The 135,136-nt window shown below is 44.8% G+C and overlaps 1 protein-coding gene across 1 annotated transcript; it reads right to left on the bottom strand.

Moving 5' to 3' along the window:
* Positions 1-49,591: 49,591 nt before the first annotated feature.
* Positions 49,592-124,566, bottom strand: MEI4 (meiotic double-stranded break formation protein 4). The gene is made up of 4 exons (XM_038761302.1): positions 124,327-124,566; positions 111,724-112,277; positions 90,941-91,072; positions 49,592-50,950 (listed from the first exon to the last, which is right to left on the bottom strand). Exons 1-4 carry the CDS (start codon positions 124,559-124,561, stop codon positions 50,681-50,683), a joined length of 1,191 nt encoding a protein of 396 aa, XP_038617230.1. The 5' UTR covers positions 124,562-124,566; the 3' UTR covers positions 49,592-50,680.
* Between the last annotated feature and the right edge of the window lie 10,570 nt (positions 124,567-135,136).

Below are 135,136 nucleotides of genomic sequence, written 5' to 3'. Positions count from 1 at the left end.
GAACCCAGGACCTCTGACTCCCAAACCCATGCTCTTTCCACTAAACCTGCTACATGGGACTCACAGTCTAATTAGGAGGGAGAACAGGTATTACATTCCTATTTGACAGATAATGAAACTGAGGCCCAGAGAAATGACTTGCTCGAAATCACACTGCAGCAAGTGACAGAGCTGGTAGTAATAATGATGATAATAATAATGGTATGTCTAAAGCACTTCCTATGTTCCAGGCACTGTACTAAGTGCTTGGGTGGATATAAGCAAAGTGGGTATAACACAGTTCCTGTCCCACATGGGGCTCGCAGTCTCAATCCCCATTTTACAGATGAGGTAACTGAGGCACAGAGAAATGAAGTGACTTGACCAAAGTCACATAGCAGACAAGTGGCAGAGCCAGGATTAGAACCTATGCCCTTCTGACTCCCATGAGGCCATGCTGCTTCTCTTTATTACGGATTTATATACGTATTTCAGTTCTACTAATCCACTGAAAATGCCCAGAAATGTTGATAATCACAGTCAAAATGTCTGTTTCTCTCAAAACCCATATATATTTTAGCGTCTGGTTCCCCTGCGAGATTATAAGGTCCTAAGGGCAGAGAACATATCTGTTAACTCTGTTGTTCTCTTCCAAGAACTTGATATGACTCCGAATAGAGTAAGCACTGAAGAAATACTGTTAATTGATGGACTAACTATAATATTGTTTCTAAATACTTAGTGCCCTCTCAGAGTCACAGCTGGAGAGTTTCCAGTACTCAACCAGTTTTGACTACAGGATGGAGAGTCAGTGGATAGCAAGTGGAAGGCAATCTACTAAGAGTCAAAACTCACCTGTGCTGGGCAGCAGCAGCATGGGAGAGAATAAACGGCAGAGACTCGAGTTTACTGCGCAGAAGGAGGCAACGGTAAACCACCTCTGTATTTTTACCAAGAAAACTCTATAGATCCACTACTAGAACGACTGCAGATGGAGGTGGGGTTTCGGGAGAGATGTGTCCAGGACATCAGTATGGGTCGGAGACGACTCGACAGCATAAGACAACAACAAAAGACTCAGTGGATTTTTTTCCTGAATCCTTGAGTTAATTTCTATCACTTAATAAGAAGCACCCAACTTAAATAAACTAGATTATATCATAGACACTGACTCTCACCCAGACTCACATACAAACGCGCTCAGATGCCACTCATTGCTAGCTCCATTCATTCATTCATTCGATCGTATTTATTGAGCGCTTACTGTGTGCAGAGCACTGCACACCCACGCTCACTCAGCCTTAATAGTAATAATAATAATGGCATTTATTAAGCACTTTCTATGTGCAAAGCACTGTTCTAAGCGCTTGGGAGGTTACAAGGTGATCAGGTTGTCCCACGGGGGGCTCACAGTCTTAATCCCCATTTTACAGATGAGGGAACTGAGGCACAGAGAAGTTAAATGATTTGCCCAAGGTCACACAGCTGACAAGCGGCGGAGCCAGGATTAGAACCCATGACCTCTGACTCCAAAGCCCGGGCTCTTTCCACTGAGCCACGCTGCTTCTCTACCATCCCCTCCCACGCAGACTAAATTAAGCATTGGTGGTAATTGAGGTTCTGAGCTTACCCTGTCATCATCGATGGTATTTACTGAGCACTGAGAAACCATACGCAGAATGCTGTACTAAGTGCTTGGTTGAGCATGCTACAACAGAATTAGTTAGCACATTTCCTGTTCAGAGTGAGCTTCCAGACTCGAAAAACAATTAATAATTGTGGTATTTGTTAAGTGCTTACTTTGTTCCAGTCACCGCGCTAAGCGCTGTGGGGGGGACACAAGCAAATTGAGTTGGACACAGTCCCTGTCCCGTGTGGGGCTCACAGTCTCAATCCCCATACTACAAGAGGTAACTGAGGCACAGAGAAGTGAAGCGACTTGCCCAAGGTCACACAGCAGGCAAGCGGTGGAGTCGGGATCAGAACTCATGACCTTCTGTCTCCCAGGACCCAGGCTCTATACACTACACCATGTCACGTCTCTAAGCAACCTACCGTCTAAAGGGAATCACTGTCCAATCCATTCCCCATCAGCAATGGATTTAAACACAACAATTCCATTTCATTTATCCTACATAGGTGTACAAAAAAGGACCAGGGAACTGGAATTGGAGTAAACTTCCTCTCCTCCAAGAGACTCTTCCAAATGAGACAAGGTGACTGTTTTGAAGCCGATGATAAGGAGTTTCTGTTTGATGAGTTGGGGTGGATGGGCGGCCACTGGAGGTTCTTGAAGTGTGGGGAAACATGGACTGGACAACTGTTGGATGATTATTTAGAAAAATGATCCAAGCGGCTGAATGAAGTAAGGACTGGAGTGTGGAGAGATTGGAGGCAGGGAGGTCAATGAAGGGGCCGATGAGTACTCAAGGAAGGATCAGTGTAGTAGCAGTTTGTATGGATAGGATAGATAGAATATGAAGATTTCTTCAAAAAAACCTAAGCTTTTCCTACATGGATTCTGCTCTGCTTTGATGTCTTAACTAAGAATAATAATAATAAACTAATAATTATGGTACTTAACAAACACTGTTCTAAGCACTGGGATAGATACAAGTTAATCGAGTTGGACACAGTTCGTATCCCATATCTCACAAGAAGAAGCGTGGCTCAGTGGAAAGAGCCTGGGCTTGGGAGTCAGAGGTCATGGGTTCGAATCCCATCCCTGCCACATGTCTGCTGTGTGACCTTGGGCAAATCATTTAACTTCTCTGAGCCTCAGTTACCTCATCTGTAAAATGGGGATTAAGATTGTGAGCCCCACATGGGACAACCTGATCACTTTGTATCCCCCTCAGCGCTTACAACAGTGCTTTGCACATAGTAAGCGCTTAACAAATGCCATTATATTATTATTATTATTATTATTGTATGGGGCTCGCATTTTTAATCACCATTTTACAGATGAGGGAACTGACGCCCAGAGAAGGAAGTGACTTGCCTAAGATCACACAGCAGACATGTGGCAGACCCAGGATCAGAACCCAAGTCCTTTTGATTCCCAGGCCAGTGCTCTAATCCACTTAAAGCCACAGTGCTTCTCTCAGCTGCAGGCAGACACCCATTTTACCACTATCCACTCCCGGCAAAAGACACCATGTCTTCCATTTCCCTTGGATGTCTAGAAAGGACAGGCCTAACAACTTCAGCACGCTTGCTTGCACCGGAATCAAAACTACGGGGATTTTTCTTCAATTCCCAATCAATTTCCTTCCTGCTGAATTGGTCACTTTCAGTTAAGGAAATATTCGTTTTTTATTTCACTCCAAGATTCATTTTTTTTTAAACATGCATCTCTGCTGAATTGCAGCGGCCACCTGTGCGCTCAAATACAAATGACCCCAAGGCTCCCTGGGCATTAAGCGGCATCTTGTTGGAACTCAAACGTACTTTAGCGTGGCTGTGGGACCTGCCTCTTAAACTCAATCATCCCATCCTCCTGCCCAGAATGCCTGATAAATCAAAGCCAAACACTCAGGCCTCTGGGCAGGTGAATTGGTTCGGCACAAATCAATACTAACTTGTCCATCTCTCAGATCGAAAGCAAGTCTCATTTTGAAGTGTGGAGAGATTTCGGTCCAAGCTGTTTTCATTTTACAACAGATCTGTCCCTCGTGGAGAAAGATCACAAGCTCGCTTCCAACGCTGCCACGGCTTCTCACCTCCATCCCTCGAGACACCGCTTACCTGGTGTGGGATGACCAGGATTTCTCCTCTCCAAAGAGCTCGTTGGCTGCAGGGCTGCTTTTGAAAATTTCATCCTTTTTTTTAAAAAGGTATTTAAGTGCTTACTATGTGCAAGACACTGAACAAAGTACTGGAGTAGATACAAGCTAATCAAGTCGGATACAGTCCATGGCCCACACGGGGCTCACAGTCTTAATCCCCATTTTACTGATGAGGTAAGAGGCACAGAGAAGGTAAGGGACTTGCCCAAATTAACACAGCCAAGAAGTGGTGGATTTGGGATTAGAATCCAGGTCCCAGGCCCATTCTCTTTCCGCTAGGCCATGCTGCTTCTCTTGTACGGTACAGTGCTCAAGCGCTTAGTACAGTGCTCGGCTCACAGGAGGTGCTCACTAAATACCACCGATTGATTCTTTTGTTCTTCAGTTTCAGTGGTGATTCCCTGTGTGAAGATTGGGTGATAATGATAATTGTAACACTGACTATGTGCTGAGCACTGGGGTAGATACAAGATAACCGACTCAGTTAAAGTGGTCCGACATGAGGCTCACAGGTCCTGAGAGTTAAAGAGACTTGTCCAAGGTCTCACAGTGGGCCAGTGGGACTGTTGGGTCTTGAACCCAGGTTTCCTGATTCCCAGGAAACCTGTCTATCAACTCTGTTTTATCGCAGTCTCCCAAGGGCTTAGTACAGTGCTCTGCACATAGTAAGTGCTCCATACATAGAATTGATTATGTACATATCTGTAATTTATTTATTTATATTAATGCCTGAATTCCCCCTCTAGACTGTAAGCTCCTTGTGGGCAGGGAACCTATCTGTTAATTCTGTTGGATTGTACTCTCCCAGCATTTAATACAGTGCTCTGCACATAGTAAATGCTCAATAAATACAACTGATTGATTATGTGCATATCTGTAATTTATTTATTCATATTAATATCTGTCTCCCCCTCTAAACTGTAAACTCGTTGGGGGCAGGGATCATGTCTACCACCTCTGTTGTACTCTTCTCTCCCAAGCGCTTAGTACAGGGCTGTGCACAAAGTAAGCACTCAATAAGTACACTTGATTGATTGATTGATTAATAATGATTGTGCTATTTGGGAAGCTTTTCCTGCCTTCCCCAAATTTTCAGTTTAGACCCTGTAAATAATAATACTAATAATAATGATGAGTGATATTTGTTAAGCGCTATGTGCCAAGCACTGGGGTAGATACAAGGTTAATAGGTTGGACACAGTTGGACACCTTGTTAACTTCGAGGCCTCACAGTCTAGAAGGGGGAGACAGACAACAAAGCAAAACAAGTAGACAGGTGTCAATACTGTCAGAATAAATAGAATAATAACTATAAACACATCATTAATAAAATAGAGTAGTAAATATGTACAAATAAAATAGAGTAATAAGTACGTACAAATATATACAAGTGTTGTGGTGAGGGGAAAGGTAGGGCAGTCCCTGTCCCGCATGAGACTTGTCTAATCCTACCGGCTGGTTGTGGGCAGGGAATGTGTCTGTTTATTGTTATATTGTACTCTCCCAAGTGCTTAGCACAGTGCTCCGCACATGGTAAGTGCTCAATAAGTACGATGGAATGAATAAATTCCTATCTCCCCCGAGAGGCCTCCCGTAACTAAGCCCTAATTTCCCCTACTGCCTCTCCCTTCTGTATCACCTATGCACTTAATAATAATAATAATAATGATGGCATTTGTTAAGCGCTTCCTATGTGCCAAGCACTGTTCTAAGCGCTGGAGGGGATACAAGGTGATCAGGTTGTTCCATGGGGAGCTCACAGTCTTAATCCCCATTTTACAGGTGAGGGAACTGAGGCTCAGAGAAGTTAAGTGACTTGCCCAAGGTCACACAGCAGACATGTGGCGGAGCCGGGATTGGAACCCATGACTTCTGACTCCCAAGCCCGGGCTCTTTCCACCGAGCCACGCTGCTTCTCTGCTTCACTTGGTTCTGTCCCCTTTAAGCACTTGATTTTCACCCCACCTCAGCCCTACAATACTTACGTACCTAGTTGTAATTTATTTTAACATCTGCCTGTCTCCTGCTCTAGACCAAAAGCTCCTTGCTTGCAGGGAACATGTCTACCAACTCACCGCAGAGCTTAACCCAGTGCTCTGCACACAGTAGGGCTCGGTAAATACCATTGATTAAACAATTGATTTCTAGCTCTCTCAGGGACTTTCGTTTGGAGCTGATCATAGGAGATATTGAGGTATCATAGACTGGAGCATTTATATGGATTTTCTTTTTATTTTGACTCAGAATGTGGATCCTCAGGGCAGACGGTGGGTTGTATTTTTTATTTATTTTACTTCAGCAGCTTTAATGACCCTTCTTTGAATGCACACCTGAAACGCAATCATCCTCACAACTGTTCCATGAAGAAGCAATACCTTTATGGCAGAACCTCGAGACCCAAGTTATTTACAGCCCCGGGCCACAGAACAATCTTTAAAAGTGTACTATTAGATTATAGCTATACGTGTTGTAGGTTTCCTCCCTTTGGCTCTGGAGGGTTTGGGACAGGCCACCCTCTACTAGTGATCCAATAATAATAACAACTGTGGTATTTGTTAAGTGACTACCTATATGCGAGGCACTGTAATAAGCTCTGGGGTGTATACAAGAAAATTGGGTTGGACACAGTCTCCGTACCACATGGGGCTAAGTCTTAATCTAACAGAGTAGACCAAAGCCGTCATTCACCAAATCCTGTCGACTCATCTCTCTAATTCAATCATCAGTAATATTTATTGAGGGCTCACTGTGTACACAGCACTGTACTAAGCTCTTGGGAGAGTACAATATAACAGAGTTGGTAGAAACGTTCCCTGTCCACAATAAGCTTACAGTCAGGAGGGAGAGACAGACATTAATATAAATAAATTATGGATATGGACATAAGTGCTGTAGGGCTGAGGGTGAGGTGAAGAAAAGGAGAAAATCCATTTGCATAGGCTACAGAGTAGGGAGTGGGAGAAGAGGCAATTAGGGTTCAGGCAGGGAAGGCCTCTTGGAGGAGATGTGCCTTCGATAAGGCTCTAAAGGTAGGGAGAGTGGGCATCTGTTGGATAGGAAGAGGTAGGACATTCCACGCCAGAGGCAGGATGGGGGTGAGGGGTCGGCGGTGAGATATGTGAGATGGTGGCACATTGAGAAGATTGGTATTAGAGGAGCAAAGAGTGTAGGTCAGATTGTATTATGAGGGCAGTGAGGTAAGATAGGAGGGGCCAATGTGATTGAGTGCTTTAAAACTGATGGTAAGGATTAATCAAATAAATGACAAATAGTCGTTGTGTGCGGAGCACTGTTCTAAGTGCTTGGGAGAGTACAGTGCAGCAGAGTGGGTAGACACGGTCCCTGTCCACCGTGAACTTAGGTAATTGATTGTCCAGGGCAGAGTCAAGGACTGCGTCCATTTAGAAATATTAAGAGGCAAAGACACTTGAGCACCAGACAGAAGTGTGGATGGACACACACACACACACACACACACACACACACACACACACACACATATGTATATATATATATATATATCCCAAGGAGAATTCTTGTTTGTCACAGAGACATGCTTTGTTGTCCACAAAACTCTGCTCGGGGTACTTCCAGCATCTACTGGGATTTGGGCTGGCAAAATTTTCTTTATCGTCATTATCATTGGTATTTATTGAGCCCTTACTTTGTGCAGATCACTGTACTAAGTCCTTGGGAGAGTACAGTCCAACAGAGTTGGTACCTTGTTCTACGTCATCAAACGCCCTCTCATTTGCCACCTCCTCTGGTTGGCTCTAGGGGACCGTGTTGCTATTATTATTATTATCCAGGGACTAAGACTGAGTTCAGTTGATATGAATTGGACAGATCAATCTCATCCTCTAGGCTGTAAACTCACTGTAGGCAGGGAAGTGTCTGCCAACACTGCTATATTGTACTCTCCTAAGCACTTAGTACAGTGCTCTGCACAAAATAAGCACTCAACAGATGCCGCAGATTGATTTGATAAGTTAAGACTCCATTGAAATCAGGACAGGTTCCAATTCTACATTTCCCATTCTTCATCTTTCTGTTCCCCGACATTGTTTGATGGTGAAAAGGAAAGAGGGGAGGTGAAGTCTCTTGCTTATCAGCGTTCTCTGTTGCCTAGTTGTAATAGTAGCTTTGGCACAGCCAGGCAAGCGAGGCCAAGGGGAACAGAAAGTAATTAATCACTTGGTTCCAAACACAGACATGCCTGCTAGTACAATCAGAAGACAAGCCAGGAATCCACAAGATGGTAGGGACAGAACAGCAAAGAGGAGTTTTTGCAAACCTTCAAAATACTTGGACTAGAGAAGCACCGTGGCTTGGTGGAAAGAGCTCACGCCTGGGAGTCAGAGGAATTTCAATCCTCCGCCACTTGTCTGCTGTGTGACCTTGCACAAATCACTTAACTTTTCTGGGCCTCAGTTATCTCATCTGTAAAGTGGAGATCAATCAATCTCTCGTATTTATTGAGTGCTTACTAAGTGCAGAACACTGTACTAAATGACTGGGAGAATACAATATAAGAGTTTTGGCTCTTTCCCTGCTCACCATGAGCTTACAATCTGGATTAGACATTAATCTAAATAAATAAACTATGGATATGCACATAAGTGCTGTGGAGCTGTGGGAGGGGTGAATAAAGGATGCAAATCAAAGTGTAAAGGGTACGTAGAAGGGAGTGAGAAGAGGAAATGAAGGTTTCGCTGGGGAAGGCCTCTTGGAGGAGATGTGTGTTTCATACGGCTTTGAAGGTGGGGAGAGTGATCATCAATTGGATATGAAGAGGGAGGGTGATCCAGGCCGGAGGCATGGACGTGGGCGAGAGTTCGGCGACGGGATAGACGAGGACGAGGTACAGTGAGTAGGTTATAGGAGTGAAATATGTAGGCTGGGTAGAAGTAGGAGAGTGCTCTCCTCTCTCAGTAGGAGAGTAGTGAGGTGAAGTAAGAGCGGGCAAGGCAATTGAGTGTTTTAAAGCTGATGCTAAGGAGTTTCTTTATGTTGCGGAAGTGGATGGGCAACCACTGGAGGTTCTTGAGGAGTGGGGAAACATGGACTGAACGTTTTAGTAGAAAAATGAGCCGGGCAGCAGAGCGAAGTATGGACTGAAATGGGGAGAGACAGGGGGCAGGGAGATCAGCAATAATCAAGGTGGGATAAGATAAGTGCTTGGATTAATGTGGTAGCAATCTGATGGAGAGGAGAGGGCAGATTTTAGCCATGTGGTGCAAGTTGGACTGACAGGATTTGGTGACGGATTGAATATGTGGATTGAGTGAGAGAGAGGAGTTGAGGATAATGCCGAGGTTTATGGGCTTGTGAGGCAGGGAGGTTGGTTGTGCTGAAGTGATATTTTTTCATCTTTGTGATGTCACCTTCTGGGCTTTCAAGGTCACAAGCTTGACCTCTGCAAGCTGGCTATTGGTCAGCCCTGGGTCACCTCTGAGCCTCTGTCTCCTGACAATCAATCACCTAGATCCTCAGGGTGAATTTTTTTCTGCCAGGGAAGTAAGAGCCAGCTGAGGGCTAGTGACATTCCACTATGGAAATGCATTCAGTTAGGTCAGTCTAACAATTGTCAAAGAAAATTTGGCTGGAAGGGATAATGTCTACTAGCTCTTCTGCACTCTCTCAAGTGCCCAAGACACTGCTCTGCATCAAAGAGACTGTCAGCTCCTCGAGGACAGGGATTATGTCTATCAACTCTACTGTATTCTCCCAAGCGCTCAATATAGAGCTCTGCACACAGTACGCACTCCGGAAATACTATTGACTGATTGATTGATTAAGATTTTCTTGTTCCAGTAGGCATATATGGGGAGACAGGAAAAGAGGGATTAGTCAAGAGTGTTTTACTGAGCACCAAAGAGTTAAGCAGCATGGGGTTGGAACAAAAACAATGTTTTCCCTGATATTGACAGAGATCGGAATTCTCCAAAGAGAGATTTCTTCTTTGCAAAGATTCAGAGATGAGTTTGGGGCTGAGCACTGAATCGAGGATAAAGATAGTGTCTATAAAGAGAGAAGGAGGTGCTTTCGGCTTAGTTCAACCAAAGGCAAAAATTATATACCTTGTGCGGTGAAATGCAAGAGCCTACTTGGAGAATTTTTTTTTTGTAATTTGCTGTTTTATCACATTGTCACTACTGCTGTGAAGACATTGATTTTTTAAAAGCATTTTTATACCCCAGCTGGACCTTTGGAAAGTTTGCTACACTGATTGCGGTGGTATTTTTCAGACAGATCATCTCTCAGGGTAGCAGCGGTTCACCAAAAAACACGGTCCAACTAAAAGGGAACTGAAAATTTCATAAGAAAGTCTAAATCCACATCAGCTGAAAGAGGAAGTCACAGACCCACAAAGCAAGCCAACGTAGCCAAGAGCATTTACAAGGAACGCGCCCCACCTTTGTCCGGGGAATACCCCAAAATATCATACACGGGTCAGGAACGTGTTGGGAGGGTGGGGGTTGGAACCTACTTTCAATTCTGCAGACACCTCAAAACAAGTGCAAAATAATAATATTATCGCCTCACGGTCCCACAGAGAAAATCCTGGCCAAAATCAATTACCCCTGGGCCCAAAGGACTTTTGACCCAGCTCAGATTATATAACATTTGTTTTCCCCTTCTCATCTCCTTATTAAATTCAGTTGGCAGCCTAAGAAATTCTTAAAGAGTGAAATAGTTCCTTCCCTCTAGATTTATAGGTAGGGCTCATTCAGCCTAATTCATCAGAGAGAAAATAGAAAGACAGTTCCCTCATCTTCCAGCTGTCAAATAAGAGTCATTTCTCCTCATTATTTATCCGCTTTTCAATTACATAAAGATCACCATCACATGTGATATATAATAGTCCACTTCACCAATCAAAACCTCCTGGGGTCTCAATAAATATCAGAGTCCAGTCACTATGGCTGGAACAATTTAGTGAACAGACAGAGCTGGGAGCTAACGAAAGGGAGTTGTTTATTTGCAATGTATGGAAAATGTCATCATACTCCATTGTTATCTCCCAGATGTGAACGATAACTTTCAGCTTTGGGCCCCTTAAGAAGAAGCTTTGGACGTTTCACAATCGAAATCGCAAATTCACTTGACATCCCAATTCAGTGTACCTGATCCCAGGATTAAGAGCTCCATTTTACAGGTGGAGGAAGCAGTGTGGCCAAGTGGAAAGAGCAAGGACCTGGGTTCTAATCCCCACTCTGCCAGTTGTCTGCTGTGAGGCCTTGGGCAAGTCACTTAAATTCCCTGGGCCTCAGGGACCGCACCTGTAAAATGGGGACTAAGATTGTGTGCCCATGTGGGACATGGACCATTTCCAACCTGATTAATTTGTAATAATAATAATAATTAGTATTTGTATTTGTTATGCATTTACCATGTGCCAGGCACTGTACTAAGCGCTGGGGTGAATACAAGCAAATTGGGTTGGACACAGTCCCTGGGGATTAAGATTGTGAGCTCCAAATGGGACATGGACTATGTCCATCCTGACTAGCTTGTCTCTACCCCAGTGCTTAGTACAATGCCTGGCACATAGTAAGCACTTAACAAATACCTTAAAAAAAAAGGAGACAGAAGGAGAGAGTTGACAGAGTTGATGGTCTCTGTGGTTTAAGCCCTTCAGAAATCCCACCTCCTCCAGGAGGTCTTCCCTCATTATATTTTATTCTCCTGGAGAATATATATTTTACTCTCATTACGACCTCAGGATTTTTCCATCACCTCTGTATTTACACACTCTCAACTACCTTTACCACTTCTGTACATTTCTACTTGCACATTCTGCTCTTCCAGCATTGACTCTTCTAATCCCAGCTCCGCCACTTACCTGCTGTACGACCTTGCGCAGGTCACTTAACTTCTCTGTTCTCCAGTTTCCTCTTCTGCAGAATGGAGATTCAATACCTGTTCTCCTTCATATTTAGGCTGTCAGCTCCTTGTGGGCAGGGAATGTGTCTATCAATTCTCCCAGGTGCTTAGTACAGTGTTTTTGCACACAGTAAGTGCTCAATAAATACAATTGATTGATTGATCAGTTGTATTAGTGATGAGGTCAAGAGATGGAGTCCGCCTTCGGGATTGTTAGCCATCTTGGGGGCTACAAAAAAAGTAATTGCACAACAGAATGCAAAATTTAATTTCATGAGAGGCTGCCGTATATCAAATACTTATATTTCAGCAAATTTCTGGAAATACAGAAATGATAGGTTTTCAATACATGTGTGTGTTAGAGTACGTGAAGAAGGAGGGAAGGAGGTGAGGAGGTTTCCAACAATTTAGACTCCATTATTCACTACCAAGGGCACAATTTAGTTTTTAAATGAAGCTTCTGTGTTTTGTCTATTTCCCCACCCTTAGTCCGAGAAACCTGCCAAATTCATTTTCATTGAATTTACTCTAACTATAAAACACGAAATGAAATATGCTGCTTGTTATAAAGGAATAATTATTTTAAGTACAGGCTAAATGCATTTTTTTCTCAATCCCCTGACTGGATTTAGTACCTGTCATCCAAGTGAAAGTAACTATATATTATCTGTGGAGATGGATGGAAAAGTATTTTGGGAGGAGGCAGGTCATATATTAAATCAGTCAGATCCAGAGGGATTTGGTACTTTAGAATGAGTGGGGCCCAGGAAATCTGCGGATTAACTGATGCACTCTTCATTTAATCCAAGAAAATCACTGTTGATTATGGCAGAGTCCCAAATTCCACTGAAAAGTTCCATTGTCACTGGCCGGCAGCATACCCAGAAAAGAATTATATGACTATTATTATTATTATTATTACCATTATAAGACTAAGCAGATGCTTTCCATGACATAAACTGGCTTTCACAAAGTCTGGGCCTTTATGACGAATATAATGAAAACCCATGGTGTAGGGTGCGAGCTCTGTATTGTAATTTTTCTCGACGAGCTATTTTGAGAAGGCAATTGGACTTGACATCAGATTCCGCATTACTCAGATTGGGCGAATGACTTTACTGTAAGCTTGTTGTGGGCAGGGAACGTGTCCAACGACTCTGTCGTACTGTACTTTGCCAAGGATTTACTGCAGTGCTCTGCACACAAAAGAAGTGTAGCCAAGAGGAAAGAGCATGGATCTTGGAATCAATTGCCAATTGCTTGTTGTGTGACCTCAGTCAAGTCACTTGACTTCTCTGTGCCTCAGTTTCCTCAACTGTAAAATGGTGATTCAAAACCTATTCTCCCTCCTACTTAGACAGTGAATCCCAGTATTTATCCTATCTTGCCTGGATTACTGCAACCTCCTTGCTGACCTCCCTGCCTCCTGTCTCTCCCCATGCCAGTCCATACTTCACTGTGCTTGAAGAGTGAGGAAGCGTGTAATGAACATTTTTCAACAAAAATGTTCATTACACGCTTCCTCACTCTTCAAGAACCTCCAGTGGTTACCCATCCACCTCTGCCTCAAACAGAAACTCCTTACCATCAGCTTTAAAGCACTCAATCACCTTGCCCCCTCCTACCTCACCTCCCTAATCTTCTAACTATAACCCAGCCTGTACAATTTGCTTCTCTAATGCCAACCTTCTCACTGTACCTCGATCTCGTCTATCTCACTGCCAACTTCTCGCCCACTTCCTGCCTCTGGCCTGTAATGCCCTCCCTCCTCATCTCTGACAGACAATTTCTCCCCCTACCCTTCAAAGCGTTGGGATTGAGTCTAGTTTGGAGGATGGTACATAGCCATGGACTGGATTCTCCCAAATGCTTAATACAGTGCTCTGCATAAAATAAATGCTCAATAAGTACCCCTAATCGATTAGCGGCACCTGCAGTCTTATAATTCTCTAGGCTCACGATGCTCAGCTGCTTGCCTGTGTTTCGGCACAGATTCCAGTATCCCATCTCAGTATCAATGACCCAGTTTCTCAGAAGCCCAGAGGCAGGATGCCTAGATGGCCAGAAATGGGCAGGGCTGCCCAGTCAGTCAGTCAGCCATATTTATCAAGTGCTTACCGTGTGCAGAGCACTGTACTAAGTGCTTCGGAGAGTACGCTAGAGCAGTATAACAGACACACGCCCTGCCCATTGTGCACACTCTGTTATGGGAAGAAGGCCCTTATTGTTTAACATAGGAACATCAGTGAGGAAAGAAGTTTCTGATTGATTAGTGGACAGGGAATGTGTCTACCAACTCTGTTACGTTGGAGTCTCTCAAGCGCTTAGTACAGTGCTCTGCACACAGAAAAGGATCAATAATTATCCCCCACTGATTGACTGATTAATTAATGTCCTACTGGGGAATATGAAAACTGTCTTTAAGAACTTCAATGTCAGTGTGAAAGAGCTGAGGTAAAGCCACAGTTTTGAGCCTCAGTGGGACTCCTTCAAGGGAAGGGGTGAAAATTGAGAGGAAATGTTCTCCTCATAATCTGGACAAGAGTTCCCAGAGGAATTGTTGGTTGGTGCTTCATCCTGCTTAGATTTAAGGTCTATCCCTGCAGTGAGAACAGCTCCCTGATGCTGACAAACGAAAGAGGTGAAGGCCTAGGGGAGTAGAAAGTCATTTCTTGCTGGGATGTAACTATCAGTCAATAAATCAACTAATCAATCAATGGTTTTTACTGAGCACTTTCTATGTGCAGAGCACTGTACTAAGCACTTGGGAGAGTACAGCAGAATCAAGTCACATATCCTGACCATAACGAGCTTAGAGTCTAGAGGGGGACGCAGACATCAATATAAATAAGAAATTTATAATATATAACTTAAAGATCGATACATAAGATCTGTGGGTTTGGGGGTGGGGTGGATATCAAATGTCCAAAGGTCACAGATCTAAAAGCCCGAGAAGAAGCAGCTCCATAAATTGGGATTCGAAGACTAGCAGCCTGCAACGGTTGTGCAGGGGAACTCCATGAGAATCTATCACTTGGAGAGACAGAAATAATTTGACTTCCCCAGCTAATGGAATGCATCATCAGCTTTTCCTGTCTTTCTCGCATCCAAGATTCCTTTCCTAAAGCAAAGGCTGGGGGGAGGTCTTTGCATAATTCAGTAATGAACAGACCAGAAAACTGCCACCCGGCTCGGCTTCATTCCGTCTGAGGAAATCTATCCCGCAAATGTATTAGGAGTTAAACTCATTAATCCTACCAAATTAAGGTTTATGTAGACCTCTAGAAAGAGATGGCCCCTCCTCATCATCTCAACACGAAGCATTATGCGTGTTCCTTCCCTCTCGCAACCGCATGTTGTAGAAAGATAATGCAATAATCTCCCTGGCTTTGTCATTTCCTGCCAATAAACAGTGCAATTCCTTGAAGCGAAATTTGCCGACACCAACCTTCGACATTTACTAATCAATCGCAGTTTCTATTTATTTTTCCGAGTGCTACAAATCAATAGCGTCCATCCATTAAATAACATTTAAAACAGATTCACAAATCCATACAGTTCTTCATAACACACTATATGAAGGGGTGATCAAAATTGTTTTTTTGCCCTATGCAGTGAATGAATAATGTGGAAAAAAGATACATAAATTCATAAAGTTCTTCATAACACACTCTGTGTGGGAGTTAAGAAAACTGGTTTGATGCTATATGCAGTGAAGGAAAAACAACTTAACCTAGCATGTCATTGCTCGAACACCAGTTTGAAGCTGGAAACTTGCATTGGCTCAGAGGGGAAGTAGAACGAGCAGGTAAATAAACCCATTTTTCTTTACATTTTTTGAAATATGTGGAGGGTAAGGATCCACCCTTGCACAATTCTCGGTGGGAACCATTTTTTTCAGTCCTGCTCTGAAAAATAGTAACGGCCAGCGAAGGTTCTACTTCTGGCACATGCCAACATTAGAAATGAAGAAGGTTCAGTTATTCTGAATCCTCAGTTTCCCTGTTGATGGGGGAATCCACCCATAAGCTTAACCTGACGTGTGTGTGTGTGTGTGTGTGTGTGTGTGTGTGTGTGAACCTGTCCTTTATTTTCAAAGACGATACTTCCAAAGGTAAGAGCCTATCCTTGTGTGTGTGTGCACACATGTGAAAACCTGTATTTTGCTTTAAAAGATGATACTTTTTTTTTCCTCCTATGGTATTTGCTACGCACTTACTACACGCCAGGCAATGTACTAAACGCTAGGGTAGGTACAAAGATAATTAGGTTGGGCACAGACGATATCCCACATGGGCTCCATGGGCTTCATCCTCATTTTACAGGTGAGGTAATTGAGGCACAGGGAAGTGAAGCAACTTCCCCAAGGTCACAGAGCAGGCAGGTGGCAGAGCAGGAATTAGAACCCAGGTCCTTCAGACTCCCAGGCTCCTGCTTTAACCACTAGGCTATGCTGCTTCTCTTCCCTTTCCCAGCCTGGGCTGGACATTATCTTCCTCTCTGGAAGTGCTGAGAGAGAGCAAATGAGACTAATGCTCTTTGATTAGAACAGAGCGAATGTAGCCGGAACTTCCTTTTGATCCTCTGCAGATTATAATTTAAAACAAAGTGGGTCATATATTCAGCCTGATAAACAGATGATGACATTCGGTAGCCATTATTAATGGATTTTACTCCACACACTACTGTACTATTAAGGGCACATATTAATTTTCTTACAAAATGATTTTTCTGAAGCGAGGGCTTTGCATCAGATAAAGGATGTATCTGTGAGAGAAGATGGCAAAGGAGGGAGAGATAACCATGCATATCAATTTGGGAATCTTCATATTCCTTCAGCTTTTTGACAAGTGAGAGTGGGATGGATTCTTAGGAATGGGAGACTGTGGCATTATCCCAGAACAACTACCAAATCCAAATGTGTAAACATCCATCTTTTCAGGTCAAACACTCGTGCGAAGTGAATTTCAGACTCTTGGAAAGTCTTCAGGAATTAAATTCATGAGCTGCTTTCTGAAATTTTTTAAAAAATGTCTGGGATTAAGCTTCAAAATGGTTGAAGATGAGAAATTCTAGGTTCATTCATTCATTTGATTGGGTTTATTGAGTGTTTACTGTGAGCAAAGCACTGTACTAAACGTTTTGGAGAGCATACTGTGACAATAAAGGGAAACTTCCCCTGCCCACAGTGATCTTACCATTGGAACCAATCAGATTAAACGATTCACACACATAATCTCTCTCACTCTCTCTCTCTCTGTCTCGTCCAACCCCATAAGTGAATCCGTAATAGCTCCCAACCCAGCAATATGGCTTACTGGACAGAGCACAGGGCTGGGAATCAGAAGGACCTGGGTTCTAATTCCGGCTCCGCCACTTGTCTATAGTATGACCTTGGGCAAGTCACTTCAATTCTCTTGGCCTCAGTTCCCTCAGCTGTAAAATGGGGGTTGAGACTGTGAGCCTCACAAGGGACTGTCCAACTCGATTTGCTTGCATTCATTCATTCAATCGTATTTATTGAGCACTTACTGTGTGCAGGGCACTGTGCTAAGTGCTTGGAAAGTACAATTCGGCCACAAATAGAGACAATCCCTAGCCAACAATGGGCTCCCAGTCTAGAAGAGGGGAGAAAGACAACAAAAGAAAACAGTACCTGGCACATAGTAGGCCCTTAACAAATACCACAATTATTATTTTTATCATTGTTTTGACTATTAAGAGAACAGACACAGCTCCTGCCCTACAGCAGGGCTTACCATCCATCTTATTCCCAATTTGCAGATGAGAAAACTTGAGGCCCCGAATCAGTGACTTGAAGGTCAGGGGTAGAGCTGAGAAATGAGGGCTTGGGGGATGCATTTCGATAAAGTGTCTATTTTTTTCCACTGTGGAGTTTAAGCCACATTCATCTTTCTTAACATTTCCTCCACATGTAACATTTTAAATGCCCATCAAGACAGATGCAATGTTTCCTTCAGAAAAGGTTTCTTGTCCATAATATGCATTTTTCTCAGCTTGTGGAGGTGTTTATGAGAGTATTTTATGCCATTGTGGGGAAATTAAGGTGGAAAAGAAAGCATTTGAGGAAGAAACTGTTGCTTTCATTACAAAAAAATCCATCCCAAATATCCAAGGTGAAGATTGAAAGGTTTGAGCCTTCAATCATTAAAGCAAGATTTCATTACCCTGTGAATGTATTCTCTTTTTAACAAAAACAAAACAGAAAAAAGACCCCAAAAAACCAAACACACAAAAAAATAGGTAGGGCCCCACGGAGCCAAGAATCCGTAGATGGAAATTTTCACTCAGTGTTCTTGTGCTCCTCAGAAGAAAACGGTTATTGTTATTGCTAATCTCCTCAGCATTCTTACTAACAATGAATGAAAGCTGTCCGTCAATCTACTGCCGTGTAATCACAACCCTCTCAAGATGGAGATTGTGACTTCTCTTTCTCATGGGGATTTCACAAATACAATTGTGCTCACTGATTGCTCTGGTAGACAGGTCCTTTCCATGGCGGGAGGGTATTTCTGAGGCTCTTGATACTGCAATTTTCTACTTGTCCTTTCTACGGTTCTGTTAACTCATTATATGAGAATAAACCCTTTAAGAAACAGATATCTACATTGGATAATGATTTCTGAAGAGAATGGAGGGTAAGCAAGGCAGTGGCTTGCGAAATGGAATGTGTCTCTCTAACGATGCAGAGATTCATATATAGCATTAAAGCTTGGACCTAGACTTCTCTCCAATTTAATAAGATGTCAAGAGATCTATTTGATAGCTCTAGGCTAAACACTATTGCGGAGGGTTGGAGCTGAATGATTTCACTAAGAGGAAGGGAAGAGATTCTTAATCGAATGGGCTGTTGTGATGCCCAAGTCACAGAAAGAGTTATCATGCTGTTAAGTTGCGGTAAATTAAGTGTCCCTCCACATCCATGATGGCTGTCATGATTGTACCTGCCCCTCAGACAGAGATGTTCGACAAGAATGGAACAGAAAGGATGGTTGAGAAAAGTAGAAAAATCTTCCACCTCCTTCTGATTGTGAGGAAGCTGTGGGAAGAGAGGGGAGATGAGAGAGGGAAGGAAAGGAGGCAGAGATGGCAAGGACCCCAAATCCTGTGAATTCTGGGGATGTCCTAACTTCCAGTTGCAGAATACTGTGGACCCGAACCACGCCCGGGATCAATTCAATCGATGACATTTATTGAGCACTTACTGAGGGCAGAGTATTGTGCTAAGCGGTTGGGAGAGTACAGTACAACAGAGTCAGTAGGCATGTTCCTGCCCACAACGAGCTTACAGTCTAGAAAATAGACTGAATGTGGCAGTTCAAGAATTCAGAGTGAGCAGAAACAACAGAAAGTAGATTTAGCCAGGACATTTCCAATTCTGGGACAGCTTTATACTTTTCTAAAATTTCCAAGAGCCAGCTATGGAAACTCAGGCCTGATTTTTCTTTTTAATTGTAGTTGTTAAGCACTTAGTATGTGCCAAACATTGTCCTAAGCCCTGGGTAGATACACTTTAATCAGGCCGGACAGTCCCTGTCACACACGGGGCATGCAGCCTAAGTAGGCAGAAGAACAGATGGCGAATCCCCATTTTGCAGTTGAGGAAACTGAGGTCCGGAGAAGTGAAGTGACTTACCCATGGTCACAGAGCAGCTAGGCTTCTGTTTCTCAACCTGCTCCTGGATGCTGAAGACCAGTCACCCCCTTCCGTTCCCTGCGTGGGGGACGAAAGGGAATGACTGTAGGGATGGGGAGTAGGATGGAGCTTTGCGGAAAGAGCCCGGGCTTGGGAGTCAGAGGATGTGGGTTCTAATCCCGGCTCCGCCACTTGTTTATTGCGTGACCTTAGGGAAAGCCACATCGCTTCTCTGGGCCTCAGTGATCTCATCTGTAAAATGTGGATGGAGACTGTGAGCCCAACGTGGGACAACCTGATTACCTTGTATCTACCCCAGGCTTGGAACAGTGCTTGGCATTTAGTAAGCGCTTAACAAATACAATCACCATCATCATCATCATGGAGGGATTCCAGTTGGGGCTTCAAGATGGAGAGGGAGGAAGGGTGTGATTTATCAACATCACTGCATCTCAAAGCTGCACCTTGCCCAGCGTGATGCAGTAAAATCACACATCATGTGACCTATCAAGCCCGTACCCTTGGCGTTATCCTTGACTCCTCTCTCTCATTCAACCCACACACTTCACTCTGTTGCTTGGTTCATTTTTCTACAGAAATGTTCAGTCCACGAAGTACAGTGCTCTGTAAACAGTAAGCGCTCGATAAACACGATTGAATGAATAAAATGGGGATGAAGACTGTGAGCCCCATGTGGGACATGATTAGTTTGTATTGGCCCAAGCACTTAGTATGTTACAGATCCATGAAATTCCGTAATAGATCAAATATCATAAATATAGGTTACATATCATATTTATTATATTACAGAATTCATAATACACTAAGTGCTGGACTATAATATATATGATATGCATTTTAATGAGTACATAACTATAAAGTATAACTGCATCTAAAATCTATAATAATTAATCGAGCAAGCATATACACATTATTGAATATTCTGGCTCCAGGTTTTATAGAAGCAGTGCGTGCCTCTGTGTGGTGTAATTGAGAAAGCCCAGCAGGCAATGCTTTGAGTCTTTCTCTTCAGTTCAATACTTGCCTTCTGCGTATTCTGTCACTTAAATTGATTTCAACAACTGATCAGTGAACGGAATTACATTTCTGCTCATCCTCCAGTGGTAATGGTACTCAGGGAGAGCTCAGTATTTATAGCAGGAAGCCGGAGACAAACGCGGCGATCTGATTTAATTTGCGTGTAAAACCACTCCTGGTGCCCAGACCAAATTGCTGCCTTGTTGTCTGTTCCTCTGCGTTCTCCATGGTGGGGTAGAGGTTTTGATTGATCGTGGAGGTTTGGTTTTGGGTTTTTGTACTTGACAGATCATTAGCAGCAGCAGCATATTTATTCCAGCACTGTACTACTGTCTCGGGGAGATATGGTGAAAGATAAAGGTTCAGTGTGTTAACTACTGAGCACTTCCTCTCTGCAGAGCACTGTACTAAGAGCTTGAGAGCTTACAAAAGAGTTGGTAGACATGACCCCTGCCTTCATGGGGGAAGGCAGGGAAGCAGCATGGCCTAGTGGAAAGACCACGGGCCTGGGAGTCGGAAGGTCATGGGTTCTAATCCCAGCTCCGCCACTTGTCTGCTGCGTGACCTTGGGCAAGTCACTTCACTTCTCCATCCCTCAGTTACCTCATCTGTAAAATAGGGATTAAGACTGTGAGCCCATGTGGGACAACCTGACTAGCTTGTATCTACCACAGTGCTTAGAAAAGTGTTTGGTACATAGCAGGTGCTTAACAAATACCATTATTATTATTATCTGTAAAATAGGGACAAAGACTGTGAGCCCCTTGCAGGAGAGGGACTGTGTCCAACCTGATTAGCTTGTCTTTACCCCAGAGCTTAGCAGAGTTTTGGGTACAAAGTAAGTGCTTAACAAATAACATCAAAAACAGTATAATGCCAAGGTTTTCTATCATTTTCTATCTTTGTACCTATAGGACCCTCACTGGACAGTATCACCACTGAGTCTCCCAATAAAGCTGACATACAAGCCCCATTCCCTCTGCTTGTACTAACTCTGTAATGTAATCCTAAATGTTTACTACAGTGCTCTGCACACGGTAAGTACTCATTAAATACCATTGACATTTAAGGCATAGGGTGGACCAGCATGGGAAGATGAGCATTAGTCATTTTAAAGCACTTCAGGCTACCTTCCAAATTATTATTATTATTATTATGGATTTATAATGACAACTATGGCATTTGTTAAATGCTTACTAGATGCCAAGCACTGTACTAAGCGCTGGGGTAGATACAGGCTAATCAGATTGGACAGGGTCCCTGTCCTGCAAGCGGCTCACAGTCTTGACATTTCTCCTTCCTGAGTAGATGCTTTGGCCCTTAAGGACTGAGTCGTCGAATGTCCGATCTAAAAGAAGGAAAATGTGCCCGAGGTCACATGCTTCCGAGCACTTACTGCACACAGAGCACTCTACTAAGCACTTGAGAGAGTATAACACTCACAGTTGGTAGACACATTCCCTGACCACGAGTTTACCATCTAGAGGGGTAGATACAACATCATCAGATCAAGCAATTTAGTACAGTGCTTTGCAAACAGTCAGCGCTCAATAAATACCTTTGAATTCATTCATTCATTCAATCATATTTATTGAGCGCTTACTGTGTGCACAGCGCTGTACTTAGTGCTTGGGAAGTACAAGTCGGCAACATATAGAGACGGTCCCTACCCGACAACGGGCTCACAGTCTAGAAGGGGGAGACAGAAAACAAAACAAAACAAAACATGTAGACAGGTGTCAAAATCGTCAGAACAAATAGAATTAAAGCTAGATGCACATCATTAACAAAATAAATAGAATAGTAAATATGGATAAGTAAAATAGAGTAATAAATCTGTACAAATATATATATATACAAGTGCTGTGGGGAGGGGAAGGAGGTAGGGCCGGGGGGATGGGGAGGAGGAGAGGAAAAAGGGGGCTCAGTCTGGGAAGGTCTCCTGGAGGAGGAGAGCTCTCAGAAGGGCTTTGAAGGGAGGAAGACAGCTAGCTTGGCGGATGTGTGGACGGAGGGAATGAATGAATGAATGAAGACACAGTCTCTGTCCCACACGAGGCTCCCGAACTAAGTAGGGGGGAGAATTTTATAGATGAAGAAGGCACAGAGAAGTGACTTACCCAAGGTCACACGGCAGGCAACTGGCGGAGCTGGGATTAGAACCCGGGTCTGCGGACTCTGCGCTCCTTCCACAAGGCCATGCTGCGTGGCAGCAATGATTTCTTTTGGAGCCAGGAGGGTCATCTGCGAAACCAGGATAATTATACACCATTATGTTCAACCCCAGGATCGACTTCGGACTCACTTGGGCAAATCACTAATTGGAGTTAATGAGTGAATTGCTGAGTAAGGACGCACACAGGCTTTGATCATAAAATCAATGTGTGCCACTTTATACCCTCTGCAGTATTTTTCTCTCCTTACCTGCTTTCTTATTTAGAAAGTATTAAGAGGTTAATGCACATGAAAGGCAATTAAAATAGAGCCACCATTACACAACTTACGGTATCTTCAATCATTTAAACAACTTTACAGCAAGGTAAGGCCCATACTTTTTACAATGATGAGAAATAGAAAAGCGCCTGGAAGAAATACCTGTAGAGATATAATAATAATGATAATAATAACAATAGTAATCAATCAATATATCTTTTATTTATTGAGTCCTTTCTGCGGGCAGAGAACTGTACTAAGTGCTTGGGAGGGTACAATGTAACAATATAATGGAGTTGGGAGATATATTTCCTGCCCTCAATGAGTTGCAGTCTAGAGCAGGAGTAATATTAATAATAGTAAAAGTAATAACGATAATTGCTAAGTCGTTTAGATAATCAGGTCCCCCGTGGGGTTCACAGTTTAAGTATGAGGGAGAACAAGTATTTAAACCTCTAAGGAATCACCACTAGGTCTTAAGGGAGCTATCATTTCCACCATCCCTAGAAAAAAGGTGAAAGATCAGATTGTGTCAATTAGTGACGGATCTAATTACTTTCCAATGAGTCTACCCCTCTCATTACCAGAGCTTGTGGTGGGCAGGGAATGTGTCTGTTTATTCTTGCACTGTATTCTCCCAAGAGCTTAGTACAACACTCGGCACAAAGTGAGTGCTCAAAAAATGCGATTGAATGAATGAATGAAGGGAGAAGCAGCGTGGTCTAGCAGATAAAGCACAGCGTTTTGACTAAGAAGGACCTGGCTTCTAATGCCAATTCTGCCATTCGTCTGCTGTGTGACCTTGGGCAAGACACTTCACTTCTCTGGGCCTCAGTTACCTCATCTGGAAATTGGGGTTGATGTCAGGCATTCCCCATTCATCCCCCTTTTTTCCTCCTCTGACTCTGTGTTCAGCCACCCTAACCCATCAATGCAGGTAACTGTTTACTTATTCGTTATCGGCTGCTTACATATTCACTGGGGGTAGATTATGCCTGTCTACTCTTGTGCTCTTTAAACTATTGATTTTCATCTGTTGATGTCTGCTTGCTTCCACCTTGGGTTGTAAATTCTTCTAAGGGATGGAGCATACAGTTTGCGTGCTCCGTATGTTTCCCATGTGGCTCATACGGATCTCTGCGAATGGCAGACGCTCAATTTATTCTGCTGATTAGAAATGACAGCTAATAGTCCATTTTTAGGCATGGATCTAACCCGGAGTCCCTTGGATAGGTATTCCCGTCGGCAACTGGCCTTAGGGGGACCTAATGGCAAGTTTTGACCCGCATTTGCTGGCCACCTTGCAGAAAGGGGCAGGTGGCATGGTTTTCGAAGCAGCCTTCGTTCCTACAAAAACTGAGCTCATCAAACCGTTTATAATAATAATGATGGCATTTATTAAGCGCTTACTATGTGCAAAGCACTGTTCTAAGCGCTGGGGAGGTTACCAGGAGATCAGGTTGTCCCATGGGGGGCTCACAGCCTTAATCTCCATTTTACAGATGTGGGAACAGAGGCACAGAGAAGTTAAGTGACTTGCCCAAAGTCACACAGCTGACAAGTGGCAGAGCTGGGATTCGAACCCATGACCCCCGACTCCAAAGCCCGGGCTCTTTCCACTGAGCCACGCTGCTTCGCTGCTTTATCTGTTAATCACTTCTGGCCTGGTGCTCTTTTAACCCCATTCCCAAAGCCGGGCAGTGCTGAATAGAAATCTCCATCTATCTTGTTAGGCTCTGCGCTCTTCCACTGCGCCGGTTTTGGAATGGACTCTATTATTATTATTACTATTATCATTAAAAGCTTATTATGTGCTCAGCACTGTTCTAAGCACTGGGGTAGATACAAGTTAATCAGGCACACAATTTCCATCCTTCTTGGAACTCATTATCTAAGTAGGAGGGAGAACAAGTATGGAATCCGCGTTGTTCAGATGAGGAAAGTGAGGCAATGTAAAGTTAATTGACTTGCCCAAGGTTATGACTGGCAACTAGCAGAGCCAGAATTAGAACCCAGGTCCTCTGACTCTCAGGCCTGGTTTCTTTCCACTAGACCACAGAGCTCCTAATTATAGCCAGCACTAAGAACAGTGCTTGGCACAGAGTAAGCGCTTAACAAATACCATCATTATTACAAGCATTTAGTACAGTGCTCTGCACACAGTAAGCACTCAATAAATACGATTGAATGAATGTATTATAACATTTATTAAATTGTTTCTATGTGCTAAGACCTGAGGTCAATATAAGCTAATCTTATTCAACATCTAGCTTATTCCCACTGGACAGATGTGGAAACTGAGGCCCAGAAACTGAGTCCCAAAGAGGTGAAGTGATTTGCCCAAAGTAACGCAGTAGGCCAGAGGTGAAGTCGGGACTCAAACCCAAATCTCCCAACCTCTGGTTTCACACTCTTTCCATGTGTCCACTTGAAAGCTCAGTTTCACGTTTTATCAATCCCTCACCCTATTAAGTACTTAAAATTGTATTGCTGATGTACTCTTTCCAAGACCTGAAGCTAGTCATGAGCTCGGGTATTTGGGGTTTAGTACAGTGCTCTGCATATAGAAAGCACTCAAAAAATACCATCGATTGATGGACTGATTGGGGATTGATGTTACTCCTGAAACTGAACTCATAGGGCCCTGACACTCTCTTTTTTTAAATTTATTTTTATGGCATTTGTTAAGCATTTACTCTGTGCCATTCACTGTACTAAGTGCTGGGGTGGATCAATCAATCATATTTATTGAGCGCTGTGTGCAGAGCACTGTACTAAGCGCTTGGGAAGTACAAGTTGGCAACATAAAAGCTAATTAGGTTGGATCCAGTCCCTGTTCCACATAGGGCTCAAAGTCTTAATCTCCATTTTACAATGAGGTAACTGAGGCATGGAGAAGTTAAGTGACTTGCCCAAGGTCACACACAGACAACCCAGGCCCATCTGACTTCCAGGCTTGTGCTGCTTCTCAAGGTGGACACAATAATAATAATAATAATGACATTTATTAAGTGCTTACTATGTGCAAAGCACTGGTCTAAGCGCTGGGGAGGTTACAAGGTGATCAGGTTGTCCCACGGAGGGCTCACAGTCTTAATCCCCATTTTACAGATGACATAACTGAGGCACAGAGAAGTTAAGTAACTTGCCCAAAGTCACACAGCTGACAATTGGTGGAGCTGGGATTTTAACCCATGACCTCTGACTCCAAAGCCCGTGCTCTTTCCACTGAGCCATGCTGCTTCATATTTCATTAATTCATTTAATCATATTTATTGAGCACTTACTGAGTGCAGAGCACTGTACTAAGCGCTTGGGAAGTACAAGTTGGCAGCATATAGAGATAGTCCCTACCCAACAATGGGCTCACAGTCTAGAAGGGGGAGACAGATAACAAAACAAAACATGTGGACAGGTGTCAAGTCATCAGAATAAATAAAAATAAAGGTAGATGCACATTATCAACAAAATAAACAGAATAGTAAATATGTACAAGTAAAATAAATAGAGTACTATGTGCAGGGCACTGTACTAAGCACTTGGGAGAGTCCAATATAACAATATCCTTAGGGATGAGGATGTGAGCTGTTGAATCTCCGTCCCAGTGGGTGTCTGAAGGGGGTTCAGCGGAAACACCTCAAATCCACGATGCTTTATTATTTTTCTAGGCCAAGATGAGGGCAAGGTTGTCAACATCAATCCTGACTGAAAGAATAGGCTAAGGTAGTTGCCTTAACAAAACACGAGAAGCAGGGGGCCTAGAGGAAAGAGAAGGGGCTAATCCCACCTCTGCCACTTGTCTGCTCTGTGACCTTGGATGAGTCATTTAACTTCTCTGTGCCTCAGTTCCTTCACCTTCAAAATGGGGATTCAATACTTGTTCTCCCTCCTACTTTGACTGTATTAAACTCCACTCTAGATTACGTCCATTTACTCTATTTTACCCTCCCAGGCTCTGAGAACAGGCCTCTGTCCACAGTAAGAAGCAGCACGGTGAAATGGAAATAGTAGGGGCGTGGGAGGCAGAGGACCTGGGTTCTAATCCCTGCTCCGTTACGTCTGCTGTGTGACCTTGGCCAAGTCACTTAACTTCTCTGTACTTTAGTTACCACATCTGAAAAATGGGGATTAAATCCTCCTCCCTCTGACAGACTGTGAGCCCCATGTTGTAATGATACTAATTATAACTGTGGTACTTGTTAAGCGCTTACTGTGTGCCAAGCACTGTTCTAAGCACCGGGGTAGATACAAGTCCCTGTCCAACATGGGGTCCACAGTCTTAATCCCCATTTTACAGATGTGAAAATTGAGGCTCAGAGAAGTGAAGTGACTTGCTCAAGGTCACAGACCAGACAAGTGGCAGAGGCAGAATTAGAACCCAGGTCCTTCTGACCCCCGGGCCCATGCTCTATCCATTAAGCCATGGACAGGGACTATGTCCAACCTGATTATCTTATATCTACTCCAGCGCTTAGTACAGTGCCTGGCATAAAGTAAATGCTTAACAAATATCATTACAAAATGAAAATTGGAACTCAGTAAGTACTATTAATTGACCGATGGTTTGATTGATTCTATTTCCTAAGCAGGAAATGGTACTTTTCTTTCTGGGAAACGTAGTCAAATTCTTTTATCCTTCCGTCCCTCAGGTTTGGATATCTGAATGGAACATTCCAGCAACTGTAGTGAAGGTTTGAATAACTGCAGAGAAAACAGCACAGGGCAACTCTGGACTCATTATTATTATGCATTATAATAGGAAAATGAATTATCGCTCTTTGCCACGGGAGATGGGCAAGGAATTGGACAAAGAACGGCCAAACGGTTGACCAAATTGTGGTGAAGTACTCTCAGCGTCTTCATGAACTGTTTGGGTTAGTCCAATTTACTAAGCACCTTACAGGGTCCAGCCTTTACAAATCAGCCAAAGATGTGACGGTGATCTTCCATCACTCAGTTCAGAGAAGGAAATCTGAAATAGGGAGTTGAAATCGTTTGTCTTCATTTGAATCCCAGATGCAGTAAAGGAGATAGCGTTTCATCAGCATTAAACAAGTATTTTGTTACATACAGCTTCTTTGTATGCCCAGCTATCCAGCCAACAGATTATATATCAAAATCAGATTTTTTATGAATAGGGTTACTAAATCTCCACGTCTCGTACCTTGAAAATAAATGAGGAAAATGATTCCAGGAGCACCGCTATGAAAGAAAACAATTTGATTCAGTAATTTATTACTTGCTACCTTAAAAGAATTGATTTTCCTGTTATAATATGCTTTCTACAGGGTTTATGCCTTAGTGCATTTTCTTTCTGAGATTAACCAATTGCATTCTCTAGGAGGGATTTAGAGAGGGGTGGGTAAGAGACACAGCCAGGGATCTGTGGTATTGTGCTCTCCCAAGTGCTTAGTACAGTGCTCTGCACCTAGTAAGCGCCCAATAAATACCACTGATTGATTGATCATGGCAATCCTCCTAGTTTTAAAGTGAAAGGTTTGGACCACTAAGGAGTTGGATGAAGGGGGAAAAACCTTGACAGTTTTTCTGTTGTTGTGGGGATTTTTTGCTGTGGTCTTCCTTCTCTCAACCCACCTGCTGGGAGGGGAATAATAATAATAATAATTGTGGTATTTGTTGAATCCCTGTCCCACATGGGGTTCACAGTCTCAATCCCCATTTTACAGATGAACCAACTGAGGCCCAGAGAAGTGAAGTGACTTGCCGAAGGTCACACAGCAGACAAGTGGAGGAGCCGGAATTAGAACCCACATCCTCTTACTCTGACTCCCAAGCCCATGATCTTTCCGGTAAGCCATGCTGCTTCTCAATTAGCCTGCTGTGTGACCTTGGGCAAGTCACTTCACTTCTTTGCACCTCAGTTCCCTCTTCTGTAAAATGGGGATTAAGATTGTGAGCCCCACGTGGGACAACCTGATTACCTTGTCTTTACCCCTGTACTTAGAACAGTGCTTGGCACATAGTAAGCGCTTAACAAATACCATGATATTAGGTAATATTATGCTGTCAGAGCCAGGAATAGAACCCAGATCCTTTTGATTCCCAGGCTCGTGCTCTATCTGCTGCTTCTTTTCAGTGCCTGGTACATAATAAGCGCTTAACAAATTCTCTTAGGAAACAGACACAAAACCCAGCGGTGTCCCACAGATTCCCCCAATAAGGTTAGTCGGTCCTTCCCTGCTCCTCCTCTCTGCAGGTTCCCTTGGGGGCTTCGGCCAGGGAGCCATTGGGGGTCTCTCCCACCCTTCCCTTTCTAAGATAACACACCCTCTGGGGCTAATGGGGTCAGCTCTCCAAACAGAATGATGGGGAAAGCATCCCACTCCCTAGGTATCTCCCAAAACCCTCACTCGTGACACATCCCAAACCTGATTTTCCATCTTTGGGAAGCTTTGCATGTGCCTGGATTCTGGGTGACCTAATAATAGTAATAATAATAATAATAATGATAATAATAGTACTTGTTAAGCACTTATTCTGTGCCATGCGCACTGCTCTGACCACTGGGGTAGATACAAGTTAATCAGGCTGGACACATTCGCTGTTCCACATGGGGCTCACAGTCTTATCCCCAATTTACAGATGAAGTAACTGAGGCCCAGAGATGTGAAACGACTTTCCACGGGTCACACAGCAGACATGGGGTCAAGCCAGGCTTCGAACCTGGGATGAATCCCAGGCCTGTGCTCTAGCCACTTAGCCACACTGCTTCTCTTTCACCTGGTTGAAAGAGTTCTCTGAGGCACCTCTCAGTCCCCTTAACCGCCGAAATGGTTGCCCTCTGAACTCTGTCTTTTTATATTATTTTTGGACTTATATCATTTCGTCTTTTCCACTGCTTTTGTCTCCAAATGCTTCCCCTTCTTCATTGTAGACTGTAAGCCCCCAGAGGGCCAGGGACAATATCCACCTCTTCCCAGCTCAGTCATCCCAGCCTTGCTTAGGCTCAGGCCTTCCTTAGAATGGACGTGAAGGTGACACAGTCTTCCCCTAGCCCACTGTGCTCTTTGAAGTAATAATAATAATAATAATAATAATAATAATAATAACAATTATGGTATTTGTTAAGTGCTTACTGTGTGTGAGGCACTGTACTAAGAACTGGGGTGGATACAAGTAAATAGGGTTGGACACAGTCTCGATCCCCATCTGACTCCCAAGCCCATGCTCTTTCCACTAAGCCATGCTGCTTCTGCTTCTTCAATCCCAAACCCCAAATTGTACCCAAAGGCTATCGCAAGACTCCCTCTAAGCTTTTTGCCAACACCATCTTACTTGACCAAATGAATTTATGGGCATCTGCCAACAATCCTGCACAGCTTGTGAGAAATTGACTCTGCTTATGATGAGTGTGCGAGTTTAACTGAGTCAGTCAATTGTATTCATTGAGCGCTTACTGTGTGGACAGCACTATACTAAGAGCTTGGGAGAGTACAATATAATAACAAACAGAACCATTCCCTGCCAACAATGGGCTTACATGAGCTAGAGGGGGAGAAAGACATTAAGATAAAGAAAATTACCATTATGCCCATAAGTTCTTTGGGGCTAGGAGCGGGGGATGAATAAAGAAGCTAGTTATTCCTGATCAGTCATTCCTGAAACCATCTTGCCTTAGTGAAAATGGGAAACACCTCTGGGTGAAGTCAGTGGGGGAAATCAGTCGCACTGATACAGGAAGAATTTCAAAAATGGCACTTCCAAAGTCCAGACAATTCTGCAAAAATCATAAAGACTTTTTAAACGTCCACATTTTCCGGATTGCACCTCCCAACTCTATTGCATTGTACTTAGTATAGTGTCAATCAGTTAGTCAATCACATTATTTAGCACTTATCATGTGCAGAGCACCACACTAAGCGCTTGGGAGAGTAGAATATGACCATATTACACATTCCCTGCCCACAGCGATCTTACAGTGTAGACGGGGAAATAGAGAGTAATAGAAATAAATTATGGCTATGTACATAAGTGCTGTGGGGCTGTTGGGGGGATGAATAAACGGAGCAAGTCAGGGTGATGCAGAAGGGAGTGGGAGAAGAGGAAAGGAGAGCTTAAAGAAGGTCTCTTGGAGGAGATGTGCCTTCAATAAGGCTTTGTGCACAGTAAGTACTCAAGAAATACCATGGATTGATGAATTCTGGAGCTCTAAATGGGGCAGAGGTAGGGGGCGGGCAGAGATAGGCATCCAGGATTAGGAGAGAGAGAGAGAGAGGGAGAAAAAGGCAGGAAAGGGTACATGAGTCAGAAATCTTACCGTCTAGGGCAATGATTCGGGAACAAAGCCATTGCTTGGAACACATACGTTCAAAATTAGCCTGGCTAGAGGAGACATGGAGATTAAAGGAGAGAAGATGACAAGTAGAAGAACATTCTTGGCAGATTCCAAATTCTGCAGTTTCTAATGAGGATTTACGTCAAACTCATTCAGGTCCAAACAGGTGGACAGACCTTGATCTTTCCAAACCTACAGCCACTGAGAACTAGTCGGCATGGATCATTGAAATACACAAGAAAGTCCGACCTTTCCTGGAGCTTTCCATTTCCATTTGATCCGTTTGATCCCCAAGATGCTAACGAGCGGCAGCAGAGAACCAGCCTGCCTTTCCCTTCTCTCCCACTTCCTGTGGAAATGTTGGGATCTGTGCTGCTCAACAGCCAAGCAAACTAATAATGGAAACCAGGAGGGCAGAGGAAGTGTTTCCTGCCTCTACCTCATTGTCCGGTCCATGCTTCAATCTGCTGCCCAGGTCATTTTTCTAAAGCGCTGTTCTGAATCCATCTCCCCATGCCTCAAAAACCTCCAGTGGAGGCTGATTCCTCTCTGCATCAAGCAGAAACTCCTCACCATTGGCTATAACTCCTAACCATTGGACAGAGCAAGGGCCTGGGACTCAGAAGGTCACGGGTTCTAATCCCGGCTCCGCCACTTGTCCGCTGTGTGACCTGGGGCAAGTCACTTCACTTCTCTGGGCCTCAGTTACCTCACCCATAAAACGGGGATTGAGGCTGTGAGCCCCACATGGGACAGGGATTGTGTCCATCCTGATTTGCTTGTATCCACTCCAGCGCTTAGTACGGTGCCTGGCCCATAGTAAGCATTTAACAAACACTATAATTATTACTATTACTATAAGGTATCCCATCAGCTCTCTCCCCCAATTCTTAGTCTCCTCCCTCTACCATTATAACACTTTGCTCCCCTAAGATTAACCTCCTGTCTGGGTTTCTTTCTCATTTCTCTTGCCAATGACCCCTTGTTTACACCCTCTCTTCTTCCTGGAACTGCCTCCCTCTTCACATCTAACACTGCTCTCTCTCCATCCTCAAAGCTCTACTGAAATCACATCTCCTCTAGGATTGATTGATTGATGGACTGGGTGAAAATCAGCATCTCTCTGTGTGACCCAGTATTCTGATGTTCCACTTTCTCATGCCTCTTAGTCATGTGAACATGTCTGATAATCCTATTGTGTTGCACTCTCACAAGCGCTTAGTACGGTACTCTGCACATCAACCTATCACATTCATATTCAGTTTACATCTTCTGTGACTTGGCTTTAAGCTGGGATGTGGACCCTAACAATCATTTCTAATCTACCTCCCTGATGGCTCCTGAACTTTGTCAGACTCTTCCCGACCGAACTCAACTCTTGAGGTTCAAACTGAAGAATGCCAAACTGGGACACAATTGAGCAGGGTGACTCACAGATTGATTTGGTAGGGAGTTAATTTATTTTTCTTATTAGGGTATCTTTTAAATTTCTTGAATCCCTCATTTAAGATCCTTGGCCAAATAGAAGTAAAATGAGAAAATAATGAAACAAGTTTAAACTATTGGAAGAAAAGTAAAAGATCTCTTGAAGTAGTAGACCAAATAATCCCAGTTACTGTTAACTTCTAAATTACTAATTGATTATTCCAGCCTACAAGCTCACAGTAAAAATGGGGATTAAGACTGTGAGCCCCATGTGGGGCAACCTGATTACCTTGTATCTATCCCCGCTCTCAGTACAGTGCTTGGCACATGGTAAGCGCTTAACAAATATCATAATTATTATAGTGTTCGGCACAGACTATGTGCTTACCATCATTATTATTGAGCTTACAATCCAGAAGGGGAGATAGACACTAAAGTAAATTGCAGATATGTTGGTTGAGTCAGAGCTGAAGGTAACATGTCTGCCACTTTTCCCATCACCACCAAAGTGAATCACTTCATCGATGGCATTTCTAAACACCTACTAGATGCAAAAAACTATTGGTAGCAAAGAACTATTGGTAGAAGCAGGGTAGCCTAGTGGAAAGAGCATGGGCCTGAGAGTTAGGGGACTGCGTTCCAGTCCTGACTTGACCACTTGTCTGCTGTGTGACCATGGGCAAGTCAATTTAACTTCAATCAATCAATCTCCCTCTCTAGACTGTTCTCCTCTACAATGTAAGCTCATTGTGGGGAGGGAATGAGTCTGCTATACTCATCCAAGTGTTTAGTACGGTGCTCTGCACACGCTAAGTGCTCAATAAATATGATTGAATGAATGAATAAATGCAATTAACTGACTCAATCAATGATATTTACTAAGCACTTACTCCGTGCAGAGCATTGTACGAAGTGCTTGGGAGAGTACAACAGAATTAGGGACACATTCCCTGCCCATAACGACCTTACAGTCTAAAAGTAATTCTCTGTGCCTGTTTTTTCACCTGTCATATGGGGAATAAATACCTGTTCTCCCTCCCTCTTAGACTGTGAGCCCTGTATGGAAAGGGACTGTGTCCAATATGCTTCTATTGTATATACCTCACCATTTAGTACAGAATTTGATAGTAAGTGTTAGGCAGATACCAGAACCATTAGTAGCATTATTGCTAGAGTACAACGGAGGAAAAAGGCATAAACCTGCCTTCCATCAAGGAATTTACAATTTAATGGGGGAAAGAGACACAAAAACATTTTCAGACAGGAGGAAAAAGAGAACAGGAAGATGAATAAATGAATCAGTAGAAGAGTATGAAAGTCTATGTGTACATAATTACTACAGATGACTGTGAGCACATATGTGCGGAGGTGCTACTTGGGTTGATATAGTCTGGGAAGAAGAAAATTAATCAGGGAATGCCACCTGGAGGAGGTGGGATTTCAGCCATCTGTCATCTGGTCAATTTGAAAGTAGAAAGGGGTGGTAGTCCTGGGGAAGGGGGAGGAGTGAGTGAATCTCCGGAATTACATTTTAGAGGCAAAGCTGGGCAGGGAGCCGTGTTTTTGTCTAAATATAACGCAGTGGGGAGCAGATTTTTTTTATAGTATTGGCTAAGCTCTTACTACGTGCCTGGCACTGTTCTAAGCACTGGGCTAATCAGGTTGGACACAGTCCCTTGTCCCACCTGGGGCTCACGGTCTTAATCCTCATTTTACCATTGAAGGAACTTAAGCATAGAGACGTGCCCAAGGTCAAACAGCAGATAAGTGGCCGAGCTGGGATTAGAACCCAGGTCCTTCTGATTCCCAGGCCTGGGCCTCTCTCCACTAGGCCATGCTGCTTCACTATTAAGAGGGTTTAGCTTACCTACTGGCAATGTTCCAGAGCCATTCCTGGGATTGGAGGGGGGTGGTCTGTTCAATTTGTTCAGCTCCCCTCAGACAGACTTCTTCAGGCACCGATTCACCAAGGAGAGATTCAGAGGAGCCAGCGGTGATCAAACACCAAACTGGGCCGAGGCCGTGACCCTCCGCTCCAGGAGACGTGTATCTATTTCCACTTTCTAAGCCCATTTCCCTGGACTCAGCCTTTCCTCGAAAGCTGAGAAGGGAAGGAATGAAAAGCAGGAAAACCGATCCCACTGCTTTGGAGAGCAAAAGCATTAAAAGGATCAACGCTAAGGGAATGGAGGTTTTCTTAATTGTTTGGCAGATTGCCGGTGGAATCCTCTGACCGGGGCCCAGAGTTTGGAGCTCAGCTTCCTATCTCATTTTTCTCACCATTGGCCTCTTGCTCATCCCCTCCTGCTTACCTGCAACTCCTTTGCTCTCCATATCCCGCCCACCACAGCTCTCCCCATTGTCAAAGCCCCCTTTTTTTTAAAAAAAAGCCCATCTTCACCAGGAGGCCCTCCCTGATTAACCTCTTTTCGCCTCACTCTATGTTTTTATATCTCACTCTATTGCCACTTCAACAGTCCTGTCACAGGTGGATTTGAGACCTCAACCCCTAAGCATTTAAGAACCCAAATCATTCATTCCACTCCTCTAGCACTACACTACACGTAAGAAATACACATAAGTGTATTTCTTTAAAGTCGGTCCATTCCCCTGTGATTTATTTTAGTGCCCATGACTGGGCCGAAATTTCCTTGACAGCAGGGATCGTGTCTACTAGCCCATCTTACTCTCCCAAGAACTTAGTGCAGTGCTCTGCACAGAGTAAGTGCTCATTATCAACTGAGCAGCGTGGCTCAGTGGAAAGAGCACGGGCTTGGGAGTCAGAGGTCATGGGTTCTAATCCCAGCCCTTCACATGTCTTCTATGTGACCTTCGGCAAGTTACTTAACTTCTCTGTGCCTCATTTACCTCATCTGTAAAATGGGGATTAAGACTGTGAGACCCACGTGGGACAACATGATCACCTTGTATCCCCCAGTGCTTAGAACAGTGATTTACACATAGTAAGAGCTTAACAAATGCCATCATTATTATTATTATTAACCTGTACCCGTGGGTGTTCTCTGGCTGTCAGGGAGAAGCAGCCTGGCTTAGTGGATAAAACACCAGCCTGGGAATCAGGGGCACCAGGGTTCTCATCCTGGCTCTGCCACATGTCTGCTCTGTGACCTTGGGCAAGCCACCTGACTTCTCTGAGCCTCCGTTACTTCATCTGTAGAACAGAGATGAAGACTGCGAGCCCCATCTGGGACAGGGACTGAGTCCGGCCTGATCAGCTTGTCTCTAGCTCAGCGGTCTGTACAGTTTGTAAGCGTTTAACAAATACCATTAAAAAAGAAAAAAAAAAGATAGGACACAATCGACCTACCCAGCACACCAGGAAGAGGTTTTTGATCGTAAACAAATATCAAACCCCCCACCCCCAAAAACAGAAAAAAATCCCAGAATTTCCCCAGTGTTTACCAGAGCTGCCGAACTTGGCCAAGGGTTTCTCATCTCTTTCCCCACCAGTGCCAACACAAAGCACTTCCAGGGGAGAAAGATAAAAGCTCAGAACAAACACACCTGCTGATTGACCCAGGCCATAGGGTCACACATCTGCTGCAGGGAACTTGGGGAGCCCACGATGAGAATCCAAGACCCTCGTGCTTCTTCCAGGGCTCTGAAAAGTGAAAAAGCTCTATCTGCAGTCAATTTCTTTTAATAGGTTCTGATAGACAAAATAGGATTACAGGCTACGGTTTAATCATGCCCCAATTTACCTTCAAACTGCGTGCAATATGTGCAAGCGACTGCTATCTCGCTTTGGGAAGTTATCATTCAGTGCTTTATGCTGCCAGTGCTCATTACGTCTTCAAACAATATCTAAGCAGCTGTGAAGCGGCAGGCAAGCGGTGTCTGACCATTTGCATATTTATAGCCATTTTGCCAGACTCACGGCTGTTTTCATAGGGAGGGTGGAGCATTGATCAGCTGAACCCCTGTTTCACGCACCCGTACACCCCAGCAGGAGGTGGGAGAGGTGTGGAGAAAATCCGGACTTCCACTGGAAACGACCGGAGGGAATGCTTAAATCACTTTGACCCTCTGCCAGAGATGGGAATGACCGTTGGAGATTCATCAGTGACCGGTTGAAATTCACCGACGAGTCATATATTCGATCTGGACTCCGTTTTCTTCTCTCTGAAGGCCGAGCGGTACATTCTGCCACAATGATCATTACCCCTCGGTTCGTAAAGCTTTGTGTGCTCAATATTTGATACCCTTTATTTCCAGATGACAGTGTCTAAACAGCATTGAGTTAGCAGCATCACATCAGTCACATAAAATATTTAATACCATTTCCTAGCTGTTGGGTAGCGTCCTTTGAATCGGAGAGACGGGAATTCATTCTCTATACTTACACAAGTAGATATATTTGCACTGACTTAGGAGGAGTGATTAGATTCAGGACAACTAAAGAAATCGAAACTGAAACTCTCCGAAATAAGTTGACTCTCCGAAGAGCGTCCACGTGCCTAAGTTCTATACCCATCAATCAACAGTATTTTTGAGCGCTTACCATGTGCAGAACACTGCACTAAGTGCTTGGGAAAGTGCAACACAGGTTGGTGGACCTGATTCCCTCCCACAATGAGCTTAGAGTCTAGAGAAAGAGAAGCTTACAGTCTACAGGTACAAGTACAAAACTGAATGGAGAATGAAGAGAGAGAAACAGTCCAAGAGAATCAGTGACTGGCTCGTGAAGAAACTGAGCCAGTTTCTAGGTTTTTTTGTGTCAAAGGGTTAAGATCGAATTTCTGTATTGCGAGGGCTTTATAGGATCTCTTACCGTGTAAGCTTCTTGAGAGCAGAGAGCATATCGACTCACTCGATTGTAATAATAATAATAACTGCGGTATTTGTTAAGCGCTTACTGGGTGTGGGTAGATACAATGCAATCATTCATTCAATCGTATTTATTGAGCGCTTACTGTGTGCAGAGCACTGTACTAAGTGCTTATCGGAGATAGTCCCTGTTCCACGGGGGACTCATAATCTAAATGGGAGGGAAAACACATATTAAATCCCCATTTTACAGATGAGGAAACTGAGGCCCAGAGGAGTAAAGTGACTTGTCCTAGACCCTACAGCAGGCAAGAGGCAGAGCTGGGATTAGAATTTAGGTCTTCTGATTCCCAGGCCTGGGTTCTTTCCACTACACCACATTATTTCTCCCCCAAGCGCTTAGTACAGTGCTTCACTTCTCTGGGCCTGTTTCCTCAGCAGTAAAATGGGGATTCTAAATCTGTTCTCTCTCCTACTTAGACTGCGAGCCCCGTATGGGACAGGAACGGTGTCCAACCTGGTTATCTTGCATTTACCCCAGTTCATAGAACAGTGCTTGACATGAGTCAGCGCTTAACAAATACCATAAATGATGATAATACAGTGTTTTGCACCAAGAAGGTACTCAATAATTGCTACTGATTGATTCAGTGATTGATTGAAGAGATGAGAGGGCTTGAACTCTGCCCCCCACCTTGAAGATGGGGAGAGTGATCATACATACTGACTGACTGATTATGTGCTTGGTTTTTTGTTTAGGCAGGGACGGGAGAGAAAGTCTTTTACCTCCTGGCATGCTTCTCTCAATCTCCCTAAGGGCAGACTGAACCATCTCTGCACCTGGATAGACCCCAGAACAGGGACATTTGACATCTGCCCGAACCCCACAGCACTTAACGTACGTATCTTTAAATGACATATTATAAATTACGTATTCATTCATATCAATGTCTGTTTCCCCCTCTAGACTGTCAGCTCGCTATGGGAAGGGAACGATTCTGCTAATTCTATCCTACTGCCCTCTCCCAAGTGCTTAGTAAGTGCTTCGCACATAGTCAGCGCTCAATAAATACCACTGATCGATCGATCGGGGGACGTGTGGTAAGAATGATGATCCGGATGGTCGAGGCTGTCTACAAAATCCAGAATTTGTATGCTTCTTTGAGAACAGACTGATCCCAGCAGATCTAATTAAACAGCAAACCACTTGCTTATTTATAGGCCTTAGCTATGTCCCTAAAGGCTGCTCTGTTGCTCAGTTTTGCTGCATTTATCCTGACTTCCATAGGTCATCCTGTCCCTCCCAGCTGAACTCATCTCTAACAATACTTCCCTTTTCAGGCGTTTGAGACACAGGACCATTAGCACACTTACAAATTCAGTTAGCATGAGAAGCAGCATGCTGTAGTGGATGGGGCTGGGAGTCTGAAGGTCATGGCTTTTATTCCAGGCTCTGCCATGTATCTGCTGTTTGAACTTGGTTAAGTCACTTCACTTCTCTGCGCCTCGGTTACCTAATCTATAAAATGGGGATGAAGACTGTGAGCCCCATGTGGGACATGGACTGTGTCCGACCTGATTAACTTGTATCTACCCTAGTGTTTAGTATGGTGCCTGGCACACAGTAAGCGCTTAACAAATACCATAAAAAAGCAATATAATAATAATAATAATGGTATTTGTTAAGCGCTTACTATGTGCAAAGCACTGTTCTAAGCACTGGGGAGATACAAGGTGATCAGGTTGTCCCACATGGGGCTCACAGTATTAATCCCCATTTTACAGATGAGGTAACTGAGGCACAGAGAAGTTAAGTGGCTTGCCCAAGGTCACACTCTTTAAAAATATCCTAGAAGGTGGGGCTTTAGGAGGGCTCTGAATGAGATCAATCAACCAATCAAATTGATTGCAATCAATCAATAAGCACTTCTTGTGTGCAGAGCACTTAGGAGAGTACAATATAACAAAGTTGGGAGACATATTGTCCACCCATAAGGAGCTTACAGTCTAGAGAGGATTCCTGTGGTCAGGCAGATTCGTTGATTGATTCATTCATTCAATCGTATTTATTGAATGCTTACTGTGTGCAAAGCGCTGTGCTATGTAGGGAGGGATCCAGGCTAGGGCAGGGACTGGAGACTGTCTGTGTCCCCCTCTAGAATGTGAGCTCACTGTGGGCATGAAATGTGTCTGTTACACTGTTCTATTGTACTCTTCCAAGCACTTAATACAGTGCTCTGCACCTGGTAAGCACTCAATAAATACCATCGACTGACTGAGGCGGTAGAGAGAGAGAAGCAGAGTCATGTCAGCTTGGGTGGAAAAGAGAAAGGGGATTGGCGAAGGGTAGGAGAGCAGATAAGTATGGCAGGGGTAGATGAGCTTGGTAGAGATGGTGAAGAGCTTGTTTCGGAGGCGACTTTAGTCAACTGGCTGTGTTTGGAGTCTCCAAGCTACTGGGGAATGCATCTGTTTACGTCTCTTCCACATGAATAACTCCTCCACAGGTGTGGCTCGCTTCTGTGGAACTGTTTGCTCAGTCTGTGAGGAAGTGCTGGATTGGATCACTAAACAATTACTATTTCATGCCCTGAAGAAAGACCAGTAGGGCTGTTTCAGACAGTAAAGGCCGACTACCAGCTGTATTTCTAGCTGAGGCAAATGGTCCTCTTGGCAATTAGTTTGAATTAGCGATTAAACTCAAACACCTGCCATCCTCTACCTTCCAACTGCAAAACTAAAATGGGCCACGCCATATCGTTGAGATGTGAAATAATGATCTCTGGATGATGGTGGTCGATAACGTCCTTTGACAATGGTCCGTGGCCATTTTTAATTTCACACCTAGAGATCCGCTCAGATGTCTGGCCTTTACTGGCTGGCTGGCATTTCTAATTACAATCTGGAACCATTGCTATAGGTACCTAGGGAGAGAGCGCTTGGTTTATGAGTGGTGGGATCTGGGGAAGAGCTAAGAAAGAAGCTAAGGAGGGGAGATTCAAGTTGTAAACATCATGGATGGAGAGAGGGGGAGGAAAAGGGAGAGATGGAAAGAGACAGAAAGAGGAGGGAGGGAGAATGACAAGGAGAGAGGAACGGGGAGAGAGAGACAAGGCGGGAAGGAAAAGGGGGCGAGGGAAAGAGACAGAAGGAAAGAGGAAGAGGGAGAGGGAGGAAGAGAGAAATAGAGGGAAAGAGGGAGAGCTTCCCGGGTGTGGTTCCTAGGCAAAATTAAAAGCAAGAATAAAAGTTTTAATTTGCTCTCCTCCCACATGGCATGCCAGTTGTGGCAGAATGAATCAGTTAAGATGTCTAATGGTATTTTCTCCTCTAGGTTCTGAAGTATGATTTATTAATATTACTTGTAAATAATAATGGTATTTGTTAAGCGCTTACTATGTGCAAAGCACTGTTCTAAGCACTGGGGGGATACAAGGTGATCAGGTTGTCCCATGTGGGGCTCACACTCTTAAACCCCACTTTACAGATGAGGGAACTGAGGCCCAAAGAAGTGACTTGCCCAAAGTCACACAGCTGACAATTGGCAGAGCTGGAATTTGAACCCATGACCTCTGACTCCAAAGCCCGGGCTCTTTCCACTGAGCCACGCTGCTTCTCTGTATCATCCAGAACCTGGATTTTCCAAGATTTTTGATAAGAAAGATATTCCTTCACAGACTGAAGTAACGAGCTCCGTGAAACTTTGGTCACAACAGCGACAAGAAGCAGGGAAGCAGTGTGGCAAAGCAGGAGGAGTACGGGCCTTGGGAGTCGGAGGACGTGGGTTCTGACGCCACGTGAGTACTAAGAGCTTGGGAGGGTACCGCACAACAATAAACAGATACACCCCCTACCCACAGCGAGCTTACCAGTCTGTGCCCAGAATGTGGAGGCAAAAAGCGACCTGACTTGAACCTGAATTTCCAATTGACTGCCACAAACCTCGAGCTTTTTAAAATGCCTCGGAATCAGGGCTGGTTAGGCATCAAGGTGCGACTGAAAGTCGTCAAGCACTGAGGGCTGAGTCAGTGTGGCTATAATAATTAATAATAATTACGGTATTTGTTAAGTGCTTCCTATGCGCCAGGCACTGTACTAAACACTGGGGCGGATACAAGCAAATCAGGTTGGACACAGCCCCTGTGCCACATTCATTCAATCATATTTATTGAGCACTTACTGTGTGCAGAGCACCGTACTAAGTGCTTGGGAAGTCCAAGGCGGATGGGGCTCGCAGTCCCAATCCTCATTTTACAGATGAGGGAACTGAGGCACAGAGAAGTGAAATGACTTGCCCAAGGTCACACGGCAGACAAATGGCAGAGCAGGGCTAGTGGGAAGAGCATAGGCACCAGGAGACCTGGGTCGGACTTCCAGCTATCCCTAGCCTGCGTTGTAGCACTGGGCAAGTCGCTTCATTTTTCTATGCCTCAGTTTCTTCATCTGTAAAATGGGGATCCAATACCCATTCTCCCTCAAACTGGGAGCCACGTGTGGGACAGGGCTTTGTCTGATCTGATTTTATTGCCCAGCTTGGTACAGTGGCTCGCAGTAAATGCTTGATACCACCATTATTATCATAATTATCATTATTATTAGGAAGCTAGTGAATAGGTAAAGGAGAAGTATCAAATTCGTCCTTGGTGAGCGAAGACAGGCCTGACTGTTCCAATTAGTTTCTCAAGGGTTTCTCGTGACAGAATGCAGATTGGTTTGAACAGATTTCCTGTTCAGTTGATAAGGAGGTTTAGAACTGTGAAATGCAACCTTGTCAATTCCACTCGGGAAATTTCAAATTTGTCCTTAAATGTTTTGAGGCAAATAGCATGGCCCCAGATAGCACCGGTGCAGGGGAAAGACCGGAACGAGAATCCAGAGGACTAGACTCCCATCTGCTCCGTCGGCTACAATTCCAATCTTACCAAGTGTCCTCCTGCAAAGAACCATGACTGCTTCCTTTACATTACTTGTTTGCTGTGTGTCCCTGGGTAGGTCATGTAGCTTCTCTGTGCCTCGGTTTCACCGTCAGTAAAATGGCAATGAAACACCTGATTGTCTTCTCCCTTAGATGGTGAGCTCCATGTGGGGCAGGGATTGTGTTTCATCTGATGGTCTTATATCCCAATCAGTGGGTACTATTTATTAGTGCTTACTGGGTGTGAAAAGCACTGTGCTGAGCACTTCGGCGAGAACAACAGAGTTGCCTACACTAGCCCCACAGCACTTAGATACATATCTGTAATTTTATTTATTTATCTGTATTGATGTCAGGCTCCCCCACTCTAGAATGTAAGCTTGTAGTGGGAGGGGAATGTCACTGTTTATTATTCATCATCATCATCAGTCGTATTTATTGAGTGCTTATTGTGTGCAGAACACTGTACTAAGCGCTTGGGAAGTAAACGTCGGCAATATATAGAGACAGTCCCTACCCAACAGTGGGCTCACCGTCTAAAATGTAGTCACAAGGTTTCTGCTGCATAGGGATGGGGCACGGGCCTGGGAGTCACAAGGTTTGCTGCCATTTGTCTCCTGCATGGGGTTGGGGCACGGGCCTGGTAGTCATCATCATCAATCGTACTTATTGAGCACTTACTGTGTGCAGAGCACTGTACTAAGCGCTTGGGAAGCACACGTTGGTAACATATAGAGACAGTCCCTACCCAACAGTGGGCTCACAGTCTAAAATGTAGTCAAAAGGTTTCTGCTGCATAGGGATGGGGCATGGGCCTGGGAGTCACAAGGTTTGCTGCCATTTGTCTGCTGCATGGGGTTACGGCACGGGCCTGGTAGTCATCATCATCAATCGTATTTATTGAGCACTTACTGTGTGCAGAGCACTGTACTAAGCACTTGGGAAGTAGACGTTGGCAACATATAGACAGTCCCTACCCAACAGTGGGCTCACAGTCTAAAATGTAGTCACAAGGTTTCTGCTGCATAGGGATGGGGCATGGGCCTGGTAGTCACAAGGTTTGCTGCCATTTGTCTGCTGCATGGGGTTACGGAACGGGCCTGGTAGTCATCATCATCAATCGTATTTATTGAGCGCTTACTGTGTGCAGAGCACTGTACTAAGCACTTGGGAAGTACACGTTGGCAACATATAGAGACAGTCCCTACCCAACAGTGGGCTCACAGTCTAAAATGTAGTCACAAGGTTTCTGCTGCATAGGGATGGGGCATGGGCCTGGTAGTCATCATCATCATCAATCGTATTTATTGAGCGCTTACTGTGTGCAGAGCATTGTACTAAGCACTTGGGAAGTACAAGTTGGCAACATATAGAGACAGTCCCTACCCAACAGTGGGCTCACAATCTAAAATGTAGTCACAAGGTTTCTGCTGCATAGGGATGGGGCATGGGCCTGGGAGTCACAAGGTTTGCTGCCATTTGTCTGCTGCATGGGGTTGGGGCACGGGCCTGGTAGTCATCATCATCAATCGTATTTATTGAGTGCTTACTGTGTGCAGAGCACTGTACTAAGCACTTGGGAAGTACAAGTTGGCAACATATAGAGACTGTCCCTACCCAACAGTGGGCTCACAGTCTAAAATGTAGTCACAAGGCTTCTGCTGCATAGAGATGTGGCATGGGCCTGGTAGTCACAAGGTTTGCTGCCATTTGTCTGCTGCATGGGGTTACGGCACGGGCCTGGTGGTCATCATCATCAATCGTATTTATTGAGGGCTTACTGTGTGCAGAGCACTGTACTAAGCACTTGGGAAGTACAAGTTGGCAACATATAGAGACAGTCCCTACCCAACAGTGGGCTAACAGTCTAAAAGATAGTCACAAGGTTTCTGCTGCATAGGGATGGGGCATGGGCCTGGGAGTCACAAGGTTTGCTGCCATTTGTCTGCTGCATAGGGTTAGGGCACGGGCCTGGTAGTCATCATCATCAATCGTATTTATTGAGCGCTTACTGTGTGCAGAGCACTGTACTAAGCGCTTGGGAAGTACACGTTGGCAGCATATAGAGACAGTCCGTACCCAACAGTGGGCTCACAATCTAAAATGTAGTCACAAGGTTTCTGCTGCATAGAGATGTGGCATGGGCCTGGTAGTCACAAGGTTTGCTGCCATTTGTCTGCTGCATGGGGTTACGGCACGGGCCTGGTAGTCATCATCATCAATCGTATTTATTGAGGGCTTACTCTGTGCAGAGCACTGTACCAAGCACTTGGGAAGTACAAGTTGGCAACATATAGAGACAGTCCCTACCCAACAGTGGGCTCACAGTCTAAAATGTAGTCACAAGGTTTCTGCTGCATAGGGATGGGGCATGGGCCTGGTAGTCACAAGGTTTGCTGCCATGTGTCTGCTGCATGGGGTTACGGCACGGGCCTGGTAGTCATCATCATCAATCGTATTTATTGAGCGCTTACTGTGTGCAGAGCACTGTTCTAAGCGCTTGGGAAGTACAAGTTGGCAACATATAGAGACAGTCCCTACCCAACAGTGGGCTCACAGTCTAAAATGCAGTCACAAGGTTTCTGCTGCATAGAGATGGGGCATGGGCCTGGTTGTCACAAGGTTTGCTGCCATTTGTCTGCTGCATGGGGTTAGGGCATGGGCCTTGTAGTCATCATCATCAATCGTATTTATTGAGCGCTTACTGTGTGCAGAGCACTGTACTAAGCGCTTGGGAAGTACACGTTGGTAACATATAGAGACAGTCCCTACCCAACAGTGGGCTCACAGTCTAAAATGTAGTCACAAGTTTTCTGCTGCATAGGGATGGGGCATGGGCCTGGGAGTCACAAGGTTTGCTGCCATTTGTCTGCTGCATGGGGTTGGGGCACGGGCTTGGTAGTCATCATCATCAATCATATTTATTGAGCGCTTACTGTGTGCAGAGAATTGTACTAAGCACTTGGGAAGTACAAGTTGGCAACATACAGAGACAGTCAATACCCAACAGTGGGCTCACAATCTAAAATGTAGTCACAAGGTTTCTGCTGCATAGGGATAGGGCATGGGCCTGGTAGTCACAAGGTTTGCTGCCATTTGTCTGCTGCATGGGGTTAGGGCATGGGCCTTGTAGTCATCATCATCAATCGTATTTATTGAGCGCTTACTGTGTGCAGCGCACTGTACTAATGCTTGGGAAGTACACGTTGGTAACATATAGAGACAGTCCCTACCCAACAGTGGGCTCACAGTCTAAAATGTAGTCACAGGTTTTCTGCTGCATAGGGATGGGGCATGGGCCTGGTAGTCACAAGGTTTGCTGCCATTTGTCTGCTGCATGGGGTTGGGGCACGGGCCTGGTAGTCATCATCATCAATCGTATTTATTGAGCGCTTACTGTGTGCACAGCAATGTACTAAGCGCTTGGGAAGTACAAGTTGGCAACATATAGAGACAGTCCCTACCCAACAGTGGGCTCACAGTCTAAAATGTAGTCACAAGGTTTCTGCTGCATAGGGATGGGGCATGGGCCTGGTAGTCACAAGGTTTGCTGCCATGTGTCTGCTGCATGGGGTTACGGCACGGGCCTGGTAGTCATCATCATCAATCGTATTTATTGAGCGCTTACTGTGTGCAGAGCACTGTACTAAGCGCTTGGGAAGTACAAGTTGGCAACATATAGAGACAGTCCCTACCCAACAGTGGGCTCACAGTTTAAAATGTAGTCACAAGGCTTCTGCTGCATAGGGACGGGGCACGGGCCTGGTAGTCACAAGGTTTGCTGCCATTTGTCTGCTGCATGGGGTTAGGGCATGGGCCTTGTAGTCATCATCATCAATCGTATTTATTGAGCGCTTACTGTGTGCAGAGCACTGTAGTAAGCGCTTGGGAAGTACACGTTGGTAACATATAGAGACAGTCCCTACCCAACAGTGGGCTCGCAGTCTAAAATGTAGTCACAAGGTTTCTGCTGCATAGGGATGGGGCACGGGCCTGGTAGTCACAAGGTTTGCTGCCATTTGTCTGCTGCATGGGGTTGGGGCACGGGCCTGGTAGTCATCATCATCAATCGTATTTATTGAGCGCTTACTGTGTGCAGAGCACTGTTCTAGCGCTTGGGAAGTACAAGTTGGCAACATATAGAGACAGTCCCTACCCAACAGTGGGCTCACAGTCTAAAATGTAGTCACAAGGTTTCTGCTGCATAGGGATGGAGCATGGGCCTAGTAGTCACAAGGTTTGCTGCCATTTGTCTGCTGCATGGGGTTGGGGCACGGGCCTGGTAGTCATCATCATCAATCGTATTTATTGAGCGCTTACTGTGTGCAGAGCATTGTACTAAGCACTTGGGAAGTACAAGTTGGCAACATATAGAGACAGTCCCTACCCAACAGTGGGCTCGCAATCTAAAATGTAGTCACAAGGTTTCTGCTGCATAGGGATAGGGCATGGGCCTGGGAGTCACAAGGTTTGCTGCCATTTCTCTGCTGCATGGGGTTAGGGCACGGGCCTGGTAGTCATCATCATCAATCATATTTATTGAGCGCTTACTGTGTGCAGAGCACTGTACTAAGCACTTGGGAAGTACACGTTGGTAACATATAGAGACAGTCCCTACCCAACAGTGGGCTCACAGTCTAAAATGTAGTCACAAGTTTTCTGCTGCATAGGGATGGGGCATGGGCCTGCGAGTCAAAAAGTTTGCTGCCATTTGCTGCATGGGGTTGGGGCACGGGCCTGGTAGTCATCATCATCAATCGTATTTATTGAGCCCTTACTGTGTGCAGAGCACTGTACTAAGTGCTTGGGAAGTACAAGTTGGCAACATATAGAGACAGTCCCTATCCAACAGTGGGCTCACAGTCTAAAAGATAGTCACAAGGTTTTTGCTGCATAGGGATGGGGCATGGGCCTGGGAGTCACAAGGTTTGCTGCCATTTGTCTGCTGCATAGGGTTAGGGCACGGGCCTGGTAGTCATCATCATCAATCGTATTTATTGATCGCTTACTGTGTGCAGAGCACTGTACTAAGCGCTTGGGAAGTACACGTTGGCAGCATATAGAGACAGTCCGTACCCAACAGTGGGCTCACAATCTAAAATGTAGTCACAAGGTTTCTGCTGCATTATTATGTTGTACTTTCCCAAGCACTTAGTACAGTGCTCTGCATACAGTAAGCACTCAATAAATACGATTGAATGAATGAATGTAGGCAGGGAATGTGTCTACCAACTCTGTTATATTGTACTCTCCCAAGTGCTTAGTACAGTGCTCTGCGCTCAGAAAGCTCTCCATAAATACCATCGAATGATTGACTGTGCTAGTATAGTTAGTGTTAGGGACTGGTGGATTTGGAGAAACAGCATTGCCTGGTGGACAGAGCACAGGCCTGGCATCAGAAGGACCTGGGTTCTAATTCCGGCTCCGCCACTCGTCTGCTGCGTGACCTTGGACAAGTCACTTCACTTCTCTGGGGCTCAGTGCCCTCATTTTAAAATGGGGATGAAGACTGTGAGCCCCAGGTTGGGCTTGGCTGTTTCCATCCTGATTAGATTGTATCTACCCCAGTGCTTAGTACAGTGCCCGGCACAGAGCAGGCGCTTAACAGATACCTTCGAAAAAAACAACAACAAAAAAACACGTTTCACCTACTCAATGAAATTCCTTTTCCTATTTTCTGGATTTGACGTGCTCTGTGCAAATGCAGTAGTCGCAAAACGTTCACAGCTCGAATGCTGATCACCTAATCTCCCGAAATGATTAATCATTCCCAGAGGGATCCGAGTTGTTAAGTTCCAAGAGCTGAGATCCATAATGAATCCCATCCGCCCCTCCTACGGAGCTTCTCAAATTGAACAAACAAACTACGTCCCCGAGTGGCGCTGTCGCCGGGCAAGTTCGGAAGCCCAATTTTCCGTGTGTTCTAAAGGCAACCTGGGAAGAATTAAATTAGGAGCAGTGGTAGAGGAACTGCATCTGACCGGCTGAGAGATTTCCAACTTGGATTTGCAGAATTGTGTCCTCCCTTAAAGGGGAAGGAAGCTTGTAAAGTCTGGATATTGGGGAGCAGATCTAAGGGGGTGGGGACGGGTGGAAAGAAAGAGGATCCTGGCTTCCCCATCGGCTTTCAACCACTCAATTCCCTCGCCCCCTCCTACCTCACCTCGCTTTTCTCCTACTTCAACACAGCCCACACACTTTGCTCCTTTAGAATAAAGATAATTATGGTATTTGTTAAGCGCTTACTACTTACAAAGCACTGTTCTACGTGCTGGGTTAAATACAAGGTAATCACGTTGTCCCACGTGGGGCTCACAGTCTTAATCCCCATTTTACAGATGAGGGAACTGAGGCACAGAGAAGTGAAGTGACTTGCCCAGGGTCACATAGCAGACAAGTGGCAGAGCCGGGATTAGAACCCATGACCTCTGACTCCCAACCTGAGCTCTTTCCACTAAGCCACGCTGCTTCTCTGTCTCATCTACCTCACTGCTGAGCCCTCTCTCACATCCTATCTCTGGAACGCCCTCTGCCTTCACACCCGACAGACCTTCACTCTCCTCTAGCCTATAGCTCATTGTGGGCAGAAAATGGATCTGTTTATTGTACTCTCCCAAGCGCTTAGTACAGTGCTCTGCACACATTAAGTGCTCACTAAATATGACAGAATGACATCTCTTTGGGCCTTCCCCGACTAAGCCCCAATTTCCTCTACTCCCTCTCCCTTCTGCATTACCTACGCACTTGGTTCTGTTCCCTTTAAGCACTTAATATTCACTATCAACTATACTGCCCGCTCCCAAGCGCTCAGTACAGTGCTCCGCACAAACTAAGCACCCAGTAAAGCCACTGATTGATGGACTGACTGAAGCCAGGACCAAAAGTAGAGAAGCAGCATGGCTCAGTGGATAGAGCAGGGACCTGGGAGCCAGTTTCTTCTGGCACCACCACATATCAATCAATCAATCAATCAATCAATTGTATTTATTAAGCACTTACTGTGTGCAGAGCACTGTACTAAGTGCTTGGGAAGTACAAGTTGGCACATACCTGCTGGGTGACCTTGGGCAAGTCACTTTACTTCTCTGTGGCTCAGTTACCTCACCTGTGAAATGAAAACCGCAGCTAAGCACCTTAATCTTTGTTAGTCCTCCCAGGGTTTGCTGACCCTTGACAAACTGTGAGCTGAAAAAAGACTGATGGAGTTTCGTGTTTGTTCCGGACATAATCTAGGTTTGAGAGTCACTTAGGGAAGCCCATCATTGTGTAGCCAGAAGTGCCGGAACGCCGCTCTGCACCACAGCTAGGTTCACGACAACACAACGTGACAACATGATGGAGCGCCGTCGACACTGGTGACTGACAAGACTCCGAAGCAGAATCTGTAGGAACCGAAACTGTTTAATAACCGTAAAACCTAATTCTGGACATAAAGATTTGAGAATTCGTCATATTCTCAACCTGCTGCTAATTATCTCCAGATGGTGGCTTCTTAACAACTAGAGTACTGCATTATAGCACTCATCAATAAATAAATGAAAACTCAATTATTTCTAATGCGGCCGGATACCAGAGAGGACCTGTGGTGAATTTTAACTACGGATGAATTCCGCTGAAAATGACTGAAAGTAGCTAGTGAGCCCAGGTTCTTCTGACTCCGCACGGGCTGGGCCTCCCGAGCCGTTACAGCTGAAGAGGAAACCAAAACTTCCCTGCTATTTCAAATATTTTGGAACCCCATGAACTTTGGAAAAATTCAACTTGGCTCTGTGTCAAGCCTGTTATTTGTGAGTCTGATTAACTCCGATTCGTCTTTATGCTTTGAAGCTGCCTGTGGGGCTTGCCCTAGAGAACCAGCCAAGTGAAGTCAATCTGAACAGCATTTCCTCACCGAAAACTTTGCAGGAGGAATAGCGGGAGGTCGGAGCGTTAAGCAAGTGATTTACTCGGCGGCGGCAAGCCGGGACAACGGACACGCCAAAGGGCGATTTTTCAAGCTGTTCAAAGTCAAATGAATCATTCCATCCAGCAAACCGCTTTACATCCGGATGAAATGCCCGGTATCTAATTTTACTTTCAAAAGTCATTCGGGCCAAAAATGGTCCACAGACAAGTGGCCTGGTGGATAGAGCCCGGGATTGGGAGTCAGAAGGACCTGGGTTCCAATCCCGGCTCCGCCGCTTGTTCGCTGTGGTATCTCGGGCAAGTCACTTCACTTCTCTGGGCCTCAGTTTCCTCACCATTAAGACCGTGACTTAAGTTTCCTCACAATTGAGACCATGGCTTAAGTTTCCTCACGATTGAGACCGTGACTTAAGTTTCCTCACGATTAAGACTGTGTGACGGGGACTGTGTCCGATTATCTCGAATCTACCCCAGTGCTTAGAACAGCGCCTGGCACATAGCAACCGCTTCACCAATACTGTTGTTAACATCACCTTTGCTTTGCCTCCGGCAGGAAAAAAAGCGACCGCTTAAAGTGGGGAGTGATTTTCAACGGCTTGAATTGGAGGTGGCTTCAACAGCATACTCAGTCTCCACACGTACACGCTGAACAGCGTGAAGTCATCTGACAGCTGCAGGATAACCGGATCGACTTGCTGGAGGAATGTCCGGATCTCCTGGTCTTCCAGGTCTGGCCTGGCGACGCCGTTCTCTTCCCTTCCCTCCTCGAGGAGTCGTTCCAGGAGTGCGAGGATCCAGAAGGTGTTTTCGTACCTGGTCACGTCGTAGAAGTCCTGGGCCTGTGTAGGGAGGAGCGGAATGGACTGAATTGAGGAAACGGAGCGACGCGTTCACTGGTGACACTAATAATAACAACTGCGGTATTTGTTAAGTGCTTACTATCCGCCAAGCACCGTTCTAAGTGCTGGGGTACAAGGCAATCTGGTTGGACACAGTCCTTATCCCACGCGGGGCTCCCAATCTCGATCCCCATTTTCCAGATGAGGTAACTGAGGCCCAGAGAAGTCAAGTGACTCACTCAAGGTCACACAACCTCTGATTCCCAGGCCCTGCTGCTCTGTCAGGCTCACTCCACATACTTGGGCTCGCTGAACAGGGGACGGAGGGAAGAGGGAGGAAGGGAATTCAGCTCAAGAACGTTAAAAGAGATGCAGTATTTGAGGGCTCACCAGGCTGTCCAGCAATCTGTCAATGGTATGTACTGAGCACTTACTATGTGTCAGACACTGTACTAGGTGTTCGGAAGAGGACGATGCACCAGAATTAGTAGACGGGTTTCCTTCCCACAATGAGTTTACAGACTAGAGGGACTTAAAATAATAATAATAATAGCATTTGTTAAGTGCTTACTATGTGCCAAGCACTGTTCTAAGCGCTGGGGTAGATACAAGGTAATCAGAGGGTTGTCCCATGTGGGGTTCACAGTCTTAATTCCCATTTTGTCCAGATGAGGTAACTGAGGCACAGAGAAGTGAAGTGACTTGTCCAAAGTCACCCAGCTGACAAGTGGCAGAGCCAGGATTAGAACCCACCACCTCTGACTCCCAAGCCCGTGCTCTTTCCACTGAGCCATGCTGCTTCTCTACCTTGGCTCTGTTTTTATCCTAATGAGCCAAGGAGGTCATCAGGTTAGAGAAGCAGGGTGGCTCAGTGGAAAAGAGCACGGGCTTTGGAATCAGAGGCCATGGGTTCAAATCCCATCTCCACCATTTGTCAGCTGTGTGACTTTGGGCAAGTCACTTAACTTCTCTGTGCCTCAGTTACCTCATCTGTAAAATGGGGATTAAGACTGTGAGCCACCCATGGGACAACCTGATCACCTTGTAATCTCCCCAGCGCTTAGAACAGTGCTTTGCACATAGTAAGCGCTTAATAAATGCTATTATTATTATTATTATTATCAGAGCCCTCTTGGGGAGACAGAACAGCCCAGCCGAGAGAGTCCAGGCCTGGGAGCCGGAAGACCTGGGTCCTCATCCTGACTCTGCCACTGGCCTGCCAGCTGACTGTGGCCAAGTCTCTTAACTGGACCCCAGTTTCCCCCTCTGTAGAATGGGGATTGAAGACCCTCCTGAGAGGCAGCGAGGCCTAGTGGATAGAGCTCAGTTCTGGAAGTCAGAAGGACCTGGGTTCTAATCCCGGCTCCACCATGTATCTACTGGGTGACTTTAAGCAAGTCCCTTCACTTCTCTGGACCTCAGTGACCTCATCTGTAAAACGGAGATTAAGACCATGAGCCCCAAGTGGGACAGGGACTGTGTCCAAGCTGACTGGTGTGTATGTACCCCAGCGCTCAGAACAGTGCTTGACACCTAGTAAACGCTTAACAAATACCACCTTTAGAGGGAAGAAAACTGCAGAAATGATTTCCTCCCAGGCTGGGGCTACAGTTCTGTCTCGCCCCTTCCGAAGCTGGCTCTCTGGGCTACGAAGAGCCTCCTCCTCACGGCTGAGAGGCAAGTTCCCAAGAGATTGGACACAGCGTTCCTTCCATCTGGGTAAGGCTCCCTATTTGTTTTGGATGAGGGTGGTTCTATCCTCATCCTTTAGAAATCCCGTGGGAAAAGGAACAGGTTCAGGCAATCATTATCGCCATGTAAAGTGCGAGAAGGCTCCATCATGCTGGGGTTGACGAAAATGACTCAGAGATTAAAGAACCATGGGCCGCCAAGAATCCGTTAACAAAGCCTGAAGTTCCTCGGAATCGATGCCGGAAAAAAAACTCACGTCAGACGAGCAGATGTCGCCACGAGAGCCATGCATCATCACTGGGGGTCACTGGTGGGAGGCCAGAGCTAAAGAAATCCCAGGACTGGGCTCATCAGCCCCAAATTAAGGGGCGTGAAACTCACGGAAAAGGGAACTTGGAGGAAGTGTTAATGAGACGGTTTAACCAAGAGGGGTGACAGCAGCTGAGCTCAGGGATATTAAAGGTATATACACTGAGAACAAAATGATGCTAGACTTAGCTGAATTACTATTATTCTTATCATAGAATTTGTTAAGCGCTTACCATGTGCCAAGCACTGTGCTAAGTGCTGGGACAGATACAAGGTCATCACGTTGTCCCACGGGGGGCTCACAGTCTTGATGCCCACTTTACAGATGAGGTAACTGAGGCACAGAGAAGTGAACTGGCTTGCCCAAGGTCACACAGCAGACCAGTGGCGGAGCCGGGATTAGAACCCACGTCCTCTGATTCCCAAGCCCGGGCTCTTGCCACTAAGCCACGCTGCTTCTCCAATTAAAATCAATCAATTCATTCAGAGGAATTCACTGAGTGCCCACTGATTCAGAAGCATCTAAATAATAATAACAATTATGGTACTTGTTAAGTGCCTCCTATGTGCCAAGCACTGTACTAAGCGCTGGGGTGGACACAAGTTAATTATGTTGGACATGGTTCCTGTCTCATTTGGGGCTCACACTCTTAATCCCCATTTTACAAATGAGGTAACTGAGGCACAGAGAAGTTAAATAACTTTCCCAAGGTCATGTAGCAGACATATGACGGAACCAGGATTAGAACCCAGGCCCATGCTCTTTCCACTAGGTCACACTGCTTCTCCTCATGATTAACAGACAGCACCGTTATTATTATTACAATCTTCCCATTAACACCAGGCTGGATATCTGGAGATTGTTATAATAATTATGGTATTTGTTAAGCACTTACTATGTGCCCAGGCACTGTCCTAAGCACTGGGATAGATATAAATTTAATCGGGTTGGACACAGTCCCTGTCCCACATGAGGCTCCCAATCTCAATCCCAATTTTCCAGATGAGGTAACTGGGGCCCAGAGAAGTGAAGTGACTTGCCCAAGGTCTCGCAGCAGACAAGCGGTGGAGCTGGGATTAGAGCCCATGATAAATCACATACTGGAGGGCCAATTAAATGCCAACATTTCACTCAACTGTGCTATTATGATCAATCCCAGGGGAGGCAGGCCCACAGTTAGATGATAATAATGATAGCAATAATATTAATAACTGTGGTATCTGTTAAGTTAAGAGAAGTAGCGTGGCTTAATGGAAAAGAGCCCGGGCTTTGGAGTCGGAGGTCATGGGTTCAAACCCCAGCTCCGCCAATTGTCAGCTGTGTGACTTTGGGCAAGTCACTTAACTTTTCTGTGCCTCAGTTACCTCATCTGTAAAACGGGGATTAAGACTGTGAGGCCTCAGTTACCTCATCTGTAAAATGGGGATTAAGACTGTGAGCCCCCTATGGGACAACCCGATCACCTTGTAACCTCCCCAGCGCTTAGAACAGTGCTTTGCACATAGTAAGCGCTTAATAAATGCCATTATTATTATTATTATTAAGTGCTTACTATGTGCCAAGCACTGTTGTAAGTACTGGGGTTGATGCAGGCTAATCAGGTGGGACACAGTCCCTATTGCTCCCAATCTAAATCCCCATTTTACAGCTGAGGGAACCCAGAGCCCCAAAGTGACTCGCCCAAGGTCCCAGAGCAGACAAGTGGTGAAGCCGGGATTAGAACCCAGGTCCTTCTGACTCCCAGGGCCATGCTGCCTCTCAGAGCCAGTGACCAAATGGTCTACTCTCCTTAGCTAAAATCTCAGTGGCATTGAGGGGATAATAATAATAATAATAATAGCATTTATTAAGCGCTTACTACATGCAAAGCACTGTTCTAAGCACTGGGGAGGCTACAAGGTGATCAGGTTGTCCCACGGGAGACTCACAGCTTAATCCCCATTTTCCAGATGAGGTAACTGAGGCACAGAGAAGTTAAGTGACTTGCCCAAAGTCACACAGCTGATACTTGGAGGAGCTGGGATTTGAACCCATGACCTCTTACTCCAAAGCCCATGCTTTTTCCACGGATCCACTGGATCTTTCTGTGTTTTGGGGGAGGCTCCCCCCTCCCCACCCTAAGGGTAAACACGGGCCCAAAACCAGCAGCGTAACACGCTTCTCCTGTCAGGTGGATCCTCTCGGCTTCACGGCTGAGCGATGAGTCCTCATTCGGTCCGCGCTGCGCTCCTCGAACTGAAGTCCTGCTTTCTAGTGGGAGACGATATCTAGATTTATCGTTTCGGCTCCGGCTCAAATGGCCACCTGCCAGGCTTGGAGGAAAATCACTCTCTAAATGGAAGCAGTCGAACAGGAGAATGACTATTGACCTTATCACTTTCCGACCTAAACTGTCAGCCTTTAGGAAAATGGATCTAGATTAGCTGGAGGGAGGGGTCTGCTATTTATTCGAAGGCGTTATTTCATATTTCAGACGGCAGCTTGGTATACAATGGAGGCTGTGAGGCCTCTGAAATAAAAATGATCGAGGAGGCTTTTAGGATAGAGTAGCCCACCATTCAAAGGCCTGGACCCATTAGCCAAACAGTACGCGTTGCAGTGAAAATTTCAGCAATACATTCAGAGGGGTGCGTAAAGGTTGGGCTGAATTGTGTCACGCTGGAACAAAAGTGAGCTTTCTCTCGGTCATATCGCCTCACACTTCCCCCTCATGCTCTAGTCCTGGGCCACGCCGGTGGGGAAACTGAGAAAACTGAGATCGACTGACTGACGGATTGACCGAGATAGATGGATTGGTTGATGGATTGATTTCCTGACAGTTCTTCTTGTTGACAAGCAGCATGACCTAATGGAAATATCACGGGCCCGGCAGTCAGGAAACTTGGTTCTAATCCAGACTCTGCCGCTTCTCCGCTGTGTAACCTTGGTCTAGTCATTAAATGTCTCCGGGCCGCAGTTTCCTCATCTGTAAAATGGGTGTCTTCCTCCCACTTTGGCTGTGAGCCCCATGTGGGACAGGGACTGTGTTCAGCGGGATGCTCTTGTTTCTACCCAGGGCTTAGTACAGTGCGTGGCACAGAGTAAGCACTTAAAAATACCACTGTTTATTATTATTATTTATTCAATAGCATTTATCAATTACTTACTGTGTGCAGAGCACTATACTAAGTGCTTTCGAGAGTACACAGAACACAGAAGCAGAGTGATTCAGTGGAAAGAGCCTGGGCTTTGGAGTCAGAAGTCATGAGTTCAAATCCTGACTCTGCCAACTGTCAGCTGTGTGACTTTGGGCAAGTCACTTAACTACTCTGTGCCTCAGTTACCTCATCTGTAAAATGGGGATTAAAACTGTGAGCCCCCCGTGGGACAACCTGATCACCTTGTAACCACCCCAGTGCTTTAGAACAGTGTTTTGCACATAGTAAGTGCATAACAAATACCATTTATTATTATTATTATTATTACTATACTACAACAAAGCGCCTGGGAGAGTACAATACAAGAGAATTAGTAGACACGTTCCCTTAGAGTCTAGAAGATCCAGCATTTTCCTAAGTACTTGGGAAGAGAGAACAAAACAACTGAGTTGATAGACAAGTTCCCTGCCTACGTAGAAGCTGTGCTGAGCTTGTAATATAAGTTTCAGAGTTATCCAACTTTGGCCAATTTATTTCTTGGGAAAATCCATTTCTAGACCCTGTTAACTGGAGTTGTGGTTTGCTGTCTCTCTTTATTGCTGAATGGTACTTTCCCAAACACTTAGTACAGTGCTCTGCATACAGTAAGCGCTCAATAAATATAACCGACTGAATGAATTTAATGTTTCTGCCCGAAGCCATGCCGAATACAGGGCTCTGAGCCAGTGTCTAGTGGCACAGCAGTGAAATCCTAATTTAATACTGAAGCTCTCTGACTCTTCTCTGTGACTGGATTTTCTAGCTAATAATGTTCTAATTTCTTTCTTCACTGATCTCTTGCTTTTTTTTAGCAGTAACACACCTTGTGAAGTTGTGTTACCCTATCTTCTACTGCTAGGTATTTGTCTCAAAAAATGTCTTACTGCACCTCTAATTGCCTGTGAGCCTAGTTCAACATTCTAATTAGGATTTTTATTTCTTTTTCAATACAGCTTTAATGAGTTCTCTTTTAAATGAAAAAAAAAGAAAGGCTTCTCTTCTCATGGATGACATCTGAAAATGTTTCTGGTTACAAGCGTGACCAAAACGAGGACAGCATCCAATCATCTCTGAGTTATTGTTTGGTTCTCAAATAGGCTGTGCTAAAAGACAAGGGTAGACTCCCGAACTAGAAGTAAGTATAGATTTGCCATTTGTATGTGTGATATTTCACACATACAAGAAGCAGTATGGTGGAGTGGATAGAACATGGGTCTGGGACTCAGAAGGTCACGGGTTCTAATCCCGGCTCCACCAACTGTCTGCTGTGTGACCTTGGCCAAGTCACTTCACTTCTCTGGGCCTCAGTTACCTCATCTGTCAAATGGGGATTGAGACTGTGAGCCCTACGGGGGCAGAGATTTGCTGGCTTTAAAGCTCAACCCCTGCTAACTCACCTCTCTGATCTCGTACTACAACCCAGCCTTCACACTCCGCTACTTAGTCGCTGTGCCCGTCTATCTCACGTCCGACTCCTTTCCCACATCCTCCCTCAGGCCTGGAACTCCCTCCCCACTCCATATATGCCACACCACTACTCTGCTCACCTTCAAAGCCGTATTAGGATCACATCTTCTCCGAGAGCACTGTACTAAGCAACTGGGAGAGCGCAACACAATGAGTTGGACCAGAATTCTGCCCTCAAGGAGCTTACAGTTCAATGGGAGAGCCAGCAATTTAAGTAAATTACAGGTAAAAGAAAGCGATAGAGCACAAAGATATATATGCAAAGTACAATGGGGTGTGGAGGTAATCATGAGCTTAGGCAATGAAGAAGAGCTGATGTAGCGGGGTGGGCAAGAAAGAATAGTCAGGGAACGCTTCCTGGAGGCGGTGTGATTTCAGAAGGGCTTTGAAGACTGTGAGAGAAGGTCTGTCGCGTGTGTGTGAGTGAGGGTTTGGTGGTTAGACAGATCAAATGGGCGAGGGTTGGGTGAGGTTTTGCACAGAGGGATGGGGTTCTGTAACAGAGTTTTTTAGGGACCGACGAAAGGTTTGGAGGTCAGTTAATCGATAAGTCAATCATTGGGATTTATCGAGCGCTTACTGTGTGCAGAGCACTAGGAGAGTACAATAGAACAATATAAAAGGCCCACAGTGGGCTTCCGATCTAGAGGGGATGTTGGCAGCCCAGGCCGGGGAGTGAGGAGGAAGGGAAGAACGAGCAGAAGGGCAGAAGTCCGCCTCCGAACTGGGAAGTGAGTCTTGTGAAATATTGGGGCTCAGTCCAGGAGAAAGAACATAAACTCTCCCAGTGGGAGTCATTCATCACTCAGAGAGACCTGCCAGAGGCCTTAAAAAAAATCAAAGCTGTAAAGGTGGAGCACGGGAACTGAAATGATTCAAAATAAGAAATGGGCTGTGGAGAAACCCATCTGTGAATGCCAACTGAAGTCGTAGTTTCTGATTTGCATTTAATAAGTATTCAAAATGAGAAAGTTGGAAAGTAAATAATGAATGTGGCCTGGCAGAATGTTAAGCATGTCTTGCATAAAATGATATACTAAATAATGGCAGCTCGTATTTATGATTTCAATTATGTTTTCCAAGTGAATAAAAAAGTACCTTCATAAGACACCCGAAACCTCCGAATAGAGCAGCTTGAGGTATCTTAAGAGACTGTGCAACAGATATTTAATGAATGATTCGGGCTACCACATACACGAATACTGAATTTCAAAGAAAAGCTTTATATGTTCATTGATCATATTTTGAATACAGTTCTATATGCTTCAGGACTCTGGTTTAGAAACACATGAATCAGTTTTTTTTATTAAACATAGTGCATGATGGCTGCAATTCTGTTTTCAAAACGCTCTGAAATTGGGCACAAATCTTTGGGGAACTTGGGGAATCGTGTACATTCCGCGGGAAAGCCACGGAGCAGACAAAATCAAGGAAAATCATTTGAGCGATATTGGCAATAAGCTCCTGGTAGGTGGGAGTATGTTCAAAAGCTCTGTAGGATTGGACTCTCCCAACTTCTTAGTACAGTGCTCTGCACCCGGTAAGCCTTCAATAAATACCAGTGATTGATGATGATGATGATGATGAAGAGTGGATTTGTGATATTAATAAAATGGATGAAGAGCCTTGAAACCAATGGTGGTAGAACAGGAGAATCAGATGAGCTCCTTTGTGGGCTACGAGTGTGGTTACTGACTCTGTTGTATTGGACTCTCCCAAGCCCTTAGTCCAGTGCTCCGCTCACATTAAGCGCTCAGAAAATACCACTGATGGACTGGCTGATTGACTGGCACACTCAATAAATATGAGTGATTGATTGATTGACTGAAGAGATTCAGGACTTATGCCAACCCCAAGGAAGCAATAATTCCTCCACAGTGTTAAAGGTGATTTACGCCACTCTGCCCGTGACTTCAGGACACTTTATTCATTCACTCAATCGTATTTATTGTGTGCAAAACACTGTACTAAGTGCTTGCTGCAGAGGAAGTTGTCTCCAGTTTAATCAGACATCAATCAATCAATGGTATTTATTAAATGCATACCGCATGAGATATTATTATTATTAAGCCCTGTACGAGATCAGAAGGGAATCCTGAAGAGAGGGTGGTATCATCTCAAGATTCTCTTCAACACAACTCCCTTCAATACCTGAAAAGTTACTTGACGTACAGATTGATCGTATTTATGACACGCTTACTGTGTGCAGAGCACTGTGTGAAAGGACAATGGAATCCTGAAAAAGGGTGACAGACCCTTCAATACCTGGAAAGTTACACATCACACAAATCAATCATTCATATTTATAAAGCGCTGGGTACGGAGTACTGTACTAAGTGCTTGGGAGAAGAGAATAGAACAGACTTGGAAGACACTTTCCCTGCCCATGACAAGCTTGTAGAAGGGGAATATGTAGCATGTGGTATCAGATATAGAAAAATACAGCCCAAATATACCTGCTTGGTTTCAATAATGGTAATCATTCTTTGTTAGAGCTTCCACATTACCTAACTCACTTTATCCTCACAACATCCCTATGAGGTAAGGAGAGGCTGGTCTTACTACTCCCATTTTACAGAAGAGAACACTGGGGACCAGAGAAGTTAACTACTTTGTCCAAGGTTGAACAGCGGGTCAGTGGCAGACGGGGGATAAGAATCCAGTCCTATGTTCTGTCCACTAAGCTTAGCATTTAGAACTGTGCTAAGCACCTAACAAATGCCAATATAAAAACAAAATAATACATAACAGACACTTAGAACTGTGCTAAGCACCTAACAAATGCCAAAATAAAAACAAACTAATACACAACAGGCCACGCTTCCTCATCAGACCTTAAAAGCATCTGACCCCTTGATGATCCAGACTGTGAAAATTGTTTAATAAATTTGGCTTCTCTGAAATGCTCATTAAGAGTCTCATTAAGAGAGCAGCATGGCTTAGTAGATACATCATGGGCCTGAGAGTCCAAAGGACCTGGGTTCTCATCTCGGCTCGGCCACTTGTCGGCTGTGTGACCTTGGGCGAGTCACTTTGCTTCTCTGTGCCTCAGGGACCTCATCTGTAAAATGGGGATTCGGACCAAGCCCCAAGTGGGACACGGACTATGTCTAATCTGATTACTTGGAGCTACCCACAGCTTAGTACAGTGCCTGGCACATAGTAAGCGCCTAAAAAATACCTTTTTTTTTAAAAAAAGAAAATACTCTGAGGCTCTTCTGTGACACGGCATAACTCTTTCAGATTTGGAAGTACTCTGTTCGATCCACTCATTGCCAGGGGAATAAAGCAAGATCTCATTCAACTTCATCATTCATTCAATCATATTTACTGAGCACTTACTGTGTGCAGAGCACTGTACTAGGCGCTTAGGAGAGTACAATACAATAAACGGACACTTTCCCCACCCACCGTGAGCTTACAGTGTATGGGGGGGGGAAGCAGAGCACTGTACTAAGTGACTGAGAGAGTACAGTACAACTGACATGTTCCCTGCCCATAAGGACTACTGAAGACATTTCTCCCCATTTTACAGAGGAGTCACGCAGCAAACCGCTAGCAGAGTCAGGATTAGAACCCAGGTCCTCTGACTCCCAGGCGCAGGCCGTGCGACTTCTGGGCTCATTATTCTATGCTAACCAGGACGCTAAGGACAAGAGAACACACCTCTCTTAAAACCCAGCTCCCATCTCCCAAACTTCTAGTACAACCCAGCAGAGGGGCAAAATATATTGACGGAGTTTGTTCATTCTTTCATTCCTTCAATCGTATTTATTGAGTGCTTCCTATGAGCAAAGCACCATACTAAGCGATTGGGAGAGCACAACAGAACAATAATCAGACACATTCCCTGCGCACAATAAGCTTACAGTCCAGAGGGGGACATATTTAGAGGTAACCTGGACAGAAACAAGAGGTGCAAACCTCACAGTCTGAGTTCACTTTTGCAATGTCCTTTTAAAGCTAGCTAAAATCTAAGTTAATAAAAAAAGAAAACCAATTTGGAGGAAAGAATGTCTAAATGAAAAATGTAATCTTATTTTACATTCTCTGGGTTCTGGGCCCAGGAATTTATAGACGAATCACTCTGGACTGTGTGGTACTGTAAATCCTCTGAGATTGCAATGATGACAATAATAATAATACTAATGATGATAATGGTATTTGTTAAGTGCTGACTATGTGTCAAGCACTGTTCTAAGTGTGGATGGTTGTCTTCCAAATGCCCAGGGTTAAGCCGCGATGTTTAGAAGTTTACTTTGCCGTGAAGTTAAAGTGTTTCTTCCTTTCACCTTCTTTAAAACTTCCCCATTCAGGTCATTGCAGAGTAGCTTTTCAGGTATCCTGCCATTACCCATTCTCTCGCATGACCTTCGGAGAGGAATTGTAAAATGATAAGCATGGCTTTTTTTTCCTTTTGTATTGGGCTAACTGTTCTAGGACCTCATTATTTGTGAAACTGAATTGTCACAATGTTCCTGGTGATCTCACCCTGCTATCTGATGCTGAGTAAGGTCCAAAAATGAGGTTAATTAAATGGTTCCAGGAGTTGGATGTACTTTCTATAATAGGTTTGTGTCTCAGGGCTATAAAGAAGCTGTTGAATTGCACAACAGCCTTGTAGACCTTGAACTTGGTATGTAAGCATTGGGTACGTACGAGTTTATCAGGTTGGACACTGTCCTTGTCCCTCCATGGAATTCATGGTCTTTATTCCCCATTTTACAGATAATAATAATAATAGTTGTGATATTGGTTAAGCGCTTACTATGTGCCAAGCACTGTTCTAAGCGCTGGGGGCAGACACAGGGTAATCAGGTTGTCCCACGTGGGGCTCACACTTTTAATCCCCATTTTCCAGACAGACATGGAGATTAGTAACAACTCCACAGTACTTTCAGGGGACTCCTAAGAATTCTGTTGTTCCTTTTCTGCACTAAGCACAGTTTGAAATATGTCTCGTGCATGGCAAGAAAAATACCGATTTCTCCTGGTGGAGGATAAAATACCATGTTTTACTTAAAAGCCTCCATTTCTGAGCTCTAACTTAAACCGGGGACTACTTTTCAGAGTATGACGCATGAGAGATTCATTAGTGCTCCGCTGCTGTTGCTTTTAGCTTTAATTTGTTTCCATCCTGGCTGACTCTTACCAGTTCCATAGTTGATCTGCTTCTCCCCAAACGCTGATAACTTTGCAACTCTATTTTGTTGAGTTGGTATCAATCAGTCATATTTATTGAGTGCTTACTATGTGCAAAGCGCTGTACTGAGTGCTGGGGAGAGTACAATGATCAAAAGCAGCGTGGCCAAGTGGCTTAAGGCTTGGGAGTCGGAGTTGGAGGAAGTGGATTCTAATCCCAGCTCTGCCGCTTGCCTGCTGTGTGACCTTAGGAATGTCACTTCACGTCTCTGTGCCTCAGTTACCTCATCTGTTAAGTAGGGATTAAGACTGTGCACCCCTTATGGGACAGAGACTGTGTCCAAGATGATTACCTTGTATCTTCCCCAGCCTCTAGGCCAGTGCTTGGCACATAATAAGCACTTAACAAATATAATAATATAATAATAGTGATTATTATTATTATATGAGAATCTTGCTATTTTTCAGATTTTTGATCATTCAATGACAATGCAATCACCACCTTGAATAAAGATTAGGTTTTTTTTCCTCATCTTAATTCCCTCGGGATTACGAAGATCTCCCCCAGTTAACTTCCTTTACTCATCTCTGGGGAGAATGCAGGGAGTTCCAAATACACCTCTTCCGCACATTCAATCATACTTATTGAACGCTTACTGTGTGCAGAGCACTGTACTGAGCGCTTGGGAGAGTACCATATAATAATAACCAAATTCCCTTCCCACATTGAGCTTACATCACTCTAAATGACATTTCATAATTTTGTTTAAAAGCATGTGACTCTCCCAGACAGGGAGACGGTGTGAAGAAGCAACCACTCATTTGGATGTTTACGATCTTTCCCTATCTCTAGGTTGATTTCCCTTTAATTCCCTTTTTGAGTTTTTCCTAAATCGGTACACGTCATGAATATTTATGACCCGGTACTCCTGCAGATGAATCTGTTCTTATTTATTCACAGAAAAGGCGAGGAGGGCAGTTTTGGATTGCCCCCGTTGATCTGTTTTAACCTCCTTTAATGATCGGGATCATTCGAGGCAAAATGGAATCTAAGTAAACCGAAGAAAGACATTAAGTCATTATGAAATCTCAATTTGATGCTGTTTCCAGTGGTCTGAATTCAAATGACTACAGATGACACTCACTGGCCCACAGTAACTGGAGAAAGGCTTAGTGGAAATCCACATCCATGAATAATCAATCCACTGCAAAAGAAAAGTTGGGACGGAGGATGTTATCTTGCAGAATATTGCAAACTTCTCCCCAAACACTTAGAAAAACGGTCAAACTATTGCAAAAAAAAAAAAATCCTTCACTTGCAGAGTCTGTAGAAATGTAAATGTTGTCGCTTTGATTTCCTCTTGACAAATGAAGGGCTTAAAGTGGTGCTTTTCGTGGTGGAAAACCGTCAGGTTTAGAACGGTACTATCTAAAGAGACAGAGCATGCCATAGTGGATACTAAGCGGGACTGGGAGTCAGAAGGTTGTGAGTTCTAATCCCTTCTTCCCCACTTTCCTGCTGTGTGACCTTGGCCAAGCCACTTCCCTTCTCTGTGCCTCAGTGACCTCATCTGTAAAATGGGGATTGAGACTCTGAGCCCCATGTGGGACAGGGACTGTGTCCAACCCGATTTGCTTGTGCCTACCCCAGCGTTTAGTACAGTGCCTGGCACCCAGTAAGCACTTAACAAATACCATAACTGTTGTTATTCTTCTTATTAACAAATGCCATAAAAAAGTCCCGACATGCAGTCTGTCGATCAGTTCAACAAATTCATGCCACTGACTTACTCTAGATGTGCACAGCTACGAAGGCATGAAGAATCAGCACCTACTAAGGACTCAATAAACACCAGTGATGATGATAAATCAGTAAAATGCTCTGGAAATACCATTACTCTAAAGAGAATGGTTCCATCCATCAGTGGTATTTATTGAGCGCTTACTCTGTGCAGCTGTCTGTTTCCTTTATATCATACTCTCCCAAGCACTTAGTACGTGCTCTGCACACAGTCAGCGCTCAATACATCCAATGGACAGAATGACTGCCCTGCACATACTAAACGCTCCTTGAATCCCAGTGATTGGTTGATTGCTGTTTTATTGTACTCTCCCAACTACGGTGTTTTGCACACAGTAAGCGCCCGATAAACATGGTGGAATGAATGAATGGACAAATTCAACTTCATTCATTCAATTGTATGCACTGAGCGCTTACTGTGTGTAAAGCACCATACTTGGGAGAGTACAGAGCACTGTAATAAGCACTTGGAAAGTACAATTTGGCAATAGAGACAATCCCTGCCCACAGTGGGCTTACAGTCTAGAAGAACGGGCTAACAGTCCAGTTTAGAACTTCTAGAGGCTCCGAGCAGTCTGCCACAGAAACACTACCAGCAACCTAACAGTGCTCATTCCACCCCGCCTTCGATGGGTATAGTATGGGCAGGGAATGTGCCTGCTAATTCTGTTGTTTTCTCCCAAGTGCTCAGTACAGTGCTCTGCATGCAGTTAAATATCAGTGCGCTCCTTAAATACCAGCGATTGAGTGATCGATTGAGTGGAACACTCGAGGAGAATGGATGATGGCGGGATAAAGGAACAGCTGTGCCGTGATGAGCTGAACTGGAGTTGGTGAGTGTAAAAAGTGGACTCATTCACTCATTCATTCGATCGTATTTATTGTGCACTTACTGTGTGCAGAGCACTGTACTAAGCTCTTGGGAGAGTACAATACAATAATAAACAGGCACATTCCCTGCCCACCATGAGTTTATAGTCCACAGATATGAATAGAAATGAATAAATTACAATATGGACATAAGTGCTGTGGGGCTGGGAAGAGAGGATGAATGAAGTGAGAAAGTCAGGGTGATGCAGAAGGAAGTGGGAGAAGAGGAAAAGGTGGGCTTAATCAGGGAAGGCCTCTTGGAGGAGGCGTGCCTTCAGTAAGGCTTTGAAGGGAGAGAGAGTAATTGATGGAAGAAATGAGCCACGAAAGATGGTGTTGGCTCCACAGAGTTTGGAAAGAGCACAACGTCAAGAGGATGATAGGGAAAAAACCACCAAGCACTGTGGGTAGCAAATGCAATAATGCGATCTGTCTCCCTCTCTAGAACGTAAGCTCATCGTGGGCAGGGAACGTATCTACCAACTCTGTTGTACTGGACTCTTCCAAGCGCTTAGTACAGTGCTCTACATATAGTGAGCGCTCAATAAATGACATTGATGATTATAATGATGACACAGCAAAGGAGTAACTGGAAGTCAGACACTGGTTTTATTATCCCTGGCTTGCTCATATAGTCTCCCAAGTGCTTAGGTACAGTGCTTCGCACAAAGCAAGCGCTAAATAAAGACCACTGAATGAATAAAGCCCTGAAAAAAATCTCACCATTGATACCGCAACTAACCTGAGGCATGCCCGCTCACTCTCTCTCTCTTTCTCTCTCTCCCTTTCTCTCTCATTCTTCTCTGTCACCACAGTCAGTTTTATTTTTCACAGTTAGTCCTTTTGTTCACAAACAATATTTATGTATTTATGCATTTTGATGAAAATTCGATTTGGACCCAGTGTCTGAATATTTGCGGTCATGATGAGCTTCTGAAGAAGGGTGCCGCTTTCACTGACCTAAAATGTCAAACCCCTCTTGGTTCTGATGGCCCTTTCAAAAAGAAACCGAGTTCTCAAAGGCTAAATCCAGAGAGAACATTTGGAAAGAAAGGTAATTGCTTGCTATTCCAAACTGCTCACCAACATGAATATTATAGATCTATCACAACTGTAATTACACTCTGAATGCAGCCTTATTACGGTGCCTTTTCATCAGGCGGTTTTGTTTTTAGTTGTTTATTTTCTAAAGAAATGTGTGATCTGAATTGGCATTGATAAGAAATTGCTTCATATGGCCATTTCTGTTAATAACTTTATGGAGCACAATTTGCAATCCTCATAAAATAAGAATGCCTATTTACAATAAGACTTCCCAAAGGTGGAAGTGAATTCACTCCATGCCTAACCAAGTTTGGATAGATTATGTGTTTTTCAGTGGGTGACTTTCCGTTCTCTAGAAATCCTTATGGAGTGAGTTTTGTGAGGATTGCTAGCTAACATTTTCACTATGGCCTTATTCTCAGGAAAGTGATTTTGAGAGAGCTTTGCATTAGGTAAATGACAGCTACATATCAAAGGAGTGGCAAGCTATATTGAAATAATCATATTATGTATCGTACTTGTTTAGGTGCTAGGTGCCACACATTCTTCTAAGCACTGGGGTAGATACAAGCAGTATGCTCTAATGGAAAGAGTCCGGGGAGGGAGACAGAGAACCTGGGTCTCAATCCTGGTCTGTCACTTGCCTGCTGTGTGACCTTGGGCAAGACACTTCACTGCTCTGTGCTGTAGTTTTCTCAATTGTCAAATGGGGATTTGGTACCTATCTCCCGTCTATTTAGACTGTAAACCCTACGTAGGACAGGGACTGTGTCTGACCTGATGAACTGGTATCTATCCCAGCGCTTGGAACAGTGCTTGACACATAGGAAGCGCTTAACAAATACCATCATCACAGGGGTGAGAATTAATTAGTCTCTGGCCCCATTAGGACTCATAATCTAATGCAAAGAGGCCTTGGTTTCTCCCTGCCTGAGCTGATTCTTAGAATTTCTTCAAACTCCTGGTGCCTTGTGAGGTTACTTTAGGTTAAATGTGAATGTATATGACTGTCACCAGGAATGGCTACCTATCTCCTGTCACTGTTTAAGCTGCGGGAGCAATACACAGCTATCTGATTGATTAGTCATTCTACTAGGCCCGGTAATTTATGTCAGAAGCATGGAAGATCGGCCCTTAAAAGGATACGGTCTTCGGGGGTAAAGGCAAATCAATCCACTTAATCAGTTTATTACCTTGAATTCTCTTATATCATTTAGAAGATAAAATGAAAGGGAAACCGAATTGAACGGAATACAGAACTGTGCCACTCGTGATGAAAAACCACAAAAACCCCCCACAAAAAAACCCGAGTTTGGAGTTTCAGATCCACCTGGCATACTTCAACCCTGAGCCCCATGTGACATAAAGGCTGTGACTCACCTATCTTGTATCTTCTACAGCGCTTAGTACACTGTTTGGCACATAGTAAACACATAAGAAACGCAACAATGAATTAATTAATCGGGAGGGACTGGGCTCCAGGGAATTTCCCTCAGGAAACAAATGGGAAGTCTCCGATGGTGGAATCGGGCCTAGAGGCCACGCTCCCACACCTCTAAGACAGCCCAAAAACACCTGCTGTCTCTTCCCTTTACGCTCTAAGCCTAATGTGGGATACGGGAGTGTGTCCAATCTGTTTATATCTTCTGCAGCATTTAGTATAGTGCTTGTCACATAGTGCTTAACTCATACATGACACGTATTGAGCACTTCAGTGTGGGCAGAGCACTGTATTAAGTGCTTGGGAGAATACAATACAAAATAATAGGTATATATGATCCCTGCCCAAGAGGAACTTTCAGACCAGAGGGGGAGAGAGATAATAATAATAATTATGGTATTAGTAAAGTGCTTACTACGTGTCAAGCACTGCTCAAAGCGCTGGTAGATAATCAGGGTGTCCCACGTGGGGCTCACAGTCTTAATCCCCATTTTACAGATGAGGTAACTGAGGCACAGAGAAGTGAGGTGATTTGCCCAAGGTCACACAGTAGCCAAGTGGCGGAGCCGCGATCAGAACTCACATCCTCTGACTCCTAAGCCAGTGCTCTTGCAACTAAAAATAAATTACAGATAGATATATAAATAAGTGGTGTGGGGCTGGTAGAGGGATGGATAACCCTCACGAGAAGCTGCAAGTGTTAGTGGATAGAGGGCAGGCGTGAGAGTCAGAAGGTCATGGGTTCTAATCCAAGCTCCACCACTTGTCTGCTGTGTGACACTGGGCATATCACGTCACTTCTCTGTGCCTCAGTCACCTCATATGACAAATGGAGATTGAGACCGCGAGCCCAACAGGGTACGGGGACTGTGTCCAACCTGATTTGCTTGTATACACCCCAGGGCTGAGTATAGTGCTTAGCACATAGTAAACACTTAATACCATAGTTATTACTATTATTATTGTTATTATTATTATCCAAGTGTTATAGAGGAACAGACCTGAGTGCAACGGCGATGCAGAAGGGAGAGCTATGACCGGGAAATGAGGGCTCAGTTGGGGAAGGCCTCTTGGAGGAGGTGTGATTTTCGTAGGGGTTTGAAGATGGGGAAAGAGGTGGTCTGTCTTCTAGCTCTAAAAATTTACCAGGAGACAAAGTCCTCTCTCTAGATCAGCTCTTGAGTAGTGTGTTAAGAGGGCCATCAGGAGGATAAGAGAAGCAGTGTGGTTCAGTGAAAAGAGCATGAGTCAGAGGTCGTGGGTTCTAATCCCAGCTCTGTCCCTTGTCAACTATGTGACTTTGGGCAAGTCACTTCACATCTCTGTGCCTCAGTTCCCTCATCTGTAAAATGGGGATTAAGACTGTGAGCCCCACGTGGAACAACCTTGATTACCTTGTATCCCACCTCCCCAGTGCTTAGAACAGTGCTTGGCACATCCTAAGCACTTAACAAATTCCAACATTATTATTATTATTAGGGGCTTCTTCTGTCAGCCCCTCAATAATAATAACTGTCATATTTGTTAAGCACCTACTATGTGCCAGGCACTATACTAAGCACTGGGGTGGATACAAGCAAATCGGGTTGGACACAGTACCTGCCCTTCACGGGGCTCACCGTCTTAAATCCCCATTTGATGGATGAGGTCACTGAGGCCCAGAGAAGTGAAGGGACTTGTCCAAGGTCTCACAGCAGACAAGTGATGGAGCTGGGATTAGAACCCAAGACCTTCTGATTCCCGGGCCTGTGCTATAGCTACTACGGCGTGCTGCTTCTCTGCTTAGTTCAGGGGTAGACACGAGGTAATTGTTTAGGTTTTCACACGTCGTTTGGACACATACTATTTACTTGCTCAAAATGGTATAATGTGCTCCAGAAAGGCTTTCTAGTGATTAAGGTTTATCACAGTTTGAGAGTTCTTCCTTTCACGTAGACTGTGTATTCACTTACGGCCTAATGGATAGGATATGGGCCTGGGACTCAGGGGACGTGAGTTCTAATTCCGCCACTTGCCCGCTGGGTGACCTTGGACGGATCACTTCACTTCCCTGTGCCTCTGTTTCCTCGTCTGTAAAATGGGGAGTCAATACCTTGTCTCCTTCCTATTTACAGTGTGAGTCCCAGGTGGGACAGGGACTGTGTCTGATCTGTGTCGTATCTACCCCAGCGCTTAGTTCAGTGCTTGGCACAGAGTAAGGGCTTAATCGATCAGTCAATAAATGTCAGTGGTACTTATCGAGGGCTTAGTGTGGGAAGAGCACTGTGGTAAGTGCTTGGGAGAGTCCAGTACAAGAGTTGGTAGACACGTTCCCTGCTTACAGGGAGTACGGTCTCGAGGAGGAGACAGGCATTAATAGAAATAAATTATGGATTTGGACATAAGTACTGTGGAGCTGAGGTGAGGTGAATAAAGGATACAAATCCAAGTGGAAGGGTGACTTTCGACCAAAAACAATTATTATTATTATTGCCACCGTTACTATTCATTCTGAATCCAGGAGGATCTACCATGGTATTTTCCATCTTACCTTGAAGTGTTATTGAGGAAGCAGCCACGATGGGTGCAATCTCTTTGTGCACGAATAACAGACGTTTACCATTTTAAGATCTTCCGTTCGGAACAGAAGAATTTTATTTCATGGTTTATTGGGAAGAAGCATTTTGGCAAAGCTGCATATGGATAGGGCTATCAGCTGAAACCTGAATGCGGTTGAAAAGAGCATTTTTTTTCAAATATATTCTGTTCTTGAGAACATTTCTAATTTGGGTTGTCTTATTTTCTTAGCCATCCCTATAAATAAAAATATATTTTCTAATAACGTTCTTCATCTTGTGCCAGATTTAAAAAAAAGTCATTTCCCTATCCTGCAGGATGGTGGAACTAACAGTCATGATTAGATCATAAAAAACCTAAATTTACTATTTTTTTTAAGTCGATGTCTTTAAAATGGGTATGGAGAGGCAGATAAGTGAAATCTGCTATTAATGGATGACTATCGTTGGCAAGGAAATTATTTTTCAAATCATATTTATAAGATGCTGATTTATAAAACGTCACAGAACATGAGCCAGGCTCTGCTTCACTTGGCAATTAATCAAACTTAAGGACTCATTTGTGCAGACACCGGACTGAATGTCTGAGACGAAGTCCGTGGCCACGTTCGACAGTCCTTGCGACGAAGCCAACCTGAAGGTTTTCATCGCCCTAAGTCAGCTAGAACCGAAACCCTGTGTTCTTTGTTGTGAAAGAGCTTTTCTTGTTTTTCTTGGCAGCAATTAAACTCCACAATTAAATAGGTTTTTCAATTATATACATGGAGCGAAGAGCTCTATGTATCTCGGAAGAGACAATTCGTCAATAGTTTCCCCTGCTGTACCGGGGATACCGGCTTTTAATTTGAGTGGAATGAAACTTCTGGGCGGGATCAGGGATTTAAGGGGATGGGATTCAGAAGGGATGGGAGAAAATGGGTGGGTGAGGAGGAAAAAGAGTGTCTTTTCCCACCATCAAAATTTTCCTAAAATTACATCTCCTCCAAGAGACCTTCCGAGACTTCAGCCCTTCATTTCTCTTCAAACGGAGGATGTGATTTTAATAAACCCTCTAGACTGCAATCTCGTCCTCTAGGCCATATGTTTGTTGTGGGCAGGGAATTTGTCTGTTTATTGTTGTACTGTCCTCCTCCAAGCGCTTAGTACAGTGCTCTGCACATAGTAAGCGCTCAATAAATACAATTGGATGAATGAAGTAGAGAGGGGGGTCTCTCTACCTTCAAAGTCTTCTAAGTACTTCCAAGAGGCCTTCCCTGCCTAATAATAATAATTATAATGAAGGTATTAAGCGCTTACTATGTGCCATGCACTGTACTAAGGACTGGGGTGGATACAAGCAAATCAGGTTGGAAACAGTTCCTGTTCCCTGTGGGGCTCACAGTCTTAATCCCTATTTTACAAATGAGGTAACTGAGACCCAGAGAAGCGAAGTGACTTACCCAAGGTTACACAGCAGACAAGTGGCAGAGCGGAGCCGGAAACTTCTGACTCCCAAACCCCGTGTTCTATCCATTAAGCCAAGCTGCTTCTCTGCAATTCTTAGACTCCAGGTCCCTTGCGGGCAAGGAATCCTGTCTAATTTTCAGCCAAGCATCCTTCCCCGGTGCTTAGAACATTTGTTCATTCATGCAATTACATTTATTGAGCACTTAAGGTGTGCACAACACTGAACTAAGCACTTGGGAGAATACAACAGAAAAATAAAGAGACACATTCTCTACCCAAAAGGAGCTTACAGTCTAGAGAGGGGAGACAGACATTAATGGGAATAAGGGTTTTGAACACAGACTGTGAGCCTGTTGTTGGGTAGGGATTGTCTCTGTTGCTGAATTGTACTTTCCAAGCGCTTAGTACAGTGTTCTGCATACAGTAAGCGCTCAATAAATATGACTGAATGAATGAATAAATGAATGACGGATGCTGAGAGGATAACCCTGCCTGTCATTTGACTGTGGTAGCAGGGAATGAGAAGATTTAAAAGGAAGGAGAGAGCTGAGTATCTTAAAGCTGATGGAGGGAGCTCCTATTCGATTGTAGGGAGAGATGGGAAACCACCGGAGGTTTTGAGGAGGGGGGAGATGTGGATTGAACGTGGTTTTTTTAGAGAAAAATGATCTGGGTGGCAGGATGAAGCGTGGGCTGAGCAGGGAGAGATGGGAGGCAGGGAGGTCAGCCAGGAAGACCACGCGCTGACCAAAGAGAGATAGGAGACGTGCTCGGCTTGTTGTGGGAGCAGTTTGGCTGGAGAGGAAAGGGTGGGATTTTAGAGATGAGAAGGTTTTCACCAGAGGATTTGGTGACAGATCGACTAGGGGGTTGAAAGGGAGAGATGAGCATTACCTCAACGTAAGGTTGTGGGCTCGTAAGACGGGGAGGACGGTGCCGTTGCCTTATTCTGTCTGGATGACTTTGTGACTGGAGAATGTGGAAAACCTTCCCTGGGAAACTAAAATCAGGAAATGAAATCTCCAAAAATAAAAAGAGGGATCAGATCTTGGGGAGCAAACGCCCATGTTCTTCACCTGTCCGACAGCTTGACCTATCTGTACTTTATCATTCCTGTGATATGGCTCGACTATTTTAATGAAGGCCTTAAATTACATTTAACGATATGAAAACCCAATCCCGTGACTCTCAAGTGTACATGTCTACTTTACCGAGCTCTGGTTACAGAGGTTTCTTGCCTGCCTCACTGCCATAATTGCACCGAAGATACAGCAAAAGAGTCTTCATAATTTATTAATACACACCGCTAGCATACAATATTAATCCATTTTTGCATCAACCTATTATTTGGAAGAGCAAGGCATACCGGTCATTATCTGAGAGCCTCAAATTTATTCGTGAAGTCCCTGTAAATAATCCATTTATGCATATAAATTGAGGAATAACTTTGGAAATTAAAGGGAAGGAAGGCATGTAATCGGAATTCAGAGATAGCCTTGACATTGCTAGAGTATTACTCTTCGATTATTTAATACTAAGTGGAGACTTTGGTGCTTTGAGACATGTGGGTGCCCTGATCCGATTGGGGAGAGCTAGGAATTCATTACTGATTAATCGGCATTCTGAACCAACTTCGGATGGTGAAATCCTATGTGCCTCATAGAGGCTGCTTTGATATTGCTCACGAAACCTTTGTTCAGATGGAAAGGGTGATAGAGGGGGGAGGTGTTTTTTGTGAATCCCCATTTGAGATATCAAACATGGATATCCAATTCCCAGTTATCCCCAAATCCTGCCTAGCAAGAAAATTGGCCATTTCGAACAGCAAATTCTTGTATAACACCAGCCCCCCAAGAATCTTCCTTTAAGCACTTGCTCCTCCATTTCTTTACCATCCAAATGTTGTTTTCCTGGGTAGGCTCTGTGCAATAAGCCATCTGGACCTAGAGTTTAAATCCTAGGCGACTAATTCTCCAACCAAATGCGGCGCCATGATCCCAAACCTACTTATCCAGCTTATTTCCGAGCCTGTCCGACGCAAACATTTGCTCGCAGGCCTAGATCAATTCCTGAAGCTTTAGAAGGGTCAAGGTAGTCGGCGAACTTTGAAAAACTGCTTAATATGCACAGCCCTAGAAAGAGCTGTTTCTGGGGAGTCTGAGCGCTCAATAAATACGATTGAATGAATGAATGAGGAGCTGAGGAGGGTGAGAGAGGGGAGAGGCTGTTGTGTGTGTTTGTGCGGGGCGGTCTTCCTACCCACTACCTTTTTTCTGGGTTCTAGTGCCCACTGGAGACTGTAAGCTCAGTGCAGGCAGCAAACGGGTCTGCTAACTCTGCTGCACTACCCTTTCGCAAGCGATTAGTTCAATGCTCTGCACATAGTCTCTGCCCACAGTAAGCGGTCAGTAAATAAAACTGAATGAATAGTCGGCGATCCATCAATATCATTGATTGCTCGATTGATTGGGAAAAACAAAGAAGTCCAGAAGGCTAGAGGCAACCGGAAAATGGCTAGTCTTCCTTCCCAGGAGCGTTCACTCATTCACCCAATCATATTTATTGAGCATTTACTGTGTGTGAAGCACTGTACTAAGCACTTGGGAGAGTACACTATGATAATAAAGAAATACAATCCCTGACAACAACATCCTCACTCATTTCTTAGGTAGGATTTGAGAAGCTGAACCAGACAAATGCTAATCACTAGGAAGTCTGTGGAAGTCAGAGGAACGGGGTTCTAATCCCGTTTCTGCCACGGGCCGGCTGTGTGACCTGGGGCAAGTCATTTCACTTCTCTGAGCCTCAGTTTCCTCATATACAAAATGGGGATGCGATATATGTCCTCCCTCCTTCGCTTAAGACTTCGAGCCCCATGTAATAATAATAATAATGATGGCATTTATTAAGCTCTTACTATGTGCAAAGCACTGTTCTAAGCGCTGGGGAGGTTACGAGGCGATCAGGTTGTCCCACAGGGGGCTCACAGTCTTAATGCCCATTTTACAGATGAGGTAACTGGGGCACAGAGGAGTTAAGTGACTTGCCCAAAGTCACACAGCTGACAATTGGCAGAGCCGGGATTTGAACCCATGACCTCTGACTCCAAAGCCTGGGCTCTTTCCACTGAGCCATGCTGCTTCTCTATCCATGTGGGACAGGGACTGTGCCTGAGCTGTCTTGTATAATAGTAATGGTATTTGTTAAGCACTACTATGTGCCAAGCACTGTTCTCTCGTATCTAACCCAGCACTTAGTACAGTGCTTGGCACACAGTAAGCAGGTTAACAAGTCCCACAGTTATTCTTCTTTCATTCATTCATTCATTCATTCAATCGTATTTATTGAGCGCTTACTCTGTGCAGAGCACTGTACTAAGCGCTTGGGAAGTACAAGTCAGCAACATATAGAGACAGTCCCTACCCAACAACGGGTTCACAGTCTATAAATAATGCTGGTATTTGTTAAGCACTTATTATGTGCCAAGCACTGTTCTAAGTGCTGGGGAGGATACAAGGTGACCAGGTTGTCCCACATGGGGCTCACAGTCTTCATCCCCATTTTACAGATGAGGTAACTGGGGCACAGAGAAGATAAGTGACTTGCCCACAGTCACACAGCTGACAATTGGCGGAGCAGGGATTTGAACCCATGACCTCTGACTCCCAAGCCCAGGCTCTTTCCACTGAGCCACGCTGTTTCAATTCTTTATCACTAACCACAACTATAAGTCATATTCCTGCCGAGGGTCCTCCCAACTTTCCCTAGCCCCAGCATGAATCAAAGACTTACAACAGAGCAAGAAGAAGTTAGCTCCAAAAGAGAAAGAGGACATGTTCTTACGCATTCAGTAACCTACATGGATTTTATTTTCAGAGACTATGAGGGGGTGGGGGTGGGGGGGCGGTGAAACTGAACAAAAGGAAGGAAAGAAGCCCACAGACACATCTTCAGATGGGAACTGGAGAAGACATGAGGGTTTGCGGGTAAATCAGCTGAGGCGGCCTAACTCCCTCCCTGTAATTCTCTCTGCTGTTCACATCAAGCCCAACTGATGACTTTAATCAGTTAGGTGTATTTACTGAGTGCTAACTATGTGAAGAGCACTGGGCGCTAGGGTGGATACAAGCAAATCAGGTTGAACACAGTCCCTGTCCCACATATAGTCTCAATCCCCATTTTACAGATGAGGGAACTGAGGCCCAGAGAAGTAAAGTGACTTGCCCAAGGTCACACAGCAGACAAGCGGCAGAGCCGGGGTTAGAACGCATGACCTTCGGACTCCCAAGCCCGTGCTTTATCCACTGTGCTAGGATGTACTTTGGCCATTCCTGCTCACCATGTCTCGCCTCAAGGTTCCCTGTATATATGTATATATGTTTGTACATATTTATTACTCTATTTATTTTACTTGTACATATCTATTCTATTTTATTTTTTTAGTATGGTTTGTTTTGTTCTCTGTCTCCCCCTTCTAGACTGTGAGCCCACTGTTGGGTAGGGACCGTCTCTATATGTTGCCAACTTGTACTTCCCAAGAGCTTAGTACAGTGTTCTGCACATCATCATCATCATCAGTTGTATTTATTGAGCGCTTACTGTGTGCACAGCACTGTACTGCACATAGTAAGCGCTCAAGAAATACGATTGATTGATTGATTGAAAGTACAACAGAACAATAAACAGATACGCTCCCTCCCACAACGAGCATACTGACGAGCCCGGACGCCTCCCATTCTTTCAAGCTTTCCACAAGGCTGAACCAGAAGTTTTTACAATAACAGTAATGATAATAAAGCTAATAATAATAATATTTGTTAAGCGCTTACTAAATGTCAGGCACTGAATGAAGCGCTGGGGTTGATACAGGACACGTGTGACTCAAAGACCGAGAAGGAGGGAGACCAGGTATGAAACCTCTATTTTCTAGATGAAGAAACTGAGGCCAGAGAAGTTAACTGACTTGCCCAAGGGCACACAGCAGGCAAGATCTGGTATCATCCGGAGTCAAGAGGGAAGGTGTGCGGGGAATGAATGCTTCTTGGCTTTGGCTGGAGGAGCTGATTGGAAAGCGACGGGACTTGGAAATGCTCACTGACATTTGCCAAGCCAGTTAAGGCAAACTGTGAAATAGCTTCCACTCAACAGGAGTCTCTGTCCTGCTAACTTCCAAACATATTACCACAATTCAGTGCCCGGCAGCAAGGCTACACGGAGAAAGCTTCCTGAACGGCACACCGACTCGAAACCCACCGGAAACGAGTAAGTTCCGATTATCCAAGTGGAAATGAAATGGAAAGTATGAATAGATTTAAATTGCTTTGATCAGAAAATACTGACATCGAAGATTTTTTTCAAAACATCAAGCATACAGCATACTGTTTTCGGAAACAATTGATACTTAGATTTACTGTGGTATTTACTGCAGGCTTAATTTATGCAAAGCTCTATACTAACCGCCAGAGTGAATTCAAGTTGGGCGATAAAACTCAACACTTCTTCCATAAGGGGCTGACAATTTAACCGGGGAAGAATAGGGAGATTGAAGAATGAGAAGAAACAACAATAATAATGACAAATAACAAAATCGCAGCAGTTTAAAGAATTCCACAGTCCAAATAACAATGCTAAAATAAAAAGTTGAGCAGTTAGTTCGTGGATTGAATATTTCTTGGGCTCATCACCACTGCAAGGAGGAGGAGAAGAAGGAAGAGGAGGAGAAGGAGGAGGAGGAGAATAGTACTTGTTAGGCATTTACTATGTGCCTTCAAGCCCTGTGCTAAGGACTTGGAGAGTGTCATCATCATCATCATCATCAATCGTATTTATTGAGCGCTTACTGTGTGCAGAGCACTGTACTAAGCGCTTGGTAAGTACAAATTGGCAACATATAGAGACAGTCCCTACCCAACAGTGGGCTCACAGTCTAAAAGGGGGAGACAGAGAACAAAACCAAACATACTAACAAAATAAAATAGAATAGATAATCACAACACAGTTCCTGTCCCACATGGGCTCCCAGTCTAAGGAGATGGGGAGAACAGGCATTGAATCCCTATTTTACAGATGAGGTAACAGAGGCACAGAGAAGTTCAGTGATTCGCCCAGGGTCACACAGCAGACGAGGAGTGGAGAGGGGAATAGAACCCAGGTGTCCTTCTTCCTCCAGGCCAGGCCATAGGTGGGAGGGGCCCAGTTAACTCTGGGCAGCTCCAGGAATCTACATGGGTGTTTCCTGCTATTTATTTTAATTTATATTATTCTTTTTATTGCATGTGTTAAAAAGCGCTTACTTTGTGCCAGGGACCGGTCTAAGCTTTGGGGAAAATACAAGATAATCCGGTTGGACACTGTCCCTGTCCCTGACATTGGGCTCACATGGCCTAGTGGACTGGGCACAGGCCTGGAAATCAGAAGGATCTGGGTTCCAAACCTGGCTCTGCCACATGTCTGCCATGTGACCTTGGGTAAGTCATCATCATCGTCATCATCAATCGTATTTATTGAGCGCTTACTGTGTGCAGAGCACTGTACTAAGCGCTTGGGAAGTACAAATTGGCAACATATAGAGACAGTCCCTACCCAACAGTGGGCTCACAGTCTAAAAGGGGGAGACAAAACCAAACATACTACAAAATAAAATAGAATAGATATGTACAAGTAAAATAAATAAATAGAGTAATAAATATGTACAAACATATATACATATATACAGGTGCTGTGGGGAAGGGAAGGAGGTAAGATGGGGGGGGATGGAGAGGTGGAAACTCTCCCAAGTCACTTCACTGGGCCTCAGTTACCTCATCTGCTACACGGGGACATGTAGGACAGGGACTGGGTCCAACCTGATTAACTTACATCTACCTCAGCGCTTAGAACAAGGCTTGGCTTGGTAAGCACTTAACAAGTACCATAAAAACAATAATAATAATAGTTCCGGAGAAGACATACTCTGTAGACAAGATGAAAATAGTTTCAAAAGCGCCTCCAGCTAATTTGGCCAATTTTTTTTTATGGAATGATGATGCAGCGATGAGAAATTGTCAGTCGAAGCTGCTTGACAGTCCGACAGTTTACGGAGAAATAACAGCTTCTTCCGTCAAGGTTTCCCCGTGGAAGGTTTCCCCGTGGGATTCCGTGAGTTTGCATGAAAAAGAAGCCCCAGGGACCTTCTCACTGGGAAATGTATCTGTGGGACTAGTGCTAACGGCACACGGCTCGGATCAGGGATACAGCAGAGCTGAATTAAACAGCACACGATGGTGTCGATATTCCGTACGATTCATTTGACTGTAAGATCTAGACAGTAAGCTCGTTGTGGGCAGGGAACGTGTCTGTTTCTTGTTGTATGTACTCTCCCAAGTACTTAGCACAGTGCTCTGCACACGGTAAGTGCTCGATAAATGGATTGAAAGAATTCATTCAATCGTATTTATTGAGCGCTTACCGTGTGCAGAGCACTGTACTAAGCGCTTGGGAAGTACAAGTTGGCAACATATAGAGATGTTCCCTACCCAACAGTGGGCTCACAGTCTAGAATGTGATGCTCTGAGGTTTAACGGGTTGCCAGAAATTTTTTATAAGGACAACTTTTATATTTCCTTCCGGCTCAATCCAAAGGCCGATCCTTCGGAGTTGATTAGAGAAGCAACGCGGCTCAGTGGAAAGAGCCTGGGCTTTGGAGTCAGAGGTCATGGGTTCTAATCCCAGCTCTGACAATTGCGAGCTGTGTGACTTTGGACAAGTCACTTAACTTGTCTCACTTAACTTGTCTGTGCCTCAGTTACCTCATCTGTAAAATGGGGGTGAAGACTGTGAGCCCCCCGTGGGACAACCTGATCACCTTGTAACCTCCCCAGCGCTTAGAACAGCGCTTTGCACATAGTAAGCGCTTAATAAATGCTATCATTATTATCATTATTATTATTATTGAAGCAGAAACAAATGGGTGAGGGTAACTGCCTGACTTTTGAAAATTCCCTAATGTTAAAAATACAGGAAAGCAAGAGAATTGATTGACTATTCAGAAGAGACCCAAATCTGAGATTGGCTCTCGCATCCTTCCCAATAGCAAAATAAATGAAATGGAATATGGATTCTCTACTGACTCTCTATTTGTGACCTTGTTTGGGTCTGACTCAGTCAGCACCATGATGCCTCTCAACCGGAAAGCATTTATCTCAAGCAAATTTAAAACACTGCGCCAGGCTTCATTTTGATTCTAAATGTCCACAGGATTCTGATCTCCATCAGCATTTTTTCCCGAGTAACTTACGATATTACACTTAGTGAAAGATGTTTGTTGACCTTAAGATCGTAGCAATTAAACTTGCATGAACTGGTCTCTTTGGAATGGAACAGAAAAACAACCTGACTTTGCAATAGTTGGTAGTTTCCTTTGATTAAGGCATTTGTTGATGACTGGTATTTGTTAAGTGCTAACTATGTGTCAAGCACTGTTCTAGGTGCCGGGGTAGATCATCAGGCTGGACAAAGTCCCTGCCCCTCATGGGGATCACAGGCTAGGGAGGATGGAGGAAACTGAGGCCCGGAGAAGTTAAACGGCTTGCCCAAGGTCACAGGCCTTGCAAGTGGCAGAGTTAGGATTAGAACCCAGGTCCAGGATGATTCTTCTTTCAAACACCGACAAGTTCACACATAGGAAGGAGTGATAATGATGGAATTTATTAGGTACTTAACTGTATGCTAAGCACGGAAGTAGAAACCATGTTATGAGTTTTAGATACAGTCGTTGTTACCAGGCAGGGCTCATGATCTAGCTGATCCCCATTTTACAGGTTTTGAAATGAAGGCAAGTGACTTGGCTAAGGTCACCCAGTAGGCCAGTGGTGGAGCCAGGATTTAAATACGGGATTCCTGACTCTCAGTCAATCAATCGTATTTATTGAGCGCTTACTGTGTGCAGAGCACTGTACTCTTCCCAGTAGGCCACAATGCCTCACATGGTGAGTCAATAATAGCTCTGGAAATGAATTCCAGGCAGATCCCAATTTGTTCTTCATATATAATTTAAATGGAAAAGTCACCCATTGAAACCAAGCAGAGAAATACTTCCTTGACCACAACTAATTTCTTTCATGCAACCTCTCAGAAACAAAGTTCACCGGGAAATCCTAGACCCTGTCCAGTCCATAATTCTAAGTTAGAAGAGTAATAAAATTGTTAAATTTCAACTCTAATAACAGCTTTCGACCCAGAGAGATAAACAACGCCACTGTTCAACTCCTTGTAAAGTGAATTCATTAACCCGAGCAAATCAGATTCAATCCCAGAAACATCTTTGTGTCTGTGGTAGAATGTCGGTACTTATCTTTTGAGATATATTTGTGAATGGAATAGTATTTTCCCAAAGTAACTCTCCAGTCTTTAGTGACTGAAATGGTACAAAAGTTAGGCTTGCAAAAACAGCTAATTATCTTGAAACACTATCACTTTGCCGATATTTTAAACCTCATCTAATAGGCTATTAAAGAAGGTGAATGGAGAGAAATTGAGAGTCAGCTTCACTGACTGGATTATTCCTATCAACCTAGCATTCTCCGGACTGTAATCTCATCTCTGGACTGTAACTTGTTATAATAATAATGGCATTTATTAAGCGCTTACTATGTGCAAAGCCCTGTTCTAAGCACTGGGGAGGTTACAAGGTGATCAGGTTGCCCCACGGGGGGCTTCCAGTCTTAATCCCCCTTTTACAGATGAGGGAACTGAGGCACAGAGAAGTTAAGTGACTTGCCCAAAGTCACACAGCTGACAATTGGCGGCGTCAGGATTTGAACCCATGACCTCTGACTCCAAAGCCCGTGCTCGGTAGGGAATGCGTCTGTGGGCGAAGTGGACAGAGCATGGGCCTGAGAGTCAGAAAGTCATGGGTTCTAATCGCAGCTCCGCCACCTGTTTGCTGTGTGACCTTGGCCAAGTCACTTTACTGCTCTCTGCCCCCGTTACCTCATCTCTAAAATTGGGATTGGAGACTGTGAGCCCCATGTTAGACAGGGACTGTGTTCAACCCGATTTGCTTGTATCCACCTCAGCGCTTAGTACGGTGCCTGGCACATAGTAAGCGCTTACCAAATACCATAATTATTATTATTTTTATTATTATTACCGCTGCTACTACAGCTACTATGATTGCTACTATTATGATGGGTTTTCAATTTTCTCGTTTCACTCTTGCGCTTCCTTGGATTCTTCTACTGAATGCAGAAATTAAGTTGTCCTTTCCACAGGCGAGACATAAACGGTGGCATTATCCAGTTTATCCTGTACTTTGGGAAATGCTGAAACACTGGAAACTGGTAAGCTGGCACCTCTCCCAGCGCCAAGGAAAACTGCTCTCTGCAGCACGTGGCTGAGGGGTAGTGGGACAGCAGGGTTTGAAGAGTAAAAACTCTGCTACTTCCAACTTCCGTGTCACCTTACCCCGATCTCTGGAAGCTGCCAGAATTTTCCATACCCGCCACGGACCGACTAAGGGTCACGGTCACTACAGCTCTAACGGCAAAAGTGCTAAAGCTCAGAATAATCAATCGATCGGTCGTATTTATCGTATTTACGCAGAGCATCATACTAAGCACTTGGGAGAGAACAACAGAATTTACAGACACATTCCCTGCCCACAATGAGCTTACACTTCTAAAAAGGGAGACAGACATGAATATAAACAAATAAATTACAGATGATGATGATGACATTTATTAAGCGCTTACTAAATGCAAAGCCCTGTCCTAAGCGCTGGGAAGGTTACAAGGTGATCAGGTTGTCCCACGGGGGGCTTGCAATCTTAATCCCCATTTTACAGATGAGGGAACTGAGGCCCAGAGAAGTGAAGTGACTTGCCCAAAGTCACCCAGCTGACAATTGGTGGAGCCGGGATTTGAACCCATGACCTCTGACTCCAAAGCCCGTGGTCTTTCCACTGAGCCAGGGGGCAGCGAATCAAGGGAGCAAGTCAGGACAACGCAGAAGGGAGTGGGAGAAGAGGAAAAGAGGGCTTTGTCAGGGAAGGCGTCTTGGAGAAGTGCCTTCGATAAGGCTTTGAAGGGGTAGAGGATAATTGTCTGTTAGCTATGAAGGTGTTCCAGGCCAGGGTAAGGATGTGGGCAAGAGGACGGCGGTGAGATAGAAGAGAAGGAAGTACAGTGAGAAGGGTGGCATTAGAGGAGCTAAAGTGTGCAGTCTGGGTTCTAGTAGGAGAGCAGTGAGGTGAGGTAGGAGGGGGCAAGGAAACTGAGTATTTTAAAGCCGATGGTGAGGAGTTTTGGTGGCAAAGTGAATAGTCGGTACCCTACACCCCCTGAAAGGCTGATTAGTGTGTTGGCCAAGATGAACCTGGAAATTTGTCATAGACAGCGTGGCTCAGTGGAAAGAGCATGGGCTTTGGAGTCAGAGGTCATGGGTTCGAATCCCGGCTCTGCCACATGTCTGCTGTGTGACCTTGGGCAAGTCACTTAACTTCTCTGAGCCTCAGTTACCTCATCTGTAAAATGGGGATTAAGACTGTGAGCCCCACGTGGGACAACTTGATCCCATTGTATCCCCCCAGTGCTTAGAACAGTGCTATACACATAGTAAGCGCTTAACAAATACCTTCATTATTATTATTATTGTTATAGACACACACAAACACACACACACACACACTCCTCCCTGCCCATCAACTGCCCCACAGAGAAATTCTCTCTATTATGTGGGATCGCCACCACGAAAACGAGTGAGAACTTTTATCTTGGGTCTACCACTCTGTCGCAACCTGTAAAGTGCAGTTGGACATGTGAGTCCCAAAGCACGAATCCCACAGAGCACTGGTGCCGTCCTGTCTTCCCTGGAAAACACAACTCTCTGTTCCGATGGCAAAGTAGGAGTCACTGTGATAATCGGGAAGATGCCTGTCACCTGCTGTCTGCATAAATCAGTGCCATGTTGTAGAAATTCCAGCAAGCATTGACGATACTGCTATTAGCGTTGGCTTTAAAGCACTCAATCACCGTACTCCCCTGTTATCTTGCCCCAGGTCACGTGGCAGAGCCGGAATTGGAACCCAGACCCTCTGATTCCCAGCTCCCGCTGCTCATGGGGAATGGGAGAAGGAGCAAGATGGCTCCTCATGACAGGAATGGGGAATGGAATGAGAAAACCTTGGACTGAAATGCTGAAATGCTTGGACGGGATAATTTGGGGTGGGGAAGAAAGAACCAAAGAACTGGAGGAAAAATGCTCAACAGAGGTTGTGATGGTCTCTTGTTGGGGGGAAGGCTGGGGGCGGGGGTCTGAACCTAGCCCTGAGGCCATGAGGTCCATCTGCATCCCACCCACCTGCCTCGGGATTTAAATAGATCTACATGTGCTGAATAATTTGATGCTAACGGGATAGTTCATAACTTGATACTACCGGGTACGGAACAGTATTTTCCAACTAAAAATCACATTATTGGCTTACTTTTGAAAAATTGCCTCAATATAGACTAAATAATGGACCCACTTAGGTCTTCATGTCTGTACGCTACACTTTTATTAAAGCACTAACTTGCGGGGAGCATCTAAGCCATTTGAGGGGGTAGAGACTGATTTTTCTCCACTTCCAGAGCTCACCTCCTCCAGGAGGCCTTCCCAGACTGAGCCCCCTCCTTCCTCTCCCCCTCGTCCCCCCCCTCCATCTTACCTCCTTCCCTTCCCCACAGCACCTATATATATGTATATATGTTTGTACATATTTATTACTCTATTTATTTTACTTGTACATATCTATTCTATTTATTTTATTTTGTTAATATGTTTGGTTCTGTTCTCTGTCTCCCCCTTCTAGACTGTGAGCCCACTGTTGGGTAGGGACTGTCTCTATATGTTGCCAACTTGTACTTCCCAAGCACTTAGTACAGTGCTCTGCACACAGTAAGCGCTCAATAAATACGATTGATTGATTGATTCAGAAAAAAGCACAGATCTGGGAGTCAGAAGGCATGGCTTTTAATTCTGGCTCCGCCGCTTGTCTGCTGTGTGACCTTGGGCAAGTCACTTCACGTCTCTGGGCCTCCATGACCTCATCTGTAAAATGAGGAGTAAGAGTGTAAGCCCCATGTGGGACAGGGACTGTGTCCAACCCGATTACCTTGTATCTACCCCAGTGCCTAGAGCGGTGCTTGGCACATAGTAAACACTTAACAAATACCATAATTATTCTTATTACTACTGTTTATATAAGGCAGACAAACACCATGGTTATTTCCCAAGTAATAATAATGATCATTATGGTAGTTGTTAAATGCTTACTATGTGCTAAGCACTGTTCTAAGTGTCAGGATAGATATGAGTTAATCAGGTTGGACACAGTCCCTGTCCCACATGGGGCTCACGCTCTTAATCCCAATTTTACAGAGGAGTTAAGTGAAGCCCAGAGAAGTTATGTGCCTTGCCCAAGGTCACACAGCAGACATGGGGCAGAGCAGGGGACTAGAATCCAGGTTCTTCTAACTCCCAGGCCCGTGCTCTATCCATTATAAGCCACGCTGCTTCTCAAGCGCACTTGGGCAAGTCACTTAACTTGTCTTAGGCTCAGTTTCCTCATCAATAAAACGGGAAATAACTATCTGTTCTCCCTTCCCCTTAGCTTGTGAGCCCCATTAGGGGCAGGGACTGCGTCTGATTTGATCGCATCTCATCTACCCAGGCGCTGAGCACATAGTAAGCACTTAAATACTATCATTACTATTACTAGGTAGCCGAGGGAGTGACTAGGGAATACTATTAAAAGCATTTTTAAAATCCACTTAAAGGCTGACGACCTATGTGGGAGACACTGAGAACTAGCACTTATATCATTTTCGATATGAAGGAATAATTAAAGAAAACCTTCACTGACTACTTTCATGGGCCCTCTGAAAAATTTGGCTGAAAAATAATTTTTTTTCAGGGAGAGATAAGCATTCTAAAGAATGGATGGGCCATTGTTCTGGATTATAAATTCAATATTATAACTTGTAAACCAAAAAAACCTCCAACTTAAAACTGCTAGAGGTTTAAATACATCCATTTAGAAACAATTTAAGAGTTACTGAGTAGGAAGTCAGACATCTGCTTTCATTATTGATATTCCATTCCCACCAACAAAGTTCAAAAACAAGGTCTTTGGAAACCTCAGGCCACACTGGGAATTGAGCAGCAAATTTTCTCACAAAACAATTACAGACCTATCTTGCATTTTAGACATCTTTGACTTCCAACCTCATTGAAATGCAAAAACCTTCTAAAAGGCAAATCTGCATCACATAAAGCACAGATATTGTGCAAGACATCATTTTGCAAGTTTTTATTCAAACCACTGCCCTGCTTAAAAAAAAAATTCAAGAATACCCTGCCTGTCAAAATTATATTGCCATAATGAACAATCAGGGTAACCTCAGTTTATTATCAATCAACTAATCAATCAATGGTATTTATTGAGAGCTTACTAAGTGCAAAGACTGCTCTAAGCACTCGAGAAAGTACAGTGCAACAGACTTGATAGACACAAAAAAGTATCTACTTGTATTTTACAAGGACTGCTTCTATACAGCATTGTTAGTCATATAGACGGTTGTCAGTCTTGCCAAGGGTCTTCATGTTCGATTGAGGCTGTAGACTGTAAATTCCTTAGTGGATAGGGAATGTATCTTCCAACTCTATTACACTGAATGCTTCCAAGTGTTTGGTAAAGTGCTCTGCACACAGTAAGCATTCGATAAATACAACTGATCGATGGATTACTCTTCCCGAGTAAGGGTTTTATTTTTTGTTTTCATTGGTATTTGTTATGCATTCAGTATGTGCCAGGCAATGTATTAAATGCTGGGGTAGATACAAGCTTCTCAGATTGGCTACAGGCACTGTCCCACATAGGTCTCACCATCTTCATCCCCATTTTATAGATGAGGAAACTGAGGCACAATTACTTGCCCCAGGTCACACAGCAGACGAGCAGCACAGCCGGGATTAGAACCCAGGTCCTTTTGACATTCAGGCCCATGCTCTACCCATTAGGCCACGCTGCTTCTCAATGAGTTCTACAGAGAAGCAGCATGGCTTAGTGGAAAGAGCCCAGGCTTGGGAGTCAGAGGTCATGGGTTCTAATCCCCACTCTGCCACTTATCAGCTGTATGACTTTGGGCAAGTCACTTCACTTCTCTGGGCCTCAGTTACCTCATCTGTAAAATGGGGATTAAGGCTGTGAGCCCCACGTGGGACAACCTGATCACCTTGTATCTACCCCAGCACTTAGAACAGTGCTCGGCACATAGTAAGCGCTTAACAAATACCATCACTATTATTATTAAAGTCATCGGTGACTTTAGCAATAGCAGTCTCGGTGGAATGAAGGAGCTGAAAGCAGCATGGCCTAGTGGATAGAGCACGAGCCTGGGAGTTAGACGGTCATGGGTTCTATGTCTTTGGGCAAGTCACTTCACTTCCCTGGGCCTCAGTTACCTCACCTGGAAAAAGGGGTTTGAGACTGTGAGCCCAACGTGGGACAGGGACTGTGTCCAATCCGATTTGCCTGTACCCACCCCAGCCCTTAGTACAGTGGCTGGCACATAGTAAGCGTTTGACAAATACCACAATTATTATTATTATTTTCATTAGCTGATTATAATAACGTTATTATTGTACTTCTTAAGCATTCACTCGTGTTGAACACCATACTAAGCACCGGGTTAGGTCAAAGTGCTTAGGGCAGTGCCTGGCACTTAGTGAGTGCTTCACAAATACCATTAAGAAAAATAAAATAAAATAATGAGGTCGGAACCTGAACCGTCCCTGTGGGTCAGAAAGTGAATCGGCGAATACTGACTGGTGATCAGGCTTTCCCTGATGAAGCCCTCCTTTCCTCTTCTCCCATTCCCTTCGGCGTCGCCCTGACTTGCTCCTTTTATTCATCCCACCCCTACCAGCCCCACGACATTTTGACCATAGCTGTAATTCATTTATTTATCTTGCTGGCTATCTCCTCCTCTCGACTGTACGTTCAGTGTGGACAGGGAATATGTCTATTATATTGTTCTACTGTCCTCTCCCAAGCGTTCAATACAATGCTCCGCACAGAGTAAGCACTCAATAAGTATCATCGACCGACTGCCTGACTGTACAGTCGATGCTTCTGGTAGCACTTTTGGATGTGTCAAATGATATAAAACATTTAAAGCACGCCTATTATTTAAATGATTTTGCTCATTATCCCCTATTCCCCCAGAGACTGCAAGATCCACAAAGGCAGGGATATTGATTTCTACCTCTCCGTCCTCTTCTGGGGGGGCTTAATCCAGCATCTGTCCTCAAACATGTGCTTGGAAAATACAATTGTTTGGTGGATTGATGTGGGATAACTCTGGGATGCAGGGTAGTAGCTCTGCGTGTTTTTTGCAGCAGCAGCAGCAGCAGCAGCAGCAGACACTGCTGTGCCTTTATCTCTCTCTCTTTTTTTAATCCTGTTGTTATGTGGAACTCTCACATCTGCTGGGGAAACTTGGAGTATTACCAAGGAGGTGTTCACAGACTAGCGGATGGGCTTTGTTCATCCGAGGACAAAATCGGTCTGTGGACGCTTTGGAAGGTAATGAGGGGTGGGGAAAGGAAAAAGAAGAGAAAGGTGAGAAAATACATACGAAGACGAGAAACTGTTGAGGTCTGGGTGGACAGTACAAATAGATCGTGCTAGGATTTCACCCTTTCTCCTCATTCCCCCTGCTTGTCCCTTGTTTAGAACAGCGGGGCACAGAGTGACAAAAGGCCAATTCTACTGGGGCCCGGCTCAGACCCGATAACCGGGACAGAGGAATTTCCCCTGCCCGGCTAAGGGAGGAGTCGTCTAGCCGACCCTCTGAGGGCTAATGTTCCGCTTCTCCGTGTGCTGATGTCTCTGGAATATGGGAACTGTTCGATCCCAACCTTCCTCTTGAAACTGCTCCCAGGACCAACCCGCTTTAGCTGGCAATACGGAAGAAGGGAGGTCATCTGCATGTCGACAGACGCCCAGCTGACCGCCTGCTGTAAAGAGGGAATGGAATGGGCAAAGGTGGAAAAATTCTGACTTGAGACATCGCCGGAGCTGAACCAATGCCAGCTCAGAAATCGGGTCAGGGACTGGGGGTATCTGGGTGGAAAGTCGGATTTTCCACCTAGAAAAGGTTCCGGGAAGGGCGTCCACCTTGGATGGGCTGTGGGAAGCCGTTTATTGATTTCTATTAAAGTCTGATTCCCCGTCTAGACTGTACGTTCACGTTGGGCACGGAATGTGTTTATTGTTGTATTGTACTCTCCCAAGCGCTTGGTAGAGCGCCCTACATGCAGTAAATGCTCAATAAGTATGACTGAATGAATGAAAAAGCTACTGTGGACAGGTCCTAGGAAACTCGGGGAGAACTGGGCCTGGGAATCAGAGGACCAGGATCACTCAAGGACTTGTCTCTCTCTATACTGGAAGCTTGTCAGGGGTTGGGAACATGTCAGTCGAGCATAGTTATTGAGCGCTTACTGTGTGCAGAGCACTGTACTAAGCGCTTGGGAGAGAACAATAAGAAAAGAGAAGCAGTGTGTCTCAGCAGAAAGAGCCTGGGCTTGGGAGCCAGAGGTCATGGGTTCTAATCCTGGCTCCGCCACTTGTCAGCTGTGTGACCTTGGGCAAGTCACTTCACTTCTCTGTGCCTCAGTTACCTCATCTGGAAAATGGGGATTAAGACTGTGAGCCCCACGGGGGACAAACTGATCACCTTGTCTTTACCCACAACACTCAGCTTTGCACATAGTAAGTGCTTAACAAAAGCCACTATTATCAGAGCTTAGAACAGTGCTTTGCACATAGTAAGCGCTTAACAAATGCCATTATTATTAACAATAGAACAATATCACGGACACTCCCTGCCCACAGTGAGCTCGCGATCTAGCGGACGAGCTTACAGTTAGACACAGTCCTTACTCCACTTGGAGATCACCGACTCATGCTCTGCACACAGTAAGCGCTCAATAAATAATCACTGAATGAATGGGAGAGAGAACAGATATCAAATCCCCACTTCAGGGAGGAGTACGCGAGGCACAGAGGAAATGAAATGACTTCCCCAAGGTCACACAGTAGGCCAGAATTGATGGAGCCAGAATTAGAACTCGGGTTCTCTGACTCCTGGGTCCAGACTCTCCCCACTAGGCCCTACTGCTTCCCTTGGAATGACATGTCCACTTATCATTCATTCAGTCATATCTACTGAGCGCTTACTGTGTGAGCAGCACGGTGCTAAGCGCTCAGGAGGGTACAAGGATTTGAGAAGCAGCATGGCTTAATGGATAGAGCATGGGCCTGAGAGTCAGAAGGTTATGAGTTCTAATCTTGGTTCCGCCACTTGTCTTGGCCACTTGGGCAAGTCACTTCACTTCTCTGGGCCTCAGTTCCCGCATCTGTAAAATGCGGATTGAAACTGTGAACCCTAAGTGGGACAGGGACTGTGTCCAACCTGATTATTTTGTATCTACGAAGTGCTTAGAACAGTACTTGCCACGAACTAAGCACTTAACAAATACCATTATTATTATTATTATTACAATACAACAACCACCCTAACGTTTCCATATTCTTACAGCGCTGAATCACTTTTCAGCATTTTAATTATACCGGGCTCAAAATCATCAATCAATCAATCAATCGTATTTATTGAGCGCTTACTGTGTGCAGAGCACTGTACTAAGCGCTTGGGAAGTACAAGTTGGCAACTTATAGAGACAGTCCCTACCCAACAGTGGGCTCACAGTCTAAAAGGGCTCACGGTCTAAAAAATCTCAAGTCAGCTAATTATATTTAAACCTGAAGCTGCCCCATTTGCTTTTGTTTTGAGGTAGGCTACTTCACCAGGCTTCTGCTGATTTACAGTCAAATGTTTTCAAGAACGAAGGTCAACAGATGAGGGTAAAAACCAAAACGCATCTCCAGCCGAATTGTGACTTTGAATATCAAATGTGAAACATTTCAGGAGTACGGCACAACTCAACTTTCAGGGTAAAAATACCTGGTGGATGGATTTCAGCTCCTCGATAAAGCTGTTCACTTCGGAGAAAAGGAGAGAAATGACGGATTTCCTTAGCTTACTGCACCTGCCAAGCAAGTCGACGCTCTGGTAGATGAAATGTTGCCTCTGGAACTGAAGAAAGAGCAACACATTACAATTAGCCCAACCAATCCATCAACGAATGGTATTTAATAATAATACTTATGGAACTTTTAAATAATGATAACAGTAATAATGATGACATTTATTAAGCGCTTACTATGTGCAAAGCACTGTTCTAAGCGCTGGGGATGTTACAAGGAGATCAGGTTGTCCCATGGGGGACTCACAGTCTTCATCCCCATTCTACAGATGAGGTAACTGAGGCCCAGAGAAGTTAAGTGACTTGCCCAAAGTCACACAGCTGACAATTGGCGGAGCCGGGATTTGAACCCATGACCTCTGACTCCAAAGCCTGTGCTCTTTCCATTGGGTTTAAGCGCTTACTATGTTGCCAAGCAACGTTCTAAATGCTGGGGTAGATACAAGTTAATCAGGTTGGACAAAGCCTCTTTCCCACATGGGGTTCACACTCTTAATCCCCATTTTACAGATGAGATAACGGAGGCCCAGAGAAGTGAAGCAACTTGCCCCAGGTTACCCAGCAGACATGTGGTGGAGCCGGGATTAGAACCCAGGTCCTTCTGACTCCTGGGCCCGTGCTCTATCCACTAAGCCACGCTGCTTATTGAACACCTAGTGAGGGCCAGTCGATTAATCAATCAATTGCATTTATTGAGCACTTAAGGTGTGCAGGTGTAACTAAGTGCTTGGGAGAGTGCAATGTAACAATTAACAAGCACATTCCCTGCCCACAATGAGCTTACAAGCACGGAGGCAGGGAAGGACATAAATATAAATCAATAAAATGACATATATGTACAAAAGTGCTGTGGGGCTGGGAGGGGGCGATGAATAAAGGGAGCAAGTCTAGGTGACGCAGAAGGGAGAGTACCACAAAACGGACTTGTTCTCTGCCCACGAGTTTACAGTTTAGAGGAGAAGACAGACAATAATAAGTAGATTATGGATATGTTTGTAAGTGCTGTGGGGCTGAGGGAGGGGTGACTAAAGGGAGCAAATCCAAGCGCAAGGGCGATGCAGAAGGGAGTGGAAAGAGAGGAAATGAGGGCTTGGTCAGGGAAGGCCTCTTGGAGGAGATGGGCCTTCGATAAGGCTTTGAAGAGGGGGAGAGTCACTGTCTGTTGGATCTGAGAAGCGGGTGAAGTGGGCGAGAAGTCGGTGGCGAGACAGATGAGGTCGAGGAACAGCGAGTAGGTTGGCAGTAGAGGAGCAGAGAGGAGAGGGGTGGGCTGTAGAGGGGACATCGGTCAAGTGAGATCAAAGGGGGCCAGGTGATTGAGGGCATTCAGGTGGATGGTGAGGAGTTTCTGTTTGACAGGGCCAAGAACTGTCCTGAGAGATTGGGGGATTACAGCAGAGGTAGAAGAAACAATTCTTATAGACAAGGTGCGTGTACTCTACCAGAGGAGGCAGAAATAAAATAAAATTACAAATCATTCAATCGATGGTACTGACTGAGCACTTTCTATGTGCACAGCACTGTACTAAGAGCTTGGGAGAGAACAACAGATTTAGCGGACAAGAAGAGGTGCTCAAATAGTAGACTCAGTAAATCGATATGCAGTGAGAACAGTGCTTGGCATATAGTAAGCACTTAACAAACACCATAATTATTCATTACTATTATTATTCACTCAATCGTATTTATTGAGCACTTACTGTATGCACAGCACTGTGTAACAGCTTGGGAGAGTATAATACAACAATAAACAGACACATTCCCTGCCCACAACGAGCTTACAGTCTAGAAGGGGGGTGGGAGGAGGGGAATAAGTGCAAAAGTGCTGAGATAAAAGGGAACAATGTGACTTGGCGGAGCGGGATTATAACCCAGGTCCTCTGTCTCCCAAGCCAGAGACAGGTGTGCTGTGTGACCTTGGGCAAGTCACTTCACTTCTCGGTGCCTCAGTTCCCTCATCGGTAAAATGGGGATGAGGACCGTGAGCCCCATGTGGGACAGAGATTGTGTCCAACCCAATTACCTTGTATCTACCCCAGCACTTAATACAGTGCCTTCACATAGTAAGTGCTCAATAATCACCTCAGTTATCATTATTATTATATTTCACAGTGTGGCTAGACAGCTACAGCACTTTCACTCTCACTGGAACTCAACTCCAAGGGAATTTCCTTTTCTTCTTCTTCTTTTTTTTTAACTTGACACTATTCAGCAAACATTACCTCATGAGCACAAGCAGCAATCCTGCAGGGACAGAGAGTCAATTAAGGATAATCCTGTCATCCCAGCCATTTTGTTTTCTCCAGTTTGGATAGTCTCCCAGAGTGATCGGGTCTAATTGATTCTTGTTGCGGAGAGAGTCAACACCATCAGTGAAGTGAATATGGGGATGATTGAGGGGACAAAAATCAACCATCATTTTCAGGTCAACGAAAATCATCCATTAATTTTTACTAACTGTCGACATATTCAACTTGATTTCGCCCATTTATAAAGATCTGGACGAGTACAGAGGATGAGAAAATGAACAGCCAAGGCTAATTTACAAATTGGTTATAAAGAAAAAGAGGACGATTGGATATTTCTTGGGTAGAAAAGTAATGTTTAAAGGAAACCAGAGGATAATTTGTAGAGAAATTCTAAATCCGCTCAGGAGGAAAATACTTCTGTCACCAGATGTTGCAGCTAAGCGTTTAGAAAACAGACTATGGGGAGAAGCAGTCCTGATGAACCAATTAATTAGAATTCCAGGGGAGCCCTCTGCTTCTAACAGGTTCAGCTGGTTGGAAACAGAAAATAACCTCTTTTTTTCCCCCAAAATAAGAGGGTCAAAAAATCGTGTGGGGAGTTGGACAGATTTCAGAGGAGTCAATCAATTACTGGTATTTATTGAGCACTAACAGTGTTCAGAGCAGCCTCTAGACTGTGAGCTCCTTGTGGGCAGGAATTTGTCTGTTGCTTTATTGTACTCTACCAGGTGCTTAGTACAGTGTTATGCACACAGTAAGTGACTAATAAATATGACTGAATGAACCGATTCCTTCGGAAAGTAGAACAAAACGATTAACGGATGCATTCCCTGCTCACAACGAGTTTACAGTCTGGGGCGGGTAGATTTTAAAATAAATTACGGATCCATACATTACAGAAATGTGCATAAATGTGGTGGGGCTGAGGTTGGAGTGAATACCACGTGCTTAAAGAGTTCAGTTACAAGTACATAGGGGACTCAGAAGGGAGAGGGAATAGGGAAAAGAGGGAATAGTCAGGGAAGGCTTCTTGGAGGAGATGTGCCTTCAATAAGGCTTTGAAAGTGGGGAGAGTCACTGTCTATCGAGTTATAAAGGGGAAGGGGGTTCCAGGCCAGATGATGGAGTGCTTTCAAGCTGAAGGTGAGGATTTTCTGTTTGATGCGGAGGTGGATGGGCAACCCCTGGAGTTGCTTGAGGAGTGGGGAAACACGACCTGAACGTTTCTGTAGAAAAATGATCTCGACAGCAGAGCCAAGTGTGGACTGGAGTGGGAAGAGACAGGGGGCTGGGAGGTCAGCAAGGAGACGGATGCAGTAGTCAAGGGGGGATAGGAGAAGATCAGCCCAACAGCAGTTTGGGTGGAGAGGAAAGTGGGTTATTTCACTGGCTATCTTCTTTTCCCTCCCAGAGGCCTGAGCCCTTAAATCAGTCAATCGACCAATAATCAATCAATCAGTGGTACTTACTAAGTGCTAACTAATAACGATGGTATTTGTTAAGGGCTTACTATGTGTCATGCACAGTTTTTTATGGTATTTATTAAGCACTTACTATGTGCAAAGTACTGGGGAGGTTACAAGGTGATAAGGTTGACCCACGGCGGTGGGGGGGGGGGGGGGGGGCTCACAATCTTAATCCCCATTTTACAGATGAGGTAACTGAGACACAGAGAAGTTAAGTGACCTGCCCGAAGTCACACAGCTGACAATTGGCAGAGCTGGCATTTGAACCCATGACCTCTGACTCCAAAGCCCGGGCTCTTTCCACTGAGCCACGCTGCTTCTCTACTCCTTGAAGTCTTCTCTGAGCCAAATACTGTTGTCACAGATGAACATAATAAGAGCTACAGATTTTGATAAGGAATCCACTATGACCAAAAAGCAGAATAACAATGGTTCTACAGCCCTGCTGAATAACTCGGATACGCCCATTAAAATTAAAACCCAACCAGAACTGCCTTGGGGATTACCCAAATAATTTTTTGCAAAATCCACCCTCCTCAAAGCAATTAAAACATGATAAAAATCCATCCGATTCTCCTTTAAGAAGCTATTTTTGAGCTCATATTCCCTCGACTCCTATAAGCCATAAAAATTAATGTTAAAAGAGTGTTTACGTCCATAAAAGAAACCTATATTCTAGGTAATTACATTTTCTTGTTAGGGACACATTTTAGTCATAAATAGTAATGGGATGCCTTTGATCTCTATTTACCCAGATTTAATCAATTGTTAAAAGAAAATGGCAGTGCTAATTAGTTTTAATTAAGCTTGCTTGAATAGCAAATCACTCAGGCAATTTCAGGATGAACCGTTCTGATTTTTAAATAGCTGCCTCCTCCTTCATGTGCTGCCACCCAGAGATCTTAATCAGGGGACCAGATCCACGAAAGTGTCTGGACAGAGGCGAATTCTTCCAGGATTAAAAATGAGGCATTTCCTCTGATGTTCCAAACGGTAATTAAGATGCAGTGTGTGGCTCCAATGGGCAGAACAATATAGTCGGTTTATACGGCGTCCATTTTGGAGGAAAGTATATGAGTGTCTGTCTCATTTTACTATTATTTCTGTCATTCTTTTTGTACAACTCCCTGTCTTAAAAAATAAAAATAATAGTACTTGTTAAGCGCTTACTACGCACCAAGCAGCGTGGCTCAGTGGAAACAGCATGGGCTTTGGAGTCAGAGGTCATGGGTTCAAATCCCGGCTCCGCCAACTGTCAGCTGTGGGGCTTTGGGCAAGTCACTTCACTTCTCTGGGCCTCAGTTACCTCATCTGTAAAATGGGGAGCCCCCTGTGAGACAATCTGATCACCTTGTAACCTCCCCAGCGCTTAGAACAGTGCTTTGCACATAGTAAGCGCTTAATAAATGCTATTATTATTATTATTAAGCACTGGGTATATGCAAGTTAATCAGTTGGACAAAGTCCCTGTCCCAGATGGGCCTCACACTCTTAATCCCCATTTTACCAATGAGGTAATTTAGGCATAGAGAACTGAAGTGACTTGGCCAAGGTCACACAGCAAACAAGCGGCAGAGCCGGAATTAGCACCCAGGTCCTTCCAACTCCCAGGTCCCTGCTCTTTCCATGAGGCCACGCTGCTTCTTGGCCTTTCCTGCCTTTGTTGAGGGCACGGAATTGTACTCTCCCAATCAGTCAGACACTCAGTGGTATTATAAATTAGAATACAGGATATATTATAAAGAATATGTAAAATAAAATTAGAATATAATTGTTATTATTATCTGTATATATCTGTAATTAATTTATTCATCTAGTTATTTATTTATATTAGTGTCTATCTCCCCCTCCAGACTGTAAGCTCACTGTGGGCAGAGAATGTGTCTGTCTATTGATATATTATACTCTCCCAAGCACTTAGTAAAGTGCACTGCACACAGCAAGTGCTCAATAATTATGACTGAATGAAAACTGGAAGTGACTATTGGATTAGGGAGTAGCAAAAAGAAGGGAAATTTTCAATAGCTTTGAACTTTGTAGTATGAACTTGGGTAAGTCACTTCACCTCGCTGGATCTCTGCTTCCTCATCTGTAAAATGGAGACAGAAATAACTGTTTTCCCTCCCATTTAGATGGTGAGCCCCATGTGGGACAGAGGCCGGGCCTATCTGATTTTTTTTACCTACTCTAGTCCTTAGCACAGTTCTTGGTAGATGAAAGCACATCTCCTCCAAGAAGCCTTCCCTGCTAAGCCCTCATTTCCTCTTCTCCCATTCCCTGCTACGTCGCCCTTACAATTGGATTTTTACACTTTTTTCCCTCCTCCCTCAGCCCCAGGCACTTTTGTATGGATCTATAATTTATAAATTTATATTACTGTCCATCTCCCCCTTAGAGACTGCAAATTCAGTATGGCAGAGAACGTGTCTACCAACTCTGGTATTTTGTACTCTCCCAAGTGCTTAGTACTGTGTTCGGTGTACAGTAAGCTCTCAATCAATATGATTGATAGTAAGCACTTAAGAAATAGTATTATTGTTCTTATTATTTTCATTTTCTTTCAGGAACCAATACCCAGGACTCTCAAAGATCTGTTCTTGGAGCATTTTTGACAAATATGCCTCACTGGGCCGTTAGTATTATCCATCCTGTGAAGGAGTTTCACTGGTCTGTTATCACCTTATTCACAATTCACTTGGGAAATTCTGATTATCATTTGTCTAACCAGATTTACCTCAGACGGTTCCAATCTGTTACATTTTGACTATCCATACTCTAGGCATCATTGTTCCTCTTCATCAAATTCCCCCTTTTTATTCTGAGAAAAAATAAGAATATTGATTATTCTGACGCCTCTGTCATACTTCATCTAACTTTTGTACTTTCCAACTGAAATAGTAAACTTCATCTTCTCTCCAAAGGGATGTTTTCGTCTCATCTAATTTCTCTAACCTAAACCACTTTTTTCTCCAAAATAGTCACCCGATAGCTCCTAATGAACAGTTAATCAACATAACAGCAAATACTTTCACTGGTAAAGTGGTAAATGCTAAGAGCAGCAGGGTGACCTAATAGAAAGAGTCCGGGCCCATGGGTCAGAGGACATGGATTCTAATCCCGGCTCTGCCACTTGGCCGTTGTGTGACAGTGGGCAAGTCACTTAACTTCCTCTGTGCCTCATTTTCCTCATCTGTAAAATGGGGATTACGATAGTGAGCCTCATGTGGGACAGGAATTGTGTCCAATCTGATTAGCTTGTATTTACCCGGGTGCTTAGAACAGTGTTTGATACACACTAAGCACTTAAGTACCATAAAAAAAAAGAGCTTAACAAATACCATAAAAAAGGGCTTTCTATGTGCCGGGAACTGTAGTAGTCCGGGACTGTACCAGTCAGTCCAAGACTGAACTCCTTATCTTCCCTCCCAAACCCTGCCCTCTCGCTGACTTTCCCATCACTTTTGACGGCACTACCTTCCTTCCCGTGTCACAAGCCCGCAACCTTGGTGTCATCCTCGACTCTGCTCTCTCGTTCACCCCTCACATCCAATCTGTCACCAAAAACTGCGGCTCTCACCTCTGCAACATCGCCAAGATCCGCCCTTTCCTCTCCATCCAAACCGCTACCCTGCTGGTTCAATTTCTCATCCTATCCCGACTGGATTACTGCAACAGCCTCCTCTCTGATCTCCCATCGTCCTGTCTCTCCCCACTTCAATCTATACTTCATGCTGCTGCCCGGATCATCTTTGAGCAGAAACGCTCTGGGCATGTTACTCCCCTCCTCAAAAATCTCCAGTGGCTACCAATCAACCTACACAACAGGCAAAAACTCCTCACCCTGGGCTTCAAGCCTCTCCATCATCTCGCCCCCTCCTACCTCACCTCCCTTCTCTCCTTCTCCAGCCCAGCCCGCACCCTCTGCTCCTCTGCCGCTAATCTCCTCACCTTGCCTCGTTCTCGCCTGTCGCACCATCGACCCCCGGCCCACGTCCTCCCCCTGGCCCGGAATGCCCTCCCTCCGCACATCCGCCAAGCTAGCTCTCTTTCTCCCTTCAAAGCCCTACTGAGAGCTCACCTCCTCCAGGAGGCCTTCTCAGACTGAGCCCCCTCCTTCCCCCCGACCCTACCTCCTTCCCCTCCCCACAGCACCTGTATATAAGTTTGTATAGATTAATTACTCTATTTATTTTACTTGTACCTATTTACTATTCTATTTTATTTTGTTAATATGTTTTGTTTTGTTGTGTCTCCCCCTTCTAGACTGTGAGCCTGCTGTTGGGTAGGGACCGTCTCTTTATGTTGCCAACTTGTACTTCCCAAGCGTTTAGTACAGTGCTCTGCACACAGTAAGTGCTCAATAAATACGACTGAATGAATTAATGAATACTAAGCGCTGGGGGTGGATACACACAAACCAATCATAGTGAGCGCTTAACAAATACTACGAGGGTGGAGAAATTTGTGGCTTCAGGCGAGCTCGCATAGCATGGCATTAGGATGGGGCAGGGGAAAATTGCAAGGGGAAGGGGCTAAAAAGGAAAAACGTCCTGCCACTGCAGTAACTTTCCTTCTTAACCTGCCTCTTCCTTGAGTTTTTTCCAGCCCCTAAACTTGACTCTGGGAAAGGGTGCAGGATTCCGTTCCGGCTCCAGGCGACAGACAGTCCAGTCGGGATAATAACAATAATAATAATAATAATAATGGCATTTATTAAGTGCTTACTATGTGCCAGGCACTGTTCTAGGCACTGGGGTAGATACTAGGTAATCAGGTTGTCCCACGTGGGGTTCACAGGCTTCATCCCCATTATACAGAGGAGGTAACAAGCACAGAGAAGTTAAGTGACTTGTCCGAAGTCACACAGCTGACAAGTGGCAGAGAACCCACAGCCTCTGACTCCCAAGCCCGGGCTCTTTCCACTAAGTCACGCTGCTTCTCCAACCGGGCACGCTTTGTTTCATCCTGTTTAGGGCCTCATCTGTCTTTCTCAGTTTACGGGAAAGAATAGAGAGTGGGGATCATCGAGCAAGCTGACTCCCCTGACTCCGGGACAGTAAATCACTGTCCTATTGCCTCCTTCCTTGTCACGATTCCCGTCACCTCGGAGAATCAGAGATGGAAGTCAGAACTGTTGAGGCAAATCCTGTCTCTTCCCTTCCTCCATCCAAAGTCTTGGCTGCTTTTTGAGGTGTTCTGAATTCTGAAACGGATGACTGGAGTTTCCAACCAACACATATCTACAGGAAGGGTGGAATCTCAAACGCTCTCTGTGGAAATGTCTTCTTTCTTTTCATTTTTTTTTTAAATGGTATTCATTCATTCAATTCTTTCAATCGTATTATTTGAGCGCTTACTGTATGCAGAGCAATGTACTAAGTGCTTGGAAAGTACAATTTGGCAACAGTTAGAGAAAATCCCTATCCAACAAAGGTCTCACAGTCTAGAAAGGGGGAGACAGACAACAAAACAAAACACGTAGACAGGTATCAATAGCATCAAAATAAATAGAATTATAGATATATACACATCATTAGTAAAATAAATAGAATAATAAATACGTACATATATACACAAGCGCTGTGGGGCGGGGAGGGGGTAGAGCAGAGGGAGGGAGTCGGGGCGATGGGGAGGGGAGGAGGAGCGGAGGAAAAGGGGGACTCTGTCTGGGAAGGCATCCTGGAGGAGGTGAGCTCTCAGTAGGGCTTTGAAGGGGGGAAGAGAGCTAGCTTGGTGGATGTGTGGAGGGAGGGCATTCCAGGCCAGAGGTAGGACGTGGGCCGGGGGTCGACGGCGGGACAGGAGAGAACGAGGCACACTGAGGAGGTTAGCGGCAGAGGAGCGGAATGTGTGGGCTGGGATGGAGAAGGAGAAGGGAGGTGAGGTAGGAGGGGGCAAGGAAATTGAGCAATTGTGAGCAACCACTTACTATGTGCCAGGCACTGTTCTAAGTGCTGGGGTAGACACAAGGTGATCAGGTTGGGCACAGTTCATGTCCCTCATGGGACTCCTGATCTTGATCCCCATTTAACAGATGAGGTAACTGAAGCACCGAGAAGTGAAGTGACTTGCCTGAGGTCACCCAGCAGACATATGTCAGAGCCGGCATTAGAACCCATGACTCTGACTCCTAGGCCCTTTCTCTTTCCACTAGGCCAGGCTGCATGTATCTGTAATTTATTTATTTAGATTAATGCCTGTCTTCCCATCTAGACTGGAAGCTTGTTGTGGGCAAGGGAATGTGTCTACCAACTCTGCTGCATTATACACTTCCAAAGCTTTACTTAGCACAGTGCTCTGTATCCAGTAAGCGCTCTATCAATACCGCTGACTGATTGACTGAAATGGTTTCCACAAATGTGCGTGTTTTTGTAGCTGTGCACTTAGGTGGCTCCCCACAGCTTTGGAGAATCATTCTCAATCCCTCCTGCCAGCTTTCTCGTACCCCTACTCCAATCAATCAATCCCTGGTATTTGTTGAGTGCTTACTGTGTGCTGAACACTTACTAAGCACCTGCAGAACTCCGATCCTTGAGTTCCCCTCAAGGAACTCACCATCTAGCACGGGAGACGAACGCTAAAATACGTTACAGGTGGGGGGAAGCCAGAGAATTTAAAGATAATGATCCCGAGCCCCAAATTTAGAGTTGAGCATAAAGACCTCTCCCCTAGTTTCTATTATCGCTCAAAAAGGGAAAAAGACCAGGCCGTTCCAATTTTGGTGTGGCAACTTCTTGCTATTTATTTACCACACAAAATCTGGTGAATATATGCACGTGTGATATACATATATGCACATATACACCCACACCCACATATACATGTGTGTGATATATATGTATATTATACATATATCTACAAATAGTGTATATTCCATACCACACATACATACACAAAAGTCACTGCATTTATTGAGCACATACTATGTGCAGAGCTCTGTACTAAGAGCTTGAGAGAGTACACACCCACACACACAAACAACCCTACAAGCTTTGGTGCCTCGCCTGTGGGAAGAGATGGGTGCTCCAATCTTCCTCAGATCTGCATCGGGTAATGAAAGGGACACCGGGAATCTCATTCCGGAAACCTGACAGCCCCAGGTTCACAAACGTTTAGTAGACGCCTTCAAGGCCAGGGCAGACAAGAGAAGGAATGAGGGAGAAACCAGTGTGTTCACTATTGCTGTGCAGACATTCGCTTTGTCTTCCAGACGGCAAATGTTAGAAGTGTTTTCATCAGGCCTTGAGAGAATCTTGGTTTTGTCAACATTAATTGACATTCGGGACCTTAGTAAAAGGTGCAGGATGCCTTCGGTTTGAAACCTCCTGGTATTCAATTAATCTGTGGAGGTGGAAGCTAATTAATCTGTGGAGGCGGAAGCTACGCGGTTGTAGATTCGAAATGCTCTGGGGAGGAGGGTTCGTCTCTTTTCAAATCACACCTGCTTCAGACAGGAAGACGTAGTGCGACCTTTGACGGGGTTATGTCAAATGAGGCAGCCCGGGATGGTGGCTCAAATACAGTGCCTGTTAGGTAACCTCTTAAGCGCTTAGTACAGTGTTCTATACACAGTAAGCGTTCAATAAATACCACTGACCGAATGATAACCGTTTGGGATATATGATATATGAAATCATCTCTAAATTAAAGCTTCTCTCAGTAACCTAAAAGCCTTATTTCGAAGGCCCACCTACCATTTTACCAGATGGTCAGAGAAAAATGCCCACTAAATTTTTCAATCATCTGTTTCCCCATACTTTCCGTTCCCTGCCGCACAAATGACCTTGAAACTGATTTCCTCAGTGACATTTTCTGCAGTTCTGCTCAAGCTGACGTTCTCATCATCTTTCCCCCTAAATCCAGTCCTCTCCTTGCTTTTTCATCACTGTAGACCACACCAATCAATCAATCAACCAATCAATTGTATTTATTGAGCGCTTACTGTGTGCAGAGCACTGTACTAAGCGCTTGGGAAATACAAGTTGGCAACATACAGAGACAGTCCCTACCCAACAGTGGGCTCACAGTCTAAAAGGGGGAGACAGAGAACAAAACCAAACATACTAACAAAATAAAATAAATAGAATAGATATGTACAGGTAAAATAGAGTAATAAATATGTACAAACATATATACATATATACAATATATATATTGCATATATATATACACACCACTATCTTCCCCACCTCGGCAGCCCCTAATCTTGGCATTAGGCGCAACTCATCTCTCTCACTCAACACACATATTCAATCTGTCACTAAGTCCTGTTGGTGCAACTTCACAACACCGCTAAAATCCGCTCCTTCCTCTCCATCCCAACTGCTGTCACGCTGATTCAAGCACTTCTCCTACTCCGCACCTTGATTACTTCATCATCATAATCATCAATCATATTTATTGAGCGCTTACTATGTGCAGAGCACTGTTGTTAAGTGCTTGGGAAGTACAAATTGGCAACATATAGAGACAGTCCCTACCCAACAGTGGGCTCACAGTCTAAAAGGGGGATCAGCCTCCTCACTGGCCTCCCTGCCTCCTGTCTCTCCCCCATTTCAGTCCACACTCCATTATGCTACCTGGATTGTTTTTCTACCAAAAAGTTCAGTCCACGTCTCCCCATTCAAGAACCTTCAGCGGTTGCCCACCCACCCCTGCATCACACAGAAACTCCTCACCATTGGCATAAAGGCACTCCGATCGTCTCTCCCTCCGCCTAATCAATCAATCAATCAATCGTATTTATTGAGCGCTTACTGTGTGCAGAGCACTGTACTAAGCGCTTGGGAAGTACAAGTTGGCAACATATAGAGACAGTCCCTACCCAACAGTGGGCTCACAGTCTAAAAGGGGGAGACAGAACAAAACCAAACATACTAACAAAATAAAATAAAATAAAATAAAATAACTTTCTAACTTTCTTTGGGATCGCCTACTACAACCCAGCCTGCACACTCTGCTACTCTCTATGCTTTGATCTCTTCTATCCCACTGCAGACTCCCTTGGTCACGTCCTCCATCTGGCCTGGAATCCCCCCGCTCCCTCATATCCGACAGACCATCACTCTCCTCACTTTCAAAGCCCTCCTAAAATCACATCTTCTCCAAGAGGCCTTCCCTGACTGAGCCCTCATTTTCCCAACCTTCCCCTAAGCACTGGGAACTGTACCCCTTCAGCACTTGATATTCACCCCATGCTCAGCACCCCAGCGCTTCTGCGTGAATCTTTAACTTATTTATTTATATTAATGTCCGTCTCCTCCTCTAGACTGCCAGCTCCTTGTGGGCAAGGAATATGTCTACCAACCTTGTTGGACTGCACTCTCCCAACCGCTTAGCTCAGTGCTCTACACATAGTATGTGCTCAGTAAATACCACTGACTGATTAAAAATGCTCAACTGTTCTGAAAGAGTTCTGGGTGTCGTTTGTATTCTTTCCATGTATTTTTTCCAGCGTTCTCATTTTGCTTCCAGAGGCCAGCACCAAAAACATCGATAAACTTTAACTGGTAAATGAAGAGAATTCCTGATTTTGAACACGGCTTCGATGAATTTACCCTGGATGAAAGGCACCATGTTGTATTACAGAGCTCTTTTTTTTTCCTCTTTTCATGTATTCAAGTGGTAGAAAGGAGATCGACGCAAAACATCTTTCATTCTCAGCGTACTGTGGAGTGCTGCCGCTTTGCATTTCAAAAGGCAGCAAAACCTCCCTGGGAAGAAGATGTGCATCCTACAGGGAACCATGAGATGACCAGAAGATGTCTGAACCGATTCAGAACGTATAGTAGACCCCTCTACCTTCACCTACAGCTGCTATGTGCAGTTGCTACCTGTTGTCGTAGAGATGAAAATCAGATTCAACCCGAATTTTTCCACCTTTTTGTTTACATCCTATCAGGAAGACTTGCCTCAGTTCCATGCAGGGAGGCAGTTGTTTCCTCATTTTCCCCTCTCCCACCCTTTATGCACCCCTCCCTCAGGGCCACAGCACTTAGGTACATCTGTTCATTGTTATATAGTACTCCCCCAAGCGCTTAGTACAGTGCCCTGTGCACAGTAAGCCCGTGATAAATACGATTTGAATTGAATTGAAAGAATGTCTGTAATTAGTTCATTTACATTCACATCTGCCTTCCCTTCTGGGCTGTGAGCTCACTGTGGGCAGGGAACATGTCTACTCCGCTCTGTTATACTGTACTCTCCCAAACGCTTAGTACAAGTGCTCTGCACACTGTAAGTGCTCAATAAATACAACTGAATATCTGTAACTAGTTCATTTACCTTCCTCTCTGTTCCCCCCTCTGGACTGTAAGCTCTTTGTGGGCAAGTGACGTGTCTGCCCACTCAGTTTCAGGGTACTCTCCCGAGTGCTTAGTACGGTACTTTGCCTACAGTAAGTGCTCAATAGATACCACTGATTGATTAATTGACAGGACATGGGAACCCAATTCAAGGTAGAGGGCGGGCCTAGAGCGTTTTAGCACATATATATATATATACACACACACATATATGTATATATGTATATCCTGTATATATGTTTGTACATATTTATTACTCTATTTATTTATTTATTTATTTTACTTGTACATATCTATTCTATTTATTTCATTTTGTTAGTATGTTTGGGTTTGTTCTCTGTCTCCCCCTTTTAGACTGTGAGCCCACTGTTGGGTAGGGACTGTCTCTATATGTTGCCAATTTGTACTTCCCAAGCGCTTAGTACAGTGCTCTGCACACAGTAAGCGCTCAATAAATACGATTGATGATGATGATTTGTCCTCATCCTTATTCTGAATGTAATTGTCAAGAAAGAGCATGGTCTTTTAGACTGTGAGCCCACTGTTGGGTAGGGACTGTCTCTACATGTTGCCAACTTGTACTTCCCAAGCGCTTAGTACAGTGCTCTGCACACAGTAAGTGCTCAATAAATACGATTGATTGATTGATTGATTGATGGTCTAATGGAAAGAGCACAGGCCTAGGAATTGTAGGACCTGGGCTCTAATTCCAGCTCTGCCTCCTCACTGCTGTGTGAATCAATCAATCAGTGGTATCTTTTGAGTGCTTACTCTGTGCAGAGCACCGTACTAAGCACGTGGGAGCGTACAATACAACAGAGTTGCTAGACGTTATCCCTGCCCACCCAGAGTTTACAGTCTAGAAGGGGGACAAAGACATTAATCTAAATAAATTGATTAATTATGGGTATGTCTGCAGGGCTGAAGGCGGAGTGCATATCAAGCGACTCAAATGGAAGGTCTGAGCGCTTAGGCGGTGCAGAAGGGAAATGAAGACTTAGTCAGGGAAGGCCACGTGGAGGAGATGGGATTTTAGTTGGTGGGGAGAGGGGTGGTCCGTCTGGAAAGAAGGGGGAGGGAATTCCAGGCCAGAGGCAGGCCGTGGGCAAGGGCTCGATGGTGAGAGGGACGAGTTCGAGGTACGGCGAGTAGGTTGGCGGTGGAGGGGCAAAGCGTGCCCGCCGGGGTGGGAATAAGAAATCGGCGGGGTATGATAGGAGGAGGTGAGCTGATTCAGGGTTGAAATCCGATGGCGACGAGTTTCCGCCAGGCAATCGCTGAAGTCTTGGAGGCGTGGGGAGGTGGGAACCGAACGGTTTCTTAGAAAAAAAGGTGGTGGGCAGCAGAGTGAAGTAAGAACCGGAGTGGGGAGAGCCAGGAGGCAGAGAGGTCAGTGAGGAAGCCAATGCTTGGGAGCTAGAGGTCATGGGTTCTAATCCTGGCCCCGCCACTGGTCGGCTGTGTGACTTTGGGCAAGTCACTTTGCTTCTCTGGGCCACATTTACGTCATCTGTACAATGGGGATGAAGACTGTGAGCCCCACGTGGGACAACCTGATCATCTTGTACCCAGCACTTAGAACAGTGCTTCACACATAGTAAGCGCTTAAAAAATGCCATTAAGGCGGGGTAGGATAAGTACTACGTATGGATGGAAAGGAGAGGGTGGAGTTTAGCGATGTGGTGAAGGTGCGACTGACAGGATTTAGTGATGGATTGAAAATGTGGGTTGAATGAGGCAGTTGAGTCGAGGATGATGCCAAGGTTAGGGGCTTGGGAGACAGAGAGGATAGTGGTGTTGTCTACAGTGATGGGAAAGATGAGGGGAGGACAGGGTTTGGTGGGGGAGATGAGGCATACAGGTTAGGACATGTTCCATTTTTGGTGTCAGTGGAACAGGCAAGTAGTGATGTTCTGAAGGCAGAGGAAATGCAAGTTCTGGTGCCGAATTGTACTTTCCAAGCATTTAGGACAGTGCTTTGCACACAGTAAGCGCTCAATAAATACGACTAAATGAATGAATGAATTACAGAAAAAGAGGGAAGTAGATATGGGTAACATCACCACAGGGATGGGAGTCGAACACGTGAGCGTAAATGAGTTCTTGGGCAACGAGTGACTTTGGGCAAATCACTTAACCCCTCTGTGCCTCAGCTGCCTCATCTGCACAATGGGTACAAAATACCTGTTCTCCCTCCACCTACATCTCTCAGCTCCCCATAGGCCAGGGACTGTTTCCACCTGATGATCTTGTATGTATTCCAGCGCTCAGTTCAGTGCTGGCCACATAGTAGGCACTTCTCAAACACCTCAAGTACTATTCTTGGATGCCTTAAAGCTGCTGCTCAATTTCCCACCCTCCTCCTGGATGCTGCCGGCTTTCTGAGCGACAACCGGAATGGGAAATGCCTCGGGGCCACGAGTGGAGCTGAGCCCCCAGGAAAAATGCCTTGGCCTCATAATAGCAATTATTATCATTATTATTGGTAATATTACCAATTGGTAATATTGGTAATATTGCTTCCTATGAATGCGGCCTAGTGGAAAGAGCACGGCCTGAAAGTCAGAAGGAGCTGGGTTCTAATCTCGGCTCCAACACCTGTCTGCTGTGTGACCTCGGGGAAGTCCCTTCCCTTCTCCAGGCCTCAGTTTCTTCATCTGTAAAATGGGGATTAAAACTGTGAGCCCCCTGTGGGACAGGGACTGTGTCCAACCTGATTAGCTTCTATCTACCCCAGCACTTAGTACAGTGCCTGGCACATAATAAGCGCTTAACAAATACCCCAATTATTATTATTAATAACAAGCACCGCGCTAAACCCTGAATTTTAAAAGTCCCAGTTTATAAAACTTGTGAGAAACCAGAGATAGATTCCTGCAGATGCGAAAACTGCGTTATCTGTACTGAATTGATTACTAGCGTTTTGATACTTTAATTATAAGACACTTAAAAGCCTGTTATTTATGGTCAATTAATAAAATAAGCAACAAGAGTGCATGTAGTGTGCATTGTTTGCAGATATAAATCTTTATGCATGGAATGAAATACAGCAAGTGAGCTAAGTTGATTGTATAGCTGGATATTTCTGGGTAATTATTTTTAAAACAAGTGCTATGATCAAAATGTTACTAAAATTTATGGTTTACCCATGGTATATTTTATTCTTAAATTGTTAAACGGGTACTTAATATGAATTTAGCTGTCTTCTTTATATATACATAAAATATATACATATATTTATAGACCAAGACATAGCCAGTGAGGTAGTCCACTGCCTCATGTTTCCTGCACGGGCCTGAGAGTCCGAAGGACCTGGATTCTAAACGCAGCTCCGGCACTTGTCTGCCGTGTGACCTTGGGCAAGTCACTTCACTTCTCTGTGCCTCAAGTTACCGCATGTGTAAAAATGGGGATTTATTAAGACTGAGCCCGCTGTGGAGTGTGTCCAACCTGATAAGCCTGTATCTACCCCAGAGCTTAATATGGTGCCCTGCACGTGGTAAGTGCTTAACAAATAATACTAATAATAATGGTAGTTGTTAAGCGCTTACTATGTGCAAAGCACTGTTCTAAGCGCTGGGGAGGTTACAAGGTGATCAGGTTGTCCCACGTGAGGCTCACAGTTTTAATCCCCATTTTACAGATGAGGTAACTGAGGCACAGAGAAGTGACTTGCCCAAAGTCACACAGCTGACAGTTGGCAGAGCCGGGATTTGTACTCATGACCTCTGACTCCAAAGCCCATGCTCTTTCCATTGAGCTACGCTGCTTCTCTCAATAATAATAATAATACTTTCTCTCAATAATAATAGTAATAATAATTATGGCACTGTGCGCCAAGCACTGTTCTAAGCCCTGGGGTAGATACAAGTCAATCGGGTTAGACACAGTCCCTGTCCCACACGGGCCTCACATTCTTAATCCCCATTTTACAGATGAGGGAACTGAGGCACAGAGAAGTGAAGTGACTTGCCCAAAGTCACACAGATGACAACTGGCGGAGCCGGGATTTGAACCCATGACCTCTGACTCCAAAGCCTGTGCTCTTTCCATTGAGCCATGCTGCTTCCAATCCACCCCACCCCAGTGCTTCGAACAATGCCTCGCACACAGTAAGAGCTAAACAAATACCATTATTATTACTATTATTATTATTATTATTATTATTAATGGAGGCTCCGCAGTGAATCAGTGAGCCTTCATCCTATGCCAACCTTAGTTCTTCCCCTTAACAATTTACACCGTAAACCTGCCCAAGTTGACAACTGGGATTCCTGAGGTCCTCAAAGCACCATGGCATAGTGGAGAGAGCACGATCTTGGGAGTCAGGGGACCTGGGTTCAAATCCTGGCTCCACCACCTGTCTTCCATGAGACCTTGAGCAAGTCACTTCACTTCTCTGTGCCTTAGTTATCTCATCTGTGAAATGGGTTGGAGACCGTGAGCCCCATGTGGGGCACGGGACTGTGTCCAACCTGATTAGTCTGCACTTACCCCAGCACTTAGTTCGGTGCCTGGCACATAGTAAGCGCTCAACAAATACCATTAAATAAAAATAAATAAAATATTTGGTGTTCCTATGTAATTTAAGGGGAGTTTTTTTCTCTCTGAAAGGCTGATGTTGAAATGCTGCACAATGGTCTTAGCACCTCTTTCAAGGTAAGGATAAGACCAAAATATGAGGATAAAATATTTCTAAAATACCAAGTTATTTGTTGGTTTACATTTCATTAAAATTCAATGTGTACAACCCAAATGGTTCGAAAGTTAGTCTTAAAAACATTTCCTCTCGGGAAATTTCATTTACTTTAGTACCTGTCTAATGCCTAAGTACACCACTTTCCAATATTCATTTAGGTGGAGAAAATTCATTTATCATATTAGCCCGATCCTCACCACTCTTCTCAAATTCACACGTTCTGAAAAGAGATACCCAAATGACTTCATTAGAACCAAATTGTTGAAAGATGAGTTCTGAACGCTATCTGAGTTCTTAACGTTTGGGATTTAGTCGCAATTTAAGCATGCTTTTCTGGCTCTAGCAGAAATATAATTGCATTATGACATAAGTGTGTGTGTGTGTGTGTACACACATAAACACAAATATGCAAACACACACACACACACATTTTTAAGAGAAGCAACGTAGTCACAATTTAAGCATGCTTTTCTGGCTCTAGCAGAAATATAATTGCATTATGACATAAGTGTGCGTGTGTATACACATAAACACAAATATGCAAACACACACACACACACACATTTGTAAGAGAAGCAACGTGGCTTAGTGGAAAGAGCATGGGCTTGGGTGTCAGAGGACGTGGGTTCTAATCCTAGCTCCAAGGGCGGCTCCTCCACTTGTCTGCTGTGTGCCCTTGGGCAAGCCACTTAACTTCTCTGTGCCTCAGCTGTAAAATGGGAATTAAGACTGTGAGCCCCATGTGGGATAACCTTTTTACCCCAGTGCTTAGAACAGAGCTTGGCACATAGGAAGCGCTTAACAAATACCATAATTATTATTATTATCACTACTATAAACATATATTTCCAAACACAAGTTTCACTATTCAAAGATACCCAGTTCTCGGCAGGTTCGAATCCCGGTTCCGCCACTTGTCAGCTGTGTGACTTTGGGCAAGTCACTTAACTTCTCTTTGCCTCAGTTATCTCATCTGTACAATGGGGATTAGGACTGTAAGTACCACGTGGGACAACCTGATGACCTTGTATCTACCCCAGCACTTAGAACAGTGCTTGGCTCATAGTAAGCGCCCAACAAATACCATCATTATTATGATAACTTCGATTACCACCTTATTATTACTTTCGATTACCACTTTTCGGTTCCCTCCTACTTACACCTTATCTGGCCTGATATGAATAGATATGACCTTGTAGCTACCCCAGCACTTAGAACAGTGCTTGGCTCATAGTAAGCGCCCAACAAATACCATCATTATTATGATAACTTCGATTACCACCTTATTATTACTTTCGATTACCACTTTTCGGTTCCCTCCTACTTACACCTTATCTGGCCTGATATGAATAGATATGGTAGATATGAATCTATGGGGAAGCAGCGTGGCTCAGTGGAAAGAGCCCGGGCTTTGGAGTCAGAGGCCGTGGGTTCAAATCCCGGCTCCGCCACTTGTCAGCTGTATGACTTTGGGCAAGTCACTTCACTTCTCTGGGCCTCAGTTCCCTCATCTGGAAAATGGGGATGAAGACTGTGAGCCCCTCATGGGACAACCTGATTACCTTGTATCTCCCCCAGCGCTTAGAACAGTGCTTTGCACATAGTAAGCGCTTAACAAATACCAACATTATTATTATATGAATCTACCCCAATGCTTAGAAGAGTTCTAGGCACATAGAAAGCGCTTAACAAATACCACCGAAAAAAAAAAAAGCACACAGAGATTACTGACAGCTGATCCGACCAGGAGTATTTAAACAAGCTCCTTGACTTTGGATGCATCATTGAATCATTTAACAAATACTGTTTAGCTTTTGCGGGCCGAAATTCGATTCGGGCACGCTTCGATTCACCGCTCTTTGTGATTTTCCAAAGCCTCGTGCGCTCTGGAAATGGGAGCGGTTCAGCGAGGCTCCGCGGCCCGTGTTTTTAAGCGGACTTCCCTGCCCTCGAATCGCCTGAGTGAGGCAAGCCGTGACTTACCCTGTTGACGGCGTTGTCCTTCAAGATGGTCCGCACGAGGATCTTCTTTAAGTCTTCCAACTTGGGGCGGCACTTCTGGAGGATGGCGGCGGACAGGTTCGGGTCGTCGACCCACCGGGTCAGGGTCCCGATGGCTCCCACCAGAATGCTGGGGAAAGGGAAGCCGGGGTCGCCTCCGAAGGCGATCAGGCCGTCCAGGAGGTGAGCCGCGGCCTCGGGGATGTCCGAGGAGTCGCTTCCGAGCCCGCTCGGGTCGGCGTTGGGGTCGCCGGACTCTGTTCGGTTCTTGAGCTCCAGCAGGTGCTGGAAGAACTGCATGTGGGCGGAGAGGACCGTGCCCTGTCTGCCGCCGCCGATGGGTAGGACGGGCGGGGGCGGGAGGGAAGACGGCTGAGCGGAGGACCTGTCCTCCCAAGCGCGGGGATTCTGCGAGAGCGTCGCGGGGCCCGCCGGAGGGTCACTCCACGTGGAGCAGCCGGAATCATCCAGTTGGGCCGAGGCGTGCTGAGACGGTGTCGGTTCCTTCGGCGGGAAGGGCCCGGGGAGAAGATGCTCTGAAACGCAGACGGGTTAACGGGTTAGGTGCCTAGGTGGCTGGGAGATTTAGCCCCCTCCTCCCACAAATCTGGAGGACGATTGGAAGGATCGAGCGGTCACTGTGCAGCACCGCTCTAAGCACTTGGGAGAGGGCAATACAATAGTTAGCAGACAAATTCCCTGCCCATAATGAGCTTAGAGTCTGGGCGAGGGGAGGTGCTAGATATGTATATATCTATAATTCTATTTATCTACTTTGATGTCTACTTGTTTTGTTGTCTGTCTTCCCCTTCTAGACAATGAGCCCGTTGTTGGGTAGGGAGTGTCTCTATCTGTTGCCAAATTGTACTTTCCAAATGCTTAGTACAGTGCTCTGCACACAGTAAGCGCTCAATAAATACGATTGAATGTGAGAAAGATGATGATGGAACGTTGAAAGCAGCTGGCCTCATGGATAGAGCATGGGGCTGGGAGTCAGGAGGTCCTGGATTCTAATCGCGGCTCCGCTGCTTGCCTGCTGTGTGACCTTGGGGACGTCACTTCACTTGTGAGCCCACTGTTGGGTAGGGACTGTCTCTATATGTTGCCGACTTGTACTTCCCAAGCGCTTAGTACAGTGCTCTGCACACAGTAAGTGCTCAATAAATACGATTGATTGATTGATTGATTGATAGATTCTCGGGGCCTCAGTGACCTCATCTGGAAAACGGGGATTCATGTTGTGAACCCCATGTGGGACATGGGCTGTGTCCCACCCGATTAGCTTGGATCTACCCCAGCGCTTAGTACATAGTAAGAGCTAAACAAATGCCATTAAAGAGAAACAAACACAAAAAACTCAAAAGGATGGAGGGAAGAGCCACAGGCGTGCGGTGTCAGGCCGGAGAACCTGGGTGGAGGAATGATTATGGGAAAAAGCATGTCCTAGGGGACAAAGCTCAGACTGGGAGTCAGAGGATCTGGGTTCTAATTCGGACACCGCCACTAATCTGCTGTGGGACCTGGGCAAGTCACTTTGCTTCTCGGGGCCTCAGTTCCCTCATCTGTAAAATGGGGATTAAGACTGTGACCCCCATGTGGGATAGGGACTGTGTCCAATCCGATTAGCGTGTTTCCCCCTCTAGACTGTGAGCTCGTTATGGGCAGGGAATGTGTCTGTATTTAGATAGTCCCACGTGAGGCTCACAGTCTTAATCCCCATTTTTTTACAGATGAGGTAACTGAGGCAAATCACCGCAACTCAAGTTCCAAATTCCACATCTAGACTGCAAAATCCGCTTGGTCTAATACCCGGCTGACGATGCAGCAGTTGGTAATGCATTAAAAACAATCTCAGTGAAAAACCTATGGGCCCAGGCACCATAATCCGGTTGTGTCACGTTGCCGTTTAATAATACGCAGAAGAAAAATCCCTCGAAATGTTTATTCTTGCATGGGAAAAAAAAAAGGTATACGTTCCTAACTCTGAAAATCAGCCTGCAAAACGCTTCCATCGGATCATTGTTATTCATAAGGCATGTGCCACATTCAGTGAATTACACCAATTACTAAACTGGCAGTGAGGGTGGCAGAGCAAAGCTAATTTACCTGTCTTCTGCCTCTAGTGCCTCCCTGCCTTGCCCTTCCCAAACCACAGTAAGAATCATCAGGATGAGGGGGTGGGAGAGGGAAAGAATCCATGGAGGAGACAAGTGAGGGGAGGGGGATGTAGATGGGGGCGGCGGGGTGGGCTATGTCTCTGACCCCTCTGCTGAATCCTCGCACTGACAGAAAGGCTCTGAGGAGGAAGGGCTCTGACAAAAGCCCCGACAAATATTCTCGACACGGCCACAACTCAAGTTCGATCCAGTCTCCCTATCTGACGGGAGTCTAGCACGTATGCGAGCATCCTGCCCAAGATGCCACAGAATAATAATAATGAGAACGGTGTTTAAGTGCTTACTATGTGCAAGACACTGCATTCATTCAGTCGTATTTATTGAGCGCTTACTGTATGCAGAGCGCTGGACTAAGTGTATACTAAGCACTAGGGTTAATATAAGAAAATTGGATTGGACACGGCCCCTGTCCCGCCTGGGGCTCACGGTCTTCATCCCCATTTTCCAGATGAGGGAACTGAGCCACAGAGAAGTGATTTGCCCAAGGTCACACAGCTGACAAGTGGCGGAGCTCGGATTAGAACCCAGGACCTTCCGATTCCCAGGCCAGTGCTCTACCCACTAGGCCATGCTGCTTTTCTAATAATAATCACAATAATAATGGTATTTATTAAGCACTTACTGTGTGCCAGGCACTGTGCGAAACATTGGGGTAGATGTGAAGTAATTGGGTTGGACACAGTTCCTGTCCCACAAAAAGCTCACAGTTTGAATTCTCACTTTACAGATGAGGGAACAGAGAAGTTAAGTGACTTGTCCAAGATCATCATCATCATCAATCGTATTTATTGAGCGCTTACTATGTGCAGAGCACTGTACTAAGCGCTTGGGAAGTACAAATTGGCAACATAGAGAGACAGTCCCTACCCAAGAGTGGGCTCACAGTCTAAAAGGGGGAGACAGAGAACAAAACCAAACATACTAACAAAATAAAATAAATAGAATAGATATGTACAAATAAAATAAATAAATCACACAGCAATGTCCTTCGGACATTTGATATTCACCCCACCCCCAACCCCCCCAGCCCTTATGTATATATCTTTAATTTATATATTATAAAGTACTTTACTCATGTTAATGTCTGTCTTCCCCTCTAGACCTAACGCTTGTTATGGGCAGGGTACGTATCTGCTAATTCTGGTGCGTTATACTCTCCCAAGGGCTTAGAATAGTGTGCTGCACACAGTAAGCACTCAATAAATACCACTGATTGATTGAAGTGACAGAGCCAGGATTAGAACCCAAGTCCTCTGACTCCCAGGCCTGTAATAGAGAAGCAGAGAACAGAGAAGCAGCATGGCTCAGTGGAAAGAGCCCAGGCTTGGGAGTCAGAGGTCATGGGTTCTAACCCCGGCTCCCCCACATGTCTGCTGTGTGACCTTGGGCAAGTCACTCAACTTCTCTGAGCCTCAGTTACCTCATCTGGAAAATGGGGATTAAGACTGTGAGCCCCACGAGGGACAACCTGATCACCTTGTATCCTCCACAGCGCTTAGAACAGTGCTTCGCACGTAGTAAGTGCTTAACAAATGCCATTATTATTATTACTATTATGATTGCGGTATTTATTAAGCACTTGCTATGTGCCAGGCACTGTTTTAAGCACTGGGGTAGATATGAGATAATCGGGTCGGACATAGTCCCCGTCCCACATGGGGCTCACAGTCTCAACCCCATTTTTCAGAGGCGGGAACTGGGGCACAGAGATGTGACTTGCCCAAGGTCACACAACAGACAAGTGGCAAAGTCCGGATTAGAACCCAGGTCCTCTGACTCCAAGCCTATGCTCCTGCCACTAGGCCACGCTGCTTCTACATTCCTCTAAACTGTAATAATAATAATGGCATTTATTAAGCGCTTACTATGTGCAAAGCACTGTTCTAAGCGCTGGGGAGGTTACAAGGTGATTGGGTTGTCCCACGGGGGGGCTCACAGTCTTCATCCCCATTTTACAGATGAGGTCACTGAGGCACAGAGAAGTGAAGTGAGTTGCCCAAAGTCACACAGCTGACAACTGATGGAGCCAGGATTTGAACCCATGACCTATTACTCTATTATTTATTATTTAGTAATAAATATTACTCTATTTATTTATTTATTACTCTATTTATTTATTTATTACTCTATTTATTTATTACTCTATTTATTTATTATTACTCTATTTATTTATTACTCTATTTATTTATTTATTATTACTCTATTTATTTATTTATTTATTTATTTTACTTGTACATTTCTATCCTATTTATTTTATTTTGTTGGTATGTTTGGTTCTGTTCTCTGTCTCCCCCTTTTAGACTGTGAGCCCACTGTTGGGTAGGGACTGTCTCTATGTGTTGCCAATTTGTACTTCCCAAGCGCTTAGTACAGTGCTCTGCACATAGTAGGCGCTCAATAAATACGATTGATTGATTGATTGATTGATCGATGACCTCTGACTCCAAAGCCCGGGCTCTTTCCGCTGAGCCACACTGCTTCTCCTTGTAAGCTCCTTGGGGGCAGGGAATGTGTCTATCACCTCTCACTTGCTCTCCCAAGCAATTAGACGGGTGCTCTGCCCACAGTAAGCGCTCAATAAATATCACTGATTGATAGTCGCAGTTCCTGGGAGCCCAGAGGCCACAGGCATTTAACTTTTCCAAAAAAAAAATAAAACCCAGGAACATAATAACTATTCCAAACATGAATGCTAATCACACTTGGGGACTTGGAACACACTTATTGATAGATTTCAGCTGCTTAAAATAGTGTTTATGCCATCTGGTGGTTGAACAGCTTCTCCTAATGTTGACTAATGTAACCACCAGTATATTCCCTCGTAATTATTCACATTCTTCATCATTCCTCCTTGTTTTTTTTTTTTCCTTTCTAATTACAGACTTTTTCTCTGAAGCAATTGCTTACTGTTCTAGGAAGTGTCTTACAGAAACCAGCTGGACAGAAGGAAAGGGCTGTGGGCAGGGAATGTGTCTACCAACTCTGTTGTAGTGTACTCCCCCCCAAGCGTCTAGCACAGAGTTCTGCATACAGTATGTGCTATATTAATAATAATAACAATAATGATGGCATTGATCATCATCAATCGTGCTTATTGAGCGCTTACCGTGTGCAGAGCACTGTACTAAGTGCTTGGGAAGTACAAGTTGGTAACATATAGAGACAGTCCCTACCCAGCAGTGGGCTCACAGTCTAAAAAGCGCATTTAAGCCCACTGTTGGGTAGGGACTGTCTCTATATGTTGCCAATTTGTACTTCCCAAGCGCTTAGTACAGTGCTCTGCACATAGTAAGCGCTCAATAAATACGATTGATGATGATTTATCAAGCGCTTACTATATGCAAAGCACTGTTCTAAGCGCTGGGGAGGTTACAAGGTGATCAGGTTGTCCCATGGGGGGCTCACAGTCTTCATCCTCATTTTACAGATGAGGTAACTGAGGCACAGAGAAGTGAAGTGACTTGCCCAAAGTCACACAGCTGACAAGAGGCAGAGCTGGGATTTGCACCCCTGGCCTCTGACTCCAAAGCCCATGCTCTTTCCACTGAGCCACGCTGCTTCCCCAATTAATGACCCTTTCTTGTCATGATGATGATAATAATAATAATAATAATAATAATAATGGCATTTGTTAAGCATTTACTATGTGCAGAGCACTGTTCTAAGCGCTGGGGGGGATACAAGGTGATCAAGTTGTCCCACGTGGGGCTCATAGTCTTAATCCCCATTTTACAGATGAGGTAACTGAGGCTCAGAGAAGTTAAGTGACTTGCCCAAGGTCACACAGCAGACAAGCAGTGGAGTCAGGATTCGAACCCATGACCTGACTCCACAGCCCGTGCTCTTTCCATTGAGCCATGATGATGATGATGATGATGGTATTTGTTAAGCGCTTACTAGGTGCCAAGCACCGTTCTAAGCACTGGGGTAGATACAGGGTGATCAGATTGTCTCACGTGGGGCTCACCCTTTTAATCCCCATTTTACAGATGAGGTAACCGAGGCACAGAGAACTTAAGTGACTTGCCCAAGGTCACACAGCAGACAAGTGGCGGAGGCGGGATTAGAACCCACGTCCTCTGACTCCCAAGCCTACGCTCTTTCCACTAAGCCATGCTGCTTCTCTTAATAGCTGGGGCTCATTTCCACCTAGACAGTGGCCACTTCGGGAAACAAAAAATGGGCTTCAAAGGGATAGAATGGACTTATCTCATGAGCCATATGCTAATCCCTGGGGCTTCGGTTATTATTATTATTATTATTATGGTATTTTACACGCTTACTATGTGCCAGGCACTATACTAAGTGCTGGGGTCGATACAAGCAAATCAGGTTGGACAAAGTCCCCATCCCACCTGGGGCTCACAATCTCAATCCCCATTTTACCGATGAGGGACTTGGGGCTCAGAGAAGTGAAGTGACTTGCCCAAGGTCACACAACAGACAAGGGGTGGAGCTGGAATTAGAACCCATGACCTTCTGACTCCCAGCTCTGTGCTCTATCCACACCACGCCGCTTCTCATGAGCAGCCCTTAGCTCACGAGCCACGTGCTAATTCCTGGGGATTCGGTTATTATTATTATGATGGTATTTGTTGGGCGCTTACTATGTGCCAGGCACTGAACTAAACCCTGGGATGGATACAAGCAAATCGGGTTGGACACGATCTGCATCCCATGCGGGGCTCGTGGTCTCAATCCCCATTTTACAGATGAGGGAACTGAGGCTATTTCCACAGCACAGCGTCCTTTCGGCAGACCTCACCGGAGCCGCCAAACGATATCATCATCATCATCATCAATCGTATTTATTGAGCGCTTACTATGTGGAGAGCACTGTACTAAGCGCTTGGGAAGTACAAATTGGCAATATATAGAGACAGTCCCTACCCAACGGGATATCACTAGGGGACCAACGGGAGAAATCAATCAATCAATCGTATTTATTGAGCGCTTACTGGGAGAATCATGCCGGGTCACCACAGATGACTGGGGAGGGCTCTCCTTTGCCTGACAGTAAATTCCTAATAATAATAATAATGGTATTTTCATTCATTCAATCGTATTTATTGAGCGCTTACTGTGTGCAGAGCACTGTACTAAGCACTTGGGAAGTACAAGTTGGCAACATATAGAGATGGTCCCTACCCAACAGCGGGCTCACAGTCTAGAAGGGGGAGACAGACAACGAAACCTATTAACAAAGTATTTGTTAAGCGCTTACCATGTGCCAAGCACTGTTCTAACTGCTGGGGCAGATATAGGGTAATCAGGTTGTCCCACGTGGGGCTCACCCTTTTAATCCCCATTTTACAGATGAGGTAACTGAGGCCCAGAGAAGTGAAGTGACTTGCCCAAAGTCACACAGTTGACAAGAGGCCGAGCCAGGATTAGAACCCACGACCTCTGACTCCCAAGCCCTGGCTCTTTCCACTAAGCCACGCTGCTTGTCTGGAGGAGTTTGGGCTTCTCCCATAATGCCAACCTTAGGAGCAAAAAGGATGGCCATCAACTCTGGGGGAAAAAACTCCTCCATAATGCCTCTCTCATCATCATCATCACCATCATCATCATCATCATCATCATCAAGAAACAGGGTGGCCTAGTGGAAAGAGCCCAATCAGAGAGCCTGGACTTTCATTCCGGCCCCACCACTTTGCTGCTGGGTGACCCTGGATCAGTCACTCAACTTCTCTGTGCCTCGGTTCCCTTTGGACTGTCATCTTCTTGAGGGAAGGGGATGTACAGTGCTCTGCACACAGCAGGCACTCAATTGATTCCCTCATCTGTAAAATGAGGATTCAATACCTGCTCTCCTTCTTAAGTGGACCTTGCGCCTCAAACGGAAGATGATGATCTTCTGTCTCTCTCAGTGCTTAGCACGGTGCTTGGCACACTGTAAGCGCTTAATAGATACCACGATTATCATCATTATTATTATTATCCCACCAGATTTCCCCTTTGACAACTTAAGCAAGAAGAACTCTTTCTCATTAAAATGACATGAGGCCAGTTTCCCAAACAGTTCCTTGCAGATACAAGGAAAACAAATTCTGAAGAAATTTCTCTGGCCTTTTGGCCCCATAAATATATGCTTCTCTTCCACCTAACGATGACTTGACTGCTTATTTAAGGTCGGGGAACTGAAAACATCTTTCGCATTATAAATGGAAATAACCTATGTGTGAACTGAGTCTGCCTGATATAATTACGCTTTCCATACCTGCAAAGAACCTGTCGATTTATTTCAAGATCAAATGTACTCTATATGCGGTTTCATGATTATTTGTACAAATCGTGGCATAAAAATAAGTCACGTAAATTTAAACATTCATATCTTTCAAGGAAATAATTAAATAGACGTTGCTGGATTGGAAAATCCTTGAGGGGAGGAATTCTGTCTGCTAATTTTACTGGAATTTCCCAAGTGCTTCACTTAGTACTGCATGCCTGCAATAAATACTATTGATTGACTGATTGATTACTGTCACCTGACAAAAAATGAGAGCGTGAACCATAAAATAAAATGAAAAATGGGTCCAAAACTGTCAAATCCTTTCATGTGGCCCTAGTTTACACTTTTATTTATCTTCTCTTCAGGCTTTTTGAATTAGGTCTTTCCAACAGGACAACGTAAACACGATGGCCACTTCCAACATCCTGGGCAGGGAATGTGTCTGCTAATTCTGTGGTATTGGACTCTCCCAAGTGCTTAGTACATGGCTCTGCATATAGTAAGTGCTCAATAAATACCAACGATTGATGGATCGAGCCTCTGAATATGAAAAATATTATGCTTATAGAATTCATTCATTCTTTCATTCACTCAATCGTATTTACTGAGTGCTTACCGTGTGCAGAGCACCGTTCTAAGCGCTTGGGAGAGTACAACACAAACTGAAAATGCATCCTGAAAACTGGAAAATATGTTGTGCCAAATTTTAAAAAGTTTCACATTTGCCATTAAAATGCAAGAAGAGATTTAAAAATCCATTAGTTAGGGAAAAACAAATCAATGGTATTTATAGGAAGCAGCGTGGCTCAGTGGAAAGAGCACAGGCTTTGGAGTCAGAGGTCACGGGTTCAAATCCCGGCTCCGTCAATTGTCAGCCGTGTGACTTTGGGCAAGTCACTTAACTTCTCTGGGTCTCAGTTACCTCATCTGTAAAATGGGGATTAAGACTGTGAGCCCCCCATGGGACAACCTGATCACCTTGTAACCTCCTCAGCACTTAGAACAGTGCTTTGCACATAGTAAGAGCTTAATAAATGCCATTATTATTATTATTATTATTATTGAGGGCTTACCTTGTGCAGAACACGGTACTAAGCACTTGGGAGACTATAGCATAACAGAGTTGGTAGAAACGTTCCCTGCCCACAGCAAGTTTCATTCATCATTCAAATTTATTTATTGAGCACTTACTGTTTGCAAAACACTGTACTAAGTGCTTGGGAATGTACAATACAACAGTAAAAGGACACATTCTCTTCCCACAGTGAACTTACAGTCTAGAGGGGGAGACAGACAGTATACTTAAATAAATTACAGATAGGTACACAAGTGCTGTGCAGCTGGAAATGTGGGGTGAATAAAGAGAGCAAGTCAGGGAGATACAGAAGGGAGTGGGAGAAGAGGAAAGGAGGTCAGGGAAGGACTCCCGGAGGAGACATTTCTTCAATAAGGACTTGAACGGGAAGAGAGTCAGATTTGAAGAGGGAGGGTGGTCCAGGCCAGAGCTAGGACATGGGCGAGGGTTTGGCGGTGAGACAGATGAGACGGTTATAGTGAGAAGGTTAGCAATAAAGGAGCCAAGTGTGCGGGCTGGGTTGTAGAATGAGAAAAGGGAGGTGAGGTAGGAGGGGAAAGGCGATCGACTGCTTTAAATCCAATGGTGAGGAGTTTTTGTTTGATGTGAAGGTGGATGGACAACCACTGGAGTTTCCTGAGGAGTGGGAAAACATGGCCTGAACGTTTTTGAAGGAAAAGGATCCGGGAAGCAGAGGGAAGTATGGACTGGGGTGGAAGGAGACGGGAAGCTGGGAGGTCAGCAAAGAGGCTGATACAGTAATCAAGGTGGGAGAAGAAAAGTCACTGGATTACCGTGGTAGCAGTTGGGATGGAGAGTTTACCATCTAGAGGACCAAAAATGTTTGCTGGCTTGTTTCGGAAATACAGTTCATTCATTCATTCAGTCGTATTTATTGAGCGCTTACTGTGTGTGCAGCACTGTACTAAGCGCTTGGGAAGTCCAAGTTGGAAACACATAGAGACGGTCCCTACCCAACAACGAGCTTACGGTATAGAGGGGGAGACAGACATTAATACAAATAGATAAAACAATCAATTATAGATAGATACAGATGTGCTGTGGGGAGTCATTCATTCAGTCGTATTTATTGAGTGCTTACTGTGTGCGGAGCACTGTACTAAGCGCTTGGGACGTACAAGTTGGAAACACATAGAGTGTGATCCCAATCGCTAATATTCCTTCTTGACAAATTACGTAGGGCACAAAGCTGGTGGATGAATTCAGGGTGAGAAGTAGTAATGAACCGGCTCCCTTTTTAATATACAAGGCTGGTGGATAAATTCATGGGGAGACAGAGTAATGAACTAAGTTACTTTTTAATATTTTAATCTTTAATATTACATGGTCAGCTATCTTATTTTCTTCTGGTGATACAGTAAAAATTCTTGGCACAGAAGTGAGTGTTCCAAAAGGCAATAATGATAATAATAACGATTGCTAGAAAAATCCGCCCATTCTTACAAATGCTTATTTTTCTGGATGCTTCCATTTCACCATGGAACTGCTTCGCTCTGTGACTGTTTACTTTCATTATTGGCAAACAGACTCCGTTTGCTGTGACTGCTTCATAACAACTCCCAGGTCATTGAAGGACAGAGAGGATACCAGCTTTCCACCTAGAATGGAATGGTGAAGCAGTGTGGCCTAGTAATAATAATAATAATAATAATAATGGTATTTGTTAAGCACTTACTACATGCCAAGCACTGTTCTAAGCGCTGGGGTAGATACAAGGTCATTAGGTTGTCCCACGTGGGGCTCCCAATCTCGCTCCCCATTTTACAGATGAGGTAACTGAGGTACAAAGAAATTATGTGAGTTGCCCAAAGTCACACAGCTGACAAGTGGCAGAACTGGGATTAGAACCCAGGACATTTGACTCCCAAGCCCGTGCTCTTTCCACTAGGCCATGCTGCTTCTCCACTGCTGCTCTTAGTGGAAACTGTATGGGCCTGGGAATCAGAGGACTCATCCCAGCTGTGTCACTTTGGGAAAGGGGATAATAATGACTATGGTACTTGCTAAACGCTTACTATGTGCAAGGCACTATACTAAGCACCGGGGTGAATACAAGTAAATCGGGCTGGACACGGTCCCTGTCCCACATGGGGCTCCCGGTCTTAATCCCCATTTTACGGATGAGATAACTGAGGCACAGAGAAGGGAAGTAATTTGTCCAAGGTCACACAACAGACGAGTGGCGGACCTGGGATTAGAACCCAGGACCTTCCGACTCTCAGGCCCATGCTCTATCCAAGCCAAACCGCTTCACTTGAGATGAAAGAATGATCAGGGAAACTACAGGGGATTTGCTAAATAGTAACTGTGATATATGTTAAGCGCTTACGGAGAGCCAGGCACTGTACTAAGCGCTTGGGTGTAGACAAGATACCCAGGTTGGACTCTGGCCATGTCCCACCCAGGGCTCACGGTCTCCATCCCCGCTTTAAAGATGAGCTCACTGAGGCCCAGAGAAGCGAAGTGACTTGCCCAGGGTCACGCAACAGACAAGTGGCGGACCCAGGATTCGAACCCACGTCCTCCTCACTCCCAAGCTCCATCCACTACGCCAATACTTAATAATAATAATAATGATGGCATTTATTAAGCGCTTACTATGCGCAAAGCACTGTTCTAACCGCTGGGGAGGTTACAAGGTGATCAGGTTGTCCCACTGGGGGCTCACGGTTTTAATCCCCATTTCCCAGATGAGTCTTTTAGACTGTGAGCCCACCTTTTAGACTGTGAGCCCACTGTTGGGTAGGGACTGTATATGTTGCCAACTTGTACTTCCCAAGCGCTTAGTACAGTGCTCTGCACACAGTAAGCGCTCAATAAATACGATTGATGATGATGATGAGGTAACTGAGGCCCAGAGAAGTTGAGTGACTTGCCCAAAGTCACACAGCTGACAATTAGCGGAGCCAGGATTTGACCCCATGACCCCTGACCCCAAAGCCCGGGCTGTTTCCACTGAGCCATGCTGCTTCTCGAGCGTACCTGCCAGGCTCCCCCATGGTACACGGACGTTCGGCAAAAGTGACTTCAATCAATCATTCGTATCAATCAATCAATTCAGAACTTCCCACACTTACCACTCCCCCAGCAGGTGCCGGAACAAATCTTGCTCGAAAGAACTTCCTGTCGCAGCTGGAGAACTTGGGCTTCTAGAGCTGCAACTCGGGCTCTCCACAGGCTGTCGGGCCCCTCCATCAGCTCCGCCAAGAGCCGCACGTGCTCCCTGCACGACCGCCCGCGCGGCTTGGAGCGGATGACGGCGATCGCCAAAGCCAGCTTGCACATTTTCAAGTACCATCTTTGAGCCTCCATTCTGTCGCCCCCTGACCACCAGGAAAAAAGAGCAAACCAGAGGAAATCAATGAATCCATCAATCGTATTTATTGAGCCCTTACTGTGTGCAGAGCACCGTACTGAGCGCTTGAGAAGTACAAGTTGGCAACATATAGAGACAACAGTGGGCTCACAGTCTTGTTTAAGTTCAGTGCCTGGCACGTAGTAAGGTCTTAACAAATATCATAATTATCATTATTAGTAATAGTATTATTAGTCACGAAAAGCCTCTAACACCATCCGGGAGAATAATGAATTATAACCAGGATAATAACGGTACTGGTTGAACGCTTGCCTTACGCCAAGCATCTTTCTGAGCGGTGGGAGAGATCCAAGTTAATCAGGTCGGACACGGTCCCTGTCCCACAAAGGGCTCAGAGTCTTTTTACAGATGACAGAACTGAGGCCTAGAGAAGTGAAGTCACTTGCCCAAGGTCCCACAGCAGACACGCCAGAAGGTCGTGGGTTCTAATCCCAGCTCTGCCACTTGTCAGCTGCGGGACCTTGGGCAAGTTGCTTCCCTTTTCCGGGCCTCAGTTACCTCATCTGGAAAATGGGGATTGAGACTGCGAGTCCCACATGGGACAGAGATTGGGTCCAACCGGAGTTGCTTGTATTCACCCCATCGTTTATTCATTCATTCAATCGTATTTATCGAGCGCTTACTGTGTGCAGAGCACTGTACTAAGCACTTGGGAAGTACAAGTTGGCAACATATAGAGACAGTCCCTACCCAACAATGGCCTCACAGTCTAGTTTAAGGCACGTAGCACGCTCTTAACAAATATCATAATTATCATTATTAGTAATAGTATTATTAGTCATGAAAGGCCTCTAACAGCATCCGGGACAGCGCTTAACAAATTCCATTTTTAAAAAAGGTGATCACTGAATTGATGTCATCTCTACAACACCTTAGACCTTTGAGGATGGTGTACTTTGAAGGACAGGTGACAGGAGTGCACCTGTCTAGACTGTGAGTTCGTTGTGGGTGGGGAATGTATCTGTTTGTTGTTGTAGGGTTCTCTCCCAAGCGCTCAGTACAGTGCTTTGCACAAGGGAAGAGCTCAATAAATACGACTGAATGAATGAATGACTTGTGCTTGGTGAATGTGTGAATCCACTTACACCCTTCAGGGATGTTTCTAGACTGTGAGCCCGTTGTTGGGTAGGGACCATCTCTTTATGTTGTACTTCCCAAGTGCTTAGTACAGTGCTCTGCACACAGTAAGAGCTCATTAAGTACGACTGAATGAATGAATGAATGTATAAACATCCTTCGTTTCGTTCCTGTCTGCATGTGTATGAAGAGAATGCTGAGGCACGCTCTATCGCGACAATTCATTTTTATGTTTGGCCCTGAAGAGTGTTTACTCCAAGAATATAAGCTCCTAGAGGGTAGGGATCATCGTGTCTACCCATCAATCGATCAATCAGTGGTATTTATTGGGTGTTTACTCTGTGCAGGGTGGGAAAGTACGATACAATGGAATAAGAAGAAACGGTCCCTGCCCATAGCGAGCTTACAGTCTAGCGGGAGAGACAGATGTTAATAGGACTAAAATATGAATATGAATACCAACTCTACTGCATTGTACCTAGCCCGGCTGACTGCCTCAACATTCATTCATTCATTCATTCAATCGTATTTATTGAGCGTTTACTGTGTGCAGAGCACTGTACTAAGCACTTGGGAAGTACAAGTTGGCAACATATAGCGTTCACTATCTCCAGGAAGTAGCGTAGCTCAGAGGAAAGGGCATCTGCTGTGTGACCTTGGGCAAGTCGCTTCACTTCTCTGTGCCTCAGTTCCCTCATCTGGAAAATGGGGATGAAGACTGTGGAGTGCCATGTGGGACAACCTCATTACCCTGTATCTATCCCCAGTGCTTAGAACAGTGCTGGGCACATAGTAAGCACTTGTGGGACAACCTCATTACCTTGTATCTATCCCCAGCTCTTAGAACAGTGCTGGGCACGTAGTAAGCGCTAACAAATACCAACATTATTATTATTATTACCCACCCCAGCTCTTAATACTTAGTAAGCGCTTAACAAATACCACGATTATCATTATTCCGTCGGGATGGGCTTCATCTCAGACCTGTCCCGATGGAATGGTAATCGTGGTATTTGTCTGAGATGAAACTTTGGGCTCGGTTTCACCTAGCAAAAAGGTTCTAATTATCATTATAATTTCGGCTCAGTCGGTACTGTGGAGATGAACACAATTCCATCATCATTCAGAAATGTAAATCTCATCACTTTAATAAAGAGACATTAAAAGCCCCTAAGCAAAGCAAGCATGGGCGACTAGGGAATCTTATAAAGATAAAAAAGATGTTTTGCTGTGTATTCCAATCAGAAAGAGTGAAATATTTATTACAGCCTAATCATATTTTTAAATGATATGCATGTTCTCCCAACAAGCTGTTCTTCCTTTTGCGAATGAACACTCTCTCCCTCTCTCTCTCTTTCTTTCTCTCTCTCGGCTTCTGAAGTGTCAGAATGATGTTTGTTGATTCCAGGAGAATTTCAGTGACAGAATTCTCTCCCCAAAGTTTGCAAATCACTTTCTATCACCATCTTCATACATTATTTCTCTAGTGCAATAGAGCATGCAGAATGCCAGTCTAGGTGAAAGGAAAAATGCCAAATGACTGTGGTATTTGGTAAGCGTCAAGACTGTGCTTAAAATTGTAATAAGTACTTGGGAAGCTACGGGATGATCAGGTCGAACATGGTCCCATGTGGCTCCCAGCCTAGGGAACTGGGAATATCGGCCCCAATTCCTGTCCTCCAAGTTGAAGCCCCTTCAACTAAAGGGTTGGAACTAACACCGGCTTGGACCCAGTTCTGAACCTGGTGGATTTGTGCAACAAGATCACCGATCCGCCTGGACCACAGAATCTCATTAATCGTTATAATTCTGGTATTTAAGCGCTTATTATGCGCCTGGCACTGTACTAAGTGCTGGGGGTAGATACAAGCATATCGAGCTGGACACAGTCCCTGTCCCATGTGGGGCTCCCAATAGCACTTCCCATTTTACAGATGAGGTAACTGAGGCCCAGAGAAGGGAAGTGGCTTGCCCAAGGTCACAGAGCAGACAAACGGCGGAGCCGGGATTAGAGGGGTTCTCATTACACAGTCTCGTTAGATTATAAACTCCTTGTGGGCCGGGATCATGTCGACCAATTTTGTAGTACTGTACTCTCCCAAGAGCTTTGAATGAAGCTGATCATAAAGTAAGAGCTCAATAAATATTCACATTTTTCATTTCAGCGTGGGTCAGTGGAAAGAGCCCGGGCTTTGGAGTCACAGGTCATGGGTTCAAATCCCGGCTCCACCAATTGTCAGCTGTGTGACTTTGGGCAAGTCACTTAACTTCTCTGCCTCAGTTCCCTCATCTGTAAAAACGGGATTAAGACTGTGAGCCCCACGAGGGACAACCTGATCACCTTGTAACCTCCCCAGCGCTTAGAACAGTGCTTTGCACATACTAAGCGCTTAATAAATGCCATTATTATTATTATTATTATTACTGTGTGCCGAGCACTGTATTAAGCGCTTGGGAGAGTACAATACAGCCAAAAACAGACAGATTCCCTGCCCACAGCGAGTTTACAGTCTAGAAGTGGAAGAGACAGATATTAATGTAAATAAACACACTACAGATGTGGATATAAGTGCTGTGGGGCTGGGAGAGGGGAAGAACAAGGGGAGCAAGACTGACGCAGAAGGGAGTGGGAGAAGAGGAAAGGGGGATGGCTTAGTGAGGGAAGGCCTCCCGGAGGAGATGTGCCTTCAATAAGGCTCTGAGGGACAAGGAGAGGAAATGTCTGTCAGGATTAGCGGACACGTTCCCTGCCCATAAGGAGCTTACGGTCTTCAGGGGGAGACAGACATAAATATAAATAATTCATAATATAGACTGTAAAGATATGTACATAAAGCGCTATGGGGTTTCCAAGCAGGCGCCTCTTTATCTCCCCGCTCAGCGTAGCCGCTGGCGTGGATTGGAGAACGGGCAGCTTTCTGGGGGTGCTAGTGGGAATTGTAGCGGGCTGTCTAGAAAGAAAAATGAGGCTTTCGAATATAAATGACACATATTGATGTTATTCCCTACACACCTCTGCACACAGATGGATTTACTTGATGTTTACACATCTCCGGTGCATAATTTTGACTCCCTTGGATATTTTCCACAAACTCAGAGCAAATGCCTCCCCAGAACAATGGAAAAAGAACAAGTCGCCTAGCCAAAAAAGTATGAAAAACGAAAAACACATTAAAAATGCCATTTGTTACCGTGATAAAAAAAAAAGGTCCAAGCATCTTATTCTATAATCTCTATTCTCAGGGTAGGTTGTTATGGAGAAAGAGAGTTCCCCAGCAAATATGTACTTTTTCACCCACCACGGCTCAACCTTGGGAATCACGGGGCGGATTTCAAATTGCCAGAGTTGAAGCGGATATGAAAAATTCAAGAAATGGGATGAAAGACAGAAATATCAAAGGGGAGCCTGTTGGCATAACTGATAGGAAGAAATCTGTGAGCACAGGGAAATTGCCACCCTGTTTGCATCTGAAAAAAACTTTGTCATTCTACTCAGGAAGACACATCGCTTACATGTAGAGGATCGGAAACTCAACCGTGGAGCAGAAAGACACAATAACACTTAAAGAACACAGGTCCTGAGGCAAGAGTCATTTAGGGAGATCCATTTCATTTTGGGAAAATAGCATGAACCTAATTTTGCTGCTGGTTTTTTTATGGTATTTGTCAAGCGTTTACTACGTGCCGGGCACTGTACTAAGCGCTGGGGTAGATACAAGCTAATCAGGTTTGAGTCAGTCCCTGTCCCACATGGGGCTTGCAGTCTTCATCCCCATTTTACAGATGAGGGAACTGAGGCGCAGAGAATAACAATAAAAATAATAATAACTGTGGCGTCTGTTAAGCGCTTCCGATGTGCCAGGCACTGTACTAAGCGCTGGGGTGGATTCAAGGAAATTGGGAGGACATAGTCCCTGTCCCACGTGGGGCTCATTCTTACTCCTTACTTTACAGTTGAGGTAACTGAGGCCCAAAGAAGTCAAGTGACTTTTCCAAGGTCACACAGCAGACAAGCAGAGGGGCCGGGATTAGAAAGATACCACTGATGATGGAGGAAAGAAACAGTGCCAGAGATTTCTGAGCCTTGGGCAATTCATAAAATGAACTATAACTTCTGACACTGAGCTGTATTAAGACTGAGAATGATACAGAAGAAATATCTCTTCAAACAACTTCAGCTGCTCGATGAGTTGATTCACTTAAAAAAGCTTAACTGTTTGTCACTGTTAAAATCAGGTAAACTCATAAATGATTAAACTGCCCGGTTTCTTCAGTGGATTTGGAATATATGCTTCTCATGATCTTATACAGCTAGGATCTAGCAGGGAAGCTAGGGATGTGTGAATTATTCATTATTCAAAATTTTGTAGCAACAGTTTGAGAACAAAATATGCTCTCCGCATTTTAAAATCCACTTGTTTTCTTCAGTTTTTGGTGGCAACCTGTGGGTTGTAGAGATAACTATTTCAGGGGCCTCTTTTGGGGGTGAAAACATAGATCTTATTGGGGCTGGCTTGTGTTAAGCATTAGCTATGGCCCAAGGACTGTATTAGGTACTTGGATGGATATAATTTTTTTAATGGTATTTGTTAAGCGCTTACTTTAGGCTAGGCACTGCACTAAACCCTGGGACAGAGACAAGATAATCTGACTGACACTTTCCATGTCCCACATGCGGCTCCCAAGCGGTAATCCCCATTTTTACATATGAGGTAACTAAAGCCCAGAGAAATGAAGTGACTCGCCCAAGGTCATGTACCACTCAAGTGGCCGAGCAGGATTAGAACCCAAGCCCTTCTGACTCCCAGACCTGTGGTCTATCCACTAGGCCACACTGCATCCCTAACAAATGAAAGTTTACTTACAAAGCCTTTCTAAATTCTGTTCATTACAAGTCAATTAAATTGCAATTGCGGGATCTACAAGACTAGAACAAGTTAAAACCATCTTCAGGCATTCATTCATTCACTCGGATTTATTGAGCGCTTACTGTGTGCAGAGCACTGTACTAAGCACCTGGGAGAGTACAATATAACAAGTCCCTGCCCACAACGAACTAGATTTTCAGGATACGGTACCTGTCAGGGTCAATGGGGAACTATAAACAGAGGGTAAAAAAAGCCTTAAAAGAAGAAAAGTAAGATTTCATGGCTGCAACTGGCATTACCCAGAGGATAGAAAATGGGCCTCGGAGTCAGAAGAACCTGGATCTTAATCCCAATTCCACCATGTGACTCTGTGTGACCTTGGGCATGTCGGTTAACTTCTCTGTGCCTTGGTTAATTACCCCAGCGCTTAGTACAATGCCTGGCCCATTGTAAGCATTTAACAACCATTATAAAAAATGTTTTACTGTACTATGTCGTATTTTTCTATGTGTCTCTCCTCCCACAGCTAAATCAACAGCCTCTTCTGGGCAGGGAATGTGTCTACCAATTCTTTTGAATAGTAGAAGCAGCGTGGCTCAGTGGGAAAGAGCCCGGGCTCTGGAGTCGGAGATCATGGGTTCAAATTCCGGCTCTGCCAATTCTCCGCTGTGTGACTTTGGGCAAGTCACTTCACTTCTCTGGGCCTCAGTTACCTCATCTGTAAAACGGGGATGAAGACTGTGAGCCCCCCGTGGGACAACCTGATTAATAATAATAATAATGGCATTTATTAAGCGCTTACTATGTGTTCTAAGCGCTGGGGAGGTTACAAGGTGATCGGGTTGTCCCACGGGGGGGGCTCACAGTCTTAATCCCCATTTTAAAGATGAGGGAACTGAGGCACAGAGAAGTGAAGTGACTAGCCCAAAGTCACACAGCTGACAAGTGGCGGAGCTGGGATTTGAACCCATGACCTCGGATTCCAAAGCCTGGGCTCTTTTCCACTGAGCCATGCTGCTTCTCTACCTTGTATCTATCCCAGGGCATAGTAAGCGCTTAACAAATACCATTATTACTATTATTATTATTATTAAATATGACTGAATGAACAAATGAACACGGGGATTGACCATGATCCCTTCATTTCTGGAGAGTTGAGTATGCGCTGAGGTTCTGAACAATCACGGTGAATATTTTCTACTTAGCACTATGAACAGCAAGCCCGTTCTCCCCCCAGCCAGGAAAACTCTCTTCTGAAGTACTTTTGGTTCTCCTATCGATCCGAGTGAAACTAAAGCACGCCCTGAAGCATTCCAATACAGACTCGTTTGAAGAACAACAGCACTGGCATCAAAAGGATTGAATCCACAACAAAATGGATCATGGCACATCCGGTTGGAGTTGGAGGGCAATCTAATTCGAAGACGGTCTGCACATCCAAGAGAATCCTACGACTGGCGGATCAGGATATCAGAGAAACACAGGGAGACAGAGAGAAAAAAAGCTCTTCCTTCCCCTGAGGGGACAGTAAGCACTCAATAAATACGATTGATTGATTGAAAGCCTTAGAGAGCTCACCTCCTCCAGAAGGCCTTCCCAGACTGAGCCCTCTTTTTCCTCTCCTCCTCCCCATCCCCCCCACCCTACCGCCTTCCCCTCCCCACAGCACCTGTATATATGTTTGTACAGATTTAGTACTCTATTTATTTTACTTGTACATATTTACTATTCTATTTATTTTGTTAATGATGTGCATATAGCTTTATTTCTATTTATTGTGATGACTTGACACCTGTCCACGTGTTTTGTTTTGTTGTCTGTCTCCCCCTTCTAGGCTGTGAGCCCGTTGTCGGGTAGGGACCGTCTCTATATGTTGCCAACTTGTACTTCCCAAGCGCTTAGTACAGTGCTCTGCACACAGTAAGCGCTCAATAAATACGACAATGAATGAATGAATGAACCAAGAAGGAGAACAGTAATAATAATAATAATTGTGGTGTTTGTTAAGCGCTTATTATGTGCCAGGCACTGTACTAAGAGCTGGGGCAGCGTGGCTCAATGGAAAGAGCACGGGCTCTGGAGTCAGAGGTCATGGGTTCACATCCCGGTTCCGCCAATTGTCAGCTGTGTGACTTTGGGCAAGTCACTTAACTCCTCTGTGCCTCAGTCACCTCATCTGTAAAATGGGGATGAAGACTGTGAGCCCCCTGTGGGACAACCTGATCACCTTGTAACCTCCCCAGCGCTTAGAACAGTGCTTTGCACATAGTAAGCGCTTAATAAATGTCATCATTATATACGGATAAATCGGGTTGGACAAAGTTCCTGTCCCACGTGGGGCTCACAGTCTCCATCCCCATTTTACAGATGAGGGGACTGAGGCCCAGAGAAGTGAAGTGATTTGTCCATGGTCGCACAGCGGACAAGTGGCGGAGCCCGGATAAGAACCCAGGACTTACTGATGCCCAGGTCCACGCTACTCTCCATTACACCACGCTGCTTCTCTCTAGGGCTGCGGGCAGTACAAGTTCCTGGAAAGAATCAAGTTCCTGGAAAGGGAAGTCCAGAGGAGCAAAATTCATTTATTCATTCAATCGTATTTACTGAGGGTTTACTGTGTGCAGAGCACTGTACTAAGCGCTTGGGAAGTACAATTTGGCAACATATAGAGACCGTCCCTACCCAACAACGGGCTCACAGTCAGAGAGAGGGGCTTGTCAAAGGGGGCTCTCACTTGCCCCCCACTGAACTGCTGTATAAAGCCCTCCAACTCCTACTCTTGACGCCAAGGTTAACAAGGAATCTTGCCCTCTCTCCACCTCTCCCTATAATAATCACAATAATAATAATAACGGTATTTGTTAAGCGCTACGTGCCAAGCACTGGGGATAGATACAAGGTAATCAGATTGTCCCACGAAAGGCTCCCAGTCTTAATCCCCATTTTACAGATGAGGTAACTGTGGCCCAGAGAAGTCAAGTGACTTGCCCAAAGTCACACAGCAGACAGGTGGCGGAGCCAGGACTCGAACCCACGCCCTCTGACTCCCAAGCCCGTGTCCTTGCCACTAAGCCAAACTGCTTCAATCATAATTATGGTGCTTGTTAAGCGCTTACTAAATGGGGCGTGTGACTGGATGCCCCACATGGGACAGGGACTGCGTCCAACCCGATATGCTTGTATCCACCCCAGCGCTTAGTACAGTGCCAGGCGCATAATAAGCGCTTAATAAATACCAGAATTATTATAACGATTAATGAGATTCTGTGGTCCGGGGGGATCAGTGATCCTGTTGCACAAATCTACCAGGTTCAGACCTGGGTCCAGGCCGGCGTTAGTGATGATCGCTCATTCATTCGGTCGTATTTATTGAGCGCTTACTCGGCTGACGCAGCCCCCGAGATGCGGCAGACTGGGTGATGTCTTTTGTCGGGGAAGTAATAATAATAATAATAATGGCATTTGTTAAGTGCTTACCATGTGCAAAGCACTGTTCTAAGCGCTGGGAGGGATACAAGGTGATCAGGTTGTCCCACGTGGGGCTTACAGTCATCATCCCCATTTTACAGATGAGTTAACTGAGGCTACGAGAAGTTAAGTGACTTGCCCAAGGTCACACAGCAGACATATGGCGGAGCCGGGACTCGAACCCATGACCTCTGACTCCAAAGCCCGTGCTCTTTCCACTGAGCCACACTCACCTGGGTTCTCGTCCTGGATCCAATGCTTATCTGCTCTGTGACCTGGGGCAAGTCACTTCACTTCTCTGGGCCTCAGTTTCCTCACCTGGAAAATGGGGATTAAGACCACGAGCCCCAGGTGGGACACTGCCTCTACTTAACCTTATTAGCTATATTCATTCATTCATTCATTCAATCGTATTTATCGAGTGCGTACCCTGCGCAGAGCGCTACTAAGCATTTGGAAAGCCCAGTTCGGCAACAGATAGAGACAAACCCAACAAAGGGCTCACAGTGTATCTACCCCAAGGCTTAGCACAGTGCCTGGCACATAGTAAGCACCTAACAAATATCGTTCAAAAAGTGTGGCATCAAAGACACCAAAAGATAACAAACTCTGGTAGTCAAGCATTTTACTGAATTCCCCTCTAGATTATACCCTTTGTGGGCAGGGAATGTGTCTGTTTACTGTTACACTGTACTCTCCCAAGCGCTTAGTACAGTAAGCAAACAATGTGCCCTGAATGAATACAATTTAATGAATAAATAAATGGATTAGGCACAATAGAATCCCTATTCAATCAATCAATCGTATTTATTGAGCGCTTACTGTGTGCAGAGCACTGTACTAAGCGCTTGCACTGTACTAAGGCTTATTCCCATCCTCCCAGGGGCTCACGATCTAGAGGGAGGGAGAACAGGTATTTAATCCCCATTTTAGAGGTACAGAGAAGCTTGGTAACTTGCCCAAAATCACACAGTAAGCAGACCTTGGGTTAGTCATTCACTTCCCTCAATCAATCAATCATCATCATCAATCGTATTTATTGAGTGCTTACTATGTGCAGAGCACTGTACTAAGCGCTTGGGAAGTACAAATTGGGAA

The sequence above is a fragment of the Tachyglossus aculeatus genome, chromosome 19, assembly GCF_015852505.1.
Source record: "Tachyglossus aculeatus isolate mTacAcu1 chromosome 19, mTacAcu1.pri, whole genome shotgun sequence".
NCBI lineage: Eukaryota > Metazoa > Chordata > Mammalia > Monotremata > Tachyglossidae > Tachyglossus > Tachyglossus aculeatus.
The sequence above is the reverse complement of the archived record's forward strand: the minus strand, read 5'-3'. Positions and strand labels throughout refer to the sequence as shown.

Excerpts from the sequence above, each read along its gene's own strand:
- MEI4 (XM_038761302.1), bottom strand. The coding sequence starts at position 124,561 with ATGGAGGCTCAAAGATGGTACTTGAAAATGTGCAAGCTGGCTTTGGCG. Across the intron at positions 112,278-124,326 it reads CGGCACCTGCTGGGGGAGTG|AGCATCTTCTCCCCGGGCCC; the intron begins GTAAGTGTGGGA and ends TCTGCGTTTCAG. Across the intron at positions 50,951-90,940 it reads AGCTGAAATCCATCCACCAG|GCCCAGGACTTCTACGACGT; the intron begins GTATTTTTACCC and ends CTCCCTACACAG.